We start from the raw sequence: 116,222 nt of genomic DNA, 5'->3' as shown, positions 1-116,222 counted from the left end.
ACTCCTCTTTGTAGAATGGGTACCGGATCACTAACATTACCCCCTCCAGGGAAACTACGAGATAACGCGTCTGCCTTGGTATTTTTTGCCCCAGGACGATAGGTAATAACAAAGTTAAACCTGGTAAAAAATAGCGACCACCTAGCCTGTCTAGGGGTGAGACGCTTAGCTGATTCGAGGTACAGAAGATTTTTGTGGTCCGTAATCACCGTGACGGGGTGGACTGCCCCCTCTAAAAAGTGACGCCATTCTTCAAACGCTAGTTTAATAGCTAATAGTTCCCTATTGCCAATATCATAGTTCTTCTCTGCTGCAGATAGTTTTTTAGAAAAGAAAGCACAAGGACGCCATTTGCCAGGAGACGGACCCTGAGACAGCACCGCCCCCACTCCCACCTCTGACGCATCTACTTCAACAATAAAAGGCTGAGAGACATCAGGTTTGACTAGTACAGGTGCCGAGGTAAACCTCTGTTTTAGAGAGGAAAAAGCAATTTTAGCGGCGTCAGACCATTTACAAAAATCCGTCCCCTTCCTAGTCATGTCAGTAAGGGGTTTTACAATCACCGAATGATTTTTAATGAATTTTCTATAGAAATTTGCGAAGCCCAAGAACCGTTGCAGTGCTTTGAGGTTCTCAGGAAGATCCCAATCTAAAATTGCCTGGACCTTCCCAGGATCCATACGGAAACCTGAAGCAAATAATAAATAACCTAGGAACTGTATTTCCTGAACGGCGAAGACACACTTTTCAATTTTCGCATATAATTTATTCGTCCATAGGACCTGCAGTACCTGCCTGACATGTACCTCATGTGTTTTCAGATCAGACGAATAAATTAAAATATCATCTAGGTATATTACCACAAACCTGCCGATAAGATGACTAAAAATGTCATTAACGAAATGTTGGAAGACAGCAGGAGCATTGGTCAGACCGAAAGGCATAACTAGATTTTCATAATGCCCCTCAGGGGTGTTAAACGCTGTCTTCCACTCATCCCCTTCCTTAATACGAATCAGATTGTAGGCCCCCCTAAGATCAAGTTTGGAGAACCACCTAGCACCCGCAATCTGATTAAACAGGTCAGGAATGAGAGGAAGAGGGTATGGGTCACGGATGGTTATCCAATTTAATTCGCGAAAATCTAAGCAAGGACGCAGGCCCCCATCTTTCTTTTTAACGAAGAAAAACCCTGCAGCCACGGGTGAAGAAGAGGGTCTGATGTGTCCCTTAGCCAAGCTCTCGGAGATATAATCTTTCATGGCTTGTCTCTCTGGACCCGAAAGATTATATAACCTGGTCTTGGGTAATTTTGCACCGGGAATCAGGTTAACCGGGCAATCATAAGGACGATGAGGTGGTAACTTCTGACAACCCTTTTCAGAAAAAACGTCCTCAAAGTCCGAAACCAATGTGGGTAGGGTAGTTATGGAGGCGACTAAGCAATTGCTATTTAAGCAATTCACTCTGCAATGCTCACTCCACTCCGATATCTCCCTGGCCTGCCAATCCACCACTGGATTGTGCGCTACCAACCAGGGAAGGCCCAGCACTACCGGAGTGGGAAGCCCCTCCAGAACATAACATGAAAGCCACTCGTTATGGTGGTCCCCTACCCGAAGGTGTAAGTTATGGACAATGTGAGTGAGGTTTCTCTGAGACAGAGGAGCAGAATCTATAGCGAATATGGGAATAGGTCTCTGTAGCGTACAGAGAGACAAACCCATAGTGCGGGCAAAATGGGCATCTATCAAATTTACCCCTGCTCCACTGTCTAGAAAGAAAGAAATAGTCTCCGTCTTAACACCAAAAACAACAACCGCTGGCAACACAAATTGCGATGTACGTATGGAGGAAACGTATACCCCCCGGCTGACATCCTCCACACATCCTGGGGTTAGTAGTTTTCCGACGGTCTTTTGTTTTTGAGGAAGGAAGGACAGACATTAATGAAATGACCCCTCTCCCCACAGAAAAAACAAGCCCCCCCCCTACGGCGAGCCTCAGGAGGACGGACCTGACGAGTAGTTCCTCCTAGCTGCATAGGCTCGTCTAAGTCCGTACAGACTAACTGCTGCTTGGGAGGGGTTACCAATCGCTCCGGTTTTTTCAATCTGTCCCTAAGACGTCTATCTATTCTGATAGAAAGGGACATAACCGCATAAAGGGAAAAGGGGGTCTCATACAGCGCAAGCGCATACTTAATCGTTTCGGATAACCCGGAGCAGAACTGACTCCTGAGAGCCCGGTCGTTCCACTGGGTATCCGTAGCCCACCTACGGAACTCTGAGCAATACTCCTCTACCGGCCGCTCTCCTTGTAAGAGTCTCCGTAATTTTGATTCAGCCAGTGCGACTCGGTCAGGGTCGTCATATATGAGACCCAAGGCCCCAAAAAATCCCTCCACTGACCGAAGAGCCTGGGAATCAGTGGGTAAAGAGAACGCCCAGGATTGCAGGTCCCCCTGAAGCAGGGAAATGACAATCCCCACCCGCTGATCTTCATTACCTGAGGAGTAAGGGCGCAGCTTAAAATATAATTTACAGGCCTCACGGAACGTCCCAAATTTGTCCCTTCCCCCAGAAAATCTGTCAGGAGGTGCAACCTTGGGTTCCGCAACAACCTGGTTACCTGTAGCAACCGCTGGGCTTGCGGTCTGTTGTAATTGCTGCTGTTGCTGGAGGACCGACGCCTTCAATCCTGACACCTCCAAAGACAGGCCTTGAAGTTGCTTTGACAAAGCAGCAATTGGATCCATACTGGATTCTAAGTAGGTAGAAAGAAAAAGTTTTTTTTTTTTTTTTTTTTACCTACACAAAATAAGGGCCAGATATAATGTAATGACCGGCGTCACGCACAGGGAGGAAAAAAGGGAAAGCCCTGCCCAAGGGAGAGGGAAATATGGTGACCCCTGACTCTGGCTGGCACCTGACTGCCCTGACGTCCCTAGACGGGTTCCTCCCCCGTACGCCGATCACGTGCCTAAACCCTGGCTTTCCCTAGGATGAGCCCTAGATAGTGAACGGGCCGGTGGGATCACTAGTCCGCACCACTGACACTAAGAGAGAAACACCAAGGAGAGGACAGACAATACAGACAAACACATACACCCAGGTGGGCGACAACAGCGGACCACCAAGGCCCAACAGGGATCCGGAGTGTAACGCTCTGGAACAACAACCAGGGAACACAGCTACACAGCTCCAGTGGGTCAGTATAGAAGTCCAGGCAGGAAGCTCTATATCTGGCAACCAGAGAAGTGGGAGAGGGGAATATAAGGAGGTTGGGAGTGCTGGACAAGAAAAAGCTGAGGAGGAGAAGCTACGGATCCCTGAGTGAGCCAAAAAGGATTGCAAGGCAAACCCAGAAAGCTACCATTACGAAACAGCACTGTCTTTCTACATAGAGCGCGCAGCCACCCGCTGCGACTTCCTGACCCCGGGTATAACGGAGTCAGGCGTGGCTCTTGACACCCTCGTGACAGATGCAGATGGAATGCCCGCCGGCCCCATTAACTATAATGGAGTCCGGCAGAGATCCGGCCACAATCTGGCAAAAATGCTGAGAATCAGCGGAACACAAACCACTGCACGCTGCAGTTTCTGTCCAGCCAATTCCTTGCATTCTCTGCCAGATCATAGTGCCACAGGTGTGAAAGGAGCCTTACCCTGTCTGGGGAGACAACCAAATAACTTAAGATACATGTAACACCCCAGAGTTGTGTTACTACACGCCTCTACCCCGCTAATATCTTCTAAGAGCCTTTACATTGTCATTTGGTGTAATTTACATTATGTCTTCACAATTGTGCATACAAAACCATGTTAAACATAATTGTTCCTTATCATTTTCCAGGTTCACCAGCAGGTGGCAGCAATGCATTGGCCAGGTACAAGTCCTAGTTTAGTGTATCTAGGCTGGAATGGATTATTCCAGCTTAGCTCCCGCTCTGTGGAGATGTGGACTGTTCCCACATCCTGCAGCATGGGTGGAGAAGGAAGTTAGAGTCAGTGTAGCCCACCCCCTGCTAGGGGTAGGGTGTGTGTGTAGGAGATCCCCTGCATAGGGAAGACAGCCAGGATCTTGTCTTGGCTGAGACCTGATCACATTCCCAGCTTGAGTACTTTCAACCTCAGCTGGATGAAAAGAAAGCAAACAACCTCCAGAGTTCCAGGAAGAAAGCATCCCCTGATAAATCATTTGAGAGATAAGTCCAGAGACCTAGGAGAAGCCATTCCTCCTCAGCTAGTCTGTCCCCACAAAGCAGAAGGTACAGAAAGTGCAGAAGATTAGTTCCTGCCACAGTTACAGAGCTACCAAGCAGACGATCCTGTAAGCTCCCCACATATCAAGCAGAAGCATTTATTCCTGCCAATGATTGCTAAAACCTGCTGGGACCAGAGACCAAAGCTGTATACTGCTTGCATACAAGTTATCTTCAGTAAAGAAACGTTTGAACTGCATCTAAAGGTCTGGACATCATTTCTGCTGCAAAATTCCTCTATTACTCCTACTATCACTACACTCAATTTATTGCAAGTAAGCCAGGAACCAGGAGTCCGGCCATACCCAGGTAGGAGACACCGTTGACACAATTATCACCACCTATAGAGACATTATAGGCCATTACTTTGTTGCTTTATTGCGGTGCCAGACGGTGCTAAACCATGCGCACCAGCACTTCAGGGGTTAACCCGCCATATTCCTGTAATGGCTTTTGGAAGTGGGAAAACTCAAGAACGCCCTCTCAAGAGCGCGAAAATGATGACTACGCCAGCCTAGAAGCGGGAAAACTAATGGCTGCCCACCAAGAACTTTGCAATGTGAGCCAAGGGAGTGAAGACTCCTCCCTCTGGGCTCCACCCTCTTTTCCTGCACAGATTGAGAGAGGAGACGCAAATAAGATTGCGCAGCCCCAAAAGCCAAGATGGGACCAGATAGTCATTGGAGGCGAGCCCGTATATGAGGACCACCCGTCAGAGATCAAAGTCTCCTGGCTGGTGAGCAAAAGTGGCTTCTCCGTCTTTGCCGCGATCCCGGAGGCAGTGGATCCCTCCGCGGCTGCCGAACCAGCCGCCAAGATGGCTGCCGCACTCGAACCCGCTCCCGTGGAAGACTGACAATTCGTCCAGACACTGGAAGTGTCTGCACCGCCAAGTGCCCCATCGCCAGCAACCGACACCCCGGCCCAGAAGCAAACTGCAACCCCTGCAGAGTCTACTTCAGCTTCGGAGACAGCTGCGATGACATCACTTACCACCGAGGTCCCCGCGCACCAGTTTGTAAAAAAATAAATAAAGTTTAATAAAGTTCTTTTTAAAAAGTAATAAAACACCAATATATTAAGAGTTTGAATCACCCCCCTTTCCCAATTTTAAATATAAAAATACATAAACAATAAAAAAATTAACATATTGGGTATCGCCGTGTCCGAAAATGTCTGAACTATTAAAATATTTGTAAAAAATACTTGTGCGGTGAAAGCAGTAGCAGAAAAAAAAAAGAAAAACAAGCGATTTGCCATTTTCTTTTTGTCATTTTGTCCCCGAATTTTTTTTTAGAAAGGTGATCAAAACATTGTATATACTACAAAAATGGCATCAATAAAAACGAAAGTTTGTTACGCAAAAAACAAGCCCTTATAAAGCTCTGTAGACCGCAATATTAAAGTTATGGCTGTCAGAATATAGCGATGCAAAGAAAATTTCGATTTTTCTAAAGGTTTTAATTTTTTTCAAGTAGTAAAACAAAAGAAAACTGTTCAAGTTTGGTATCGCCGCATTCGTATTGAGCCACAGAATAAGCTCGTCGGGTCATTTTTCGTGCATATTGAATTCTGTGATGTCAAAACCCCAAAAACCTTGGTGGAATTCATTTTTTTTTTTCAATTTTGCCACGCAAATTTTTTTTTGCCTTTTTTCTAATACAAGATATGGTAAATTAAATGGTGGCATAAAAAAATGCATCTTGTCCCGCAAAAAATACGCCCTCATATAGCTATGTGAACGGAAAAATAAAAAAGTGATGGCTTTTGGAACATGAGGAGGAAAAATCTAAAATGTAAAAATGAAAATAGGCCTGGTCTTGAAGGGGTTAAGGTGAAAATGGCAACATCCTTAAAGGGTTAATCACACAGTACACGACCTCTTATCAACCTTTAGTTGGCAAATGAAAGAGGCATGTCCAGAGATCACTAAATAAAGTCAATAAAGTTATATAAAGAAAAAAATCACAGAGGATGACTCAGCAGAAGAATGGCAGCTGCAAGAGGGACGGAGCAATTGAGTGAAGAGTGTGGGGGAGAGACATGGAGGACACGTCCAGGGTGTATGAAAGGCTGGGGAGACATGGAGAACAAGTCCAGGGTGTATGAAAGGCTGGGGAGACATGGAGGACACGTCTGAGGTGTGTGGGGGGCTGGGGAGACATGGAGGACAAGTCCAGGGTGTATGATTAGCTGTGGAGTCATGGAGGACACATCCGGGGTGTGTGAGGGACTGTGGAGAAATGAAAGACTCATCTGAGGTGTATGAGGGGCTGTGGAGACATGAAGGACACATCTGGGGTATATGAGGGGCTGTGGAGTCATGGAGGACACATCTGGGGTATATGAGGGTCTGTGGAGACATGAAGGACACATCTGAGGTGTATGAGGGGCTGTGGAGTCATGGAGGACACATCAACACATACAGGGTGTTGTAGTTATAACTATGTCACACAGCACAGTGGCCAAAATTTACGATGAAGGGAACTAATATTCCCCCAAATTTGTCAAGTTTTCCCTTACATATTGTGATGTCAGTGAGAGGAGTCCAGCGCCTGTTCTTGGAACACGGTGGGACTGACATCTGATGTGCAAACCCAGCGCAAGAGGGTGGATAGCAAGTGTATTGTCTCGTCAACCCCCCTCGAATGGTGGGAGTTTATTCCCTATTTGTCTGGTGACCCTGGCCTGGTGCTGGCGAGCGCCTCTATATAGTCCTTCTCTATTGGTCTTCTTTTATGGTCATCTGGCCTTCTGCCGAGGCTGCTCTTCATGCCCCAGTTGGGTCCATGTTTGTATATTAGTTTCCACACTAAGGCCTTATGCACAAAGTGGTGGCATTAAAAAATGCATCTTGTCCCGCAAAAAATACGCCCTCATATAGCTATGTGAACGGAAAAATAAAAAAGTGATGGCCTTTGGAACATGAGAAGGAAAAATCTAAAATGTAAAAATGAAAATAGGCCTGGTCTTGAAGGGGTTAAGGTGAAAATGGCAACATCCTTAAGGGGTTAATCACACAGTACACGACCTCTTATCAACCTTTAGTTGGCAAATGAAAGAGGCATGTCCAGAGATCACTAAATAAAGTCAATAAAGTTATATAAAGAAAAAAATCACAGAAGATGACTCAGCAGAAGAATGGCAGCTGCAAGAGGGACGGAGCAAGTGAGTGAAGAGTGTGGGGGAGAGACATGGAGGACAAGTCCAGGGTGTATGAGGGGCTGGGGAGACATGGAGGACACGTCCAGGGTGTATGAAAGGCTGGGGAGGCATGGAGGGCACGTCTGAGGTGTGTGGGGGGCTGGGGAGACATGGAGAACAAGTCCAGGGTGTCTGATTAGCTGTGGAGTCATGGATGACACATACGGGGTGTGTGTGGGCTGTGGAGACATGGAGGACTCATCTGAGGTGTATGAAGGGCTGTGGAGACATGGAGGACTCATCTGAGGTGTGTGAGGGGCTGTGGAGACATGGAGGACTCGTCTGAGATGTGTGAGGGGCTGTGGAGACATGGAGATCACATCTGAGGTGTGTGAGGGGCTGTGGAGACATGGAGGACTCATCTGAGGTGTGTGAGGGGCTGTGGAGACGTGGAGGACTCATCTGAGGTGTGTCAGGGGCTGTGGAGACATGGAGGACTCATCTGAGATGTGTGAGGGGCTGTGGAGACATGGAGATCACATCTGAGGTGTGTGAGGGGCTGTGGAGACATGGAGGACTCATCTGAGGTGTGTGAGTGGCTGTGGAGACATGGAGGACTCATCTGAGGTGTATGATTAGCTGTGGAGTCATGGAGGACACATCCGGGGTGTGTGAGGGGCTGTGGAGACATGGAGGACACGTCCAGGGTGTATGAGGGGCTGTGGAGTCATGGAGGACACATCCAGGGTGTATGAACGGCTGGGGAGACATGGAGGACACGTCTGAGGTGTGTTGGGGGCTGGGGAGACATGGAGGACACGTCCAGGGTGTATGAAAGGCTGGGGAGACATGGAGGACACGTCTGAGGTGTGTGGGGGGCTGGGGAGACATGGAGGACAAGTCCAGGGTGTATGATTAGCTGTGGAGTCATCGAGGACACATCCGGGGTGTGTGAGGGGCTGTGGAGACATGGAAGACTCATCTAAGGTGTATGAGGGGCTGTGGAGACATGAAGGACACATCTGGGGTATATGTGGGGCTGTGGAGTCATGGAGAACACATATGAGGTGTATGAGGGTCTGTGGAGACATGAAGGACACATCTGGCCTGGTGCTGGCGAGCGCCTCTATATAGTCCTTCTCCATTGGTCTTCTCTTATGGTCATCTGGCCTTCTGCCGAGGCCACTCTTCATGCCCCAGTTGGGTCCATGTTTGTATTTTAGTTTCCACACTAAGGCCTTATGCACACGACCGTTGTGCGGCTGTTCTGTGCATTGGGGACCGTATTGAATATGTTCTATTTTTTTGCGGTACGGAAGCACGGACAGAAACACCATGGAAGCACTCCATAGTGCTTCTGTGCCTCCGTTCTGCACCGCAGCTCTGGATTGCGGACCCATTCAAGTGATGCGGGAGCACACGGCCGATGCATGCATATTGCGGACCTGCTGTTTGCGGGCCGCAATACGGCTGGGCAACAGCCGTGTGCATGAGGCCTAAAGGAGTGAAGTTCTACCTACTTAATTAGGTGTGTTCACTTTTGGTTTTGCTGATACCATCCAGCGGTGTCTTCCTTCAGTTGTCGGGGCTCCTCTTCCTCTTCTCACTCCTCTGTGACTGCACCTAGATTTTGGGTTAAAATGCACCAAAAGGTTTCACAGTTTGGAGCATCTAATTTTAGAGAAATGGACAAACAGTTGGTTTCAAGGTTTCATCTTCAGCAGACCATAAAGCTGACATGTGAATAAGGGGGCGTGAAATAATGGGAGAGTTGCATGAGCTTCTGTTTGTCTAAGGAAAGACTCTGGACCTGGCGCTTTTATGTTCTTGTCCAGGGCTGCTCACGCCTTTGAAGCACAGATTTACAGAAAATTTCTGTGACCAGCTTGAAAATGGGTGTAGTTAATAGAAAGGGTGTGGCTTCATAAAAATGGGTGTGGCCTATAATGACTCTTTTGTCCCAAAATTGCTCCATAATTCTGTCATAAACTTCTGTCACAAGGTAAATCAACCCATATTTGGTATAGAGCTGGACAGGTGTCTGCAGCAGAGGTTTCATCAGCCGGGGCCCCTGTAATACTCCGGATCCTAAGGTTACTCCATGCATAGGATGAGACATCCGCCCCGGTGTCAATAGGATGAGATATCTGCCCGGTGTCCATAGGATGAGACATCCGCCCCGGTGTCCATAGGATGAGACATCCGCCCCGGTGTCCATAGGATGAGACATCCGCCCCGGTGTCCATAGGATGAGACATCCGCCCCGGTGTCCATAGGATGAGACATCCGCCCCGGTGTCAATAGGATGAGATATCTGCCCGGTGTCCATAGGATGAGACATCCGCCCCGGTGTCCATAGGATGAGACATCCGCCCCGGTGTCCATAGGATGAGACATCCGCCCCGGTGTCCATAGGATGAGACATCCGCCCCGGTGTCCATAGGATGAGACATCCGCCCCGGTGTCCATAGGATGAGACATCCGCCCCGGTGTCCATGCAACGGGCAGCTTCCCCCCAGGGCCTTCTATAAATCGCGTCCCAGGTGTAGGAAATGCCGAGTGGTATAGTGCGGCCTAAAATGTCTCTTTATGTGTGTCACTGTGCTCCTACCTGGATACGGCTGGACCCTAGGCTTTGGCTCTGAAGCAATAAATAGGGGGAATAATTGAGGGATTTGAAAGAATAACTTGAGTCCAGGCCTTGAAATGAAGTTCAATGGCAGCTTTACTTTGCATAAACGTTCTCCAAAACGGTTTACAGGCTTTGTCTTGATTCCAGCAGGCTTTAGCATTAAACTGGCAGGCAAACTCAACTCTGCTATATCTGTTTCTCTCTGACTCTGCTGTACTGACAGGCTGGCTATATAACTTAGCAACTTCTGTATGCTGCACTTCACTTTGTAGTCTGATTCCAGGTTATGCCAGGGAACTTTCCTCCTGCCTCCTGAGGCTCTAAGCTTTGGCCTCCATGGCCAGCAGAGCTTAAGGGGCTCTGGATGACATGGGCACATCCAGCAGAGATGTGCCCCTGCACACCCTTCCCCTAGCTGGGGGTACACTAGACTGGAACTAACTGGTCCCCACCCTTACTACAGGAAGTAGGACTAGCCCACTTCTCCACAGAGGGGGGTTAGAATGGAAGGGAATGCTCCATTCTACCTACATACAGCTCTGCCATGTATGCTGCCACCTGCTGGTGAACCTGGCACATTACATGAACAGTTACATAACATTATTATAAATGCAGAGTCTCTAGGGACCTGGAAATAAATATATAGATGGCATTGGTGCTAGCCCATAAAGATAATAGCAGGGTGCAGGAGTGGTAACATCCGCCCCTGTGTCCATAGGATGAGACATCTGCCCCGGTGTCCATAGGAGTCTAAATTTTCTTGCAATGTCCTACATACATGTTATGCTAAGTAGTGATGTCATGTGTGTCTATGGTGGATGCCTATTATACATGTGATGTCACATTTGTCTATAGTGGATGTCTATTATACATGTGTGTGGCAGGCGCAGCACTATGAAGTGCCTTTTGCGCTGTGGCATTTGAAGAATTTTGATATCTCTGACTTTTAGTCTAACCAGACTGTCTATTACTCTGTATACGAGTGTATTACTGTAGTGCAGCGGCGGTATGAAGCGCACGGCGTCATAGCAACCAATGACGGCGTGCGCTCCTGCTCTGAACAGGAATCCAGCCCGGCATAGCACGGACCGCTTTTGGCCGCGGAACACGGCCGTGTGCATTCGGTCTAACACTGCCGCCTCCGCAGCAGATAGTCCATGTACAAAACACGTGTTGAAAAGATATCACAAAATGGCGGTATGCATAAGATGGTGGTTCAACTGTTCAATCTTGTCATTCAACATAAAATGGTGGATATATTTCTCTCTTCAGTATCTGTACTCTCACTTTAAGTTATTTAAGCACTTTATGATCTCTCTGAGAGGTATATCTGAGGTCTAACTAATAGTTCACTTGCAGTATGCAGTTAGCAGTGACTATTTGCAGATTGGTTGAATATGATCTGGTATGGTTGCAATTGGTGAAACTGTAAGTAAACACACATATATGTATCTAGTTCAGTATACAGTTCTAAACACAATACTAACTGTCACGACCGCTACCCCAGCAGCAGTCGTGTCGCACCAGACGGAGGGGTAGGGGGACCCTAATCTACGGATGGGAATAGTATGGCCACCCCTGACTAACCCTAAGCTGGCACCTGTCTGCCCTGATACCCTAGACGGGGTGTGAACCCGTGCGGCGAGCAGGATGCCTAAACCCTCAGTCACCCTAAAGCCTAGAGTGGGGAAAGGCCGATGGGAGCACTAGTCACCATCACTCATGTCTAGGAGAACAGCAGGGGAAGACAGCAACAAACAAACGTATATCAGAGATAGTCTTATCCAGTCACGAGCAGAGAAGGCGATCCCAATCACAACAGTCCACGCCGGACAAGAGCTCCACAGCAACACCATCAAACGATCTCCTTCAAAGGTCAGAATAGAACTGGAAGTAAGGACTATATCTGGCAATGACTGCAAGTGAAAGTGAAACTAATATAGTAGCTGGGAGTGGCAGACAGGACTCACCTGAGAAGGATGCCTACAAACTCCCAGTCAGGACAAAAATGTTCACAAGGCAAAACCCAGATGACATACCCTGAACCACGGAGCAAACTCACAAGCTATCGCGAGTAGCAAGTCGCTCCTCCCTTCTCCTCCCAGACCTGTCTGGATCAGTCACAGTCGTGACAGTACCCCCCTTTCTACGAGGGGCCCCTGGACCCTCAAGACCAGGCCTCTCCGGATGGGAGCTATGAAAATCCCGAATGAGTCTGTCCGCTTTTATCTCTGATGCTGGAACCCACATTCTCTCTTCGGAACCATAACCTTTCCAGTGCACCAGGTACAGAAGAGAGCGGCGAACATATCGTGAATAAACAATCTTTTCTACCTGAAACTCAAGACTGCCATCAACAACCACCGGTGGAGGCGGTAGTGGCAATGGTTCAGGTGGTTCTACATATCTCTTAAGCAGAGATCTGTGGAAGACATTATGGATCCTTAGAGTCTGAGGTAGCTCCAGACGAAAAGCCACCGGGTTAATGATCTTAATTACCCTATAAGGACCAATAAATCTCGGACCTAATTTCCACGAGGGAACCTTCAACTTGATATTTCTGGTAGACAACCACACCAAGTCATTCACCCCAAGGTCCGGACCTTCAGAGCGCTTCCTATCAGCCGCACATTTGTATCTACCACCAATTCTCTTCAAACTTTCTTGCACACTCTGCCACACTGAAGAAAGTGAAGACGCAAATCGTTCCTCCTCGGGAATCCCAGACGGCCCCCCCTCACTAAACGTACAAAACTGAGGATGGAAACCATACGCACCAAAAAATGGTGACTTATCGGTGGATTCTTGACGATTATTAATGGCAAACTCGGCTAACGGTAAATAAGATGACCATTCCTCCTGATTTTCGGAAACAAAGCATCTCAAATATGTCTCTAGGTTTTGATTGGTACGTTCAGTCTGACCGTTGGACTGTGGATGGAAAGATGAAGAAAACGACAGATGAACCCCTAAACGAGAACAAAAAGCTTTCCAAAATTTAGAAACGAATTGGGTACCACGATCCGAAACAATATCGGAAGGGACCCCGTGAAGCTTCACGATGTGGTCAATAAAAACCTGAGCCAGTGTGTTAGCATTAGGCAATGCGGCAAGAGCAATAAAGTGCACCATTTTACTGAATCTGTCAACAACCACAAGAATAACAGTCTTCCCCGCTGATACTGGTAGATCCGTAATGAAATCCATTGATAGGTGCGTCCAAGGCCTGTTGGGGATGGCCAGAGGTAAAAGACGCCCTGCCGGACGAGTATGATCTACCTTAGAACGAGCACAGGTAGCACATGCAGACACAAAATTCAACACCTCCGGGTGCCATTTAGGCCACCAGAACCGACGAGACACTAACTCAGAGGTTGCCCTACTACCTGGGTGTCCTGCCAGTGTGGAGTTATGGTGTTCTTTTAGTATCTCCAGTCGTAAATTTTCTGGCACAAACAGTTTACCCGAGGGGCAGGAGGCCGGGGCGTCCTCCTGAGCTTCCAACACCCTCCCCTCCAAACCTGAGTGTAATGCAGAGACCACCACCCCCTTTTGCAAAATGGGCTCTGGTACCTCAACATCACCCCCTCCAGGAAAACTTCGAGACAATGCATCCGCCTTAGTATTTTTTGCCCCCGGGCGATAGGTTATTACAAAATTAAACCTAGTAAAAAATAACGACCACCGAGCCTGTCTAGGGGTGAGACGTTTAGCAGACTCCAGATATAATAAGTTTTTGTGATCAGTAATCACCGTGACGGGATGAACCGCCCCCTCCAAAAAATGACGCCACTCCTCAAAAGCCAACTTAATAGCCAAAAGTTCCCTGTTGCCAATATCATAGTTCCTTTCTGCAGTAGACAATTTCTTCGAAAAGAAAGCACACGGACGCCATTCACCAGGGGACGGGCCCTGAGATAGTACCGCTCCCACCCCCACCTCTGATGCGTCAACCTCTACAATAAAAGGAAGCGAGACATCTGGCTGTACGAGAATAGGGGCCGAGGTGAATCTCTCCTTCAGAGATGCAAAGGCAGTTTTGGCTGCATGTGACCATTTGGAAAAATCGGATCACTTTCGGGTCATGTCCGTCAGTGGTTTGACCACCAAGGAATAGTTTTTTATAAACTTTCTATAAAAATTGGCAAACCCCAGGAAGCGTTGCAATGCCTTCAGGTTCTCAGGCAGATCCCAGTCTATAATCGCCCAGACTTTCTCTGGATCCATGCGGAAACCTGAATCTGACAACACATACCCCAGAAATGGCAGTTCTTTTACGGCGAACACACATTTTTCTAACTTAGCAAACAATTTGTTGGCCCTTAATATCTGCAGCACTTGTCTCACATGGATCTTATGTGTATCCAGATCCGGGGAATAGACCAGGATGTCATCAAGATATATCACAACAAATCTCCCGATAAGGTGACTAAAAATATCGTTGACAAAATGTTGGAATACCGCAGGCGCATTAGTAAGACCAAATGGCATGACCAGATTTTCATAATGCCCTTCCGGAGTATTAAAAGCCGTCTTCCACTCATCCCCCTCTTTGATGCGAACCAGGTTATAGGCTCCTCTGAGATCCATTTTGGAGAACCATTTAGCACCAGCAACCTGATTAAAGAGGTCGGGAATGAGAGGAAGAGGATAGGGATCTCGGATAGTTATCCGGTTTAATTCCCGGAAATCCAGGCAAGGACGTAGGCCCCCATCTTTCTTTTTAACGAAAAAGAACCCTGCAGCCACAGGTGAAGAAGAGGGTCTGATGTGTCCCTTAGCCAAACTCTCCGAAATATAATCTTTCATAGCCTTCCTCTCCGGGCCGGAAAGATTGTATAACCGGGTTTTAGGTAGTTTTGCCCCAGGTAATAGATTAATCGGGCAATCATATGGACGATGAGGTGGTAACCCCTGACAACCCTTCTCAGAGAACACATCCATAAAATCTGACAGAAAGGCAGGTAAAGATGTTACAGAGAGTGTAGAGCACCTACTACTCAAGCAGTTGTCCTTACACTCCACTCCACAATCTCCCCGGCCTGCCAATCCACCACTGGATTGTGAGTCACCAGCCAGGGAAGCCCCAATACCATAGGAGCCGGAAGACGGTCCAGGACATAACACGAGATATGCTCTTTATGGAGGTCCCCTACCTGCAGATGGATATTATGAATGATCTGAGTTAACTCTTTCTGAGTAAGAGGGGAGGAGTCGATGGCAAAAACAGGAATAGTTCTGCGTATCGGTTCTGGAGTAAAACCCAGAGCCTGAGCAAACCGTGAATCCACCAAGTTGACCCCCGCCCCACTGTCCAAAAAGACGGAACAGATCTCAGTCTTATTGCCCGCCTCAACGGTAGCGGACAACAAAAACTGAGACATGCGTATGGAGTAAACGAATACGCCCAGACTGTTATCCTCCGCACAATCTGGGGACTCTAGTTTTCCCGGCGGCTCCTTTGTTTGTGGTCTCTTGGGTTCTGAGGGACAAACCTTTACAAAATGACCCCTCCCCCCACAACGAAAACAAACCTCTGACCTACAGCGGAACTTAGGAGGATTCACCCGTCTAGTGGCGCCCCCTATTTGCATTGGTTCGACTGGATCATAACAGGCCGATCCCTGCCCTATAGAGGCCTCCGTAAAATTTAATAGTCTCTCCCTGAGTCGTCTGTCGATTCTTATGGACAGAGACATAGCAGCCTCCAGAGACCCAGGGACCTCGTATACCGCCAGCGCGTCTTTTAATTTTTCAGACAACCCCTGGCAGAACTGACTCCTAAGGGCCGAGTCGTTCCATAACGTATCAGTAGCCCACCTATGGAATTCGGAACAATATAGTTCAGCAGACCGGTTCTCCTGCCGAAGTCTACGTAGCTTAGACTCAGCCAGTGAGACCCTGTCCGGTCATCATATACGAGACCCAGGGCTTCAAAAAACTCCTCCACTGATCGTAAGGCCGGAGAGTCTGATGGTAGGGAGAAAGCCCAAGCCTGCGGATCTCCTTGCAGGAGAGAAATTACAATGCCCACCCGTTGTTCCTCACCGCCGGAGGATTTAGGGCATAACCTGAAGAACAATTTGCAAGCTTCTCTGAAGGTTACAAATTGGTCTCTCCCTCCAGAGAACCTATCAGGTAAAGCCACTTTTGGCTCAGGAGTACCTTGGTTTCCCGTAGCAACGGTGGAACCCAAGGATGGCTGCTGCTGCTGCAGCACTGTTGTTTTTAATCCTGCCACTTCAAGGGATAATCCCTGTAATTGTTTCGCCAAAACCGTAACCGGATCCATAGTGGAACAGAAAAATACAAAGCAAAACAGCAAGCAAAAAAAAAGAAAAAAAAGAAATGTCACTCTTTTTTTTTTTTTTTTTTTTAAAGGCCAGATATACTGTCACGACCGCTACCCCAGCAGCAGTCGTGTCGCACCAGACGGAGGGGTAGGGGGACCCTAATCTACGGATGGGAATAGTATGGCCACCCCTGACTAACCCTAAGCTGGCACCTGTCTGCCCTGATACCCTAGACGGGGTGTGAACCCGTGCGGCGAGCAGGATGCCTAAACCCTCAGTCACCCTAAAGCCTAGAGTGGGAAAAGGCCGATGGGAGCACTAGTCACCATCACTCATGTCTAGGAGAACAGCAGGGGAAGACAGCAACAAACAAATGTATATCAGAGATAGACTTATCCAGTCACGAGCAGAGAAGGCGATCCCAATCACGACAGTCCACGCCGGACAAGAGCTCCACAGCAACACCATCAAACGATCTCCTTCAAAGGTCAGAATAGAACTGGAAGTAAGGACTATTTCTGGCAATGACTGCAAGTGAAAGTGAAACTAATATAGTAGCTGGGAGTGGCAGACAGGACTCACCTGAGAAGGATGCCTACAAACTCCCAGTCAGGACAAAAAGGTTCACAAGGCAAAACGCAGATGACATACCCTTAACCACGGAGCAAACTCACAAGCTATCGCGAGTAGCAAGTCGCTGCGACCTTCTCCTCCCAGACCTGTCTGGATCAGTCACAGTCGTGACACTAACAATATGAACATTATATAACTTGTTTTAAATACCTATATTAGCCTCTTGCTCCCATAAAACACAGCTCTCAGTGGAGTGAATGTCTCTTCAGCTCCTGTCTCTGGTGAATAATGATTCTCGTAGCAGGAGCTGGGGGAATTCCCACACAGGCTGTGTGTGAGGCTGGCTGTGATTGGTTGAAACTCCTGCTGTGTGAGAAGCTGGCTGTGATTGGTCTAGACTTCTGCACAGTAACAACAGTTTAACTCTATGCTTTCTGTTGTTTCTGCTGTGTCACTGAGCTTACCTTACATTACAAAATGAATCTCATAGGCATATTATCTTTTTCTGCTACTGTGAACACAATATATATAACAGTTACATGACATGCAAACATGAAGTCACAGTAAATAACTCTGCTTTTATCTTTAACACATAAACATAGGAACTGTATTAAGGTCATTGGCAGGTCTAGCTGTATACACATATAAGCTATATTTGCAACATAGGACAGGTCTTAGCTGGTCAGCTACAATGTGACATCATGTGTGTCTATGGTGTATGTCTACTATACATGTGACGTCACGTGTGTCTATGGTGGATGTCTATTGTACATGTGACGTCAGGTGTGTCTATGCTGGATGTCTATTATACATGTGACATCACGTGTGTCTATGCTGGATGTCTATTATACATGTGACGTCACGTGTGTCTATGCTGGATGTCTATTATAGATGTGACGTCACGTGTGTCTATGCTGGATGTCTATTATAGATGTGACGTTATACTGAGGTGTGACGCCATCTTTCCTCTCCCCCTCCAGGTGGTGTCTTTGCGGGGTAAGGTGTGCCTGGTGACGGGGGCCAGCTCTGGGATCGGGGCCAGCACTGCCTTACTTTTTGCCAGTCTAGGGGCCCGGTTGGCTCTTAATGGAAGAAATGAAGAGAAATTGAAGGAGACGGCTCGGGGCTGCGAGGAGTTCTGTGACCAGAAGGTGATGTCACTACTATAACACCCAGAGCATCGGGGCCTTAAAGGGGTGTCCCAGATTGGAAGATAAGATCTGTGCTTTTTTCCATTGCCCCTTGTCCATCATTTTGTTTGATATTCACTTAGATTGGGAAAAGTTGCAGTACCAGACAGAGCCATGGTCAGGAGGGGCGCTGTTTATGTGGAAATAAGTGTGGCATTCCTGTAATACAGCTGAAGCCATAAGAGATTAAATGGACAGTGCCTGGGTATATTAGTAGTGGGTGTAGCTCACAGATTTATATTAGTGGGTTGTTTTCTTTCAAAATTTTCAACGTCCCATGATATGAGATTTTCCCTGATATCTCACAGCTGGGGGCGCTGTTGCATTGCTGTCTGTAGAAAACCTTACATGACTTGTATCTGTCATTTTAGCTATTTTCTGCATCTGAAATTCTCAGGTGTATCTGAGCTGGCCGGTGGAGACTAGCTGGTAATGTCTGCCCATGGAGACTATGGATGGTCCCTAACTCTCACTCAGAATGAATCAGAACTTTATAGAGAAGTACTGAGTAGTATAGATGTGAGTAAAGCACTTGAGATGAGATGTAACACTTACTATGGTTGAAATTATGTTTGACCATAGAGTACACATCGAGACAGCATTCTGCTGCCTTACCCTGTCAATGACTCAGAATCACTGTCCCTCAGAAGCTTCATATAGGACATTACAGAGAAGTACTCAGCAGTATAGATGTGAGTAAAGCACTTAGGATGAGATGCAACATTTACTAATGCTGTAATGATGTATATCCCTACAGTACACACTGAGACATCATTCTGCTGCCTTACTCTGTCAATCACTCAGAAGCTTCATATAGAACATTCTAAAGAAGTACTTAGCAGTTTAGATGTGAGTACAGGATTTGGGGGAAGATATAACACTATTAGCTGTAATTATATCTGCCCTTATAGAGAAGGGAGATTCTGCTGCTAACTCTCTCAGAAATAGCATATAGAACATTACAGAGAAGTTCTGAGCAGTATAGATGTGAGTAAAGCACTTAGGATCAGATATAACACTAGGAATGGAGGAGGGGAAGAGCTGATAACTGGAGCATAAGGCATTTTTCTATGAACAGATAAATTGCCACGTTTCTTATAGTTAGCTGTACTATTGATTTATGAGATGTTGTGTGATCCTTTAACCCCTTCCTTGTCCACAGCCGCTGCTGGTTCTGGGAGACCTGGCGGATGAGGCGGTGGTGCGGGGGATGGTGGAACAGACGGTGGCGCACTTCGGACAGCTGGACGTGCTGGTGAACAATGCAGCGATATTGGTCATGGGGAGTATAGAGGACACAACGCTGCAGGACTACGACCGCATGATGAACGTGAACGTCCGGTGAGAACTGATGGACTGATGGTTACACCTACATCCTAGGCTACTTCAGCAGGAAGTGTGGGCGTAACAGAAAAATATTTCCCTTCTGCCCCTCAGGTCCTTGTTGTACCTCACCCAGCTGGCCGTGCCGCATCTCATCAAGACCAAAGGAAACATCGTGAACGTTTCCAGCGTTGCTGGGCTGAGATCGGTGAGTGCACGGATGGCTGTTTACAGCTCTGCCCATCAGGTGGCTCATTACAGGCTCTGCCCATCAGGTGGTATACTATAGGCTCCGCCCCCTAAAGGTGGCACACTATAGGCTCCGCCCCAAAGGTGGTTTGTTACAGGCTCCGCCCCATGGGGCAGCTCATTACAAGTTTAGTCCTATCAGGCGGCTCGTTACAGGCTCCGCCCTATAAGGCGGCTTATTACAGGCTCCACCTCATCAGGCCTGTGTGTACAGCTCTGGATGTGACTCGAGTATAAGGTGATGTTCACATGACAGATTTTGAAACTTTTAGTGCTTCTTTTTTCACTTTTTGAGGCATCTTTTTTGGGTGTTCAATACAAAACTGCATTTTCAGCTGAAGGTTTCTGGTCCCGGTCGGCACTAAAAACGCTGCGACGTCCATGGAGCTGTTATTTATGCTTCCCATTCATTTCAATGGGAGAGTCAGCAGAAGCCGCCCTAAGATACAGCGCGCTACTTCTCTCCACGTGGAAAAAAAATGCTGCCTCCCACTGACATAAATGCGAGGCGATTCTGGAGCTGATTTTGAGGTAGAAATGCTCCAAAATCAAAGCCAAAAAACTGTGTGTGAACTGGCTCTGATAGCAAAATGATGACTGTAACTCCCGATGTGTCTGGATTATAAAACATGATGTAGTAGGAGAACTATGAATGCAGCTCTGGATGTGACAGTAGTATAGGACATAATGTAGTACAGGATTGTAAATGCAGCTCTGGGTGTGCCAGTATAAAACATGATGTAGCAGTAGAATTGTGAATGCAGCTCTGGGTGTGACAGAAGTATAAAACATGATGTAGCAGTAGAATTGTGAATGCAGCTCTGGGTGTGACAGAAGTATAAAACATAATATAGCAGCAGAATTGTAAATGCAGCTCTGGGTGTGACAGAAGTATAAGACATAATATAGCAGCAGAATTGTGAATGCAGCTCTGGGTGTGACAGAAGTATAAGACATAATATAGTAGCAGAATTGTGAATGCAGCTCTGGGTGTGACAGAAGTATAAGACTTGATGTAGTAGCAGAATTATAAATGCAGCTCTGGATGTGACTCCAGGCACTATTGGGCAGTGCACTTCCCTTGTTACATTGTTATGTATTTCTCTTCCGGTCATGGCCCCGCCCTGTTCCTGACCCCGCCCCCACTTGTTATACATGATGTTATTGTCTTTCAGTTCCCCGGGGTCCTGGCCTATTGTATGTCCAAGTCTGCAGTTGACCAGTTGACCAGATGTGCAGCTCTGGGTGAGTGACCTCCTGAGATACATGGCTGATCCCAGCGGGCACTTGCACCCATAACCACTGGGCTTGATCGGCGCCAATGGTGGAGCGGATTCCCTGACTGTCCCTCCAGTAACACTCAGGTGCTCGCTTGATGGCAGTGGGCCCCGGTCAGGAATCCATTTGGATAGCCTCTTGTGTGTCCAACCATCAGTCTTCACCGCATGACGGTGCATTGGTCACAATGGTGCAACTGCCAAGCCACGCCCCCTTTGCCTCACATTTGTTGCGCACATTGTACATGAGCAGTATTGTGCGGTATTTTATTTGCTGACTTTCTTCTTCTTTTGTTGCTCAGATCTGGCGAGTAAACAAGTTCGAGTGAACGCCGTCTGGTGAGTGGAAACGTACTCAGCGCACGTCTTATACTCCATTCACAGCCAAAGCTGAGCCACAGTCCTGCTGTTACATCACACGTCTTATACTCCAGTCACAGCCAAAGCTGAGCCACAGTCCTGGTGTTACATCACACGTCTTATACTCCAGTTACAGCCAAAGCTGAGCCACAGTCCTGCTGTTACATCGCACGTCTTATACTCCAGTCACAGCCAAAGCTGAGCCACAGTCCTGCTGTTACATCGCACGTCTTATACTCCAGTCACAGCCAAAGCTGAGCCACAGTCCTGCTGTTACATCGCACGTCTTATACTCCAGTCACAGCCAAAGCTGAGCCACAGTCCTGCTGTTACATCGCACGTCTTATACTCCAGTCACAGCCAAAGCTCAGCTACGGTCCTGCTGTTACATCGCAAGTTTTATACTCCAGTCACAGCCAAAGCTTAGCTACAGTCCTACTGTTACATGTCTTATACTCCATTCACAGCCAAAGCTCAGCTACAGTCCTGGTGTTACATCACACGTCTTATACTCCAGTCACAGCCAAAGCTGAGCCACAGTCCTGGTGTTACGTCGCACATCTTATACTACAGTTACAGACAAAGCTGAGCCACAGTCCTGCTGTTACATCGCACGTCTTATACTCCAGTCACAGCCAAAGCTGAGCCACAGTCCTGCTGTTACATGTCTTATACTCCAGTCACAGCCAAAGCTCAGCTACAGTCCTACTGTTGCATCACACGTCTTATACTCCAGTCACAGCCAAAGCTGAGCCAAAATCCTACTGTTACATCAGAAGTCTTATACTCCAGTCACAGCCAAAGCTCAGCTACAATCCTACTGTGACATCACACGTCCAGTGACTTGTATAAACTTCTCGCCCATCAGCAGCGCTCGCTCCTCACAGGCATTGAATCAGCCGGGATTGAAAGGATTTAATCTCGGGAGCCTGCAGGTCCTTCAGCTCTGGATGTGACCGGAGCATAATACGTGATGAAACGGCAGGGTTGTGACTGCAGCTCTGGATGTGACTGGAGTATAAGACATGACCGCAGCTCTGGATGTGCAGGGGCGCCCCGCTGGAGTTCAGCTTTACACCTGCTGTAAGGGGATGTTCACAAGTGCCTGGGTAATAAGAACTTTTGTCGGGGGGGGGGTCAGAGTAAAAAAGAATTAACCCCCGCCCATTGTTATAAGCCCCTCTTACATATAATAGTCCAGTCCCAACAAACACCAGACAGATGAAATTATATTGTTGAGGATGAAGGTGGGAGTCTCATCCTCCATAGACACACTGGGGGTCATTTATTAGACGCCTGCGCTGGCGGTGGATCTGCTCCAGCCTCTCCCTAACATCAGCGCCAGCTCTAAATGTAAGACCGCTGCTGCACAATATTCAGGGGGTGTAAGTCCAGGTGCGAGGAGCCCGGTGTTCTGTCAGATTCCCTTACACCACGTGACTTCCGGGGGTGTGCGCCTCCGCGCAAGCGCAGTACCAGGGCATGGGTGAGTTAAAATTACAGTGAGCGATGACTCATGGACGCGCGCACAGAGACCGCGCGTGCGCTCTCAGGGGTAAGGAGAGCTGACTGTTTTTGTCTTCATACCCTCAAGCCAGCAATGAATCTGAGGCGCGCTGTGTAGTGAGGGTAAGGAGATTTAACTAGACAAAAGATCTCCTTACCCCTGAGAGCGCACGCGCGGTGTCCGTTTGCGCATCCATGAGTCAACGCTCACTGTAATTTTAACTTACCCATGCCCTGGTACTGCGCTTGCGCGGAGGCGCACATCCCCGGAAGTCACGTGGGGTAAGGGAATCTGACGAGTTAAAGGGATTCTGTCACCAGGATTAGCGATATAGCGATATTTCTGTGTGCCCATCAGTCTCCGTGCAGTGTTTACAATGACCCCCCTGTTACTGCTCTGTGTCTGTTAGATTGTTATAAAAACCGATCTTATTGATATGTAAATCACCTCTGTCAGGAGCCCAAGGGGTGGTCCCACGATATGTTGGCGTCCGGCCGCGCCCATCGATCCGGAGCCCGGCCGCGCCCATCGATCCGGAGCCCGGCCGCGCCCATCGATCCGGAGCCCAGCCGCGCCCATCGATCCGGAGCCCAGCCGCGCCCATCGATCCGGAGCCCAGCCGCTCCCATCGATCCGGAGCCCAGCCGCGCCCCTCGATCCGGAGCCCAGCCGCACCCCTCGATCCGGAGCCCAGCCGCGCCCCTCGATCCGGAGCCCAGCCGCGCCCATCGATCCGAAGATCAGCCGCGCCCATCGATCTGGAGCCCAGCCGCGCCTATCGATCTGGAGCCCAGCACCACCTACCATTTAATTTACTCACTTCACTGTCCTGACGTCAGTTCTTCTCAGGGCCGTAATCTCGCGCAGGCGCAGTGGACACTGTAGTCTGCGCCCGTGCGGACTACTGACACCGGCTTCGACGAGTCAACTGCGCATGCGTCAGCTCCCTTTGCGCGAGATTACGGCACTGAGAAGAAATTACGTCAGGGATAGTGGAGTGAATAAATTAAGTGGTAGTCGGTGCTGGGCTCCGGATCGATGGGCGCGGCTGGGCTCCGGATCGATGGGCGCGGCTGGGCCCCGGATCGATGGGCACGGCTGGGCGCCAACATATCGTGAGACCACCTGTTGGGCTCCTGACAGAGGTGATTTACATATCAATAAGATCGGTTTGTATAACAATCTAACAGACACAGAGCAGTAATAATAGCAGCGGAGCGAGGCGCAGACATAGTGGAGTGCGTATTGACTTGAGGGGAAGACCGCAGGCTAGGAAGGGGTTAAAGTTAAGAAGTGTGGCGAGGGGTTGGTTAGGGTAAGGAGGGGGAGGAGTAGCAGGTTCGCGGGCAGTATATATGGTTTGGTGGGAGGGGTCTGGGGCAGTTGCCAGTGTAAGACCGAGCGTTTAGGGTCCAAGATGTCGTCTCTGGATGAGCTGTTGGACGCGGTCAGGGCTGCGGTCCAGGTACACGGTGCAGCAGACTATTCAGTCGGCTCTGAACCCCCCCTCTACGGCTGCTGTAGCTGCGCGTCCCAACAGGGCCAGGAGGTCAGTCCCCCCAGAACGCCTGAGTCCGGAGTCTACCCCCCGGGTCCGCCGTCGCCTCAGGAGCCCCCCCAGGGACCCTCCGCTGCGGTCTGCAGTGTCCGTTCCCAATTCGTCACTCAGACGCAGCGGGAGGACTTCGTCAGCGCGAGGCAGACTGGCGGGAGAGGGATGGGCTAGACCTGGTCCCGTCTCTCATGCTGCAAGAGGGAGAGATCGCGTGCGGGCGGGTGACTCCCCGCGGGAGGTTCGGCGCGGTGAGCGAACCCTGGGGACATTACCTTCGGTGCAGAGGGGCTGTCCGGCGGCCTGGGCCTTCTTGCTGGCGGAGAGGAAAGGTCTTCTGCGCCGTGGCCGGCGTCTTCCGGTCGGCGGCCTCAACGCTCTAGGACCGGTGAGCGTGGGGGAGATGCAAGGGATGAGAGAGCGTCGCGGCCCCTAGCGGTGGGTCGGCGACTTAGCAGCATTGCCAGGACTGAGGCGGTGGCTCCGCCCCCTGACCTGCAGCACTATGACGCGTCACCGCTGTGGAGCCGGAACTGCTGATAGAGGATAGACGGAGCAGTTTGCGGCCTTGTGGTGAGGCCATCCTACAGGGGAGATATCGGATGTCTGTCACCTGCGTCAGCAGGCTGAAGGGGAGCTGTCTCCATTGGAAGAAGGAGAGGTCGAGCCAGGAGAAGACACAGCGGCAGGCGCAATGGACGTCCCTTTGGGGGAAGACGCCGTGCCATGCAGGATGGACATGCCATTGGTGACACCTGGGAGGAGATCTGCGGCTGCCGGAGAATCCATCGGGGGACGGCCAGGTGAGGGAATGACGTGTCAGATTCCTGTTGGGGGGGTGGGGGTTCAGTACTGCATAGTAGGGGGGGCTCTGAAACTTTGGTGCGGGATGTATTGTCGGGTATGCTGTCCTTGTTGTCACGGTTGGGTAATGGATCCGCTGCGTCCCCGGTGTCTGTCTGGGCTCCGGCACAAGCGTTGGCGCGGGGTTTAATAGGGGTTGGTGAGGACGGCGTTGCGGTTGGTACACAGGCCTCAGGATCGGGTGTGGTTGCGGGAGTTAGGGGTCACATGGGTAATAGCGTTAGGTTGGCGGATGCAGCAAAAGGGATTTACGTGTGTTTTGAGGGGCCGGTGGTGGCTCACTTGAAGCAAGAGACTAGGGAGAAGATATGGAAGGATGAATATGTGGAGATGTTTTCGTTGCTTCCATTGGAGAAATTTAATTTAGATAGGGGAAAGCCGGACGAGAGTAAGAAGGAGGAGGAGGAAAGGAGGCGGTATAGATTGATTCCGCGTACTTTTCAAAATTGGCTTCAAGCCTTTGCGGTTCTGGCTAGCGTAGTTGGGGAAAAATCGCCCCGACACTGCTCTGCTCTCTTCTTCTATATGGATGCTATTGGGGAGGCTCATAGGACATATGGGGGTGTGGCGTGGCTTAGGTACGACGAGCAGTTCCAGCAGCGGAAGGCGGTCAGGCCTAGCATACGTTGGGACCACAAGGATATTGGTCTGTGGATGCGGTTGATGGCGGCACCTAGGGGGAGCTCTCAGCCCTTTCGTGGATCAGCCGGGGGTACCTCGGCCTCGGAATCTCATGGGGGGAATAGGAGGGGTTGTTGCTGGCAGTATAACAAAGGGCATTGCAGGTTCTTGTCTGATTGCAGATACAAGCATGAGTGCTCCGGTTGCGGCGGCTCCCATAGTTTGTCTCGGTGTTTCAGGCGAGGGAAGGGTAAGGGATCCGAGGTTGTGCAGAAGAGGGGCGACGCCGGTGAGGGTGGAAGAGATGGAGCCCTATTTAAGGAAATATCCAAATAGGGAGGTAGCTCAGTTGTTGCTGGTGGGGCTTACAAGGGGTTTCATTATTCCGTGCGGTTTAGTCGGGGCGAGAAGGGCACCCCGGAATTTGTCCTCAGCGTTGCGCCATCCGGCCGTGGTGAGGGATAAGATTGAGGGGGAGGTTGCTGCTGGCAGGGTTGTAGGTCCCTTTGTGGAGTTTCCTTTGCCGGGTTTGTGGGTTTCTCCTTTGGGTTTAGTGCCTAAGAAGGAGCCCAATAAGTTCAGGCTCATTCATCCTTTGTCTTATCCGCTGGGTGGGTCAGTGAATGATGGTATAGCGGATGAGTTGTGCTCCGTTTCGTACACGTCTTTCGATGAGGCGGTGCGGTGGGACCGGCATTTTGGGCAAGGCGCCCTGCTTGCTAAAACGGATATTGAGGCTGTGTTTCGGTTGTTGCCCATTCACCCCGATAGTTTGCACTTACTTGGTTTCCAGTGGGAAGGTTGTTTCTACGTTGATTGTTGTTTACCGATGGGTTGTGCGATGTCATGCTCATTGTTTGAATTGTTTAGTTGTTTTCTAGAATAGGTGGTAAAGCAGGAGGCGGGATGGAGTTCGGTTTTACACTACCTGGATGATTTTTTGTTTTTGGGTCCGGCCGGATCCAGGGTGTGTGCCGTTTTGTTACATACGATGGAAAGAGTGGCGGCGCGCTTCGGTATTCCGTTAGCAGCGGATAAGACGGAGGGTCCGTCCACGGTCATAAAGTTTTTAGGGATCGAGATTGACAGTGTGGCCATGGAATGTCGTTTGCCTGACGATAAGGTGTCCGATCTGTTGATTGAGGTTGTGTTCCTACGAAAGGCAAAAAAGCGTGTTCAATCGGTTTTGGGCAAATTGAATTTCCCTTGTCGCATCTTGCCAATGGGGCGGGTTTTTTGTCGTCGTTTGGCGCTGGCGACAGCAGGGATTACTGCCCCTTTTCATTACTTGCGATTACCTGCAGCAGTGAAGGATGATTTAGCGGTGTGGGAGACGTTTCTGTCGGAGTATAATGGGCGGTCTATGTGGATGGAGGCGGTGATTAGTAACATAGATTTGGAATTGTTCTCGGATGCATCTGGTTCGTGTGGATATGGTGTTTTTTGTAGGGGACAATGGAATGCGGGTGCGTGGCCGGTAGAGTGGAAGCAGGCCGGTTTCCTTACCAACTTGGTCTTGTTGGAGCTTTTTCCTATTGTTTTGGCTACTGAGTTATGGGGGGACTGGCTTATGAACCGGAGGGTACGTTTCTACTGTGATAATATGGGTGTTGTGCAGGCGATCAATAGCCAGACGGCCAACTCACCGCCGGTGTTGAATTTACTGAGGCATCTTGTATTGCGGGGTTTGCGGTTGAATGCATATTTTGTTGCGGTACATGTTCCTGGAGTAGATAACTCACTTGCCGATTCCCTTTCTCGTTTTCAGTGAGATCGTTTCTGCGGCTTGGCGCCGGGTGCCGAGGTCTAGGGGTTGCCCTGTCCCCAGTGGCTTTGGAGCATGGCCTTGGGGTTTCAGCAGACTAGATCAGGCGGTCGCTTAGTAGTGGTACGTGGTCAGCTTACTCCTCAGTCTGGTCTTTGTGGGAGGAGGTGGGTGGTTGCAGTTCGTTGGAGGATTTTCGGATGTTATTGTTTTTTTGGGTGGGAACGTCTTATGCTGCGGGTTTGTCGTTTTCAGTCGCATCAAAGAGGGTGGCGGCTGTTTCCTTCTGGTTGCGCTTGCGGGGCCTGGCCGGTGTGTCTAGGTGTTTTATGGTGCGGCAGGCTTTAAAGGGTTACCGTCGTAGTGTGATACGGAAGGACACTCGGAGGCCAGTTTCGTTTGCGGTGTTGCAGATGTTGTGGAAAGAGGCGGGGTCGGTTTGTGTGTCAGCATTTGAAGTGTGTCTGTTTAGGGCGGCATTTGCACTAGCTTTTTTCGGAGCCTTTCGTATATCAGAGTTGGTGTCAGTGAGTCGCACTGGCGGTGGGGGTTTGTTGTGGGAAGACGTTGGGCTGGTTGACAGTGTTTTGAGATGTGTAATACTTAAGTCTAAGACTGATCAGGAGGGTAAGGGTGTTGTTTTGTGGCTTAGGCCGCTGGTGGGGTCAGTGCTTTGTCCTGTGCTCTGTGTGGAGGAATTTTCGGAGTTGCGGCCCGGTGGCCCGGGTGCGTTGCTGGTTCACCAGGATGGTTCGCGGTTGTCTCGCTTTCAATTTGTAGCTGTTTTCAGAAAATGCTTGTCGGCCGCGGGTTTGCCTGCAAAAGATTTTGCATCTCACTCATTTCGGATCGGGGCCGCGACTGAGGCTTCCAGGTGGGGTCTAGGGGAAGAGGTTATAAAGCGTATCGGGCGCTGGAAGTCGGATTGTTTTCGATCATATATTAGGCCTCATCTGTTATGAATGGTGCAGGGAGGGGTTGCGTTGAATGTTGTGTATTGACTTGGCGTTGGCGGTTAAGGTTTAACTCTGTTTTGTTTCAGGGGCGGCGCCTTGTCTGGCATGGATATTCGGGCACTCGTACGTCTATTGGGGGGCCTTGCGAGCTGACGTCCGGTGGAACGGACGTTAATTGGGTTTCCCGACGGAGGAGTTGCTAATCCGGTGGATTGGTTTGAGGGGGCTTCTTTGGGGGTGGGTTTTGCCTGAGATCCATACAAATGTCATGTTAGATCGCCCACCTGATATTTTAGTGCTTCATGTTGGTGGCAACGATTTGGGGGTGTGTCGGTCCCGTGACGTGATTCGGGATATTAAGTTGGATGTGTTGCGTTTATTATCGGATTTTCCGGATTTGCTGGTGGTGTGGTCGGAGGTATTTGCGAGAAGTAGTTGGCGGTATGCCAGATCGGTAGAACAGATTAACAAAGCTCGGGCAAAATTGAATAAAGAGGTGGGGCATTTTGTTCGCAGAAAAGGTGGTTTGGTCGGGAATTGGAGGCGGTGTCACCTCAATTCTTGAGGGCCGATGGCATGCATCTTAACGATGTGGGAATTGACATGTGGGCATTAGGTATTCAGGAGGGTTTGGAGACGGCCCTTAAGGTGTGGCAGGACGTCCACAGGTGAGGTGTCACCGGTGGTCTTCTGGTGGCTGATTGATATGGGATCCTGGGGAGCAATACAATGGTTTAAGAGATGCAGGACATGTTGGAGCCTGTATCTTATGTGGTTTGTGAATGCCGAGGATGGGGATCCTGTTTGGGCTAAAAGGCCTACAGGAGGAGATACTTGTATACTTCAAGAATTTGGTGCCCTTGGGTCTGTGAGTGCGGCCAAGGGTAAGCTTGAAGTATAAGGTGAGACGGTTGAGGAAGATACCGCTTGTTTGGGTTGCCCTCCAGGATCCTTGTTACGGTGCAGTGGGTCATAATGCTGAAGGATGTGTTTAAGTGCCTGTTATTATTATTTTGTGTGTATAATAAAGTTTGGCCGGCATGGTCATTTTCACCAAAGCAAGATGGTGTCATAGAAACATAGAATGTGTCGGCAGATAAGAACCATTTGGCCCATCTAGTCTGCCCAATATACTGAATACTATGGATAGCCCCTGGCCCTATCTTATATAAAGGATGGCCTTATGCCTATCCCATGCATGCTTAAACCCCTTCACTGTATTTGCAGCTACCACTTCTGCAGGAAGGCTATTCCATGCATCCACTACTCTCTCAGTAAAGTAATACTTCCTTATATTACTTTTAAACCTTTGCCCCTCTAATTTAAAACTGTGTCCTCTTGTGGTAGTTTTTCTTCTTTTAAATATGCTCTCTTCCTTTACCGAGTTGATTCCCTTTATGTATTTAAAAGTTTCTATCATATCCCCTCTGTCTCTTCTTTCTTCCAAGCTATACATATTAAGGTCCTTTAACCTTTCCTGGTAAGTTTTATCCTGCAATCCATGTACTAGTTTAGTAGCTCTTCTCTGAACTCTCTCTAGAGTATCTATATCCTTCTGGAGATATGGCCTCCAGTACTGCGCACAATACTCCAAGTGAGGTCTCACCAGTGTTCTGTACAGCGGCATAAGCACTTCACTCTTTCTACTGCTTATACCTCTCCCTATACATCCAAGCATTCAGCTGGCATTTCGTGCTGCTCTATTACATTGTCTTCCCACCTTTAAGTCTTCTGAAATAATTACTCCTAAATCCCTTTCCTCAGATACTGAGGTCAGGACTGTGTCAAATATTCTATATTCTGCCCTTGGGTTTTTACGCCCCAGGTGCATTATCTTGCACTTATCCACATTAAATTTCAGTTTCCAGAGTTCTGACCATTCTTCTAGTTTTCCTAAATCCTTTTCCATTTGGCGTTTCCCTCCAGGAACATCAACCCTGTTACATATCTTTGTGTCATCAGCAAAAAGACAAACCTTACCAGCGAGGCCTTTTGCAATATCACTTATGAAGATATTAAACAAAATCGGTCCCAGTACAGATCCCTGTGGAACCCCACTGGTAACATTACCTTGTTTTGAATGTTCTCCATTGACTACAACCCTCTGTTGTCTGTCACTCAGCCACTGCCTAATCCACTCAACAATATGGGAGTCCATGCTCAATGACTGCAGTTTATTGATAAGTCTTCTATGTGGGACAGTGTCAAAAGCCTTACTAAAATCTAGATATGCGATGTCTACTGCACCTCCACCGTCTATTATTTTATTCACCCAGTCAAAAAAATCTATAAGATTTGTTTGACATGATCTCCCTGAAGTAAACCCATGTTGTTTTTCATCTTGCAATCCATGGGATTTTAGATGTTCCACAATCCTATCCTTTAATAGGGTTTCCATTAATTTGCCTACTATTGATGTCAGACTCACTGGTCTATAGTTGCTCGATTCCTCCCTACTACCTTTCTTGTGAATGGGCACGACATTTGCCAATTTCCAATCTTCCGGGACGACTCCTGTTACTAATGATTGGTTAAATAAATCTGTTAACGGTTTTGCCAGCTCACCACTAAGCTCTTTTAATAATTTTGGGTGTATCTCATCAGGCCCCTGTGACTTATCTGTCTTCACCTTAGACAGCAAACTTAGAACATCTTCCTCTGTAAAGATACATGCATCAAACGATTTAATAGTCATTCTTTCTAGTGGAGGTCCTTCTCCTTTTTCTTTTGTAAAAACTGAACAGAAGTATTCATTAAGGCAGTCGGCTAGCCCTTTATTCTCTTCTACATACCATCCGTCCTTTGTTTTTAATTTAGTTATTCCTTGTTTTAATTTCCTTTTTTCATTTATATATCTGAAGAATGTCTTATCCCCTTTTTTCATAGACTGAGCTAGTTTTTCTTCTGCCTGCGCTTTAGAAGTTCTTATAACTTGCTTGACCTCTCTCTGCCTAATCTTGTAGATTTCCTTATCTTCATTGCTCTGGGTTTTTTTATAATTACAAAATGCTAGCTTTTTATTTTTAATGATTTGGGCCACTTCTGCTGAGTACCACATTGGTCTCCTCCTTTTTTTGCTTTTACTGACGAGTCTAATGCAATTTTCTGTTGCCTTCAATAATGCACCTTTTAAGTAGTCCCATTTCTCCTGGACTCCATGTAATCCGTTCCAGTCTGATAAGGACTCATTTATGACTAATTTCATTTTTGAAAAGTCTGTTTTTCTAAAATCTAAAACTTTTGTTTTTGTGTGGTGGGACTCTTTCACAGTTCTTATATTAAACCACACTGACTGGTGATCACTAGATCCCAAGGTTTCGCCTACAATGACATCATATACCGAATCCCCATTTGTGAATACCAAATCCAAAATGGCCTCCCTCCGGGTTGGCTCCTCAACCACTTGTTGTAGAGATAACCCCAGTAGGGAATTTAGAATATCTGTACTCCTGGTAGAACTTGCTATTTTGGCTATTTTGTCGGTGTGGTTATTGAATGGGAACGGGTTAGGTAAGAGTAGCCGGAGGAAATTCTTCCATCCTATTAAGTCACAGTGGGATCATTGTAAACACTGCATGGAGACTAATGGGCACATAGAAATATCGCTATATCGATAATCCTGGCGACAGAATCCCTTTAAGGTTTTCTCACAGAACACCGACACTTCACATCATACAAGGGGGGGGGGGGGGGGTGTCCTGCCAGCAGCTTCTGGTTTGTGGCTGTGGAGTGCAGGTCTCTGCCATGTTGTTGGTTGGTCGCTGTGTCCTCACTGTCCTCCATGTTGTATCTCCCAGTCCAGGGACCATTATGACGGATTTACTTCAGCGAGCTGGCATGAGCGAGGAGCAGTACACGCAGGTACGCAGCACTCGCCACTTTCACCCGATTTCATTTGTTTCATGGTTTTCTAATGATTGTCCTTCTCACCTCTACAGTTTCTGGAGCACAGCAAGCAAACCCACGCCCTGGGACGGCACGGCAATGTGGAGGAAGTGGCCCGCGCAATCGCCTTCCTGGCTTCAGATGCTGCGTCTTTTATCACTGGGGTGACCATGCCAGTAGACGGTGGACGCCACGCCATGTGCCCGAGATAACGGTGTCAAATAATAAAGATATGAAAATGAAATGTCCGTGTATATAAGGGGGAGGAAATGACAGGCCATATGGGGGTCCTGTGGGGGGGAACTAGTACAGAGATGAAAGGGTAGCATAGGTACTATAACTACTATAATACTGCTCCTATGTACAAGAATATAACTACTATAATACTGCCTCCTATGTACATAGGAGCAGTATTATAGTAGTTATATTCTTGTACATAGGAGCAGTATTATAGTAGTTATATTCTTGTACATAGGAGCAGTATTATAGTAGTTATATTCTTGTACATAGGAGGCAGTATTATAGTAGTTATATTCTTGTACATAGGAGCAGTATTATAGTAGTTATATTCTTGTACATAGGAGGCAGTATTATAGTAGTTATATTCTTGTACATAGGAGGCAGTATTATAGTAGTTATATTCTTGTACATAGGAGGCAGTATTATAGTAGTTATATTCTTGTACATAGGAGGCAGTATTATAGTAGTTATATTCTTGTACATAGGAGCAGTATTATAGTAGTTATATTCTTGTATATAGGAGCAGTATTATAGTAGTTATATTCTTGTACATAGGAGCAGTATTATAGTAGTTATATTCTTGTACATAGAAGCAGTATTATAGTAGTTATATTCTTGTACATAGGGGCAGTATTATAGTAGTTATATTCTTGTACATAGGGGCAGTATTATAGTAGTTATATTCTTGTACATAGGAGCAGTATTATAGTAGTTATATTCTTGTACATAGGGGCAGTATTATAGAAGTTATATTCTTGTACATAGGGGCAGTATTATAGTAGTTATATTCTTGTACATAGGAGCAGTATTATAGTAGTTATATTCTTGTATATAGGAGCAGTATTATAGTAGTTATATTCTTGTATATAGGAGCAGTATTATAGTAGTTATATTCTTGTACATAGAAGCAGTATTATAGTAGTTATATTCCTGTACATAGGGGCAGTATTATAGTAGTTATATTCTTGCACATAGGAGCAGTATTATAGTAGTTATATTCTTGTACATAGGAGCAGTATTATAGTAGTTATATTCTTGTACATAGGAGCAGTATTATAGTAGTTATATTCTTGTACATAGGAGCAGTATTATAGTAGTTATATTCTTGTACATAGGAGCAGTATTATAGTAGTTATATTCTTGTACATAGGAGCAGTATTATAGTAGTTATATTCTTGTACATAGGAGGCAGTATTATAGTAGTTATATTCTTGTACATAGGAGCAGTATTATAGTAGTTAGTCTTGTACATAGGAGCAGTATTATAGTAGTTATATTCTTGTACATAGAAGCAGTATTATAGTAGTTATATTCTTGCACATAGGAGCAGTATTATAGTAGTTATATTCTTGTACATAGGAGCAGTATTATAGTAGTTATATTCTTGTACATAGGAGCAGTATTATAGTAGTTATATTCTTGTATATAGGAGCAGTATTATAGTAGTTATATTCTTGTATATAGGAGCAGTATTATAGTAGTTATATTCTTGTACATAGGAGGCAGTATTATAGTAGTTATATTCTTGTACATAGGAGACAGTATTATAGTAGTTATATTCTTGTACATAGGAGCAGTATTATAGCAGTTATATTCCTGTACATAGGAGCAGTATTATAGTAGTTATATTCTTGTACATAGGAGCAGTATTATAGTAGTTATATTCTTGTACATAGGAGGCAGTATTATAGTAGTTATATTCTTGTACATAGGAGGCAGTATTATAGTAGTTATATTCTTGTACATAGGAGCAGTATTATAGTAGTTATATTCTTGTACATAGGAGCAGTATTATAGTAATTATATTCTTGTACATAGGAGGCAGTATTATAGTAGTTATATTCTTGTACATAGGAGGCAGTATTATAGTAGTTATATTCTTGTACATAGGAGGCAGTATTATAGTAGTTATATTCTTGTACATAGGAGTAGTATTATAGTAGTTATATTCTTGTACATAGGAGCAGTATTATAGTAGTTATATTCTTGTACATAGGAGGCAGTATTATAGTAGTTATATTCTTGTACATAGGAGGCAGTATTATAGTAGTTATATTCTTGTACATAGGAGCAGTATTATAGTAGTTATATTCTTGTACATAGGGAGCAGTATTATAGTAGTTATATTCTTGTACATAGGAGGCAGTACTGTATTATAGTAGTTATATTCTTGTACATAGGAGCAGTATTATAGTAGTTATATTCCTGTACATAGGAGCAGTATTATAGTAGTTATATTCTTGTACATAGAAGCAGTATTATAGTAGTTATATTCCTGTACATAGGGGCAGTATTATAGTAGTTATATTCTTGTACATAGGAGCAGTATTATAGAAGTTATATTCCTGTACATAGGAGCAGTATTATAGTAGTTATATTCTTGTACATAGGAGCAGTATTATAGTAGTTATATTCTTGTACATAGGAGCAGTATTATAGTAGTTAGTCTTGTACATAGGAGCAGTATTATAGTAGTTATATTCTTGTACATAGAAGCAGTATTATAGTAGTTATATTCTTGCACATAGGAGCAGTATTATAGTAGTTATATTCTTGTACATAGAAGCAGTATTATAGTAGTTATATTCTTGCACATAGGAGCAGTATTATAGTAGTTATATTCCTGTACATAGGGGCAGTATTATAGTAGTTATATTCTTGTACATAGGAGCAGTATTATAGTAGTTATATTCTTGTACATAGGAGCAGTATTATAGTAGTTATATTCTTGTATATAGGAGCAGTATTATAGTAGTTATATTCTTGTATATAGGAGCAGTATTATAGTAGTTATATTCTTGTACATAGGAGGCAATATTATAGTAGTTATATTCCTGTACATAGGAGCAGTATTATAGTAGTTATATTACTGTACATAGGAGGCAGTATTATAGTAGTTATATTCCTGTACATAGGAGCAGTATTATAGTAGTTATATTCTTGTACATAGGAGGCAGTATTATAGTAGTTATATTCTTGTACATAGGAGGCAGTATTATAGTAGTTATATTCTTGTACATAGGAGGCAGTATTATAGTAGTTATATTCCTGTACATAGGAGCAGTATTATAGTAGTTATATTACTGTACATAGGAGGCAGTATTATAGTAGTTATATTCCTGTACATAGGAGCAGTATTATAGTAGTTATATTCTTGTACATAGGAGCAGTATTATAGTAGTTATATTCTTGTACATAGGAGGCAGTATTATAGTAGTTATATTCTTGTACATAGGAGCAGTATTATAGTAGTTATATTCTTGTACATAGGAGGCAATATTATAGTAGTTATATTCCTGTACATAGGGGGCAGTATTATAGTAGTTATATTACTGTACATAGGAGGCAGTATTATAGTAGTTATATTCTTGTACATAGGAGCAGTATTATAGTAGTTATATTCTTGTACATAGGAGCAGTATTATAGTAGTTATATTCTTGTACATAGGAGGCAGTATTATAGTAGTTATATTCTTGTACATAGGAGCAGTATTATAGTAGTTATATTCTTGTACATAGGAGGCAATATTATAGTAGTTATATTCCTGTACATAGGGGGCAGTATTATAGTAGTTATATTCTTGTACATAGGAGGCAATATTATAGTAGTTATATTACTGTACATAGGAGGCAGTATTATAGTAGTTATATTCCTGTACATAGGAGCAGTATTATAGTAGTTATATTCTTGTACATAGGAGGCAGTATTAGAGTAGTTATATTCTTGTACATAGGAGGCAGTATTATAGTAGTTATATTCTTGTACATAGGAGCAGTATTATAGTAGATATATTCTTGTACATAGGAGCAGTATTATAGTAGTTATATTCTTGTACATAGGAGGCAGTATTATAGTAGTTATATTCTTGTACATAGGAGGCAGTATTATAGTAGTTATATTCTATAATACTGCTCCTATGTACAAGAATATAACTACTATAATACTGCCTCCTATGTACAGGAATATACCTACTATAATACTGCCTCCTATGTACAAGAATATAACTACTATAATACTGCTCCTATATACAAGGATATAACTACTATAATACTGCTCCTATGTACAAGAATATAACTACTATAATACTGCTCCTATGTACAAGAATATAACTACTATAATACTGCCTCCTATGTACAGGAATATAACTACTATAATACTGCTCCTATGTACAAGAATATAACTACTATAATACTGCTCCTATGTACAAGAATATAACTACTATAATACTGCTCCTATGTACAGGAATATAACTACTATAATACTGCCCCTATGTACAAGAATATAACTACTATAATACTGCTCCTATGTACAGGAATATAACTACTATAATACTGCTCCTATGTACAAGAATATAACTACTATAATACTACTCCTATGTACAAGAATATAACTACTATAATACTGCTCCTATGTACAAGAATATAACTACTATAATACTGCCTCCTATGTACAAGAATATAACTACTATAATACTGCTCCTATGTACAAGAATATAACTGCTATAATACTGCTCCTATGTACAAGAATATAACTACTATAATACTGCTCCTATGTACAGGGATATAACTGATATAATACTGCTCCTATGTACAAGAATATAACTACTATAATACTGCTCCTATGTACAAGAATATAACTACTATAATACTGCTCCTATGTACAGGAATATAACTACTATAATACTGCTCCTATGTACAAGAATATAACTACTATAATACTACTCCTATGTACAAGAATATAACTACTATAATACTGCTCCTATGTACAAGAATATAACTACTATAATACTGCCTCCTATGTACAAGAATATAACTACTATAATACTGCTCCTATGTACAAGAATATAACTGCTATAATACTGCTCCTATGTACAAGAATATAACTACTATAATACTGCTCCTATGTACAGGGATATAACTGATATAATACTGCTCCTATGTACAAGAATATAACTGCTATAATACTGCTCCTATGTACAAGAATATAACTGCTATAATACTGCTCCTATGTACAAGAATATAACTACTATAATACTGCTCCTATATACAAGAATATAACTACTATAATACTGCTCCTATGTACAAGAGTATAACTACTATAATACTGCTCCTATGTACAAGAATCTAACTACTATAATACTGCCCCCTATGTACAAGAATATAACTACTATAATACTGCTCCTATGTACAAGAATATAACTACTATAATACTGCCCCACAATGTACAAGAATATAACTACTATAATACTGCTCCTATGTACAAGAATATAACTACTATAATACTGCTCCTATGTACAAGAATATAACTACTATAATACTGCTCCTATATACAAGAATATAACTACTATAATACTGCTCCTATGTACAAGAGTATAACTACTATAATACTGCTCCTATGTACAAGAATCTAACTACTATAATACTGCCCCCTATGTACAAGAATATAACTACTATAATACTGCCATCTATGTACAAGAATATAACTACTATAATACTGCCTCCTGTGTACAAGAATATAACTACTATAATACTGCTCCTATGTACAAGAATATAACTACTATAATACTGCTCCTATGTACAAGAATATAACTACTATAATACTGCTCCTATGTACAAGAATATAACTACTATAATACTGCCTCCTATGTACAGGTATATAACTACTATAATACTGCTCCTATGTACAAGAATATAACTACTATAATACTGCTCCTATGTACAAGAATATAACTACTATAATACTGCTCCTATGTACAAGAATATAACTACTATAATACTGCTCCTCTGTACAAGAATATAACTACTATAATACTGCTCCTATGTACAAGAATATAACTACTATAATACTGCTCCTATGTACAAGAATATAACTACTATAATACTGCTCCTATGTACAAGAATATAACTACTATAATACTGCTCCTCTGTACAAGAATATAACTACTATAATACTGCTCCTATGTACAAGAATATAACTACTATAATACTGCTCCTATGTACAAGAATATATCTACTATAATACTGCTCCTATGTACAGGAATATAACTACTATAATACTGCTCCTATGTACAAGAATATAACTACTATAATACTGCTCCTATGTACAAGAATATAACTACTATAATACTACTCCTATGTAAAAGAATAAAACTACTATAATACTGCTCCTATGTACAAGAATATAACTACTATAATACTGCTCCTATGTACAAGAATATAACTACTATAATACTACTCCTATGTAAAAGAATAAAACTACTATAATACTGCTCCTATGTACAAGAATATAACTACTATAATACTGCTCCTATGTACAGGAATATAACTACTATAATACTGCTCCTATGTACAAGAATATAACTACTATAATACTGCTCCTATGTACAAGAATATAACTACTATAATACTGCCCCTATGTACAGGAATATAACCACTATAATACTGCTCCTATGTACAAGAATATAACTACTATAATACTGCTCCTATGTACAAGAATATAACTACTATAATACTGCTCCTATCTACAAGAATATAACTACTATAATACTGCTCCTATGTACAATAATATAACTACTATAATACTGCTCATATGTACAAGAATATAACTACTATAATACTGCTCCTATGTACAGGAATATAACTACTATAATACTGCTCCTATGTACAAGAATATAACTACTATAATACTGCTCCTATGTACAAGAATATAACTACTATAATACTGCTCCTATCTACAAGAATATAACTACTATAATACTGCTCCTATGTACAATAATATAACTACTATAATACTGCTCCTATGTACAAGAATATAACTAATATAATACTGCTCCTATGTACAAGAATATAACTACTATAATACTGCTCCTATATACAAGAATATAACTACTATAATACTGCCCCTATGTACAAGAATATAACTACTATAATACTGCTCCTATGTACAAGAATATAACTAATATAATACTGCTCCTATGTACAAGAATATAACTACTATAATACTGCTCCTATCTACAAGAATATAACTACTATAATACTGCTCCTATGTACAAGAATATAACTACTATAATACTGCTCCTATGTACAAGAATATAACTACTATAATACTGCTCCTATGTACAAGAATATAACTACTATAATACTGCCTATGTACAAGAATATAACTACTATAATACTGCTCCTATGTACAAGAATATAACTACTATAATACTGCCTCCTATGTACAAGAATATAACTACTATAATACTGTCTCCTATGTACAAGAATATAACTACTATAATACTGCCTCCTATGTACAAGAATATAACTACTATAATACTGCTCCTATGTACAAGAATATAACTACTATAATACTGCTCCTATGTACAAGAATATAACTACTATAATACTGCCTCTTATGTACAAGAATATAACTACTATAATACTGCTTCCTATGTACAAGAATATAACTACTATAATACTGCTCCTATATACAAGAATATAACTACTATAATACTGCTCCTATGTACAAGAATATAACTACTATAATACTGCCTCCTATGTACAAGAATATAACTACTATAATACTGCTCCTATATACAAGAATATAACTACTATAATACTGCTCCTATGTACAAGAATATAACTACTATAATACTGCTCCTATGTACAAGAATATAACTGCTATAATACTGCTCCTATGTACAAGAATATAACTACTATAATACTGCTCCTATATACAAGAATATAACTACTATAATACTGCTCCTATGTACAAGAATATAACTACTATAATACTGCTCCTATGTACAAGAATATAACTACTATAATACTGCTCCTATGTACAAGAATATAACTACTATAATACTGCTCCTATGTACAAGAATATAACTACTATAATACTGCCTCCTATGTACAAGAATATAACTACTATAATACTGCTCCTATGTACAAGAATATAACTACTATAATACCGCCCCAATGTGTAGTAATATAGCACCTACAATGTGGTAGATTGGATATTTTATTTCTTGGAGACCTCACTCATCATTTTGTACAGGATAGCTGTATAAATATCATGTCCTTTTCTGGACAGCTGCTTTAGGAATGGAGATGTCACTGGGTGTGAAGAATCCCGCTGTCCAGCAGGAATGGTCTTGGTGTCTCAGGAGTCAGACCGCAGTATTGAGTAGACAGTGTGCCCCATCACACCCCTTGTTTCTTAGTGCAAGTTCCTGAGATTCTGGTTGATTCTCCTGGAGTTGGAGTCCGGTGGTCACTCTCCTGGTGTCTCCTCATCATCATTCAGTAGCTAGATCCTCTTCCTTCAGGTTCAGTTAATAACAGGCCCCTTTTATTCACTGGACTGACCTTTGGTTAGGACATGGATATCTTGAGGATGAATGCTACTGTTCCAAGAGATTGTGCGAGGAGCAGGGCCTATAATGAAGGTAGATCATGTCATTGAGGAGGAGATGGACAATCATGGCAGAGCAGGGATGTATATAGATACTAACCATATTCGTACTTGATGGTATCCAGTACAAGGAGGACATCTCAACCACCATGAGGACCAGAACGGCAGCTGTCCCTACCAATCGGGCACCCTGCTGAAGAGAAGAGCGTCATTGTGGTGGGACGTGACCCTCTGTGGAGCACAGGGTCCACACTTAGTCCAGTGCTGCAATCCTTCTCAAGTACAAAGCTGTGAAATAAGTATTTGCCCATTTCACAAAATAAAAAGTTTCTGATATTTAAACCAAACAAAGGTAAGTAATCGGGTAACATGGGTCAGCACTTTGGGAGAAGAAAGTCCACCCATACACCAGGGCACTGGTGGCATCCTCCATGACTAAAACCAAAGTCATATAATCTGATCTGAGGTTTTCTCGGTTGAAAGATCCTTGTCCTCTTCGCTGCGGTCCTTCATACAGCAAGGTTTCAGGTCCAGAAGAGCTGATATAACATTGCCTGATTCTTATTAGTCCTGACTTACCTTCTTCATCTCCCATGAATGGGCTTCTCTGCCACTGGATGGGGTGTGTGAGGAGAAGCGCTGGAAGGTGCAAAGTGTAACAAAAAGAAGAAAAGAAGCCAAGATGCCCCACCTCCAACCATTACATACAGGTAGTCGCGGGCGGTGGATGCCCAATATTTCCCATGAACCCCCAGGAGGTGGAGCCCACATACAGCACCCCCCGACACATCCTCCCAGGAGCAGAGACGTCTTTCTGCTTCTGATAACATTCTGTGTAGTATTCAGACATGGAGCACCAATGTTATCAGGGGGAAAGACCACCATGTGCAGCAGGGTCACGGGTGTCAGTCTTTATAATACTTGTTGGTATAATTATATCTAAGACCCAGATTCCATTACTCACATGATTCGGAGCGTAAGTGGCGAATCTCACGAGAAACGATCCGTTCAGGTTTGTTGTGATCAGGAAGATCACCTAAAGTGGAAAGAAGAGACGATTGATGATCCCAGTGATCAAGAGCCTCAATAGTTGTACGGATCTCAGATACTTATAACCCCATCCCACCTCCGACGGGAGATATGACCTGTGTTAGACAGACGGTCCTTACGTAACTGGAGCTATTTCATCCCCTCCACCACTTTTCTCTGCCTTAATCTGTATACAGTGTGGCTCTGCTATGAATACACCCATCCCTAAGTCACTCAGGCAGGAGAGCTCACAGCAGCACAGAGGATTGTGATCCTTCCTGGAAGCTCTGGAGCATTCACACACAGACTGTTGTGAAGATTGAAGACCAGTCAGTAGAGTAAACAAATGAGGGTCCACACCAAGTGTTTGGTTTTGCAAACAACCATTAATTATGAGAGTGTTGAATAAGTGAGGTGTTATGGCAATGGGGGGGGGGGGGGGGTATAATTTTCCATATACACATCATGTTCATTGAATCAGCATTTGATAAACTCACATGGTAGACTGAGAAGATAAAGTAGATCCAGGGCGCAATGACCAAGAAGACCAGAACCTGTGTACAAAAAATAACCTATTAATATCACAAGAAATAAGATCATCAAGAGGTCACCACAAGAGGTTCTCCAGAACATGATGAACATGAGAATATACTTACTAGATCAGAAATAATGCTGCTGCTCCATCCTGAAGAGAGAAAGCAAATTGCATCAAAAAAGTCTAAAAAATTAATTGTGCCCCACCAAGTAATTCAGTCCTACCTCCTGGATGAGGTCTCATACTCCACCTAGTAATTCAGTCCTACCTCCTGGATGAGGTCTCATACTCCACCTAGTAATTCAGTCCTACCTCCTGGATGAGGTCTCATACTCCACCTAGTAGTTCAGTCCTACCTCCTGGATGAGGTCTCATACGCCACCTAGTAATTCAGTCCTAACTCCTGGATGAGGTCTCATACGCCACCTAGTAATTCAGTCCTAACTCCTGGATGAGGTCTCATACTCCACCTAGTAGTTCAGTCCTACCTCTTAAGTGTGGTGCTATACTCCACCAAGTAAATCAGCCCTACTTCCTATATGGGATCTCATACGCCACCCAGTAATTCAGTCCTACCTCCTGGATGAGGTCTCATACTCGACCTAGTAGTTCAGTCCTACCTCCTGGATGAGGTCTCATACTCCACCTAGTAATTCAGTCCTACCTCTTAAGTGGGGTGCTATACTCCACCAAGTAAATCAGCCCTACTTCCTATATGGGATCTCATACGCCACCCAGTAATTCAGTCCCACCTCCCTGATGAGGTATCATACTCCATCAAGCAATTCAGCCCTAGCTCCTCAATGAGGCATACTCCACCAATTAATTAAGTCCTACCTCGTCTATAGTGTCTTATACTTCACCAAGTATTCAGCGCTACCTCCTAAATGAGGCATCATACTCCACCAAATAATTCAATCCTACCCCCTTAATGAGGTCTCATACTCCAAGTAATTCAGCCCTAGCTCCTCAATGAGGCATAATCCAGCAAGTATTCAGCAATACCTCCTCAATAGGGTTTCATACTCCACCCAGTAAATCATTTCTACCTCCTCGATGAGGTCTCATACTCCACCAAGTAATTCAGTCCTACCTCTTCAATGGGGTCTAATTCTCCACCAAGTAATTCAGCCCTAGCTCCTTGATGAGGTATCATACTTGACCACTTCTTTGTAGGTGAAGCTGCCAACATCAGTAATTACAATGCACATTAAGGTTTAATGACCACTAAAGACTTGACCACACATCCATTAGATCATACACTGATCAGTTGGATCCAGTTATATTGATACCGCGGGTGCCATGAATAACAATGCAGATGGTTGTCAATGCTTGTGTAAGATGTAGTTGTCAAGCTGGTAACATTTTTTAGGATCCAAAAAAAGTGACATTTCATTGATCATCCTCCACTTCAATTCTGAAGGTTTCCAGGACCCTGGTGGACTCCTGGTCCCTCTTGACATATAGGAAATGGCGCACTGTTTTGGCCAAGCATTGGCTGTGGTGCCATTTCCTGTATGTCAAGAGGAACCAGGAACTAGAAACGAATGAGGAGTTGGAAAGCGACGGAATGAGAGTGTTGGGGTGGGGAGGGGTATCTGTGAGGTGAGTATGACTTATTTAGTTGTTTTTTTTTGTCACATTTTGACCCTTTAAAATAAATAACTGGCCGACAACCACTTTATTTGAAGTGTGTGGAGAATTAGGGAGGTCCTGCACTAGGAAGCCAATCTGATCTCTAGAACACAGGATGGCGGGGAATGCTTGGCACCAGTCTACGACCCCATACATCGCCTGACCTCATCATGACCATGACAACCAACTCCTGATGGCTTCTAGTTTATTCAATGAGGCTCTGTCTGACAATGCACTCGAGGATTCACAAGCTGCAGGGTCTACAAAGGTCTAATCACCACCACGCAGTACAGGGGACATTTCATGGGGGAGGTTCATAGAGCCAAAAGTCAGAGTGTCCTGTGAAAACTCAGGTTCATGAGTTGAGACCAAAAGCTGCTTTAAAATACATTTAACATGTCCCACATGTCTGTGAGGAACAATAGCAGAGATGTGATGGACAATAGCAGAGATGTGATGGGATTGGGGTCACCATTGTTGGTTTTTGTATTGGAGGTCATGGTTAAAGCTTGGACAGAGGACAATGATTTCTTCTACAGCGTTGTATCTATCACATACACTCATAATAACGAGAATTCACTTTGATGGCTGATGACTGCCACCCTACAACCAGCGACACCACCACCACCACCACCATCACCAGTACCGCCAGCAGCATTGCCACTATGGTCTTCTCTTAGTCCTCAGTTGTACCTCTAGAGATTACATTATATATTAGCTGCACTTTGTCTTTCATCAATTCATTGTCCATTTTCTCCTTTTCGGTGAACAGAGAGAGACCGCCACTCAGTTGAGCGATGGACGGCTGGTTGGTCAGGATGTTCTTCTCAGTCCTGGGGCTGCTGTCATCCATGTCGTCAGCTACAACAATCACCTTACTCTTACCTGTAAGGGAAACAGAGATTAATGAAGGGCTGGAGACGAGATCTGAGGAGCAGGTTACATCACCCATCATTCATGCTGGGTCGGAGATCTCATAACAGTGGTGACATTGATGGAGGAGCTAACTGGAGGAGAAGACCAGCTTTCTGAGCTACAAGGAATGGGGCGAGGAGAACATGGTAATGTAGGGTCCTCATATACTAGTATGGTGGGGATTAGGCCTCTTGCAAATGAAGTATTTTCTTTCCGTGTGCGTTTCGTTGTTTTTTTTTTGGCGGACCGTATGTGGAACCATTCACTTTAATGGGTCCGCAAAAAAAAGGAAGGTACTCCGTGTGCATTCCGTTTCCGTATTTCCATTCCGCAAAAAAATAGAACATGTCCTATTATTGTCCGCATTACGGACAAGGATAGTACTGTTCTATTAGGGGCGAGCTGTTCCGTTCCGCCAAATCTGGAATGCACACGGATGTCATCCGTATTTTTTGCGGATCCGTTTTTTGCGTAATGCAAAATACATACAGTCGTGCAAGAAGCCTTAATTATAGGAATAGGGGCTATTCTTGCCCAAGGACTACTCTCCTATAAGTAGGCCCTTGCCCAGTTGTAGTGTACGGGGACTGTAATGCCCGTCACTACAAAAGTGTCACTTGGTGTGCTGTCGTCCCTCCTTATTTATGGGGAAGTTGGTATATGTCATCTTTATAAATTGTCATGTAATGTAATGTTATGTATTTCCCTGTTACTATGACACTTGCATGTACAGGCCTGCTAGGGGTGTCATTCCAGCTTCTAGTCACTAGAGGGAGCTAGGGAGCCCTAGGTTATATAAGGCCCAGTCAGGGAAGCAAAAGTCAGTCTAGTTTAGAGCTCAGAAGTTTCTAGAGCCTGAGGAAGCTGAGAGGGAGACAGAGGCAAAGCGCAGAGAAGCAAGAGGTACTCAAGATAACAGAGGAGGTACTTTATAAAGAGAGAACCAAGGATATACGCCAGAGTTAAGGTATTGGGCCTTGGAGAAGATTTTCTATGTCCCAGGATCAGTCAGAAATAGAGTGCAAGCTCCTGTACTGCAAGTCCTGTGTTTCACACTCTGAAGTCACCTTGCTTAATCTGTATTGCCTGCATCGACCGTATTGAAAAATCAACTGTATGCAAAGGAACTGTGCTTCCATTAATGTCTCTATATGGAAACTACTAAAGTTGGAGTTTTGTTTTAACATCACGTGGTTCCTCAGTTATTCCTGCTATCAGCAAACGGCGTGCCACCGTTTAATTGGCACTGGCGTCACGAACATTTTCTACCATCACCTGCCCTTGCAGAGAGTCAGCCGTCTCAGGTTAGTGTCTATTGCACTACTACACCCAGAAACTCTATTAAACACAACTTGAGTACGCTGCACAGTGACCACCTACAGTAATGAGACACCAGTAAGCGGGGTTTCTATGGGTGTTATGCCTACTAGGGATGCCCACCCTACCATAGTCCGCTGTCCTGGACACTAAGATTACACAAGTCCAGGTCTCATGGTTGCACTTACCAAGCACCTTTGACATATGTTTCAGTTCATCATCGTACAGCGAGTCTGTCACGTTGGTGATGTTGACCCGTCCTCTCGTCTTTGAGTGATACAATATGGAGAACGTGCACCGCGAGACCTGCTGTCTGAACTGCGCAGAATTCGAGTTTGTAATAGTAAAAGGAACTACTCTTCCCACTCCGCTCAGAATGGAGGTGAGCCAGGCGTACCCTTCCTGTGCACTCCGGGAGAAGATCCCGATGACCTGCCCGCTCCGGGGAACAGGATCCTGGAACAGAAAACTCATCAAGAGCCGAGATCATGAGAGACGATGTAAAATACAGAAGAAAGCTGCTTTTGGAGGCAATTGGCCCCTTACTTCATGGACCCCTATGCCCCTGCCCAAGGTGTACATATGGTACTCCTGCCTTACATATATGCACTTGGTGATGAGGTACGTATACTGTGTACTGCATGTTCCAGTGCATCTCCTGGCCTGCAGGGATCACTACTATGTACCAAACCATTACATGTGATATAGTAGGCATTAAGAGCGCCCCCTTCTGAAATAATCAGATTAGTTCCGTAAGTGGCAGCCATGAGGTTACACCAGGTGCCCCCAACCCACAGTCAGGGTGACCCCATAAGCCTAGTGCTCACCTTCTGATCTCCTCGGCCGCAGAGATGCAATTTACAGGTACAGATGGTGGTGAAGGTGGATGGAGGAACGAGAACGACCTTCAGGAGGAAACACAGTAGAAGAGGAGGTTATCACAGAGTTGGAGATTATACCAGACGTGGCTCAGTGTGAACAGTGTCTCACCAAGGACAAGAGAGAGGAGTGAAGACTTGACTGAAGGACGATCACCTGAGCGATCATCACACATGTCACCAGCGTCACCGCCAGGATCCAAGACGTCTGCAAGGGAGAGAAGGAGCGAAAAGTCCTCAGTCCAGGAGCAATGCAGAGTCAGGTCTGGGGATCTCCTTCCACCAAGCACAGTCGCCAGACCAGACCACTACTGCAAGTGAACCCTGGGTCTGAAGGTCACAGGACAGGGTGGTGGAGACCCAACAGCAATGGCCCCTTTTGTAATCAAGCCCTCCACCTGCTATCAGCACTTTACTGCACTCACCACTCTGTCCATGATCCAGCAGGAGAGCAGCGAACCTTTCACGATGACTGTGATGATGACACATATCTGGGAGGAAGAAAATAATCCATCATTGACCCTGTGCAGGAGACCCCCCTCCCAAAGTGGGGACTGGGGAGAACACAGGGAAAGGAGCAAGTCCTCCAAATATCAATCACTCTGCTGCCACATGGTAGAAAATCCTACAATGACTAGGAAACCTGCCATTCAGGAGCCAGGGTGACATCAGGGGACATAATACCGCTGCCACACTGAGGGGGTGACCACCGAGGGCTGCAGCTGTACAGACTCAGTGATCTGCTCCCCGTCACTTCCAGGTGGGTCTTCTGCTGCTCCTCTGGGGCGGGGCTGACCCGGTGTGCACCATGATGTCATCATTAACCCCAAGACTTACAGAAAATAACAAGGAGTTTTCATGGCTGGAGAATGACGTCCAGAAAGGGATCAACACAATGACGAAAATCTGTGAAGAGGAATAATAGTGACTGGCAATAACTTCTGATACTACTACTACCACCATCATTACTACTAATAATATCTGATAATACCACTATTACTACCATCATTACTACTACTAGTAGTACTAATAATCACTGATAATATCAAATAACACTACAACTACCACCATCATTACTAATCATCGCTGATAACATTATCTGATAACACTACTCCTATCATGATACCACAACTAGCAGTGACACGGTGACACGTACATACGGTAGAGGGACCGGACCTAGCGTTACTGCAAGAAGAAAAAAAAACAATTATTAATGACCCCTCTATCCCCATCATCATCCCTCCAGTCCCCTATTCTTCCTCTAACCTTCCATGGTGATGCATCCTGCCCCCATCATTCCCCCTCGCCCCTCTATGACCCCTGCTGCCCCCATTATTCCCCTCTATGACCCCTCCTGCCCCCATTATTACCCCTCTATGACCCCTCTTGCCCCCATTAATACCCCTCTCTTCCCTCTATGACCCCTCCTGCCCCCATTATTCCCCCCTCTATGACCCCTCCTGCCCCCATTATTCCTCCTCTCTCCCCTTTATCACCCCTCCTGCCCCCATTAATCCCCCTCTATGACCCATTATTCCCTCTCTCTCTTCCCTCTATGACCCCTCCTGCTCCATCATCCCCCTCTCTCCCTTCTATGACCCCTCCTGCTCCATCCCCCTCTCTCCCCTCTATGACCCCTCCTGCTCAATCATCCCTCTCTATGACCCATCCTGCTCCATCATCCCCCTCTCTTCCCTCTATGACCCCTCCTGCCCCCATCACTCCCCCTTTCTCCTGCTCCTGTTACAATGTATCTTGACAGATGTTACAGGATCTAATAATGTTACAAGGTTATAAAGTTATCTCCGCTGTTAGAGCTCCGTCCTTACCCCTCCCAATCCTTCCCATGAAGGCTTCCATGTAATGAAGTGAATCCTGAAGATCTGATAACGGAACCTCAGAGGCTGATCTGTAAGAAGAGTGAAGAACACCAACCTCAGAGACACGGAGGATCATGTGAGACCACACTGCACGTCCCCTGTGCTCTGCATCCATCACAATGCACTGCACCAGACATGATGGAACACTTACCGGTAATTGGGTTTCCTGGAAATCTCCACAACAGCAGACCTGAGATTGCTCCTCTCCTGCTAGGGACAGGAAAAACACATCCAGGGACGATAAAACCAAAACACTTCCTACAGTTCCTTAGTGTTTTACCGAGACCTAACGCTTCATCACAACTTTACTTCAATTCATCAACAACAAAGAACAAGCTCTGCCTTCAAATGGATCACAGTGCTGTTGTGGAGATTTCCAGGAAACCCAATTACCTGTAAATGTAATTACCCCAGTCATCTTCACAACGGCACACCTGAGAACTAACCAGGATTTACTGAGGGGTGACATCTGCCCACACATCTAGTCTGTAATGTCTAGTAAACGTGGGAATCTTCTTCCAGGTTGCAAGTCTGCTCTACTGATGCTTTCTCTGCCCTTGTAGAGTGATCCTTCAGGAGTCGGGATCTCCTTCCCCTTTATGTTGTGTGCCTCTAATCAGCTGTCTGATCCGTCTGGATATGTGACTCGCTGCAGCTTCTTTGCCTCTTTTAGGAACTGCAAATTGAATGAACGGATTGTTGTCCTTCCTCCAGGACTTAGAGTTCCGTCCTAGGGGTGCAAAATTATTCAGCCCCCTTGACTTTTTTCGTGTTTTGGCGCCTCACAACCTGGAATTAACATGGATTGTTTGAGGATTTGCATCATGTAATTTACAGAAGATGCCGACAACTTTGAAGATGTTTTTTTTATTTTTATTATTGCGAAGCAAACAACAAATAGGACAAAATAACAGGAAAAGTCAATGTGCAGAACTATTCACCCCCCTAAAGTCAGTACTCTGTAGAGCGGCCTTTTGCGGCAATCACAGCTCCAGGTCGCTCTGGATCAGTCTCTAGGAGCAGTTGCCAAATCTGACCGCTGGGATTTCTGCCCATTCCTCCTTGCAGAACTGCTCCAGCTCCTTCAGGTCGGATGTTTGCGCTTGTGAACAGCAATCTTTACGTCTGACCACAGATCTTCTATTGGATTGAGATCTGGGCTGTGACTCGGCCGTTCCAACATTTACATGTTTCCCCTTAAACCCCTCAAGTGTTGCTTTAGCCGTGTGTTCGGGGCCATTGTCCTGCTGGAAGGTGAACCTCCGTCCTGGCCTCAGATCACGCACAGAGTGGTGCAGGTTCTGCTCAGGAATATCCCTGTATTTACCACCATCCATCTTTCCCTCAGCTCTGACCAGTTTCCCAGTCCCATCCCCCAGTATGATGCTGCCACCACCAGGTCTCACTGTGGGGATGGTGTTCTTTGGGTGATGTGATGTGTTGGGTTTGCTCCAGACATAGCATTTTCTTTGATGGCCAAAAATTTCAGTTTTAGTCTCCTCAGACCAGAGCCCCTGCCTCCATACATTTTGGGAGTCTCCCACAGGCCTTCTCACAACCTCACAACGCGCCTTTTTGTTTTTTTGCTGACAGTAATGGCTTTCTTCTGGCCATTCTGCCATAAAGTCCAACTCTATGGAGCGTACGGCTTATTGTCCTCCTATGTACAGATCCTCCAGTCTCTGCTGTGGAACTCTGCAGCTCCTCCAGGGTCACCTTAGGTCTCTGTGCTGCCTCTCTCATTAATGCCCTCCTTGCCCGGTCCGTGAGTTTTGGTGGGCGACCGTCTCTTGGCAGGTTTGCTGTTGTGCCATGTTCTTTCCATTTGGTTATGATAGATTTGATGGTGCTCCTGGAGATCATCAAAGATTTCTCCACAACATTGTCCCTTTCTTGTTTGGAGAGTTCCCTGGTCTTCATGGCAGTGTTTGGTTAGTGATGCCTCTTGCTTAGGTGTTGCAGCCTCTGGTGTGTATATGTAATGACAGATCATGTGACACTTAGATTGCACACAGGTGAAATCATTTCACTAATTATGTGACTTCTGAAGGTAATTGGTTGCGCCAGAGCTTTTTATGGGCTTTCTAACAAAGGGAACGGAGCAGCTTACCCCTAATAGAACATATGCACAGGACAATTTTCTGCTTTCTATTTCTAAACAATAGATTTATATATTTTTCTCATTTCACTTCACCAACTTAGACTATTGTGTTCTGATCCATCACATACAATTCAGATGAACAAAACATTGAACTTAAGGCTGTAATGTAATAAAACAAGAAAAAAGTCAAGGGGGTGAATACTTTTGCAAGGCACTGTATATGAAATTTATTGCACTGTGTATCTGCATTATGTATTTACACAATTTTTGCATTATTGTGTTAACATTTCTGCGACGTTCAAGCACTTTAGCCCATTGTCTGGACTATTTTACGAGTACAACAATGTGATCCTATGCACCACAAATGGTCTTTGGACTGTTAGCCATATAGCTAGCACCTTACTTCCTTGCTCATATGGACTGCCTCTAAGGATGTTAATACTAATGGTCTTATGTCGCCTTGTGTAAGCTTAGAAAGCCGAGGCATTGTATTGTGTTGTTGCTACACAAGGGGGACCAAGTGGTAAGTCACAAGCAGATCTAACACCGTCAAGGGTAACCCCGCTGCTAATGTGTGTTTATGTATGTCAGGATGTCCTGAGGCCTTGTGCGCGGCCTTTGGCCTCATGCACACAAACGTATGTATTTTGCGGTCTGCAAAAAATACGGATGACATCCGTGTGCATTTCGTATTTTGTGGAACGGAACAGCTCGCCCATAATAGAACAGTCCTATCCTTGTCCGTAATGCGGACAATAATAGGACATGTTCTATTTTTGCGGGCAGAAATACGGACATACGGAAACGAAATGCACACGGAGTAGCTTCCGATTTTTTTTTTGCGGATTCATTAATATGAAACGGAATGGACACGAAAGAAAATAAGTCCGACTACAGAGAGAAGTGCAGCATAAAGAAGAAGCCAAGTTATTGAGTCAGCTTGTCAGTACAGCAGAGTGAGAGAAAGATATAGCAGTGTTGAGTTTGCCTGCCAGTTTAATGCTAAAGCCTGCTGGAACTAAGACAAAGCCTGTAAGCTGTTAGAACAAACGTTTATTCAAAGTAAAGCTGCCATTGAACTTCATCTCAAGGTCTGGTATTATTTTATCCCTCAATTATTCCCCTTTTTATTGCTTCAGAGCCAAAGCCTGGGGTCCAGCGGTATCCAGGTAGGAGCACCGTGACACATAAAGAGACATTTAGGCCGCACTACACCACTCAGCATTTCCTACACCTAGGACGCGATATAGGAGGGCCCTGGGGGATGCAATGCTGCCACCAGAGACTCAAGTTGCCGCTCCTTCCAGTATGGACACCAGACTCACCATCGTTACCACCAGCTCAGCAGCCGGCCCCTGCTATATACAGTCAGGTCCAAACCAGGTGAATGGTGCAGGAATTACAGCAGTTTGCATATGTGCCTCCCACTTGTTAAGGGACCAAAAGTAATGGGACAGAATAATAATCATAAATCAAACTTTCACTTTTTAATACTTGGTTGCAAATCCTTTGCAGTCAATTACAGCCTGAAGTCTGCAACGCATAGACATCACCAGACGCTGGGTCTCATCCCTGGTGATGCTCTGCCAGGCCTCTACTGCAACTGTCTTCAGTTCCTGCTTGTTCTTGGGGCATTTTCCCTTCAGTTTTGTCTTCAGCAAGTGAAATGCTTAATCGGATTCAGGTCCGGTGATTGACTCGGCCATTGCAGAACATTCCACTACTTTCACTTAAAAAACTCTTTGGTTGCTTTTGCAGTATGCTTTGGGTCATTGTCCATCTGCACTGTGAAGCGCCGTCCAATGAGTTCTGAAGCATTTGGCTGAATATGAGCACAAATTATTGCCCGAAACCCTTCAGAATTCATCCTGCTGCTTTTGTCAGCAGTCACATCAATAAATACAAGAGAAGCAGTTCCATTGGCAGCCATACATGCCCACGCCATGACACTACCACCACCATGCTTCACTGATGAGGTGGTATGCTTAGGATCATGAGCAGCTCCTTTCCTTCTCCATACTCTTCTCTTCCCATCACTCTGGTACAAGTTGATCTTGGTCTCATCCGTCCATAGGATGTTGTTCCAGAACTGTGAAGGCTTTTTTAGATGTTGTTTGGCAAATTCTAATCTGGCCTTCCTGTTTTTGAGGCTCACCAATGGTTTCCATCTTGTGGTGAACCCTCTGTATTCACTCTGGTGAAGTCTTCTCCTGATTGTTGACTTTGACACACATACACCTACCTCCTGGAGAGTGTTCTTGATCTGGCCAACTGTTTTGAAGGGCGTTTTCTTCACCAGGGAAAGAATTCTTCGCTCATCCACCACAGTTGTTTTCCGTGGTCTTCCGGGTCTTTTGGTGTTGCTGAGCTCACCGGTGCGTTCCTTCTTTTTAAGAATGTTCCAAACAGTTGTTTTCCGTGGTCTTCCGGGTCTTTTGGTGTTGCTGAGCTCACCGGTGCGTTCCTTCTATATAAGAATGTTCCAAACAGTTGTTTTGGCCAGGCCTAATGTTCTTGCTATCTCTCTGATGGGTTTGTTGTGTTTTTCAGCCTAATGATGGCTTCACTGATAGTGACAGCTCTTTGGATCTCATCTTGAGAGTTGACAGCAACAGATTCCAAATGCAGATAGCAGACTGGAAATGACCTCTGGACCTTTTATCTGCTCATTGTAATTGGGATAATGAGGGAATAACACACCCCTGGCCATGGAACAGCTGAGAAGACAATTGTCCCATTACTTGTGGTCCCTTAACAAGTGGGAGGCACATATGTAACTGCTGTAATTCCTGCACCGTTCACCTGATTTGGATGTAAATCCCCTCAAATTACAGCTGACAGTCTGTAGGTAAAGCACATCTTGTCCGTTTCATCTCACATCCATTGTGGTGGTGTATAGAGCCAAAAATGTTAGAATTGTGTCCATGTCCCAATATTTATGGACCTGATGTATATCCTCTTTTACCCGTAGCCAGGGCGCCATTCATTTCTGAACTCCCCCTTCTGGTCCGGATGTGACATTATTCCTGGCTAATCAGGATAGCCCCTGGCCATCAGGCAAATGGAAGTGACGTCAGACAGTAATCGCCCCACCTGGCCCAGTAATCGCCCCACCTGGAGCGCCGCCGAGTCCTGCCACATATCTATCTCTGAGGCTTCAAAATGATTGGCTCCCAGATATACTGATGGCAGGACCCCTGGTACCCGCACACGGCTGGCACACTGCCAGGATACCCGCTACCCGCACACAGCTGGCACGCTGCCAGGACCCCTGGTGCCCGCACACGGCTGGCACACTGCAGGATCCCTGCTACCCGCACACAGCTGGCACACTGCCAGGATACCCGCTACCCGCACACGGCTGGCACACTGTCAGGACCCCTGGTGCCCACACATGGCTGGCACACTGCAGGATCCCTGCTACCCGCACACGGCTGGCACACTGCCAGGATCCCTGCTACCCGCACACGGCTGGCACACTGCCAGGATCCCTGCTACCCGCACACGGCTGGCACACTGCCAGGATCCCTGCTACCCGCACACGGCTGGCACACTGCCAGGATCCCTGCTACCCGCACACGGCTGGCACACTGCCAGGATCCCTGCTACCCGCACACGGCTGGCACGCTGCCAGGATCCCTGCTACCCGCACACGGCTGGCACACTGCAGGGATACCCGCTACCCGCACACGGCTGGCACGCTGCCAGGATACATACAGCCCTAATAAGAGACAGGAAAAACACTGAGGAATAGGACAGGTTGGGGTGTAACTTCTCTGGATGAGTTTTTCCTGTCCCTAGCAGGGGAGGAGCAATCTCAGGTGTGCAGCTCTGGAGGTGACTGGAGTATACGACATGTTTAAACAGGAGAATGTGACGCAAGTGTAAGGCTCCATTCACACGTCCGCAACGTGTTTTGCGGATCCACGGAGCCGGTACTAATAGAATATGCCTGTTCTTGTTCGCAATTGCGGACAAGAATAGGACATGTTCTATTTTTTTGCGGAACGGAAGTGCGGACCCAGAAGTGCGAGTCCGCAATTCCATGTCCGAGCAGCACGATGTGCTGCCCCATAGAAATGAATGGGTCCGCAATTCCGTTCTGCAAAATGCGGAACGATATTGCGGACATGTGAATGGAGCCTAAGACATGATGGAACAGGAGAATGGTGTACAGCTCTGGAGGTGACTGGAGTATAAGACATGATGGAACAGGAGAATGGTGTACAGCTCTGGAGGTGACTGGAGTATAAGACATGATGGAACAGGAGAATGGTGTACAGCTCTGGAGGTGACTGGAGTATAAGACATGATGGAACAGGAGAATGGTGCACAGCTCTGGAGGTGACTGGAGTATAAGACGATGGAACAGGAGAATGGTGTACAGCTCCGGAGGTGACTGGAGTATAAGACGTGATGGAACAGGAGAATGGTGCACAGCTCTGGAGGTGACTGGAGTATAAGACATGATGGAACAGGAGAATGGTGTACAGCTCTGGAGGTGACTGGAATATAAGACATAATGGAACAGGAGAATGGTGCACAGCTCTGGAGGTGACTGGAGTATAAGACGATGGAACAGGAGAATGGTGGCTAGAGCTCCGGAGGTGACTGGAGTATAAGACATGATGGAACAGGAGAATGGTGCACAGCTCTGGAGGTGACTGGAGTATAAGACGATGGAACAGGAGAATGGTGTCTAGAGCTCCGGAGGTGACTGGAGTATAAGACGATGGAACAGGAGAATGGTGTCTAGAGCTCCGGAGGTGACTGGAGTATAAGACGATGGAACAGGAGAATGGTGTCTAGAGCTCCGGAGGTGACTGGAGTGTCCCTCTCTGCTCATCCTCCGCGGCCTCCTGGTCGCACTGCGGGTACAATCTGCTCTCTCTGGGCTTGTACCTCTGTCGGTGCCGCCCGGATTCGATGATCAGGCTGTGGCGCTCAGTCTGTACCGGCTCAGGATCCGGCGGCCTCTTGTTGGGTGACTACGCCCGTTCTACTTTACAACGGTTTTGTTCAATCTCCCACCATAGAGTCTGAAGCCGTCTGTATACCAGGAGGGGCGCTGCAGAGGACTTGGCCCGTGGGGGCGCTGCAGGGGAACGAGCGCATAGGGGCGCTGCAGAGAAACGGGCCCATGGGGGCGCTGCAGAGGAACGGGCCCATGGGGGCGCTGCAGGGGAACGAGCGCATGGGGCGCCGCAGGGGAACGAGCGCATGGGGGTGCCGCAGAGGAACGGGCCCATGGGGGGGCGCCGCAGAGGAACGGGCCCATGGGGGCGCCGCAGAGGAACGGGCCCATGGGGTCGCCGCAGGGGAACGAGCTCATGGGACGCTGCAGGGGAACGAGCTCATGGGGGCGCTGCAGGGGAACGAGCACATGGGGACGCTGCAGGGGAACGAGCTCATGGGGGCGCTGCAGGGGAACGAGCACATGGGGGCGCTGCAGGGGAACGAGCACATGGGGGCTCGGCAGAGGAACGGGCCCATGGGGGCGCTGCAGGAGAACGAGCTCATGGGGGCGCTGCAGGGGAACGAGCTCATGGGGGAGCTGCAGGGGAACGAGCTCATGGGGGCGCTGCAGGAGAATGAGCACATGGGGGCACGGCAGAGGAACGGGCCCATGGGGGCGCCGCAGGGGAACGAGCGCATGGGGGCGCTGCAGGAGAACGAGCTCATGGGGGCGCTGCAGGAGAACGAGCGCATGGGGGCGCTGCAGGGGAACGAGCACTACTATCAGGGTAATCCGGCTCATGTTAGGACAGCTGTGCGCCAAATAATAAATCAAACACTAAAAGCGCGCAGATGATGTGGAAAGAGGGCGAGCTTAGTAGATGTGGCCCGCAGTGTCTGCTGAAACATTGTAGCCAAACAGCGCTCCCTCTGCTACACTGTTATCAATCGTCTGGAGTCTAACCGGTGGGATAAAGGGCGTGCACACAATGTGACATTACCGGACATTTTGGGCGTTACCTCCTGCTGGCTCCTTCAGTAATAACTGCACATTAACCCCTTCTCCTCCGCAGACGCTCCTCTAGAGGGAAACCACCCGCTTCCTGTGAAGGCTGGAAGTGCAATCCTAGTGAAAGTGAAAGGAGAGGCGGGGGAGGGGAGGTGGCGCTCGACAACTCGCCTCCTATAACCGACACCTGCACAAGTCCTGCCCCGGGGGGGGGTGCTCCCACAGGTCCCCGCCGGGGAGACGCCGCGGTCAGTGCGATTATCGGGGTCGGAGCCATCTCTGACTGTACGGACACCGCGGTCACACCGTCAGAGCGGGATTCTGCGTCACGCGCTCCAACCGCTTATCATATCCGTGAAAGATAAGAATTCGTGTTCAGCGACTTCTGTTTTCAGGTTATCGAAGAACCGCGTTATGGATTCCGCTACCGCGGCAGCATAGACTGGTGGTATAGGCCTCCGGGGTGCGCGTCGCCATAGAGTTCCCTTACTGTATCCACCTCTATGACGCTGCCGAACACGAAACAAGTTCACCCAACACTAATCATAATAATAATAATAATAATATCCCGCACTTTCCCGGAATATAACGGACGCAGACTCCACCCGAATGCTTGTGACTAAATCCCAGGACTCAGAGGGACCAGTGACAGGAGGATCACCTCAGAGTTACCGCCGCCCCTCAAGGGGTTAATGTACGGAGAGGTGACGTGACGGAGGAGGCCACGCCCCAGCTGCTGCCCAGTGTCAGCGCAGTGTTCATTGCCAATAAAGCTACAGGAGAAAAAAAAAAAAAAAGGAGTTGGTGACTCAGCAGAAGAATGGCAGCTGTAGGAGAAACGGAGCAAGTGAGAGACAGTGTGTGAGGGGCCGGGGAGGACACACCCGGGGTGTGTGAAGGGCCGGTGAGACGTGGAGGACACACCCGGGGTGTAATGAGGGGCCGGGGAGACGTGGAGGACGCCCGGGGTGTGTGAGGGGCCGGTGTAGTAGCGTTACATTACCCTACCTCGTGAGATTTCCCTACCTCCTGACTTCCTGTCGCATCGGAGATGACGTATGGGGGCGTGCCTTAGGTTTGACTATCTGCGCATGCGCAAAAGCACAGTATAGGGAAAATCTCACTGCCGATTTTAGCAGCACACCGGGACACTGCGCATGCGTCGGGGAGCCGAGGTAGGGAAATATTACGGCCCAGTGCGCAAGCGCGGTTAACTCATGAACATCCACCCGATATACGCGCCTACGTTCCACTGCGCAAGCGCCGAGGGTAGTATAAATATCCATTTCAAAAGCGCTTTTAACCCTTTGCAGGAGCAATTCTCATGTTGGTTCTTGAGTGATTATTCTCTTATTTATAGGTTCTATTATATAAGGGGTCTGTCTGCACAGTATATGGGGGGGGGTCTGTCTGCGCAGTATATGGGGGGGGGTCTGTCTGCACAGTATATGGGAGGGGGGGTCTGTCTGCGCAGTATATGGGGGGGGGGGTCTGTCTGCGCAGTATATGGGGGGGGGGGTCTGTCTGCGCAGTATATGGGGGGGGGGTCTGTCTGCACAGTATATGGGAGGGGGGGTCTGTCTGCGCAGTATATGGGAGGGGGGGTCTGTCTGCGCAGTATATGGGGGGGGGGGTCTGTCTGCACAGTATATGGGGGGGGGGTCTGTCTGCACAGTATATGGGGGGGGGGTCTGTCTGCGCAGTATATGGGGGGGGGGGTCTGTCTGCACAGTATATGGGGGGGGGTCTGTCTGCGCAGTATATGGGAGGGGGGGGTCTGTCTGCGCAGTATATGGGGGGGGGGGTCTGTCTGCACAGTATATGGGGGGGGGGGGGTCTGTCTGCACAGTATATGGGGGGGGTCTGTCTGCACAGTATATGGGGGGGGGGTCTGTCTGCGCAGTATATGGGAGGGGGGGTCTGTCTGCACAGTATATGGGAGGGGGGGTCTGTCTGCGCAGTATATGGGGGGGGGGGTCTGTCTGCGCAGTATATGGGGGGGGGGGTCTGTCTGCACAGTATATGGGGGGGGGGGTCTGTCTGCGCAGTATATGGGGGGGGGGTCTGTCTGCACAGTATATGGGGGGGGGTCTGTCTGCACAGTATATGGGAGGGGGGGGTCTGTCTGCGCAGTATATGGGGGGGGGGGGTCTGTCTGCACAGTATATGGGGGGGGGGGTCTGTCTGCACAGTATATGGGGGGGGTCTGTCTGCGCAGTATATGGGGGGGGTCTGTCTGCACAGTATATGGGGGGGGGGGTCTGTCTGCGCAGTATATGGGGGGGGGGTCTGTCTGCGCAGTATATGGGGGGGGGGTCTGTCTGCGCAGTATATGGGGGGGGGGTCTGTCTGCGCAGTATATGGGGGGGGGTCTGTCTGCGCAGTATATGGGGGGGGGGGCTGTCTGCGCAGTATATGGGGGGGGGTCTGTCTGCACAGTATATGGGGGGGGGTCTGTCTGCGCAGTATATGGGTGGGGTCTGTCTGCACAGTATATGTGAGGGGGGTCTGTCTGCGCAGTATATGGGGGGGGTCTGTCTGCGCAGTATATGGGGGGGGGGTCTGTCTGCGCAGTATATGGGGGGGGGTCTGTCTGCACAGTATATGGGGGGGGGTCTGTCTGCGCAGTATATGGGGGGGGGGTCTGTCTGCGCAGTATATGGGGGGGTCTGTCTGCGCAGTATATGGGGGGGGGGGGTCTGTCTGCACAGTATATGGGGGGGGTCCTGTCTGCGCAGTATATGGGGGGGGGGGTCTGTCTGCGCAGTATATGGGGGGGGGGGTCTGTCTGCGCAGTATATGGGGGGGTCTGTCTGCGCAGTATATGGGGGGGGTCTGTCTGCGCAGTATATGGGGGGGGGGTCTGTCTGCGCAGTATATGGGGGGGTCTGTCTGCGCAGTATATGGGGGGGTCTGTCTGCGCAGTATATGGGGGGGGTCTGTCTGCGCAGTATATGGGGGGGTCTGTCTGCGCAGTATATGGGGGGGTCTGTCTGCGCAGTATATGGGGGGTCTGTCTGCGCAGTATATGGGGGGGTCTGTCTGCGTAGTATATGGGGGGGTCTGTCTGCAGTATATGGGGGGGGTCTGTCTGCGCAGTATATGGGGGGGGTCTGTCTGCGCAGTATATGGGGGGGGTCTGTCTGCGCAGTATATGGGGGGGGTCTGTCTGCGCAGTATATGGGGGGGGGGTCTGTCTGCGCAGTATATGGGGGGGGTCTGTCTGCGCAGTATATGGGGGTGGTCTGTCTGCGCAGTATATGGGGGGGGGTCTGTCTGCGCAGTATATGGGGTGGTCTGTCTGCGCAGTATATGGGGGGGGTCTGTCTGCGCAGTATATGGGGGGGGGGGGTCTGTCTGCGCAGTATATGGGGGGGGGGGGTCTGTCTGCGCAGTATATGGGGGGGGTCTGTCTGCGCAGTATATGGGGTGGTCTGTCTGCGCAGTATATGGGGGGGGTCTGTCTTGCTCCACGTGTGGCCTGTGTGTTAGATGTGGAGCTGTGCACCACGTGTGGCCTAACACACACGTGCTGTCCAGCTCCACATCTAACGCACAGTCCACACTGTGTGTGTGAGGGGCCGGGGAGACGTGGAGGACACACCCGGGGGTGTGTGAGGGGCCGGGGAGACGTGGAGGACACACCCGGGGGTGTGTGAGGGGCCGGGGAGACGTGGAGGACACACCCGGGGGTGTGTGAGGGGCCGTGGAGACGTGGAGGACACACCCGGGGGTGTGTGAGGCCGTGGAGACGTGGAGGACACACCCGGGGGTGTGTGAGGGGCCGGGGAGACGTGGAGGACACACCCGGGGGTGTGTGAGGGGCCGGGGAGACGTGGAGGACACACCCGGGGGTGTGTGAGGGGCCGGGGAGACGTGGAGGACACACCCGGGGGTGTGTGAGGGGCCGGGGAGACGTGGAGGACACACCCGGGGGTGTGTGAGGGGCCGGGGAGACGTGGAGGACACACCCGGGGGTGTGTGAGGGGCCGGGGAGACGTGGAGGACACACCCGGGGGTGTGTGAGGGGCCGGGGAGACGTGGAGGACACACCGGGGGTGTGTGAGGGGCCGGGGAGACGTGGAGGACACACCCGGGGGTGTGTGAGGGGCCTGGGAGACGTGGAGGACACACCCGGGGGTGTGTGAGGGGCCTGGGAGACGTGGAGGACACACCCGGGGGTGTGTGAGGGGCCTGGGAGACGTGGAGGACACACCCGGGGGTGTGTGAGGGGCCGGGGAGACGTGGAGGACACACCCGGAGGTGTGTGAGGGGCCGGGGAGACGTGGAGGACACACCCGGAGGTGTGTGAGGGGTCGGGGAGACGTGGAGGACACACCCGGAGGTGTGTGAGTGGCCGGGGAGACCTGGAGGACACACCCGGAGGTGTGTGAGGGGCCGGGGAGACCTGGAGGACACACCCGGGGGTGTGTGAGGGGCCTGGGAGACCTGGAGGACACGTCCCCACATGCTGAGGATTTTTCACGTCCCATCTGGGAGGCTGTAAATCTCCCTGAAAGTCATAATTTGCGGCTCAAAATATTTGAATAAAAATAAAGCTTCTTGGAGAGGAAATTACTGTTTTTGCACCAAAATAAATAGACTGAAAAAAAGTCACAAAATAGACAAGTGAATTAGTCCAAAACTTCACAATTTCAGCTGTAAATTTAGTAATAAAGTTAGTGTAAACCCTTCAGTGACTGTGCCCGGTCGGTGCCCGCTGGACTGTGCCCGCCTCCGTGTGCTACCACCGGTCCACGGCCCTGTTCACATTGGACGCTCTGTCCCATCCGCAGAGACTTTCTACTACAATAAAATACGTGGACTGAACAGAAAGTGACCGGACCGTCTCCTCTCCCCTCCAGGTGGTGTCTCTGCGGGGCAAGGTCTGCCTGGTGACGGGCGCCAGCTCTGGGATCGGGGCCGGCACTGCCCTACTTTTTGCCCGTCTAGGAACCCGGTTGGCTCTTAATGGAAGAAATGAAGAGAAATTGAAGGAGACGGCTCGGGGCTGCGAGGAGTTCTGTGAGCAGAAGGTGACGTCACTACTATAACCATAAGGCCGGGGCTACACGACACGTAGGGCTCAACTCCTCTGCTACATGTGTCACACGACACGTAGGGCTCAACTCCACTGCTACATGTGTCACGTGACACGTAGGGCTCAACTCCACTGCTACATGTGTCACGTGACACGTAGGGCTCAACTCCACTGCTACATGTGTCACGTGACACGTAGGGCTCAACTCCTCTGCTACATGTGTCACGTGACACGTAGGGCTCAACTCCACTGCTACATGTGTCACACGACACGTAGGGCTCAACTCCTCTGCTACATGTGTCACGCGACACGTAGGGCTCAACTCCTCTGCTACATGTGTCACGCGACACGTAGGGCTCAACTCCTCTGCTACATGTGTCACACGACACGTAGGGCTCAACTCCTCTGCTACATGTGTCACGCGACACGTAGGGCTCAACTCCTCTGCTACATGTGTCACGCGACACGTAGGGCTCAACTCCACTGCTACATGTGTCACGCGACACGTAGGGCCCAACTCCACTGCTACATGTGTCACGCGACACGTAGGGCCCAACTCCACTGCTACATGTGTCACGCGACACGTAGGGCCCAACTCCACTGCTACATGTGTCACGCGACACGTAGGGCTCAACTCCACTGCTACATGTGTCACGTGACCAGGGCTGGGACAAGGCCATTTGGTGCCCAGGGCGAAGATGGCAAACTGCGCCCCCCCCCCCCCCCCCCCCCCCCCCCCCCCCCCCCGTTTTTAAGAAAGAATCAATGTTGTTTCAAAACAAGAATATACTTAAAGCAATAGAACAAAGGACTGTGGGACTTTGAAAGTCACAGACACTATAAAGTTCCCCCCCATCATCATGTGCCAGTATAAAGTCCCCCCCATCATCATGTGCCAGTTTTGTAATAAGCCCCCCCAATGTGCCAGTAACACTATTGTAAAAAAAAACAAAAAAAAACACTTATACTTACCTAAGTGTCAGCGATGCGATGCAGCCTCTTCCTGTGTCCCACGCTGTAATGTAAGGCTCAGGCGGCACGATGACGTCATTGCGCCGGCCTCTGATAGGCTGCCGGCCTAGTGCCTGCAGCCAGGGGCGTACATAAAATCACTGGGCCCCATAGCAGGAATCTAAATTGGGCCCCCATTCCCCTTTTATAGCCCCTCCCTTTGTTCCATGAACTATTCTTGCTGCTGCGTTTTATAATTTATGCCATCAGGGCCGGAATGGGATTACAAAACAGCCCTGGCACACAAAAGAGGTATAATAGATGCAGATGTATATTATATACAGCAGTGTACAGTTATGTGAGGTACGCGGTATAATAGATGCAGTGTGTACAGGTATATAGTATATTCCCTAGTGTTCTGATATGTGAGGTACAGGGTATAATAGATGCAGTGTGTACAGGTATATAGTATATACAGCAGTGTACTGATATGTGAGGTACGGGGTATAATATATGCAGTGTATACAGTATATACAGTAGTGTAATATGTGAGGTACGAGGTATAATAGATGCAGTGTGTACAGATATATAGTATATACAGCAGTGTACTGATATGTGAGGTACGAGGTATAATATATGCAGTGTATACAGTATATACAGTAGTGTAATATGTGAGGTACGAGGTATAATGCAGTGTGTACAGGTATATAGTATATACAGCAGTGTATTGACACCTCGTACCTCACATATCAGTACACTGCTGTATATACTATATATCTGTACACACTGCATCTATTATACCTCGTACCTCACATATATAGTATATACAGAAGTGTACTGATATCTGTACACACAGCATCTATTATACCTCATACCTCACATATCAGTGCACTGCGGTATATACTATATATCTGTACATATTGCATGTATAATACTGTGTAATATATGCAGTGTGTGTGCATGTATGTGTGTGTGTGTATATATATATATATATATATATATATATATACAGAGCAGTGTATTGATGTGACACATAGAAGGTATAATACTGTAGATGCAGTGTTTATAGAAATATGTGGTCAGTTATGCATTATAGTCACTGTGAGGTACATGAGGTAGTGGTAACTGTCTGAAGTAGTATACATGAGTGAGCAATGAGTAAAAACAGGGCATGGAGGGGGGGGGGGGTAAATGATGAAAAGTGGAGGACCTCCTCTTACCTCTCCATTCCAGTCTGTATGGATCAATACAGAGCTGCTTGTGAACTTTTAATACTTGCTGTTAGGGGTTGAAGGACCTGTGATGATGTCATCACAGGTCCTGGCAGATGTACCTTTGAAACCTAGGAACTACACCATTTTTGGTGCAGTTCCTTTGCTAGATTCTGCAGGACCTGTGATGTTGAAGATGATGTCATCACAGGTCCTGGCAGATGCACTGTTCTAACCTGGGAACTACACTTTACACTGTGCAGTTCCCTTACAGGACCTGTGATGACATCATCAAAGGTCCTTTAGCTTTAGAAAGGTAAACAGGAGTAATTAGGGGGCGGGGCCTCTCCTCCACTTCGGTGCCTGCCTGCAGCCTATCAGAGGAAAGGGAAGGGACACGCCTCTCCCTCCCCTGCACCTCCGCTGGCACAGACAGTTTACAATGGAGATGAGCGCAATGGAAGCGCTCATCTCCCTGTGCCCGGCGGCGGCTGCTCACTTGGGGGGGGGGGGTCATTTTAGTTGGGGGGGCACATGGGGGGGCACAGCATGATGTAGGGGGGGCCGCCGCCGTGGCCCCCTCTGGCCCCCCCCCTGGCGACGCCACTGCTGCTGGCACTTCACCTGCGCCCCCCTCCTGTCCGCAAATGGTAGCGCCCAGGGCACCCGCTCCTTCGGCCCCTGCCTTGTACCGGCCCTGCACGTGACACGTAGGGCTCAACTCCACTGCTACATGTGTCACGCGACACGTAGGGCTCAACTCCTCTGCTACATGTGTCACGCGACACGTAGGGCTCAACTCCACTGCTACATGTGTCACGCGACACGTAGGGCCCAACTCCACTGCTACATGTGTCACGCGACACGTAGGGCCCAACTCCACTGCTACATGTGTCACGCGACACGTAGGGCCCAACTCCACTGCTACATGTGTCACGTGACACGTAGGGCTCAACTCCACTGCTACATTTGTCACGCGACACGTAGGGCTCAACTCCACTGCTACATGTGTCACGTGACACGTAGGGCTCAACTCCACTGCTACATGTGTCACGCGACACGTAGGGCTCAACGCCACTGCTACATGTGTCACGCGACACGTAGGGCCCAACTCCACTGCTACATGTGTCACGCGACACGTAGGGCCCAACTCCACTGCTACATGTGTCACCCGACACGTAGGGCCCAACTCCTCTGCTACATGTGTCACGCGACACGTAGGGCTCAACTCCACTGCTACATGTGTCACGCGACACGTAGGGCTCAACTCCACTGCTACATGTGTCACGCGACACGTAGGGCCCAACTCCACTGCTACATGTGTCACGCGACACGTAGGGCCCAACTCCACTGCTACATGTGTCACGCGACACGTAGGGCCCAACTCCACTGCTACATGTGTCACCCGACACGTAGGGCCCAACTCCACTGCTACATGTGTCACACGACACGTAGGGCCCAACTCCACTGCTACATGTGTCACCCGACACGTAGGGCTCAACTCCTCTGCTACATGTGTCACGCGACACGTAGGGCTCAACTCCTCTGCTACATGTGTCACGCGACACGTAGGGCCCAACTCCACTGCTACATGTGTCACGCGACACGTAGGGCCCAACTCCACTGCTACATGTGTCACGCGACACGTAGGGCCCAACTCCACTGCTACATGTGTCACCCGACACGTAGGGCCCAACTCCTCTGCTACATGTGTCACGCGACACGTAGGGCTCAACTCCACTGCTACATGTGTCACGCGACACGTAGGGCTCAACTCCACTGCTACATGTGTCACGCGACACGTAGGGCTCAACTCCACTGCTACATGTGTCACGCGACATGTAGGGCCCAACTCCACTGCTACATGTGTCACCCGACACGTAGGGCCCAACTCCACTGCTACATGTGTCACGCGACACGTAGGGCTCAACTCCTCTGCTACATGTGTCACGCGACACGTAGGGCTCAACTCCTCTGCTACATGTGTCACGCGACACGTAGGGCCCAACTCCACTGCTACATGTGTCACGCGACACGTAGGGCCCAACTCCACTGCTACATGTGTCACGTGACACGTAGGGCTCAACTCCTCTGCTACATGTGTCACGCGACACGTAGGGCCCAACTCCACTGCTACATGTGTCACGCGACACGTAGGGCCCAACTCCACTGCTACATGTGTCACGCGACACGTAGGGCTCATCTCCACTGCTACATGTGTCACCCGACACGTAGGGCTCAACTCCACTGCTACATGTGTCACGCGACACGTAGGGCTCAACTCCTCTGCTACATGTGTCACGCGACACGTAGGGCTCAACTCCTCTGCTACATGTGTCACGCGACACGTAGGGCCCAACTCCACTGCTACATGTGTCACGCGACACGTAGGGCTCAACTCCACTGCTACATGTGTCACGCGACACGTAGGGCCCAACTCCACTGCTACATGTGTCACCCGACACGTAGGGCTCAACTCCTCTGCTACATGTGTCACGCGACACGTAGGGCCCAACTCCACTGCTACATGTGTCACGCGACACGTAGGGCCCAACTCCACTGCTACATGTGTCACGCGACACGTAGGGCCCAACTCCACTGCTACATGTGTCACCCGACACGTAGGGCCCAACTCCTCTGCTACATGTGTCACGCGACACGTAGGGCTCAACTCCACTGCTACATGTGTCACGCGACACGTAGGGCTCAACTCCACTGCTACATGTGTCACGCGACACGTAGGGCCCAACTCCACTGCTACATGTGTCACGCGACACGTAGGGCCCAACTCCACTGCTACATGTGTCACCCGACACGTAGGGCCCAACTCCACTGCTACATGTGTCACGCGACACGTAGGGCTCAACTCCTCTGCTACATGTGTCACGCGACACGTAGGGCTCAACTCCTCTGCTACATGTGTCACGCGACACGTAGGGCCCAACTCCACTGCTACATGTGTCACGCGACACGTAGGGCCCAACTCCACTGCTACATGTGTCACGCGACACGTAGGGCTCAACTCCTCTGCTACATGTGTCACGCGACACGTAGGGCCCAACTCCACTGCTACATGTGTCACGCGACACGTAGGGCCCAACTCCACTGCTACATGTGTCACGCGACACGTAGGGCTCATCTCCACTGCTACATGTGTCACCCGACACGTAGGGCTCAACTCCACTGCTACATGTGTCACGCGACACGTAGGGCTCAACTCCTCTGCTACATGTGTCACGCGACACGTAGGGCTCAACTCCACTGCTACATGTGTCACGCGACACGTAGGGCCCAACTCCACTGCTACATGTGTCACGCGACACGTAGGGCTCAACTCCACTGCTACATGTGTCACGCGACACGTAGGGCCCAACTCCACTGCTACATGTGTCACGCGACACGTAGGGCTCAACTCCACTGCTACATGTGTCACGCGGCACGTAGGGCTCAACTCCACTGCTACATGTGTCACGCGACACGTAGGGCTCAACTCCACTGCTACATGTGTCACCCGACACGTAGGGCTCAACTCCACTGCTACATGTGTCACGCGACACGTAGGGCTCAACTCCTCTGCTACATGTGTCACCCGACACGTAGGGCTCAACTCCACTGCTACATGTGTCACGCGACACGTAGGGCTCAACTCCACTGCTACATGTGTCACGCGACACGCAGGGCTCAACTCCACTGCTACATGTGTCACGCGGCACGTAGGGCTCAACTCCACTGCTACATGTGTCACGCGACACGTAGGGCTCAACTCCACTGCTACATGTGTCACGCGACACGTAGGGCTCAACTCCTCTGCTACATGTGTCACCCGACACGTAGGGCTCAACTCCACTGCTACATGTGTCACGCGACACGTAGGGCTCAACTCCACTGCTACATGTGTCACGCGACACGTAGGGCTCAACTCCACTGCTACATGTGTCACGCGGCACGTAGGGCTCAACTCCACTGCTACATGTGTCACGCGACACGTAGGGCTCAACTCCACTGCTACATGTGTCACGCGACACGTAGGGCTCAACTCCACTGCTACATGTGTCACGCGACACGTAGGGCTCAACTCCTCTGCTACATGTGTCACGCGATAATCTTTATATGATAGTCTATGCTGCGACTGCGACATCCAAGATGGGTTTTCTGCGACAGTCGCAGCGCGACACCATAGACTATCATTATAACAATTGTCATGTGACACATGTTGCAGAGGAGTTGTGCCTTACGTGTCACATGACACGTCGTCATGTAGCTGTGGCCTGACTCCCAACATCTGAAAAACATGGAGAGGGACAAACCGCAATTATTTCCGTACTAGGCCACACCTCTAACTCCTCCCAAAATATAACTATACACACCCACTCCCCTTAATGCCCCCACATAGTGATTGTTCCCCCTTTGTGCCCCTCACAGCAGTTATACCAGATATGTGCCCCCTCACAGTAGTTATGCCCAGATTTGTGCCCCCTCACAGTAGTTATGACCAGATATGTGCCCCTCACAGTAGTTATGGCCAGATATGTGCCCCTCACAGTAGTTATGGCCAGATATGTGCCCCCTCACAGTAGTTATGGCCAGATTTGTGCCCCCTTACAGTAGTTATGGCCCGATATGTGTCCCCTCACAGTAGTTATACCAGATATGTGCCCCTCACAGTAGTTATGGCCCGATATGTGTCCCCTCACAGCAGTTATGGCCAGATATGTGCCCCCTCACAGCATTTATACCAGATATGTGCCCCCTCACAGCAGTTATACCAGATATGTGCCCCCTCACAGCAGTTATACCAGATATGTGCCCCCTCACAGCAGTTATACCAGATATGTGCCCCCTCACAGTAGTTATGCCCAGATTTGTGCCCCCTCACAGTAGTTATGGCCCTGCACGTGACACGTAGGGCTCAACTCCACTGCTACATGTGTCACGCGACACGTAGGGCTCAACTCCTCTGCTACATGTGTCACGCGACACGTAGGGCTCAACTCCACTGCTACATGTGTCACGCGACACGTAGGGCCCAACTCCACTGCTACATGTGTCACGCGACACGTAGGGCCCAACTCCACTGCTACATGTGTCACGCGACACGTAGGGCCCAACTCCACTGCTACATGTGTCACGTGACACGTAGGGCTCAACTCCACTGCTACATTTGTCACGCGACACGTAGGGCTCAACCTCCACTGCTACATGTGTCACGTGACACGTAGGGCTCAACTCCACTGCTACATGTGTCACGCGACACGTAGGGCTCAACGCCACTGCTACATGTGTCACGCGACACGTAGGGCCCAACTCCACTGCTACATGTGTCACGCGACACGTAGGGCCCAACTCCACTGCTACATGTGTCACCCGACACGTAGGGCCCAACTCCTCTGCTACATGTGTCACGCGACACGTAGGGCTCAACTCCACTGCTACATGTGTCACGCGACACGTAGGGCTCAACTCCACTGCTACATGTGTCACGCGACACGTAGGGCCCAACTCCACTGCTACATGTGTCACGCGACACGTAGGGCCCAACTCCACTGCTACATGTGTCACGCGACACGTAGGGCCCAACTCCACTGCTACATGTGTCACCCGACACGTAGGGCCCAACTCCACTGCTACATGTGTCACACGACACGTAGGGCCCAACTCCACTGCTACATGTGTCACCCGACACGTAGGGCTCAACTCCTCTGCTACATGTGTCACGCGACACGTAGGGCCCAACTCCACTGCTACATGTGTCACGCGACACGTAGGGCCCCAACTCCACTGCTACATGTGTCACGCGACACGTAGGGCCCAACTCCACTGCTACATGTGTCACCCGACACGTAGGGCCCAACTCCTCTGCTACATGTGTCACGCGACACGTAGGGCTCAACTCCACTGCTACATGTGTCACGCGACACGTAGGGCTCAACTCCACTGCTACATGTGTCACGCGACACGTAGGGCTCAACTCCACTGCTACATGTGTCACGCGACATGTAGGGCCCAACTCCACTGCTACATGTGTCACCCGACACGTAGGGCCCAACTCCACTGCTACATGTGTCACGCGACACGTAGGGCCCAACTCCACTGCTACATGTGTCACCCGACACGTAGGGCCCAACTCCTCTGCTACATGTGTCACGCGACACGTAGGGCTCAACTCCACTGCTACATGTGTCACGCGACACGTAGGGCTCAACTCCTCTGCTACATGTGTCACGCGATAATCTTTATATGATAGTCTATGCTGCGACTGCGACATCCAAGATGGGTTTTCTGCGACAGTCGCAGCGCGACACCATAGACTATCATTATAACAATTGTCATGTGACACATGTTGCAGAGGAGTTGTGCCTTACGTGTCACATGACACGTCGTCATGTAGCTGTGGCCTGACTCCCAACATCTGAAAAACATGGAGAGGGACAAACCGCAATTATTTCCGTACTAGGCCACACCTCTAACTCCTCCCAAAATATAACTATACACACCCACTCCCCTTAATGCCCCCACATAGTGATTGTTCCCCCTTTGTGCCCCCTCACAGCAGTTATACCAGATATGTGCCCCCTCACAGTAGTTATGCCCAGATTTGTGCCCCCTCACAGTAGTTATGACCAGATATGTGCCCCTCACAGTAGTTATGGCCAGATATGTGCCCCTCACAGTAGTTATGGCCAGATATGTGCCCCCTCACAGTAGTTATGGCCAGATTTGTGCCCCCTTACAGTAGTTATGGCCCGATATGTGTCCCCTCACAGTAGTTATACCAGATATGTGCCCCTCACAGTAGTTATGGCCCGATATGTGTCCCCTCACAGCAGTTATGGCCAGATATGTGCCCCCTCACAGCATTTATACCAGATATGTGCCCCCTCACAGCAGTTATACCAGATATGTGCCCCCTCACAGCAGTTATACCAGATATGTGCCCCCTCACAGTAGTTATGGCCAGATATGTGCCCCCTCACAGTAGTTATGCCCAGATTTGTGCCCCCTCACAGTAGTTATGGCCCGATATGTGTCCCCTCACAGTAGTTATACCAGATATGTGCCCCCTCACAGTAGTTATGCCCAGATATGTGCCCCCTCACAGCAGTTATACCAGATATGTGCCCCCTCACAGTAGTTATACCAGATATGTGCCCCTCACAGTAGTTATGGCCAGATATGTGCCCCCTCACAGTAGTTATGGCCAGATTTGTGCCCCCTTACAGTAGTTATGGCCCGATATGTGTCCCCTCACAGTAGTTATACCAGATATGTGCCCCTCACAGTAGTTATGGCCCGATATGTGTCCCCTCACAGCAGTTATGGCCAGATATGTGCCCCCTCACAGCAGTTATACCAGATATGTGCCCCCTCACAGCAGTTATACCAGATATGTGCCCCCTCACAGCAGTTATACCAGATATGTGCCCCCTCACAGCAGTTATACCAGATATGTGCCCCCTCACAGTAGTTATGGCCAGATATGTGCCCCCTCACAGTAGTTATGCCCAGATTTGTGCCCCCTCACAGTAGTTATGGCCCGATATGTGTCCCCTCACAGTAGTTATACCAGATATGTGCCCCCCTCACAGTAGTTATGCCCAGATATGTGCCCCCTCACAGCAGTTATACCAGATATGTGCCCCCTCACAGTAGTTATACCAGATATGTGCCCCCCTCACAGCAGTTATACCAGATATGTGCCTCCTCACAGTAGTTATACCAGATATGTGCCCCCTCACAGTAGTTATACCAGATATGTGCCCCCTCACAGTAGTTATACCAGATATGTGCCCCCTCACAGTAGTTATACCAGATATGTGCCCCCTCACAGTAGTTATACCAGATATGTTCCCCCTCACAGCAGTTATACAGGTCCTTCTCAAAAAATTTGCATATTGTGATAAAGTTCATTATTTTCTGTAATGTACTGATAAACATTAGACTTTCATATATTTTAGATTCATTACACACAACTGAAGTAGTTCAAGCCTTTTCTTGTTTTAATATTGATGATTTTGGCATACAGCTCATGAAAACCCAAAATTCCTATCTCAAAAAATTAGCATATCATGAAAAGGTTCTCTAAACGAGCTATTAACCTAATCATCTGAATCAACTAATTAACTCTAAACACCTGCAAAAGATTCCTGAGGCTTTTAAAAACTCCCAGCCTGGTTCATTACTCAAAACCGCAATCATGGGTACGACTGCCGACCTGACTGCTGTCCAGAAGGCCATCATTGACACCCTCAAGCAAGAGGGTAAGACACAGAAAGAAATTTCTGAACGAATAGGCTGTTCCCAGAGTGCTGTATCAAGGCACCTCAGTGGGAAGTCTGTGGGAAGGAAAAAGTGTGGCAGAAAACGCTGCACAACGAGAAGAGGTGACCGGACCCTGAGGAAGATTGTGGAGAAGGACCGATTCCAGACCTTGGGGGACCTGCGGAAGCAGTGGACTGAGTCTGGAGTAGAAACATCCAGAGCCACCGTGTACAGGCGTGTGCAGGAAATGAGCTACAGGTGCCGCATTCCCCAGGTCAAGCCACTTTTGAACCAGAAACAGCGGCAGAAGCGCCTGACCTGGGCTACAGAGAAGCAGCACTGGACTGTTGCTCAGTGGTCCAAAGTACTTTTTTGGGATGAAAGCAAATTTTGCATGTCATTCGGAAATCAAGGTGCCAGAGTCTGGAGGAAGACTGGGGAGAGGGAAATGCCAAAATGCCTGAAGTCCAGTGTCAAGTCCCCACAGTCAGTGATGGTCTGGGGTGCCATGTCAGCTGCTGGTGTTGGTCGGGTCAATGCAGCTAGCTAGCAGGAGATTTTGGAGCACTTCATGCTTCCATCTGCTGAAAAGCTTTATGGAGATGAAGATGTCATTTTTCAGCACGACCTGGCACCTGCTCACAGCACCAACACCACGGGTAAATGGTTTACTGACCATGGTATTACTGGGCTCAATTGGCCTGAACCCCATAGAGAATCTGCGGGATATTGGGAAGAGAAAGTTGAGAGACGCAAGACCCAACACTCTGGATGAGCTTAAGGCCGCTATGGAAGGATCCTGGGCCCCCATGACACCTCAGCAGGGCCACAGGCTGATCGCCTCCATGCCACATTGCCGCATTGAAGCCGTCATTTCTGCAGAAGGATTCCCCACCAAGTATTGAGCGCAGAACTGAACTTAATTATCTGAAGGTTGACTTTTTTTTGTATTAAAAACACTTTTTTTTTTTATTGGTCGGATGAAATATGCTAATTTTTTGAGATAGCAATTTTGGGATTTCATGAGCTGTTTGCCAAAATCATCAATATTAAAACCAGAAAAGGCTTGAACTACTTCAGTTGTGTGTAATGAATCTAAAAGATATGAAAGTCTAATGTTTATCAGCACATTACAGGAAATAATGAACTTTATCACAATATGCTAATTTTTTGAGAAGGACCTGTACAAGATATGTGCCCCCTCACAGTAGTTAGGCCCAGATATGTGCCCCCTCACAGTAGTTAGGCCCAGATATGTGCCCCCTCACAGTAGTTAGGCCCAGATATGTGCCCCCTCACAGTAGTTAGGCCCAGATATGTGCCCTCCTCACAGTAGTTATACCAGATATGTGCCCCCTCACAGTAGTTATACCAGATATGTGCCCCTCACAGTAGTTATGCCCAGATATGTATCCCTCACAGTAGATATACCCAGATATGTGCCCCCTCACAGTAGTTATGCCCAGATATGTACCCCTCACAGTAGTTATGCCCAGATATGTACCCCTCACAGTAGTTATGCCCAGATATGTACCCCTAACAGTAGTTATGCCCAGTTATGTACCCCCTCACAGTAGTTATGCGCTGATATGTGCCCTCCTCACAGTAGTTATACCAGATATGTGCCCCTCACAGTAGTTATGCCCAGATATGTATCCCTCACAGTAGATATACCCAGATATGTACCCCTCACAGTAGTTATACCAGATATGTGCCCCTCACAGTAGTTATGCCCAGATATGTATCCCTCACAGTAGATATACCCAGATATGTACCCCTCACAGTAGTTATGCCCAGATATGTACCCCTCACAGTAGTTATGCCCAGATATGTGCCCCTTACCTGTATATTCTCACCTGGTTGCTCCGATGATCCGCGCTCCCCAGCAGCAGGATACGATCACATGTCGCGCTGCGGTGTAGGAGGAGTCTAGAGGCTGATTCCCGGCTCCTCCCACACTGCCGCTGGAGAGCGCTGGCGGCTGAGCTGAATGGTGACGTGAGGAGCGGTCGGCTCCTGCTTCACCATAACAATCGGCTGAGAGCGGGACATACCTCAGACGGGGCCGCGGGACAGCCACTGAAATCTTGGATTTTCCCGCCGGATCCAGGATGGGTGGGAGGTATGTTAGAATTCCCAGAGCATCTCCCCTTAAAGGGGCGTCCCATATTGAATAGGATCCCTCCATCTCTGTGTCATTCACTTGAATGGGGATGAGCTGTAGTACCAGCCGCAGCCATGGACAGGAGGGGGCGCTGTCTATGGGAAAATACGAAAAGAGCCTTCTAATCCTAGACAACTCCGGATTATCAGTAGATGTGTGATCCATAAACTATTAGTAATGGGCGTGGCATATTACCTGTGGGCGTGGCATAGTGTTATATTCTTATAGGGTTCACATACTTTAATATTTCCCTCATTTAACATCCCATAATATATATTTCTGATTTATGGCTGCGGGGGGCGCTGTTGCATTGCTGTTGGCATAGTGGTGAGATGTGGTACTTACTACAAGTGACATACTTTCCAACGCAGAATTCCATTAACCCCTTCCTTGTCCGCAGCCTCTGCTGGTTCCTGGAGACCTGACGGATGAGGCGGTGGTGCGGGGGATGGTGGAGCAGACGGTGGCGCACTTCGGACGACTGGACGTGCTGGTGAATAGCGGAGGGATATTGCTGATGGGGACCATAGAGAACACGGCGCTGGAGGACTACGACCGCGTGATGAACGTGAACGTCCGGTGAGAAGTGGCGTCCCGGGGGGGGGGGTTGTCTATTGTGTTTATGGAGGTGCCCTGTGTGGGGGGGGGGGGGGCATGTAAGGGGCTGGCTCTGGAGACGATGCTGTAGTTAAGTTTGCGAGGCAGCACAGGTTGTGGTGGTTCTATCACAGCCCGCTACAAAATAACGGATCTTAGACAAAAACGGACACAGTATAAGCTCAGCGGGATCTGTTTATTTTTCTTCTGATGGATTAGAAGAATGGAAAACAAAACAGTAGTGTGAACGCGGCCTTACCTGTCATCAGCTCACCGCTCACAGACGGTCAACTCGCTGCACCCCCGCCAGTCTGACGCCAGCCCGTGTGGGCGACGCACTGCCTGAGGGCTCCCGTGATCAATGACGCGAGGATCAGCCCTCATGGAGGCGGCAGGGGCAAAGCTAGAGAGGTCCCACCCCTGCATGTGAACCTGACAATGGGGGTCCTTCACCAGAAGACACTTTTATTGACCTTGTTTATTCCCCGAGTGCACCTCCTAATAAATCAGGTGCACCTCCAGCGCGGTGCGACTTTTATGTAGAGCGACTCCCCTCCCTGAGCAGCGCAGTTTTACACTAACATTGCCGCCTGTTCTCAGTGAATTTGCCAGGGCCGATACTCCGGTCCCCGTCACGCCCTTACCACTCCCCAAATGTCCAACACGAGGCAAAAATGGCCATGCAACAGAGTGTCAGATTTATTAATTTCTTTACACCTAAAACAGGCGTAGCGCGTATAAATAACCGCCAATATCTTGTTCCCGCATACACGGCGGCGCCTCAGTTTAACCTATTACTTCCCATACAGTAAAATAAAACACATAGTAACAGGGAAAAACCAAGGCCTATGGGGTACTATGTGTCGGCACCACACTGTTGGGGCACGTTCCCCGATCACTCTGGTGACTCGGGCCTCCACATCTTCCGGACCTTCCGTGGCTGTGCACTCTCCACCACATAAGCCGCATTACGCCTACTATAAAACGTTCCCATCGTTCAGCCGCTCCGGCTCCCCAGCCACACTCACTTTTTTTTTAAGCCATATTATTCAGTTTCAGCTGCACAGCTGGATTCATTTCTCTCAGAAGCAGGGGTGTCTCCCTTGAGCACTGTACTGCTGTGACGTGCTTTCCCTTACTTCCCACTATCACAGAGGAGAGAGAGATCAGACTTGAGGCATATTTACACGATCAGAGGAGAAGCTGATTGCCGGGAAAGAAGTGTTCGGCTGCTCGTTAAGTGGAGTGATCTCCTCCACAGTATCATGACGAGCGGTCGCTGCTGCAGTCCCCATACAGTATCAGCCGAGGATATTTAGACCGCGCGATCTGCTGCTCGGGAAGGATGACTGAGGCGTCCGCACCAACGACCATTTCAGCTGATGATCGAGCGTTTCTCTCGTTCATCGGGTGATCTGCGGCGCCTCGAGACGGGACGATTATCAGGAAAGAGCCTTCATGGGGACGCCCGATGTTTGGGGCGTTTATATCCACCGCTACAGACGCAGGAGGCTCCTGTGATCTTCGGAAGGTTGGTAGAAGCAGATGTTTTATCCGGCTCCGGATGTCGCCTCTGGCGCGCCCCCTCTCAGCCGCCTTCGGTCACAGATCCTGCCGGACACAAGGGAGACCCCCGGGGGCCATGACGCTACCGCTCTTTTCAGGCGGATGTTTTATATGAGGTGATTTAGAAGTTTACACCATTCTCTACCAAATGACGATTGTGTGAAAGTAGAGTGACTCTTTAAGGGGCATCCTGGAGCAGGAAGTCGGTGTCACAAAGAAATAATTCCCCCCTCTGCCCCTCAGGTCCATGTTGTACCTCACCCAGCTGGCCGTGCCGCATCTCATCAAGACCAAAGGAAACATCGTGAACGTATCCAGCGTCAACGGGCAGAGAGCGGTGAGTGCGGACCGTCCGTTACAGGATCTGCCCCATCTCAGAAACCTAGAAGATGGCGGCAGGAGGGGGGCGCCCCATGGTGCATCTAGTCTCAGCTGGAGGTCCGTGCCCAGCATCCACTACTCTTTCAGTAAAGTAGATGGAGACGGGATCAGAATGGGTTCTTCTCACTTGACACATATTAGCAGAATTGTGACTGCAGCTCTGGAGGTGACTGGAGTATAAGACATGATGGAACAGGAGAATGATGTGTACAGCTCTGGAGGTGACTGGAGTATAAGATATGATGGAAGAGGAGAATGATGTGTACAGCTCTGGAGGTGACTGGAGTATAAGATATGATGGAACAGGAGAATGATGTGTACAGCTCTGGAGGTGACTGGAGTATAAGATATGATGGAAGAGGAGAATGATGTGCACAGCTCTGGAGGTGACTGGAGTATAAGATATGATGAACAGGAGAATGATATGTACAGCTCTGGAGGTGACTGGAGTATAAGATATGATGGAACAGGAGAATGATGTGTACAGCTCTGGAGGTGACTGGAGTATAAGATATGATGAACAGGAGAATGATGTGTACAGCTCTGGAGGTGACTGGAGTATAAGATATGATGGAAGAGGAGAATGATGTGTACAGCTCTGGAGGTGACTGGAGTATAAGATATGATGAACAGGAGAATGATGTGTACAGCTCTGGAGGTGACTGGAGTATAAGATATGATGAACAGGAGAATGATGTGTACAGCTCTGGAGGTGACTGGAGTATAAGATATGATGGAAGAGGAGAATGATGTGTACAGCTCTGGAGGTGACTGGAGTATAAGATATGATGAACAGGAGAATGATGTGTACAGCTCTGGAGGTGACTGGAGTATAAGATATGATGGAAGAGGAGAATGATGTGTACAGCTCTGGAGGTGACTGGAGTATAAGATATGATGAACAGGAGAATGATGTGTACAGCTCTGGAGGTGACTGGAGTATAAGATATGATGAACAGGAGAATGATGTGTACAGCTCTGGAGGTGACTGGAGTATAAGATATGATGGAAGAGGAGAATGATGTGTACAGCTCTGGAGGTGACTGGAGTATAAGATATGATGAACAGGAGAATGATGTGTACAGCTCTGGAGGTGACTGGAGTATAAGATATGATGAACAGGAGAATGATGTGTACAGCTCTGGAGGTGACTGGAGTATAAGATATGATGGAACAGGAGAATGATGTGTACAGCTCTGGAGGTGACTGGAGTATAAGATATGATGGAACAGGAGAATGATGTGTACAGCTCTGGAGGTGACTGGAGTATAAGATATGATGGAACAGGAGAATGATGTGTACAGCTCTGGAGGTGACTGGAGTATAAGATATGATGGAACAGGAGAATGATGTGTACAGCTCTGGAGGTGACTGGAGTATAAGATATGATGGAACAGGAGAATGATGTGTACAGTCTGGAGGTGACTGGAGTATAAGATATGATGGAAGAGGAGAATGATATGTACAGCTCTGGAGGTGACTGGAGTATAAGATATGATGGAAGACGAGAATGATGTGTACAGCTCTGGAGGTGGCTGGAGTATAAGATATGATGAACAGGAGAATGATGTGTACAGCTCTGGAGGTGACTGGAGTATAAGATATGATGGAACAGGAGAATGATGTGTACAGCTCTGGAGGTGACTGGAGTATAAGATATGATGGAACAGGAGAATGATGTGTACAGCTCTGGAGGTGACTGGAGTATAAGATATGATGGAACAGGAGAATGATGTGTACAGCTCTGGAGGTGACTGGAGTATAAGATATGATGGAACAGGAGAATGATGTGTACAGCTCTGGAGGTGACTGGAGTATAAGATATGATGGAACAGGAGAATGATGTGTACAGTCTGGAGGTGACTGGAGTATAAGATATGATGGAAGAGGAGAATGATGTGTACAGCTCTGGAGGTGGCTGGAGTATAAGATATGATGGAAGAGGAGAATGATGTGTACAGCTCTGGAGGTGACTGGAGTATAAGATATGATGAACAGGAGAATGATGTGTACAGCTCTGGAGGTGACTGGAGTATAAGATATGATGGAAGAGGAGAATGATGTGTACAGCTCTGGAGGTGACTGGAGTATAAGTCATAAGAGCAGAATGGTGTCTGCAGCTCTGGATGTGACAGCGGCATGACTGTCCTTGTCACATTGTGTGCAGCCCACAGCCTGTCGTGGCCCCACCCCTTCCTGACCCCGCCCCCATGTATATTCTTATTGTCTTTCAGTTCCCCGGGGTCCTGGCCTATTGTATGTCCAAGTCTGCAGTTGACCAGTTGACCAGATGTGCAGCTCTGGGTGAGTGACCTCCTGAGATACATGGCTGAAAGCAGCGGGCACTAGCTGCTGCTCCGATTATACAGTCATCAAATGGTGGATAATAGGACAGGGCAGGTGATAGGACAGGTGATAGGGCAGGGGACAGGACAGGTGATGGGGCAGGGGATAGGGCAGGTGATTATGTGACAGGACAGGTGACAGGACAGGTGATGATGTGATAGGGCAGGTGATAGGGCAGGGGACAGGACAGGTGACAGGACAGGGCAGGTGATATGACATGGGACAGGACAGGTGATGATGTGACAGGGCAGGTGATAGAACAGGGCAGGGGACAGGACAGGGCAGGTGATAGGACAGGAGACAGGACAGGTGATGATGTGATAGGACAGGTGATAGGGCAGGTGATGATGTGACAGGGTAGGTGATAGGGCAGGGGACAGGACAGGTGATAGGGCAGGGGACAGGACAGGTGATGATAGGACAGTACAGGTGATAGGACGGGGCAGGTGATGATAGGACAGTGCAGGTGACAGGACAGGTGAGGACAGGACAGTACAGGTGATAGGATAGGGCAGGTGATGGTAGGACAGATCAGGTGACAGGGCAGGTGATGATAGGACAGGGTAGGTTATAGGACATGGGACAGGACAGGTGATGTAACGGAGCGTTTCAGCAGACAAGGGGTTAAAATCCGTTTAGGCGATATGCCCCTTTCTGAGAGACAGGCACAGCTACTGCAGAACACCAACCTCCCGAACTGGATACAAAGTAGCACTCCAAACTGGAACCTCACGAATAGCTGCTAGCAGACGAACAGGAATCAGCTTATACTTCTGGCAATCGGTCCTCTAACAGCATACAGTGAATCCCCCCAATAACGAGACAAGGCTCCGTGTTGAGGGTCAAACAGTGGTCATACATATAACTTACATTAATTCAAACAGTATAACGTGGGGACAAACCTATCCAAAATTCACTTGAATAGGTTCAGGGGTTTAAAAGTTAGTATATGGCCCATAATCCAGGGGCAAGAGGCCAGCAGCCAGTCCTCTCCAAAACCCAGTGGCGAGGTTGGTTTCGCCACACATCTCCCCCCCCCAGGGAAGACTAACCAGATACCTGACCTCACGCCGGTCGGTACCTGAGTTAGTCTGGCAGCCCACCCACAACCAAATACTGGACCTGTTGACTTTAGTAGCCTGTCTCTGTCCAGTGAGTCCACCAAGGTTATGTTGGAAGCTGGTACTCCCAGTCTCTGTGTTGCTCCCTGGCTTGGAGTGGAGGTTGCTTTGTGGGCAGGGATCAGCGGTACTCTGCCCTGGTGCCAGCGCTACCACGGAAGAAGCCTGGTTGGAGCCTGGTTGTTGGAGGGGGAGACCGACTGTCTCTACCCCCCTGTGCTGTAAGTGCAGAGACCACGGTCCCATCTGCACTGTTGTGGGGCTTACTTTGTCCCCCTGGTGCGTTAAGCTGCCGCTGGGGAGAGGGGGTAACGAGCTCCTCTCCCATACATACTTCCAGCCGCTGGGGAGGGCGACCGACCGTCTCCGCTCCCAATACAGTGTCCTGTTGCTGGGGAAAGGAGACTGGGCTCTCTATTCCCTGCTGGACACTCTGCCGCTGGGGGACAGGACCGACTGTCTCTGCCCCCTGTAACTCCGCCTGCCGCTGGGGAATGGAGACTGGGCTCCCAATTCCCAAAAAATCATGCTGCTGCTGGGGGGCAGGAACAACTACCTCTGCCCCCTGTAACTCCGCCTGCCGCTGAGGAGGGAGGACGCTGCTCTCCTCTCCCTGCATTTCACACTGCCTTCCCGGCATATCACTCTGCTGCTGGGGGGCAGGAACAACTACCTCTGCCCCCTGTACCTCAGCCTGCCGCTGGGGAGGGAGGACGCTGCTCTCCTCTCCCTGCACTTCACACTGCCTTCCCGGCATATCACTCTGCTGCTGGGGGGCAGGAACAACTACCTCTGCCCCCTGTACCTCAGCCTGCCGCTGGGGAGGGAGGACGCTGCTCTCCTCTCCCTGCACTTCACACTGCCGCTGGGGAATGGAGACTGAGCTCCCAATTCCCTGCAGGACCGGTAGAGAGACCTCGGTCCCATCTCTACCGGCCACCTGGGGTCCTTCCCAGTAACACTCTACAATATCTGCCCAGCTGAATGGGTCTGGATCTGGGTCTGTCACCTTACCGTCCTGCTGAGCCTTCTCAATGGAGTGGAAGAGATCTCGGTAGTCCTGCTCCAGTTCCCACTCCAGGGTTGCTAGGTGAGCCAGGTCTTGCTCTACCTCATGGGGGTCATCCCACTCATGCCTAGCCTCCCTCTCATAGAAAATGTCCTGAAGTCTGGACTGTACAGGGCTCCCGAATTCAGGCTCTGCAAAGGACTCCCATAACAAGCCAGGACCATAAAACTCCTCTCCCTCTGGCTTGTCATGTTCGGCTGTCCAGGGTATATACTGTGCCATATACCACCAAAGCGCCTGGTAGGCATCCTCCAGCCATAGCTCCTGCCATACCCGGTGCTCTAGTTCCTTCACCCATTCCTCCAGGGGCTGCTCTCCCAGGAAGGGCATCCGCAGGGCCACTTGCTTCTGCAACTGCTGCTCTTCACTGGGGAGACTCTCACCCCGCTGGTATTGTAGATTATCCAGGGCCTGGTACCAGATGCCTTTCCTTAATGCATCCCGGCCATCCAGGTCCTTCTCCTCGTATAACACTGCTGGTTCCATCCTGCTGCTGTCAGGGACGCTGTACTGGGACATGCGTTGTCCTTAAATTGTAGAATCCACAAAAATGGTGTCTCCTGTAGCTGTCCTTCTGGCTGTAGGAACGATCCCGCTGCTTGCCACCAATGTAACGGAGCGTTTCAGCAGACAAGGGGTTAAAATCCGTTTAGGCGATAAGCCCCTTTCTGAGAGACAGGCACAGCTACTGCAGGACACCAACCTCCCGAACTGGATACAAAGTAGCACTCCAAACTGGAACCTCACGAATAGCTGCTAGCAGACGAACAGGAATCAGCTTACACTTCTGGCAATCGGTCTTCTAACAGCATACAGCGGATCCCCCCAATAACGAGACAAGGCTCCGTGTTGAGGGTCAAACAGTGGTCATACATATAACTTACATTAATTCAAACAGTATAACGTGGGGACAAACCTATCCAAAATTCACTTGAATAGGTTTAGGGGTTTAAAAGTTAGTATATGGCCCATAATCCAGGGGCAAGAGGCCAGCAGCCAGTCCTCTCCAAAACCCAGTGGCGAGGTTGGTTTCGCCACAGGTGATGATGTGACAGGGCAGGGGATAGGACAGGGGACAGGACAGGTGATGGGGCAGGGGATAGGGCAGGTGATTATGTGACAGGACAGGTGATGATGTGATAGGGCAGGTGATGATGTGACAGGGCAGGTGATAGGGCAGGGGACAGGACAGGTGATAGGACAGGGCAGGTGATGGATAGGACGGGGCAGGTGAAAGAGCAGGTGAGGACAGGACAGGTTCACACCTGTGACAGGTACCTCCTGTCCTGTGTTCTGGCAGAGGAGCAGACCACAGGAGTAACCATATCCGGCATAGCGGGGCACAGTAACTCCGGTAGTCTGCCCCTCTGCCAGACCACACCACCAGATTTACCGCGTGGCGGTGGGGGCCGAGCCTTAGGCCTCTTTGACACAAGAGTTTTCCATCGGGGTGCGATGCGTGAAGCAAACACATAACTTCCGCTCCCATTCATGTCTATGCCTCTCTGCACATGAGTTTTTTACGCATTATTTCAGCGTTCAGGAAAATCGCAGCAGATTCTATATTCTGGGGCTTCAGTGAAAAACGGATTCAATCCGGATGCAGTGTGTTTTTTACTGATGGTTACTCGGAGATGTAGATTGTTGTTCTTCAGTCTTTTTCACGAGTGTGAAAGACGCATGAAAAACTGATTGCACCTGGCGGAAAAACTGAAACACTGAAGACATCACAGACAAAACTGACTGAAATTGCTGCAAAACCATCAGATTTTTTCTGTACAGATCCCGAGAGAATCCGTAACGCTCAAGTGAGAGACGCCTCGGACTCCAATGGCGATATAAATTCTCCTATGTTCTGTTTTTAAGAGTGGAAAATGGAATTGGATCCGCAGCGGGTCCGATCAGAACATTAGCGCTGCAGCATTATCTCCATCCAGTGAAATGAATCTGCAACAGCGTCACAGAGACATAGAGCCCTGAAAAACGGTGACTGTTTATGTGCAAAGGGGAAACAATGTTGTAGTGTTATCAGGAAAGAAACAATGTAACAATCACAGGGGGAGGGGGGCGTTACCAGGTAAGCCGAGTACAGAAGCCCAGAGGAGACATTCCACAGGAGGAGGATCGAGGTCACTATAGTGATGATAGTGTGAGGATGGGGGGGGGGGGGGGGGGGTCACTATAGTGATGATAGTAGGGGTCCGGTGTACGGAGCGGAGGAGGATGGGGGTCATTATAGTGATGATAGTGGTGGTCCAGTGTACGGAGCGGAGGAGGATGGGGTCACTATAGTGATGATAGTGTGAGGATGGGGGGGGGTCACTATAGTGATAGTGGGGGTCCGGTGTACAGAGCGGAGGAGGATGGGGTCACTATAGTGATAGTGGGGGTCCGGTGTACAGAGCGGAGCAGAATGGGGTCACTATAGTGATAGTGGGGGTCTGGTGTACAGAGCGGAGGAGGATGGGGGTCACTATAGTCATAGTGGGGGTCCGGTGTACAGAGCGGAGGAGAATGGGGTCACTATAGTGATAGTGGTGGTCCAGTGTACGTAGCGGAGGAGGATGGGGGTAACTATAGTGATAGTGGGGGTCCGGTGTACAGAGCGGAGGAGATTGGGGTCTCTATAGTGATAGTGGTGGTCCGGTGTACGTAGCGGAGGAGGATGGGGGTCACTATAGTGATAGTGGTGGTCCGGTGTACGTAGCGGAGGAGGATGGGGGTCACTATAGTGATAGTGGGGGTCCGGTGTACGTAGCGGAGGAGGATAGGGGTCACTATAGTGATAGTGGGGGTCCGGTGTACGCAGCGGGTGGCTGCTGTAGACTGGAAGCTCTGCAGCGCCTTCTATTATTATTGGAGCGTGCATGTTCTAATTGACTGTCACCAAATTATCTGCTCCCTTATCCGTCTACAGCTGATTATATAGCCCCTTGAAAAAGTATTCACACCCCTTAAACTTTTCCTAATTTTTTCACGTTACACCCACAAACCTGGAGGATTTTTATGCGATCGACCGACACAAAGTAGAAGTCTGTGTGAGGTGAGGAGAAGATGATCCACGGTTTTTACAACGTTTAATGGATAAAAATCCGGAAAGTGTGGGGTGCATTTCTATTCACACCCCCTTGAGCAATACTTTGTAGGACCAACTCTTTCTGCAGTTCCTGCTGCAATCTTTTGGGGGATGTCTCCACCAGCTTTACACATCTAGAGGCGGACATTTTTGCCCATTCTCCTGTGCAGGAGAGCTCGCACTCAGTCAGCCTTTCTGTGCAGCAGCAAGTAGGTATAATTATAGCTCCTGCAGTCTCACCTCAATGGGGCAGCTGCTTCCTATTCACCTGAGGATACATCATCAGTACAGCTTTATTTCACTATTTTGGATCACTTCAGACAAAGACACCTCCAATGTAACCTTCAACTGGAAGTGAGACAAGAGAATTACAACTTCCCACAAAACTTACACCTCTCAATGAAACATGCAAGCTCTTTCTAGACGAACAAGAGAACCAGAATGTCTCAAGATAAACTTGTCTTACTTGGTTGACTTGTCTTGTGGGGTGCTCTTTATCATTAGGGAGACCAAAAAATAAGTATTGTATGCCAGGAGACACTACTTTTGGTTTCTAGGAAGGCTATATGCAAACCATAAATCTTAATTTGGCTGAAATGAGAAAAGATTAGCATTCTTTTCTGTTTTGGAAGGAAATATAATTTGAATATTTTCCCAAGAAAGCCAAAGGTTTTCAAATTAGCTTGCCTGACAGAAAAGAGGGGATACCCTATCCAATACCGGAAGAATTGATATGCAATTTCAATATACTCTTCCTAGAAACCAAGAATAGTGTAACCTGGCATACAATATTCATGCATATTTTTTGGTCTTCGTAATGATAAAGAGAACCCCACAAGGAAAGTCAACCAAGTTTCTCTTGAGGCATTCTGGTTCTCTTGTCCTTCTAGGAAAATAACTTGCTTGCTTGAGAGATTTTGGGATGTTGTAATTCTCTTATCTAAGGTCTCTGAGACTTTATCTCTGTGGAGGCTCTATGCTGGCTTTGGCTCACAATTATTAATGGAAATCACTGACCAAACACTGACGTGTGAGTAAGGCCTCATGCACACGACTGTTGTTTTGATCCGCATCCGAGTCGCAGTTTTTGCGTCTTGGATGCGGATCCATTCACTTAAATGGGGCCACAAAAGATGCGGACAGCACTCCGTGTGCTGTCCGCATCCGTTGCTCCAATCCGTGGTCCGCAAAAAAATATATAACCTGTCCTATTCTTGTCCGCAAAACGGACAAGAATAGGCAGTTATATCAATGGCTGTCCGTGCCGTTCCGCAATTTTCAGAACGCACACGGACGCCATTTGTGTTTTGAGGATCCGCAATTTGCGGACCGTAAAACACACACCGGTCGTGTGCATGTAGCCTAAGGCAAAATATTTGCTTGGCTGCTTCTTCCCCAATCCCTCTCTGATCTATTATGTTATATGTGTATTTACACACTAATATAAAAACTGCATCCAAAACCGCATGGAGTTTTACTGCCAGTTGCCACATTCCTGGATTTCAGGCCACCTGACTTGTACAGATGAAACAGACTGAAATCCTCAGCTTCACCAGCCGTGTGACCAAAAACGATTGCAAAGCCACAACAACCTGTGGCTTTTCTGTGTTTTTTTTATGCAGTTTTTACAGCACGGTCAAAGATGTCTTGTGTAAATACATTTTCCAGTTTTCGATATTGATATTTCATCTTTCCTTTAGGTAGATTTATAACTAAATCAATACTGAACTTTATAAGTCATAAATCTGCAAAACAGATTAGTCACAAGAGGTCAGAGAGGGGCTGGAGACTGAGCATCACAAGAGGTCAGAGAGGGGCTGGAGACTGAGCATCACAAGAGGTCAGAGAGGGGCTGGAGACAGCATCACAAGAGGTCAGAAAGGGGCTGGAGACTGAGCATCACAAGAGGTCAGAGAGGGGCTGGAGACTGAGCATCACAAGAGGTCAGAAAGGGGCTGGAGACTGAGCATCACAAGAGGTCAGAGAGGGGCTGGAGACTGAACATCAGAAGAGGACAGAAGGGCTGGAGACTGAGCATCACAAGAGGTCAGAGAGGGGCTGGAGACTGAGCATCACAAGAGGTCAGAGAGGGGCTGGAGACTGAACATCAGAAGAGGTCAGAGAGGGGCTGGAGACTGAGCATCACAAGAGGTCAGAGAGGGGCTGGAGACTGAGCATCACAAGAGGTCAGAGAGGGGCTGGAGACTGAGCGTCACAAGAGGTCAGAGAGGGGCTGGAGACTGAGCGTCACAAGAGGTCAGAGAGGGGCTGGAGACTGAGCATCACAAGAGGTCAGAGAGGGGCTGGAAACTGAACATCAGAAGAGGACAGAAGGGCTGGAGACTGAGCATCACAAGAGGTCAGAGAGGGGCTGGAGACTGAACATCAGAAGAGGTCAGAGAGGGGCTGGAGACTGAGCATCACAAGAGGTTAGAGAGGGGCTGGAGACTGAGCACCACAAGAGGTCAGAGAGGGGCTGGAGACTGAGCATCACAAGAGGTCAGAGAGGGGCTGGAGACTGAGCATCACAAGAGGTCAGAGAGGGGCTGGAGACTGAGCATCACAAGAGGTTAGAGAGGGGATGGAGACTGAGCATCACAAGAGGTCAGAGAGGGGCTGGAGACTGAGCGTCACAAGAGGTCAGAGAGGGGCTGGAGACTGAGCATCACAAGAGGTCAGAGAGGGGCTGGAGACTGAGCGTCACAAGAGGTCAGAGAGGGGCTGGAGACTGAGCATCACAAGAGGTCAGAGAGGGGCTGGAGACTGAGCATCACAAGAGGTCAGAAAGGGGCTGGAGACTGAGCATCACAAGAGGTCAGAGAGGGGCTGGAGACTGAGCATCACAAGAGGTTAGAGAGGGGCTGGAGACTGAGCACCACAAGAGGTCAGAGAGGGGCTGGAGACTGAGCATCACAAGAGGTCAGAGAGGGGCTGGAGACTGAGCATCACAAGAGGTCAGAGAGGGGCTGGAGACTGAGCATCACAAGAGGTCAGAGAGGGGCTGGAGACTGAGCATCACAAGAAGTCAGAGAGGGGCTGGAGACAGCATCACAAGAGGTCAGAAAGGGGCTGGAGACTGAGCATCACAAGAGGTCAGAGAGGGGCTGGAAACTGAACATCAGAAGAGGACAGAAGGGCTGGAGACTGAGCATCACAAGAGGTCAGAGAGGGGCTGGAGACTGAACATCAGAAGAGGTCAGAGAGGGGCTGGAGACTGAGCATCACAAGAGGTTAGAGAGGGGCTGGAGACTGAGCACCACAAGAGGTCAGAGAGGGGCTGGAGACTGAGCATCACAAGAGGTCAGAGAGGGGCTGGAGACTGAGCATCACAAGAGGTCAGAGAGGGGCTGGAGACTGAGCGTCACAAGAGGTCAGAGAGGGGCTGGAGACTGAGCGTCACAAGAGGTCAGAGAGGGGCTGGAGACTGAGCATCACAAGAGGTCAGAGAGGGGTTGGAGATGGAGCATCACAAGAGGTCAGAGAGGGGCTGGAGACTGAGCATCACAAGAGGTCAGAGAGGGGCTGGAGACTGAGCGTCACAAGAGGTCAGAGAGGGGCTGGAGACTGAGCGTCACAAGAGGTCAGAGAGGGGCTGGAGACTGAGCGTCACAAGAGGTCAGAGAGGGGCTGGAGACTGAGCGTCACAAGAGGTCAGAGAGGGGCTGGAGACTGAGCGTCACAAGAGGTCAGAGAGGGGCTGGAGACTGAGCGTCACAAGAGGTCAGAGAGGGGCTGGAGACTGAGCGTCACAAGAGGTCAGAAAGGGGCTGGAGACTGAGCGTCACAAGAGGTCAGAAAGGGGCTGGAGACTGAGCGTCACAAGAGGTCAGAGAGGGGCTGGAGACTGCGCATCACAAGAGGTCAGAGAGGGGCTGGAGACTGAGCATCACAAGAGGTCAGAGAGGGGCTGGAGACTGAGCATCACAAGAGGTCAGAGAGGGGCTGGAGACTGAGCATCACAAGAGGTCAGAGAGGGGCTGGAGACTGAGCATCACAAGAGGTCAGAGAGGGGATGGAGACGGAGCATCACAAGAGGTCAGAGAGGGGCTGGAGACTGAGCATCACAAGAGGTCAGAGAGGGGCTGGAGACTGAGCATCACAAGAGGTCAGAGAGGGGCTGGAAACTGAGCGTCACAAGAGGTCAGAAAGGGGCTGGAGACTGAGCGTCACAAGAGGTCAGAAAGGGGCTGGAGACTGAGCATCACAAGAGGTCAGAGAGGGGCTGGAGACTGAGCATCACAAGTGGTCAGAGAGGGGCTGTAGACTGAGCATCGCAAGGGGTGAAAAACTGGTGTAAAAATGTGTGTATGTCAAGTCTTGACATACACACATTTTTACACCAGTTTTTCACCTCTTGTGATGCTCAGTCTCCAGCCCCTCTCTGACCTCTTGTGATGCTCAGTCTCCAGCCCCTCTCTGACCTCTTGCTTTTTCAAGCTTTTATTGGGTGATAAGGGTCATGTGACCATGTGTATGGCAGTTAGGATATGAATGAAGGACCGGCGAGCTCCTATTGACTAATATATTTTTGGGAATATCTCAAGAACCATACGTCCTAGAGAGCGGAGATCTTGAAAACCTTTCTAAGAACCTGATGTACCTATGTGCCAAATATGGTGCTGTCGGGGGGTAATAATTCAATTAAGAATTATTAATTATGGTCATAAAAATAATTTACCATAAAAAAATTTAATTTATAAAATTTGTCATAAATTCTTAAAATCATGACCTGGTGAATTGTAGACGACCTAATTGATACAATTCACATCTGAGTCCGACTATTTCCTCAGATAAATAAGTTCTTTTTGACGTGAGATGACGTCAATGATAAAATGTAGTTCTGCATTATACAATAATACACAGGTATTATAAAAATATGCAGATTTATTGGTTACAAGATTATAAACATATACAGTGGGGGAAATAATTATTTGACCCCTCACTGATTTTGTAAGTTTGTCCAATGACAAAGAAATGAAAAGTCTCAGAACAGTATCATTTCAATGGTAGGTTTATTGTAACAGTGGCAGATAGCACATCAAAAGGAAAATCGAAAAAATAACTTTAAATAAAAGATAGCAACTGATTTGCATTTCATTGAGTGAAATAAGTATTTGAACCCTCTAACAAAAAAAGACTAAATACTTGGTGGAAAAACCCTTGTTTGCAAGCACAGAGGTCAAACGTTTCTTGTAATTGATGACCAAGTTTGCGCACATTTTAGGAGGAATGTTGGTCCACTCCTCTTTGCAGATCATCTCTAAATCCCTAAGGTTTCGAGGCTGTCTCTGTGCAACTCTGAGCTTGAGCTCCCTCCATAGGTTTTCGATTGGATTAAGGTCCGGAGACTGACTAGGCCACTCCATGACCTTAATGTGCTTCTTCTTGAGCCACTTCTTTGTTGCCTTTGCTGTATGTTTTGGGTCATTGTCGTGCTGGAACACCCATCCACGACCCATTTTCAGTTTCCTGGCAGAGGGAAGGAGGTTGTCGCTCAGGATTTCACGATACATGGCTCCGTCCATTTTCCCGTTTATGCGAATAAGTTGTCCTGTGCCCTTAGCAGAAAAACACCCCCAAAGCAAAATGTTTCCACCCCCCATGCTTGACGGTGGGGACGGTGTTTTGGGGGTCATAGGCAGCATTTTTCTTCCTCCAAACACAGCGAGTTGAGTTAATGCCAAAGAGCTCTATTTTGGTCTCATCAGACCACAGCACCTTCTCCCAGTCTCTGAATCATTCAGGTGTTCATTGGCAAACTTCAGACGGGCCTGCACATGTGCCTTCCTGAGCAGGGGGACCTTGCGAGCCCTGCAGGATTTTAATCCATTGCGGTGTAATGTGTTTCCAATGGTTTTCTTGGTGACTGTGGTCCCTGCTAATTTGAGGTCATTAACTAACTCCTCCCGTGTAGTTCTAGGATGCTTTTTCACCTTTCTCAGAACCATTGACACCCCACGAGGTGAGATCTTGCGTGGAGCCCCAGAGCGAGGTCGATTGATGGTCATTTTGTGCTCCTTCCATTTTCGAACAATCGCACCAACAGTTGTCACCTTCTCTCCCAGCTTCTTGCTAATGGTTTTGTAGCCCATTCCAGCCTTGTGCAGGTCTACAATTTTGTCTCTGACATCCTTGGACAGCTCTTTGGTCTTTCCCATGTTGGAGAGTTTGGAGTCTGCTTGATTGATTGATTCTGTGGACAGGTGTCTTTTATACAGGTGACTAGTTAAGACAGGTGTCCTTAATGAGGGTGACTAATTGAGTAGAAGTGTCTAACCACTCTGTGGGAGCCAGAACTCTTAATGGTTGGTAGGGGTTCAAATACTTATTTCACTCAATGAAATGCAAATCAGTTGCTATCTTTTATTTAAAGTTATTTTTTCGATTTTCCTTTTGATGTGCTATCTGCCACTGTTACAATAAACCTACCATTGAAATGATACTGTTCTGAGACTTTTCATTTCTTTGTCATTGGACAAACTTACAAAATCAGTGAGGGGTCAAATAATTATTTCCCCCACTGTATAAGTAAATAAACACAATGATACATGCAAATGAATATATATATAGCGTTAATATAAAGCCTTACAAGCTTAACAATACATGTGAGTGGAAATAACCTGTCACATTATAATCAAACTATTATTAGGTTAGGATATCAAAGTAGGAACATAAGTTATATACATCACTTCTGTTCAGAGAAAACCTCATGATATCAGGATGGGCATGTCTAATCCTAGACATCAATATAGAATGCTAAATACATTCTACCCCCCTCTAACCAACTACACATCACATGGCTTCAGGCATGGGCAAATCCATTCAAGGATATAACTTTGGTAAGACTATTAAGACAAATAACAGGGATCTAGGATCTTAAATGGGAAGGACTTGACGTCTTTCCGGTGGGAATCCATCACTTAGCTTGGCGAAGAATGTTCTATCAATATATATATATATATAAGCAATCATTTAACGCTTTGCTAGATTATGAGTCTAGATTCTTCTGCAGGTAGAATGAAGCCTCACAATATCCTAAGACTACATCTCAATATGGAGATGATCAATTTATTTAATCATTTATTTATTCGCCAATCTAGATGGTATAATTTCACCCACACTATTAAGTTAGTCTTAATAAAATGAAATATCATTTTCTGTGTCTCTTACCAAGTCCTAGCAGGAATCTCACTTCTGCTCCTAGGAAAGCTGGGTGGTCCATCATAGCGCATCTCATTATGGCTTCCATCTTGATAGACCTCAACTTCTCCTCTTTCTTTTCTTTCTAGCCTTTTTTTCTCTTGCTACCTTCTATGCTACCCTGCACACGAGTAATTATTCCCCCCCTTATCTAAGAATCATCCCCTTTAGATTATGGATTCCCAATCAGGTAGGGTGGGTGTATTCGCATGCTAATAACATCATGACGTTATCTCCACTCCTAATATGGTATTAGAACAAATAATGAAATAATATAATGTTGCCCATCTAACTCCAGATGGCACTGCGGTACTGTAGGTGAATATAACAACTTTTTAAGCATTAAAATTAAATATCTAATAATACTTTCACAGGACCTCAATGACCTTTCTACCATAAATCACTGAGGAAGGTCTTTTCCTTACACTTTTAATTACCTATATCCCAGATTTGTTGGAGTTGACTGTCTTCTCCTATCTTTTTGAAATATGGGTTGACTTGATGAAAATTTTATGTAGCGGCTTTGATGCTGGGCATCGGAACTTGTAGATTTCATTTATGTACTCCCATGAATAACTATTGTTTTGAAATCCAATTAACTTAAACTTACTGAGTTGTTTCTGTACCTTCTAAATGGTAAATACATAGTATGACATATATATAAATCGATACATTGTTACACATACAGTGGGGGAAATAATTATTTGACCCCTCACTGATTTTGTAAGTTTGTCCAATGACAAAGAAATGAAAAGTCTCAGAACAGTATCATTTCAATGGTAGGTTTATTGTAACAGTGGCAGATAGCACATCAAAAGGAAAATCGAAAAAATAACTTTAAATAAAAGATAGCAACTGATTTGCATTTCATTGAGTGAAATAAGTATTTGAACCCTCTAACAAAAAAAGACTTAATACTTGGTGGAAAAACCCTTGTTTGCAAGCACAGAGGTCAAACGTTTCTTGTAATTGATGACCAAGTTTGCGCACATTTTAGGAGGAATGTTGGTCCACTCCTCTTTGCAGATCATCTCTAAATCCCTAAGGTTTCGAGGCTGTCTCTGTGCAACTCTGAGCTTGAGCTCCCTCCATAGGTTTTCGATTGGATTAAGGTCCGGAGACTGACTAGGCCACTCCATGACCTTAATGTGCTTCTTCTTGAGCCACTCCTTTGTTGCCTTTGCTGTATGTTTTGGGTCATTGTCGTGCTGGAACACCCATCCACGACCCATTTTCAGTTTCCTGGCAGAGGGAAGGAGGTTGTCGCTCAGGATTTCACGATACATGGCTCCGTCCATTTTCCCGTTTATGCGAATAAGTTGTCCTGTGCCCTTAGCAGAAAAACACCCCCAAAGCAAAATGTTTCCACCCCCATGCTTGACGGTGTTGACGGTGTTTTGGGGGTCATAGGCAGCATTTTTCTTCCTCCAAACACAGCGAGTTGAGTTAATGCCAAAGAGCTCTATTTTGGTCTCATCAGACCACAGCACCTTCTCCCAGTCACTCTCTGAATCATTCAGGTGTTCATTGGCAAACTTCAGACGGGCCTGCACATGTGCCTTCCTGAGCAGGGGGACCTTGCGAGCCCTGCAGGATTTTAATCCATTGCGGTGTAATGTGTTTCCAATGGTTTTCTTGGTGACTGTGGTCCCTGCTAATTTGAGGTCATTAACTAACTCCTCCCGTGTAGTTCTAGGATGCTTTTTCACCTTTCTCAGAACCATTGACACCCCACGAGGTGAGATCTTGCGTGGAGCCCCAGAGCGAGGTCGATTGATGGTCATTTTGTGCTCCTTCCATTTTCGAACAATCGCACCAACAGTTGTCACCTTCTCTCCCAGCTTCTTGCTAATGGTTTTGTAGCCCATTCCAGCCTTGTGCAGGTCTACAATTTTGTCTCTGACATCCTTGGACAGCTCTTTGGTCTTTCCCATGTTGGAGAGTTTGGAGTCTGCTTGATTGATTGATTCTGTGGACAGGTGTCTTTTATACAGGTGACTAGTTAAGACAGGTGTCCTTAATGAGGGTGACTAATTGAGTAGAAGTGTCTAACCACTCTGTGGGAGCCAGAACTCTTAATGGTTGGTAGGGGTTCAAATACTTATTTCACTCAATGAAATGCAAATCAGTTGCTATCTTTTATTTAAAGTTATTTTTTCGATTTTCCTTTTGATGTGCTATCTGCCACTGTTACAATAAACCTACCATTGAAATGATACTGTTCTGAGACTTTTCATTTCTTTGTCATTGGACAAACTTACAAAATCAGTGAGGGGTCAAATAATTATTTCCCCCACTGTAGATAACACATTATATGAATTATTGATTAACATATGTTGTAAACTAAATATACCATACAAAGATATATATATATATATATATAATATAATTATGTATATATAAATTGAAGCTCATACAGCAGGTGTGCGATAAAGACATGAATCCTTATCAAGTAACCTTGTTCCCTCCATGTTTTAGGGAGTTGACTTACTCCTTAACAGATGGCCTCATATCTTCAGCACTAACTTTTTAAATACAATGTCCATTTATGTTCCCAATTATTATTATTATTATTATATAAACTGAACTTGCCATGAACTCATCTTGGCTTTTTCAGCCACATAACAAAACTTTGGTTCAGGCTGAATCTTATTCTTAAAGGCAATGAGATGAGCATTCATTTTGATTATAATGTCATTAGATAATATTGTATACGTATGAAAATGCCCAACAGTGCAGATCGGTCCAGTCGCTAGGCCTTGCAAAATATATATCGGCTGTAGCAGCCAAATGAAGCAGAAATTTGTATTAAAGCCAAGCCACGCCCCCTTTTACTCACATTTGTTGCGCACATTGTACATGAGCAGTATTGTGCGGTATTTTATTTGCTGACTATCTTCTTCTTTTGCTGCTCAGATCTGGCGAGTAAACAAGTTCGAGTGAACGCTGTATGGTGAGTGGAAACGTATTGCATGTGATGTACTGTGCGCACATCTTATACTCCATTCACAGCCAAAGCTGAGCCACAGTCCTGCTGTTTCATCACACGTCTTGAGAAAGGACAGAGGAGCCATGAAGGGGACCTGGAGAGAGGACAGAGGAGCCATGAGGGGGACCTGGAAAGAGGACAGAGGGGTCATGATGGGGACCCGGAGGGAGGACAGAGGAGCCATGAGGGGGACCTGGAGAGAGGACAGAGGGGCCATGAGGGGGACCCGGAGGGAGGGGCCATGAGGGGGACCCGGAGGGAGGGGCCATGAGGGGGACCTGGAAAGAGGACAGAGGAGCCATGAGGGGGACCCGGAAGGAGGACGGAGGAGCCATGAGGGGGACCCGGAGGGAGGATGGAGGAGCCATGAGGGGGACCCGGAGGGAGGACGGAGGAGCCATGAGGGGACCCAGAGGGAGCGTGGAGGAGCCATGAGGGGGACCCGGAAGGAGGACGGAGGAGCCATGAGGGGGACCCGGAGAGAGGACAGAGGAGCCATGAGGGAGACCCGGAGGGAGGACGGAGGAGCCATGAGGGAGACCCGGAGGGAGGACGGAGGAGCCATGAGGGGACCTGGAGAGAGGACAGAGGAGCCATGAGGGGGACCTGGAAAGAGGACAGAGAAGCCATGAGGGGGGCCCGGAGGGAGGACGGAGGAGCCATGAGGTTGACCCGGAGGGAGGACTGGAGGAGCCATGAGGGGGACCTGGAGAGAGGACAGAGGGGCCATGAGGGGGACCTGGAGAGAGGACAGAGGAGCCATGAGGGGGACCTGGAGAGAGGACAGAGGGGCCATGAGGGGGACCTGGAGAGAGGACAGAGGAGCCATGAGGGGAACCTGGAGGGACGACGGAGGAGCCATGAGGGGGACCCAGAGAGAGGACGGAGGAGCCATGAGGATGACCCGGAGGGAGGCTGGAGGTGCTATGAGGATGACCCGGAGGGAGGCTGGAGGTGCCATGAGGGTGAACCAGAGGGACGACGGAGGAGCCATGAGGGGGACCCGGAGGGAGGACAGAGGAACCATGAGGGGGACCCGGAGAGAGGACAGAGGAGCCATGAGGGTGACCTGGAGGGAGGCTGGAGGTGCCATGAGGGTGAACCAGAGGGACGACGGAGGAGCCATGAGGGGGACCCAGAGGGACGACGGAGGAGCCATGAGGGGGACCCGGAGAGAGGACGGAGGAGCCATGAGGGGGACCCAGAGGGACGACGGAGGAGCCATGAGGGGGACCCGGAGAGAGGACAGAGGAGCCATGAGGGTGACCTGGAGGGAGGACGGAGGAGCCATGAGGGGGACCCGGAGGGAGGACGGAGCAGCTATGAGGGGGACCCAGATGGAGGACGGAGGAGTCATAAGGGGATGTCCAGGGAGTCTGGAGTGATGACAGAGGAGCCATTAGGGGTCCAGGAGGGATGATGCGGGAGCCACGTGGGGGACAGGAGCACCAAGGGGAATGGAGGGGGCCACGGAGGGCAGGCCTGGAGGGTGGACAGAGGAAGGAGTCTGGACAACAGAGGAGTCTGTAGACCTGAAATGACAACAGAATTGTGGTTGCAGCTTTGGTTGTGACTGCCAGGGGCGGATTGTCTATAGACCTTAGGCCTCATGCACACGACCGTTGTGTGCATCCGTGGCCGTTGTGCCGTTTTCCGTTTTTTTTTTCGCGGACCCATTGACTTTCAATGGGTCCGTGGAAAAATCGGTAAAATGCACCGTTTTGCAGCCGAGACCGTGATCCGTGTATCCTGTCCGTCCAAAAAATATGACCTGTCCTATTTTTTTGATGGACAACGGTTCACGGACCCATTCAAGTCAATGGGTCCGTGAAAGAACACGGATGCACACAAGATTGGCATCCGTGTCCGTGATCCGTGGCCGTAGGTTACTTTCATATAGACGGATCCGAAGATCCGTCTGCATAAAAGCTTTTTCAGAGATGAGTTTTCACTTCGTGAAAACTCAGATCCAACAGTATATTCTAACACAGAGGCGTTCCCATAGTGATGGGGACGCTTCTAGTTAGAATATACTAAAAGAACTGTGTACATGACTGCCCCCTGCTGCCTGGCAGCACCCGATCTCTTACAGGGGGCTGTGATCCGCACAATTAACCCCTCAGGTGCTGCACCTGAAGGGGTTAATTGTGCGTATCATAGCCCCCTGTAAGAGATCCGGGGCTGTCGGGCAGCAGGGGGCAGACCCCCCTCCCCAGTTTGAATATCATTGGTGGCAGTGTGCGGCATCCCCCACCACCCCCCCCCCCTCCGATCGGTAACCATGGCAACCGGGACGCTACTGCAGTCCTGGTTGCCATGGTTACTTAGCAATAGTAGAAGCATCATACTTACCTGCTGGCTGCTGTGATGTCTGTGTCCGGCTGGGAGCTCCTCCTACTGGTAAGTGACAGCAATGCGCTGCACAGACCTGTCACTTACCAGTAGGAGGAGCTCCCGGCCGGACACAGACATTGCAGCTCGCAGGTAAGTATGATGCTTCTACTATTGCTAAGTAACCATGGCAACCAGGACTGCAGTAGCGTCCTGGGGTTGCCATGGTTACCGATCAGAGCCCCAGCGGTTAAACTGGGACCCCGATCGGAACTCCGCTGCCACCAATGATGGGGGGGGGGGGGGGGGGGAGAGAATAAGTGGTGTGAACTGGCCCTACTTATGATAGTGCTCTGTGGCTAGCGTAGTCAGCGGGCACTGTGATTAAACACTGTGGCTTGCAATGTGATGAGACACTGTGGTTGCCAGGTGGCATTGAGACTGGCATAGTGAGAGGGAATTATGGCTGCTAATGTGATGAGGCAATCTGGCTAGCAAAGTCAGGGGGCACTGTGGCTGTAAATTTGATGAGGAATCATGGCTGGTATAGTCAGGGGGCATTATGGCTTCTAATGTGTTGAGGCAGTGTGGCTGGCAAATCACGGCGCACTGTGGCAGGAGATGTGATGAGGCACTGAGGCTGGCATAGACTTCCGATCGGAACTCTGCTGCCACCAATGATGGGGGGAAGGGGGGGAGGCCGCACACTGCCACCAATGTTATTAATGCAATAGAGGGAGGGCTGGGGGAGGCCGCACACTGTGCCACCAATGTTATTAATGCAATAGAGGGAGGGAGGGAGGGGGGGCCGCACTGGCCACCAATGAAATTTAAACTGGGGAGGGAGGGGGGTCTGCCCCCTGCTGCCTGGCAGCCCCGGATCTCTTACTGGGGGCTATGATACGCACAATTAACCCCTTCAGGTGCGGCACCTGAGGGGTTAATTGTGCTGATCACGGCCCCCTGTAAGAGATCGGATGCTGCCAGGCAGCAGGGGGCAGTCATGTACACAGTTTGTAGTATATTCTAACTAGAAGGGTCCCCATCACCATGGGAACGCCTCTGTGTTAGAATATACTGTCGGATATGAGTTTTTACTATGTAACTCATATCCGACAGTATATTCTAACATAGAGGCGTTCCCATGGTGATGGGGACGCTTCAAGTTAAAATATACCATCGGATTGGAGAAAACTCCGATCCGATGGTATAAAAGAGACTCCAGACTTTACATTGAAAGTCAATAAGGGACGGATCTGTTTGCAATTGCACCATATCGTGTCAACGTCAAACGGATCCGTCCCCATTGACTTGCATTGTAATTCAGGACGGATCTGTTTGGCTCCGCATGGCCAGGCGGACACCAAAACAACTTTTTTTTCATGTCCGTGGATCCTCCAAAAATCAAGGAAGACCCACGGACAAAAAAACGGTCACGGATCACGGACCTACGGACCGTGAAAAAAAACGGTCGTGTGCATGAGGCCTTACAGGGAAATATTCTCAGACATATAAGGTAGGTTCACAGGCGGCAGGTTTGTTGTAGAATGGGGACTGGAGTCAGAAGGGAAACCTCTATAACAAAACTGCGTTGTGTGAACAGAGGCTTAAGAGAGTGGGACAGATAAGGACAAGTGTGCGGGTCTCTTCCATCATGGTGGTCCCTGTGTCCTCACTATCCTCCATGTTGTGTCTCTCAGTCCGGGGGTCATTGTGACGGAGGTGCACCGGCGGGCAGGACTGAGCGAGGAGCAGTACACGCAGGTACGCAGCACTCGCCTCTTTCACACAATTTCATCTATTTTGTGGTTTTCTAATGATTGTCCTTCTTGTACAGTTTCTGCAGCGCAGCGAGCAAACCCACGCCCTGGGGCGGCCCGGCACTGCGGAGGAAGTGGCCCGCGCAATCGCCTTCCTGGCTTCAGATGCTGCGTCTTTTATCACTGGGGTGACCCTGCCAGTAGACGGTGGACGCCACGCCATGTGCCCGAGATAACGGTGTCAAATAATAAAGATATGAAAATGAAATGTCCGTGTGTATAAGGGGGAGGAAATGACAGGCCATATGGGGGTCCTGTGGAGAGCCAGTAGGACATGGATGGAGAGGGTCTTCTCCTCTGTACCTCCAAACCTTCTCGAGTAGAATAGTGTAAAGTTTATATCCATAGAGACACCAAATAGTGCCATAGAGTAACCATACAGTGCCATATAGTAACCATACAGTGCCATATAGTGACCATACAGTGCCATATAGTGACCATACAGTGCCATAGAGAACCATACAGTGCCATATAGTGACCATACAGTGCCATAGAGTAACCATACAGTGCCATATAGTGACTGTATAGTGCCATATAGTGACCGTATGGTGCCATACAATAACAACCCAGTGCCATATAGTGACCGTATGGTGCCATACAATAACAACCCAGTGCCATATAGTGACCATACAGTGCCATACAATAACAACCCAGTGCCGTATAGTGCCATATAGTGACCATACAGTGCCATACAATAACAACCCAGTGCCGTATAGTGACCATACAGTGCCATACAATAACAACTCAGTGCCATATAGTGACCATACAGTGCCATACAATAACAACCCAGTGCCGTATAGTGCCATAGAGTAACCATACAGTGCCATAGAGAACCATACAGTGCCATATAGTGACTGTATAGTGCCATATAGTGACTGTATAGTGCCATATAGTGACCGTATGGTGCCATACAATAACAACCCAGTGCCATATAGTGACCGTATGGTGCCATACAATAACAACCCAGTGCCGTATAGTGCCATATAGTGACCATACAGTGCCATATAGTAACCATACAGTGCCATATAGTGACCATACAGTGCCATAGAGTAACCATACAGTGCCATATAGTGACCATACAGTGCCATATAGTGACCATACAGTGCCATATAGTGACCATACAGTGCCATAGAGTAACCATACAGTGCCATATAGTGACTGTATAGTGCCATATAGTGACCGTATGGTGCCATACAATAACAACCCAGTGCCATATAGTGACCGTATGGTGCCATATAGTGACCATACAGTGCCATACAATAACAACTCAGTGCCATATAGTGACCATACAGTGCCATACAATAACAACCCAGTGCCGTATAGTGCCATATAGTGACCATACAGTGCCATACAATAACAACCCAGTGCCGTATAGTGACCATACAGTGCCATACAATAACAACTCAGTGCCATATAGTGCCATATAGTGACCATACAGTGCCATACAATAACAACCCAGTGCCATATAGTGACCATACAGTGCCATACAATAACAACCCAGTGCCGTATAGTGCCATATAGTGACCATACAGTTCCATACAATAACAACTCAGTGCCATATAGTGACCATACAGTGCCATACAATAACAACCCAGTGCCGTATAGTGCCATATAGTGACCATACAGTGCCATACAATAACAACCCAGTGCCATATAGTGACCATACAGTGCCATACAATAACAACCCAGTGCCATATAGTGACCATACAGTGCCATACAATAACAACCCAGTGCCATATAGTGACCGTATGGTGCCATACAATAACAACCCAGTGCCGTATAGTGACCGTATAGTGCAATATAATAACACTGCCATATAGTGCAATATAATAACACTGCCGTATAGTGCCATACAGAAGCACTTTTGGACGGAGCCGCCTCCGCTGTGTCGGCCGCTCCGAGTTTCGGGTTTTAATGGCGGCTCCTATATTTCGGGGGGGTCATGCACTGCGTGCAGATCACCACTGAACCACTTTGCAAAGTCCAAATCCCGGGAGCTGTGATGAAGGACGACAGGCGTTTGTCTGAAACGTGTAGGATGTGAATTTGCACTTTATGGATCTTTTTAAGAACTGACCGATAAAGAATCTTTTTCTCGAGATGCAGAGGTCTCCACAGGTCGGAGGGATCAGGGTGCGCAGAGCTCTGGTGAGGTCCGATCGTATTCGGTACCCGTGGGGGTTGTGACCCGAGAGTTGGTTTCCATCACAGGTTAAAACATTCGGGCCCCTGATGTTTTGTCCCAGGCCTGAATGTGGGTCTTCCAACAGTCTTGAAGGAGTTCCCAGAGATGCTTAGCACTTGTTGGCCCTTTTGCCTTCACTCTGCGGTCCAGCTCACCCCAAACCATCTCGATTGGGTTCAGGTCCGGTGACTGTGGAGGCCAGGTCATCTGGCGCAGCACCCCATCACTCTCCTTCATGGTCAAATAGCCCTTACTTTCAAAGTTTTCCCAATTTTTCGGCTGACTGACTGACCTTCATTTCTTAAAGTAATGATGGCCACTCGTTTTTCTTTACTTAGCTGCTTTTTTCTTGCCATAATACAAATTCTAACAGTCTATTCAGTAGGACTATCAGCTGTGTATCCACCTGACTTCTCCTCAACGCCACTGATGGTCCCAACCCCATTTATAAGGCAAGAAATCCCACTTATTAAACCTGACAGGGCACACCTGTGAAGTGAAGACCATTTCAGGGGACTACCTCTTGAAGCTCATCAAGAGAATGCCAAGAGTGTGCAAAGCAGTAATCAAAGCAAAAGGTGGCTACTTTGAAGAACCTAGAATATGACATATTTTCAGTTGTTTCACACTTGTTTGATATGTATATAATTCCACATGTGTTAATTCATAGTTTTGATGCCTTCATAGTCATGAAAATAAAGAAAACTCTTTGAATGAGAAGGTGTGTCCAAACTTTTGGTCTGTACTGTATATATATATAAAAAGTATACTGTCCTCTGTAATATATATATACACAGAGGCTCATATACAGATGCACATATATCATACATATACAGAGGCTTCTATACAGGCGCATATACATCATACATATACAGAGGCTCCTGTACAGGTGCACATACATCATACATATACAGGTGCACATACATCATACATATACAGGTGCACATACATCATACATATACAGAGGCTCCTGTACAGGCGCACATACATCATACATATACAGAGGCTCCTGTACAGGTGCACATACATATACAGAGGCTCCTGTACAGGTACACATACATCATACATATACAGAGGCTCCTATACAGGTGCACATACATCATACATATACAGAGGCTCATGTACAGGTGCATATATACATCATACATATACAGATGCTCCTGTACAGGCGCACATACATCATACATATACAGAGGCTCCTGTACAGGTGCACATACATCATACATATACAGAGGCTCCTGTACAGGCGCACATACATCATACATATACAGATGCTCATGTACAGGTGCATATATACATCATACATATACAGATGCTCCTGTACAGGCGCACATACATCATACATATACAGAGGCTCCTGTACAGGTGCACATACATATACAGAGGCTCCTGTACAGGTGCACATACATCATACATATACAGATGCTCCTGTACAGGCGCACATACATCATACATATACAGAGGCTCCTGTACAGGTACACATACATCATACATATACAGAGGCTCCTGTACAGGCGCACATACATCATACATATACAGAGGCTCCTGTACAGGTACACATACATCATACATATACAGAGGCTCCTGTACAGGCGCATATACATCATACATATACAGAGGCTCCTGTACAGGTACATATACATCATACATATACAGAGGCTCCTGTACAGGCGCATATACATCATACATATACAGAGGCTCCTGTACAGGTGCACATACATATACAGAGGCTCCTGTACAGGTACACATACATCATACATATACAGAGGCTCCTGTACAGGCGCACATACATCATACATATACAGAGGCTCCTGTACAGGCGCACATACATCATACATATACAGAGGCTCCTGTACAGGTACACATACATCATACATATACAGAGGCTCCTGTACAGGTGCACATACATCATACATATACAGAGGCTCCTGTACAGGCGCACATACATCATACATATACAGAGGCTCCTGTACAGGCGCACATACATAATACATATACAGAGGCTCCTGTACAGGTACACATACATCATACATATACAGAGGCTCCTGTACAGGCGCATATACATCATACATATACAGAGGCTCCTGTACAGGCGCATATACATCATACATATACAGAGGCTCCTGTACAGGTACATATACATCATACATATACAGAGGCTCCTGTACAGGCGCATATACATCATACATATACAGAGGCTCCTGTACAGGCGCATATACATCATACATATACAGAGGCTCCTGTACAGGCGCACATACATCATACATATACAGAGGCTCCTGTACAGGTACACATACATCATACATATACAGAGGCTCCTGTACAGGTGCACATACATCATACATATACAGAGGCTCCTGTACAGGTGCACATACATCATACATATACAGAGGCTCCTGTACAGGCGCTCATACATCATACATATACAGAGGCTCCTGTACAGGTGCACATACATCATACATATACAGAGGCTCCTGTACAGGCGCACATACATCATACATATACAGAGGCTCCTGTACAGGCGCACATACATCATACATATACAGAGGCTCCTATACAGGTGCACATACATCATACATATACAGAGGCTCCTGTACAGGCGCATATACATCATACATATACAGAGGCTCCTGTACAGGCGCACATACATCATACATATACAGAGGCTCCTATACAGGTGCACATACATCATACATATACAGAGGCTCCTGTACAGGCGCATATACATCATACATATACAGAGGCTCCTGTACAGGTACATATACATCATACATATACAGAGGCTCCTGTACAGGCGCATATACATCATACATATACAGAGGCTCCTGTACAGGTACATACACATCATACATATACAGAGGCTCCTGTACAGGCGCACATACATCATACATATACAGAGGCTCCTATACAGGTGCATATATACATCATACATATACAGAGGCTCCTGTACAGGTGCACATACATCATACATATACAGAGGCTCCTGTACAGGTGCACATACATCATACATATACAGAGGCTCCTGTACAGGTGCACATACATCATACATATACAGAGGCTCCTGTACAGGTGCACATACATATACAGAGGCTCCTATACAGGTGCACATACATCATACATATACAGATGCTCCTGTACAGGCGCACATACATCATACATATACAGAGGCTCCTGTACAGGTACACATACATCATACATATACAGAGGCTCCTGTACAGGCGCACATACATCATACATATACAGATGCTCCTGTACAGGCGCACATACATCATACATATACAGAGGCTCCTGTACAGGCGCATATACATCATACATATACAGAGGCTCCTGTACAGGTGCACATACATCATACATATACAGAGGCTCCTGTACAGGTGCACATACATCATACATATACAGAGGCTCCTGTACAGGCGCACATACATCATACATATTCAGAGGCTCCTGTACAGGTGCACATACATCATACATATACAGAGGCTCCTGTACAGGTGCACATACATCATACATATACAGAGGCTCCTGTACAGGTGCACATACATCATACATATACAGAGGCTCCTGTACAGGTACACATACATTATACATATACAGAGGCTCCTGTACAGGTGCACATACATCATACATATACAGAGGCTCCTGTACAGGTGCACATACATCATACATATACAGAGGCTCCTGTACAGGCGCACATACATCATACATATACAGAGGCTCCTGTACAGGCGCACATACATCATACATATACAGAGGCTACTGTACAGGCGCACATACATATGCAGAGGCTCCTGTACAGGCGCACATACATATACAGAGGCTCCTGTACAGGCGCACATACATCATACATACACAGAGGCTCATATACAGGTGCACATATATCATGCATATACAGAGGCTCCTGTACAGGCGCACATATACAGAGGCTCCGGTACAGGTGCACATACATCATACATATACAGAGGCTCCTGTACAGGTGCACATACATCATACATATACAGAGGCTCCTGTACAGGCGCTTATACATCATACATATACAGAGGCTCCTATACAGGTGCACATACATCATACATATACAGAGGCTCCTGTACAGGTGCACATACATCATACATATACAGAGGCTCCTGTACAGGTGCACATACATCATACATATACAGAGGCTCCTGTACAGGTGCACATACATCATACATATACAGAGGCTCCTATACAGGTGCACATATACATCATACATATACAGAGGCTCCTGTACAGGTGCACATACATCATACATATACAGAGGCTCCTGTACAGGTGCACATACATCATACATATACAGATGCTCCTGTACAGGCGCACATACATATGCAGAGGCTCCTGTACCGGCGCACATACATATACAGATGCTCCTGTACAGGTACATATACATCATACATATACAGAGGCTCCTGTACAGGCGCATATACATCATACATATACAGAGGCTCCTGTACAGGCGCACATACATATACAGAGGCTCCTGTACAGGTGCACATACATCATACATATACAGATGCTCCTGTACAGGCGCACATACATATACAGAGGCTCCTGTACAGGTACATATACATTATACATATACAGAGTCTCCTGTACAGGTACATATACATCATACATATACAGAGGCTCCTGTACAGGCGCATATACATCATACATATACAGAGGCTCCTGTACAGGTACATATACATCATACATATACAGAGGCTCCTGTACAGGCGCATATACATCATACATATACAGAGGCTCCTGTACAGGTACATATACATCATACATATACAGAGGCTCCTGTACAGGCGCATATACATCATACATATACAGAGGCTCCTGTACAGGCGCATATACATCATACATATACAGAGGCTCCTGTACAGGCGCACATACATATACAGAGGCTCCTGTACAGGTGCACATACATCATACATATACAGATGCTCCTGTACAGGCGCACATACATATACAGAGGCTCCTGTACAGGTACATATACATTATACATATACAGAGTCTCCTGTACAGGTACATATACATCATACATATACAGAGGCTCCTGTACAGGCGCATATACATCATACATATACAGAGGCTCCTGTACAGGTACATATACATCATACATATACAGAGGCTCCTGTACAGGCGCATATACATCATACATATACAGAGGCTCCTGTACAGGTACATATACATCATACATATACAGAGGCTCCTGTACAGGCGCATATACATCATACATATACAGAGGCTCCTGTACAGGCGCATATACATCATACATATACAGAGGCTCCTGTACAGGCGCACATACATCATACATATACAGAGGCTCCTGTACAGGTACACATACATCATACATATACAGAGGCTCCTGTACAGGTGCACATACATCATACATATACAGAGGCTCCTGTACAGGTGCACATACATCATACATATACAGAGGCTCCTGTACAGGTGCTCATACATCATACATATACAGAGGCTCCTGTACAGGTGCACATACATCATACATATACAGAGGCTCCTATACAGGTGCACATACATCATACATATACAGAGGCTCCTGTACAGGCGCACATACATCATACATATACAGAGGCTCCTGTACAGGCGTACATACATCATACATATACAGAGGCTCCTGTACAGGCGTACATACATCATACATATACAGAGGCTCCTGTACAGGTACATATACATCATACATATACAGAGGCTCCTGTACAGGTGCACATACATCATACATATACAGATGCTCCTGTACAGGCGCACATACATATACAGAGGCTCCTGTACAGGCGCATATACATCATACATATACAGAGGCTCCTGTACAGGTACATATACATCATACATATACAGAGGCTCCTGTACAGGCGCATATACATCATACATATACAGAGGCTCCTGTACAGGTGCACATACATCATACATATACAGAGGCTCCTGTACAGGCGCATATACATCATACATATACAGATGCTCCTGTACAGGTGCACATACATCATACATCAACAGAGGCTCCTGTACAGGTGCACATAATTCATACATATACAGAGGCTCCGATACAGGTGCACATACATCATACATATACAGAGGCTCCTGTACAGGCGCACATACATCATACATATACAGAGGCTCCTGTACAGGTGCACATACATCATACATATACAGAGGCTCCTATACAGGTGCACATACATCATACATATACAGAGGCTCCTGTACAGGCGCACATACATCATACATCAACAGAGGCTCCTGTACAGGTGCACATACATCATACATATACAGAGGCTCCTATACAGGTGCACATACATCATACATATACAGAGGCTCCTGTACAGGCGCACATACATCATACATATACAGAGGCTCCTGTACAGGCGTACATACATCATACATATACAGAGGCTCCTGTACAGGCGTACATACATCATACATATACAGAGGCTCCTGTACAGGTACATATACATCATACATATACAGAGTCTCCTGTACAGGTACATATACATCATACATATACAGAGGCTCCTGTACAGGTGCACATACATCATACATATACAGAGGCTCCTGTACAGGCGCACATACATCATACATATACAGAGGCTCCTGTACAGGCGCACATACATCATACATATACAGAGGCTCCTGTACAGGCGTACATACATCATACATATACAGAGGCTCCTGTACAGGTACATATACATCATACATATACAGAGTCTCCTGTACAGGTACATATACATCATACATATACAGAGGCTCCTGTACAGGGGCACATACATCATACATATACAGAGGCTCCTGTACAGGCGCATATACATCATACATATACAGAGGCTCCTGTACAGGTACATATACATCATACATATACAGAGGCTCCTGTACAGGCGCATATACATCATACATATACAGAGGCTCCTGTACAGGTGCACATACATCATACATATACAGAGGCTCCTGTACAGGCGCATATACATCATACATATACAGAGGCTCCTGTACAGGTGCACATACATCATACATATACAGAGGCTCCTGTACAGGTACACATACATCATACATATACAGGTGCACATACATCATACATATACAGAGGCTCCTGTACAGGTGCACATACATCATACATATACAGAGGCTCCTGTACAGGCGCACATACATCATACATATACAGGGGATCCTATACAGGCGCACATACATCATACATATACAGGGGATCCTATACAGGTGCACATACATCATACATATACAGATGCTCCTGTACAGGCGCACATACATCATACATATACAGATGCTCCTGTACAGGCGCACATACATCATACATATACAGAGGCTCCTATACAGGTGCACATACATCATACATATACAGAGGCTCCTGTACAGGTGCACATACATCATACATATACAGAGGCTCCTGTACAGGCGCACATACATCATACATATACAGGGGATCCTATACAGGTTCACATACATCATACATATACAGATGCTCCTGTACAGGCGCACATACATCATACATATACAGAGGCTCCTGTACAGGTGCACATACATCATACATATACAGAGGCTCCTGTACAGGTACATATACATCATACATATACAGAGGCTCCTGTACAGGTGCACATACATCATACATATACAGATGCTCCTGTACAGGCGCACATACATCATACATATACAGAGGCTCCTGTACAGGCGCACATACATCATACATATACAGAGGCTCCTGTACAGGCGCACATACATCATACATATACAGAGGCTCCTGTACAGGCGCACATACATCATACATATACAGAGGCTCCTGTACAGGTACACATACATCATACATATACAGAGGCTCCTGTACAGGTGCACATACATCATACATATACAGAGGCTCCTGTACAGGCGCACATACATCATACATATACAGAGGCTCCTGTACAGGTACACATACATCATACATATACAGAGGCTCCTGTACAGGTACATATACATCATACATATACAGAGGCTCCTGTACAGGTGCACATACATCATACATATACAGAGGCTCCTGTACAGGTGCACATACATCATACATATACAGATGCTCCTGTACAGGTGCACATACATCATACATATGCAGAGGCTCATGTACAGGTGCACATACATCATACATATACAGAGGCTCCTATACAGGTACACATACATCATACATATACAGAGGCTCCTGTACAGGTACATATACATCATACATATACAGAGGCTCCTGTACAGGCGCACATACATCATACATATACAGAGGCTCCTATACAGGTGCACATACATCATACATATACAGATGCTCCTGTACAGGCGCACATACATCATACATATACAGAGGCTCCTATACAGGTGCACATACATCATACATATACAGAGGCTCCTGTACAGGTGCACATACATCATACATATACAGAGGCTCCTGTACAGGCGCACATACATCATACATATACAGGGGATCCTATACAGGTGCACATACATCATACATATACAGATGCTCCTGTACAGGCGCACATACATCATACATATACAGAGGCTCCTATACAGGCGCACATACATCATACATATACAGATGCTCCTGTACAGGTGCACATACATCATACATATACAGAGGCTCCTGTACAGGCGCATATACATCATACATATACAGAGGCTCCTGTACAGGTGCACATACATCATACATATACAGAGGCTCCTGTACAGGTACATATACATCATACATATACAGAGGCTCCTGTACAGGTGCACATACATCATACATATACAGAGGCTCCTGTACAGGCGCATATACATCATACATATACAGAGGCTCCTGTACAGGTGCACATACATCATACATATACAGAGGCTCCTGTACAGGTGCACATACATCATACATATACAGAGGCTCCTGTACAGGTGGCTGTGCCTCAGGGATTTTTCTTTGCAGTGATCGCCGCGTGTGATAACGTTCCGATAGTCCGGATGCTCTTTTTCACAAATGGACAACAATTCTTAAAACTTTTATTATCCGTGTATGTTTTATACCTGTCGTGTGATCCCACATATGTTCCTGCCGTTCTGTCATTGTTCCTGCCGTTCTGTCATTGTTCCTGCGGTTCTGTGATTGTTCCTGCCGTTCTGTCATTGTTCCTGCCGTTCTGTGATTGTTCCTGCCGTTCTGTCATTGTTCCTGCGGTTCTGTGATTGTTCCTGCCGTTCTGTGATTGTTCCTGCCGTTCTGTGATTGTTCCTGCCGTTCTGTCATTGTTCCTGCGGTTCTGTGATTGTTCCTGCCGTTCTGTCATTGTTCCTGCCGTTCTGTCATTGTTCCTGCCGTTCTGTCATTGTTCCTGCCGTTCTGTCATTGTTCCTGCCGTTCTGTCACATTAATAACATACACATTAATAAAACATGTCGGGGCCCGAATATCCATTAGTTTGGACGGGAAGCCACGTTTTATTAATATTTCATGTCGGCCAGCTGAGTAGGAGAGGTGGAGCGTGCACAGGTCATGAGGCCAGCCCAGAAGGCAGGGACACCATCGGACGGAGACTCCTCTCTGCTCCACCCTCTGCCGAATGGGGATAAAAGTGAACGATTGGGAACATTTCTTGGACACAATTTGGGGATCCGCTCAGCGTTGGGTTGTGCTCCACTTTCCTCCTGTCCCCGGAAACCAGAAGACCTCTGACCGCACAATCGTGAGTGAGAACCTTTCTGCTTTTTATTTTTATACTGTTTTGTGCACCTTTTTGTCTTATTTCTTGTATCTTTTTGTAACTCAGTCCTGCACCTTTTTAGTACATTATAGCTCATCTTTAATGGTTTTGCCTTGTGCCCTGAACGAGCCCCGTAACCTCCATTATAAGTGTATGAGTGCGGTTTGCGTTACCGTGTAGTCGCTGTACGTGTGGCCCCTGTGCGCCTGACTGCGAGGGGGGCGCTGTGCGGTTTTCTATGAGCCCCTATTTAATCAGTGTATTGATTTAAATGTCATAGATGGCGGCAGCGTGTTGGGGCGTGATCGAGGCTCAATCTGAGGCCTGTGCGTAGGGGCGCGAGAGATTGAGTGCGCGAAGTAGATCGACCCTGACGCGGGTCACGTGACGGGCGGTTCCCATACGTGACACTGTTCGATGTAGTAGAGCTGATTGTGGGAACTTTTTATTGTTCATTTTTCAGATGTTAAATGTTTTTTTACCTTCTTTTCTCTGTGCTTTTTGTAGTTCTTAGAGCTTATAAGACGTCCTTGTATTTTCCGTCCCCTCAGGACGTGAACTCGTGATCTGCGCTGTCATCTCAACAACATCCTGTTTTACCGGACAGCGGGCGTGTCCCTCACAATATGACAGTGCGGATCAGGTGTAGGTTATTACAGACCCGCTAGTATTATTGGGATTCAGCAGATCGTTATGCATTCCGGTATGAACACCTGTATAGGTGTGTATGTATGATGTATGTGCGCCTGTACAGGAGCCTCTGTATATGTATGATGTATGTGCGCCTGTACAGGAGCCTCTGTATATGTATGATGTATATGTACCTGTACAGGAGCCTCTGTATATGTATGATGTATGTGCGCCTGTACAGGAGCCTCTGTATATGTATGATGTATGTGTACCTGTACAGGAGCCTCTGTATATGTATGATGTATGTGTACCTGTACAGGAGCCTCTGTATATGTATGATGTATATGCGCCTGTATAGGAGCCTCTGTATATGTATGATGTATATGTGCGCCTGTACAGGAGCCTCTGTATATGTATGATGTATGTGCACCTGTACAGAAGCCTCTGTATATGTATGATGTATGTGCACCTGTATAGGAGCCTCTGTATATGTATGATGTATGTGCACCTGTATAGGAGCCTCTGTATATGTATGATGTATGTGCGCCTGTACAGGAGCATCTGTATATGTATGATGTATGTGCACCTGTACAGGAGCCTCTGTATATGTATGATGTATATGTACCTGTACAGGAGCCTCTGTATATGTATGATGTATGTGCACCTGTACAGGAGCCTCTGTATATGTATGATGTATGTGCGCCTGTACAGGAGCATCTGTATATGTATGATGTATGTGAACCTGTATAGGATCCCCTGTATATGTATGATGTATGTGCGCCTGTACAGGAGCCTCTGTATATGTATGATGTATGTGCACCTGTACAGGAGCCTCTGTATATGTATGATGTATGTGCACCTGTATAGGAGCCTCTGTATATGTATGATGTATGTGCGCCTGTACAGGAGCATCTGTATATGTATGATGTATGTGCGCCTGTACAGGAGCATCTGTATATGTATGATGTATGTGCACCTGTATAGGATCCCCTGTATATGTATGATGTATGTGCGCCTGTATAGGATCCCCTGTATATGTATGATGTATGTGCGCCTGTACAGGAGCCTCTGTATATGTATGATGTATGTGCACCTGTACAGGAGCCTCTGTATATGTATGATGTATGTGCACCTGTATATGTATGATGTATGTGTACCTGTACAGGAGCCTCTGTATATGTATGATGTATGTGCACCTGTACAGGAGCATCTGTATATGTATGATGTATGTGCGCCTGTATAGGAGCCTCTGTATATGTATGATGTATGTGCGCCTGTACAGGAGCATCTGTATATGTATGATGTATGTGCACCTGTATAGGATCCCCTGTATATGTATGATGTATGTGCGCCTGTACAGGAGCCTCTGTATATGTATGATGTATGTGCACCTGTACAGGAGCCTCTGTATATGTATGATGTATGTGCACCTGTACAGGAGCCTCTGTATATGTATGATGTATGTGCGCCTGTACAGGAGCATCTGTATATGTATGATGTATGTGCACCTGTATAGGAGCCTCTGTATATGTATGATGTATGTGCGCCTGTACAGGAGCCTCTGTATATGTATGATGTATATGTACCTGTACAGGAGCCTCTGTATATGTATGATGTATGTGTACCTGTATAGGAGCCTCTGTATATGTATGATGTATGTGCACCTGTACATGAGCCTCTGCATATGTATGATGTATGTGCACCTGTACAGGAGCATCTGTATATGTATGATGTATGTGCACCTGTACAGGAGCCTCTGTATATGTATGATGTATGTGCACCTGTACAGGAGCCTCTGTATATGTATGATGTATATGTACCTGTACAGGAGCCTCTGTATATGTATGATGTATGTGTACCTGTACAGGAGCCTCTGTATATGTATGATGTATGTGCGCCTGTACAGGAGCCTCTGTATATGTATGATGTATGTGCACCTGTACAGGAGCCTCTGTATATGTATGATGTATGTGTACCTGTACAGGAGCCTCTGTATATGTATGATGTATGTGCGCCTGTACAGGAGCCTCTGTATATGTATGATGTATGTGCGCCTGTACAGGAGCCTCTGTATATGTATGATGTATGTGCGCCTGTACAGGAGCCTCTGTATATGTATGATGTATGTGCGCCTGTACAGGAGCATCTGTATATGTATGATGTATGTGCACCTGTACAGGAGCCTCTGTATATGTATGATGTATATGTACCTGTACAGGAGCCTCTGTATATGTATGATGTATGTGCACCTGTACAGGAGCCTCTGTATATGTATGATGTATGTGCGCCTGTACAGGAGCATCTGTATATGTATGATGTATGTGAACCTGTATAGGATCCCCTGTATATGTATGATGTATGTGCGCCTGTACAGGAGCCTCTGTATATGTATGATGTATGTGCACCTGTACAGGAGCCTCTGTATATGTATGATGTATGTGCACCTGTATAGGAGCCTCTGTATATGTATGATGTATGTGCGCCTGTACAGGAGCATCTGTATATGTATGATGTATGTGCGCCTGTACAGGAGCATCTGTATATGTATGATGTATGTGCACCTGTATAGGATCCCCTGTATATGTATGATGTATGTGCGCCTGTATAGGATCCCCTGTATATGTATGATGTATGTGCGCCTGTACAGGAGCCTCTGTATATGTATGATGTATGTGCACCTGTACAGGAGCCTCTGTATATGTATGATGTATGTGCACCTGTATATGTATGATGTATGTGTACCTGTACAGGAGCCTCTGTATATGTATGATGTATGTGCACCTGTACAGGAGCATCTGTATATGTATGATGTATGTGCGCCTGTATAGGAGCCTCTGTATATGTATGATGTATGTGCGCCTGTACAGGAGCATCTGTATATGTATGATGTATGTGCACCTGTATAGGATCCCCTGTATATGTATGATGTATGTGCGCCTGTACAGGAGCCTCTGTATATGTATGATGTATGTGCACCTGTACAGGAGCCTCTGTATATGTATGATGTATGTGCACCTGTATAGGAGCCTCTGTATATGTATGATGTATGTGCGCCTGTACAGGAGCATCTGTATATGTATGATGTATGTGCACCTGTATAGGAGCCTCTGTATATGTATGATGTATGTGCGCCTGTACAGGAGCCTCTGTATATGTATGATGTATATGTACCTGTACAGGAGCCTCTGTATATGTATGATGTATGTGTACCTGTATAGGAGCCTCTGTATATGTATGATGTATGTGCACCTGTACATGAGCCTCTGCATATGTATGATGTATGTGCACCTGTACAGGAGCATCTGTATATGTATGATGTATGTGCACCTGTACAGGAGCCTCTGTATATGTATGATGTATGTGCACCTGTACAGGAGCCTCTGTATATGTATGATGTATATGTACCTGTACAGGAGCCTCTGTATATGTATGATGTATGTGTACCTGTACAGGAGCCTCTGTATATGTATGATGTATGTGCGCCTGTACAGGAGCCTCTGTATATGTATGATGTATGTGCACCTGTACTGGAGCCTCTGTATATGTATGATGTATGTGTACCTGTACAGGAGCCTCTGTATATGTATGATGTATGTGCGCCTGTACAGGAGCCTCTGTATATGTATGATGTATGTGCGCCTGTACAGGAGCCTCTGTATATGTATGATGTATGTGCGCCTGTACAGGAGCCTCTGTATATGTATGATGTATGTGCGCCTGTACAGGAGCATCTGTATATGTATGATGTATGTGCACCTGTATAGGAGCCTCTGTATATGTATGATGTATGTGCACCTGTACAGGAGCCTCTGTATATGTATGATGTATGTGCACCTGTACAGGAGCCTATGTATATGTATGATGTATGTGTACCTGTATAGGAGCCTCTGCATATGTATGATGTATGTGCAACTGTATAGGAGCCTCTGTATATGTATGATGTGTATATAGGTATGTTTGATCTGAGTATATAGCTGTGTATGATCTGTATATAGCTATGTATGATCTGTATATAGCTATGTATGATCTGTGTATATAGCTATGTATGATCTGTATATAGCTATGTATGATCTGTGTATATAGCTGTGTATGATCTGTGTATATAGCTATGTATGATCTGTGTATATAGCTGTGTATGATCTGTGTATATAGCTATGTATGATCTGTATATAGCTATGTATGATCTGTATATAGCTATGTATGATCTGTGTATATAGCTATGTATGATCT

The 116,222-nt window shown here is 47.5% G+C and overlaps 3 protein-coding genes and 1 long non-coding RNA gene across 11 annotated transcripts; 3 read left to right on the top strand and 1 right to left on the bottom strand.

Annotated features, from left to right (window-relative positions):
• The first annotated feature begins 7,397 nt into the window (after window positions 1-7,397).
• On the top strand, window positions 7,398-32,759 carry LOC121008947 (uncharacterized oxidoreductase TM_0325-like). 2 transcript variants are annotated; one of them, XM_040441782.1, is made up of 8 exons: window positions 7,398-7,435; window positions 17,890-18,060; window positions 19,262-19,440; window positions 19,537-19,630; window positions 20,847-20,916; window positions 21,251-21,287; window positions 32,371-32,434; window positions 32,512-32,742. In XM_040441782.1, exons 1-8 carry the CDS (start codon window positions 7,409-7,411, stop codon window positions 32,668-32,670), a joined length of 801 nt encoding a protein of 266 aa, XP_040297716.1. In that variant the 5' UTR covers window positions 7,398-7,408; the 3' UTR covers window positions 32,671-32,742. The 2 variants fall into 2 exon arrangements, with proteins under 2 accessions (XP_040297716.1, XP_040297717.1); XM_040441783.1 differs by lacking the exons at window positions 20,847-20,916; window positions 21,251-21,287 and having other exon boundaries at window positions 32,512-32,759.
• A 7,889-nt stretch (window positions 32,760-40,648) lies between these two features.
• Window positions 40,649-57,516, bottom strand: LOC121008942. Of its 7 annotated transcripts, none has more exons than XM_040441774.1 (14): window positions 57,341-57,475; window positions 49,232-49,311; window positions 48,559-48,587; window positions 48,240-48,308; window positions 47,828-47,893; window positions 47,515-47,610; window positions 47,352-47,429; window positions 46,713-46,980; window positions 44,986-45,177; window positions 42,779-42,807; window positions 42,620-42,676; window positions 42,058-42,129; window positions 41,194-41,286; window positions 40,655-41,116 (listed from the first exon to the last, which is right to left on the bottom strand). In XM_040441774.1, the coding sequence occupies exons 2-14, from the start codon at window positions 49,260-49,262 to the stop codon at window positions 41,054-41,056; spliced, it is 1,143 nt and encodes a 380-aa protein (XP_040297708.1). In that variant the 5' UTR covers window positions 49,263-49,311; window positions 57,341-57,475; the 3' UTR covers window positions 40,655-41,053. The 7 variants fall into 7 exon arrangements, with proteins under 7 accessions (XP_040297705.1, XP_040297706.1, XP_040297710.1 ...); XM_040441773.1 differs by having other exon boundaries at window positions 40,657-41,116; window positions 57,360-57,516; XM_040441769.1 differs by lacking the exon at window positions 57,341-57,475 and having other exon boundaries at window positions 40,651-41,116; window positions 49,232-49,373.
• Window positions 57,517-58,052: 536 nt separating this feature from the next.
• On the top strand, window positions 58,053-99,673 carry LOC121008946 (3-oxoacyl-[acyl-carrier-protein] reductase FabG-like). Its single transcript, XM_040441781.1, has 8 exons — window positions 58,053-58,195; window positions 62,214-62,384; window positions 75,375-75,553; window positions 77,381-77,474; window positions 79,753-79,822; window positions 95,247-95,283; window positions 99,351-99,414; window positions 99,488-99,673. Exons 1-8 carry the CDS (start codon window positions 58,169-58,171, stop codon window positions 99,644-99,646), a joined length of 801 nt encoding a protein of 266 aa, XP_040297715.1. The 5' UTR covers window positions 58,053-58,168; the 3' UTR covers window positions 99,647-99,673.
• On the top strand, window positions 77,483-79,359 carry LOC121008951. Its single transcript, XR_005780654.1, has 2 exons — window positions 77,483-77,958; window positions 79,050-79,359. It is a non-coding gene; the product is annotated as an uncharacterized LOC121008951 (long non-coding RNA).
• Window positions 99,674-116,222: the final 16,549 nt, after the last annotated feature.

Source organism: Bufo bufo, chromosome 7 (genome assembly GCF_905171765.1).
Source record: "Bufo bufo chromosome 7, aBufBuf1.1, whole genome shotgun sequence".
Lineage (NCBI taxonomy): Eukaryota > Metazoa > Chordata > Amphibia > Anura > Bufonidae > Bufo > Bufo bufo.
The sequence above is the reverse complement of the archived record's forward strand: the minus strand, read 5'-3'. Positions and strand labels throughout refer to the sequence as shown.

Bases quoted from the DNA above. Each gene is read 5' to 3' on its own strand.
- LOC121008942 (XM_040441769.1), bottom strand. From the start codon at position 49,358: ATGATCCTCCGTGTCTCTGAGGTTGGTGTTCTTCACTCTTCTTACAGA. The intron at 42,808-44,985 runs GTACAACTGAGG...TTCTCTCTTCAG, and splicing joins ATATAATGTAATCTCTAGAG to GATGGAGCAGCAGCATTATT. The intron at 42,677-42,778 runs GTAAGTATATTC...TTTTGTACACAG, and splicing joins GCAGCATTATTTCTGATCTA to GTTCTGGTCTTCTTGGTCAT.
- LOC121008947 (XM_040441782.1), top strand. From the start codon at position 7,409: ATGGCAGCTGCAAGAGGGACGGAGCAA. The intron at 19,441-19,536 runs GTGAGAACTGAT...TCTGCCCCTCAG, and splicing joins ATGATGAACGTGAACGTCCG to GTCCTTGTTGTACCTCACCC. The intron at 20,917-21,250 runs GTGAGTGACCTC...TTTGTTGCTCAG, and splicing joins GACCAGATGTGCAGCTCTGG to ATCTGGCGAGTAAACAAGTT.
- LOC121008946 (XM_040441781.1), top strand. From the start codon at position 58,169: ATGGCAGCTGTAGGAGAAACGGAGCAA. The intron at 58,196-62,213 runs GTGAGAGACAGT...TCTCCCCTCCAG, and splicing joins CTGTAGGAGAAACGGAGCAA to GTGGTGTCTCTGCGGGGCAA. The intron at 99,415-99,487 runs GTACGCAGCACT...CTTCTTGTACAG, and splicing joins GCGAGGAGCAGTACACGCAG to TTTCTGCAGCGCAGCGAGCA.